At 53.1% G+C, this 135,451-nt stretch overlaps 8 protein-coding genes across 19 annotated transcripts; 3 read left to right on the forward strand and 5 right to left on the reverse strand.

Moving 5' to 3' along the window:
• Window positions 1-3,004: 3,004 nt before the first annotated feature.
• On the forward strand, window positions 3,005-27,502 carry LIMA1 (LIM domain and actin binding 1). Of its 7 annotated transcripts, none has more exons than XM_064734946.1 (11): window positions 3,005-3,126; window positions 6,378-6,513; window positions 8,894-8,939; window positions 11,046-11,381; window positions 16,217-16,319; window positions 17,046-17,206; window positions 19,452-19,556; window positions 21,454-21,511; window positions 21,768-21,880; window positions 24,847-24,980; window positions 25,350-27,502. In XM_064734946.1, the coding sequence occupies exons 2-11, from the start codon at window positions 6,395-6,397 to the stop codon at window positions 26,353-26,355; spliced, it is 2,181 nt and encodes a 726-aa protein (XP_064591016.1). In that variant the 5' UTR covers window positions 3,005-3,126; window positions 6,378-6,394; the 3' UTR covers window positions 26,356-27,502. The 7 variants fall into 7 exon arrangements, with proteins under 7 accessions (XP_064591016.1, XP_064591021.1, XP_064591017.1 ...); XM_064734951.1 differs by having other exon boundaries at window positions 16,220-16,319; XM_064734947.1 differs by having other exon boundaries at window positions 3,005-3,092.
• Window positions 27,503-30,074: 2,572 nt separating this feature from the next.
• On the forward strand, window positions 30,075-47,218 carry CERS5 (ceramide synthase 5). Of its 3 annotated transcripts, none has more exons than XR_010442987.1 (11): window positions 30,075-30,300; window positions 34,959-35,064; window positions 37,246-37,376; window positions 38,207-38,264; window positions 38,793-38,843; window positions 39,112-39,204; window positions 40,418-40,546; window positions 41,098-41,204; window positions 43,315-43,471; window positions 44,387-44,484; window positions 45,941-47,218. XR_010442987.1 is itself a non-coding variant. In XM_064734972.1 (11 exons), exons 1-11 carry the CDS (start codon window positions 30,101-30,103, stop codon window positions 46,091-46,093), a joined length of 1,215 nt encoding a protein of 404 aa, XP_064591042.1. In that variant the 5' UTR covers window positions 30,075-30,100; the 3' UTR covers window positions 46,094-47,211. The 3 variants fall into 3 exon arrangements, 2 of the variants coding, with proteins under 2 accessions (XP_064591042.1, XP_064591041.1); XM_064734972.1 differs by having other exon boundaries at window positions 44,455-44,484; window positions 45,941-47,211; XM_064734971.1 differs by lacking the exon at window positions 44,387-44,484 and having other exon boundaries at window positions 45,941-47,170.
• Window positions 47,219-47,604: 386 nt separating this feature from the next.
• LOC135459229 (cytochrome c oxidase assembly protein COX14 homolog) lies at window positions 47,605-48,983 on the reverse strand. Of its 2 annotated transcripts, XM_064734984.1 has the most exons (3): window positions 48,866-48,983; window positions 47,759-47,927; window positions 47,605-47,623 (listed from the first exon to the last, which is right to left on the reverse strand). In XM_064734984.1, exon 2 carries the CDS (start codon window positions 47,917-47,919, stop codon window positions 47,761-47,763), a length of 159 nt encoding a protein of 52 aa, XP_064591054.1. In that variant the 5' UTR covers window positions 47,920-47,927; window positions 48,866-48,983; the 3' UTR covers window positions 47,605-47,623; window positions 47,759-47,760. The 2 variants fall into 2 exon arrangements, with proteins under 2 accessions (XP_064591054.1, XP_064591053.1); XM_064734983.1 differs by lacking the exon at window positions 47,605-47,623 and having other exon boundaries at window positions 47,636-47,927.
• A 547-nt stretch (window positions 48,984-49,530) lies between these two features.
• Window positions 49,531-55,195, reverse strand: GPD1 (glycerol-3-phosphate dehydrogenase 1). The gene is made up of 8 exons (XM_064734970.1): window positions 55,084-55,195; window positions 54,741-54,918; window positions 54,228-54,368; window positions 53,680-53,818; window positions 52,688-52,800; window positions 52,310-52,543; window positions 51,972-52,078; window positions 49,531-51,776 (listed from the first exon to the last, which is right to left on the reverse strand). Exons 1-8 carry the CDS (start codon window positions 55,122-55,124, stop codon window positions 51,680-51,682), a joined length of 1,050 nt encoding a protein of 349 aa, XP_064591040.1. The 5' UTR covers window positions 55,125-55,195; the 3' UTR covers window positions 49,531-51,679.
• Window positions 55,196-56,278: 1,083 nt separating this feature from the next.
• Window positions 56,279-62,993, reverse strand: SMARCD1 (SWI/SNF related, matrix associated, actin dependent regulator of chromatin, subfamily d, member 1). Its single transcript, XM_064734963.1, has 13 exons — window positions 62,829-62,993; window positions 62,567-62,754; window positions 61,768-61,810; window positions 61,561-61,683; window positions 61,173-61,295; window positions 60,573-60,689; window positions 60,153-60,254; window positions 59,695-59,856; window positions 59,481-59,578; window positions 58,896-59,031; window positions 58,449-58,571; window positions 58,109-58,210; window positions 56,279-57,924 (listed from the first exon to the last, which is right to left on the reverse strand). The coding sequence occupies exons 1-13, from the start codon at window positions 62,991-62,993 to the stop codon at window positions 57,871-57,873; spliced, it is 1,536 nt and encodes a 511-aa protein (XP_064591033.1). The 3' UTR covers window positions 56,279-57,870.
• Window positions 62,994-65,519: 2,526 nt separating this feature from the next.
• Window positions 65,520-84,227, reverse strand: ASIC1 (acid sensing ion channel subunit 1). Of its 2 annotated transcripts, XM_064734962.1 has the most exons (13): window positions 83,800-84,227; window positions 83,610-83,680; window positions 82,827-83,221; window positions 81,827-82,022; window positions 69,968-70,118; window positions 69,380-69,507; window positions 69,044-69,194; window positions 68,908-68,964; window positions 68,671-68,824; window positions 68,494-68,585; window positions 68,156-68,235; window positions 67,958-68,062; window positions 65,520-67,444 (listed from the first exon to the last, which is right to left on the reverse strand). In XM_064734962.1, exons 3-13 carry the CDS (start codon window positions 83,189-83,191, stop codon window positions 67,340-67,342), a joined length of 1,584 nt encoding a protein of 527 aa, XP_064591032.1. In that variant the 5' UTR covers window positions 83,192-83,221; window positions 83,610-83,680; window positions 83,800-84,227; the 3' UTR covers window positions 65,520-67,339. The 2 variants fall into 2 exon arrangements, with proteins under 2 accessions (XP_064591032.1, XP_064591030.1); XM_064734960.1 differs by lacking the exons at window positions 81,827-82,022; window positions 82,827-83,221; window positions 83,610-83,680; window positions 83,800-84,227 and adding an exon at window positions 70,832-78,698.
• A 12,776-nt stretch (window positions 84,228-97,003) lies between these two features.
• RACGAP1 (Rac GTPase activating protein 1) lies at window positions 97,004-105,418 on the forward strand. Of its 2 annotated transcripts, none has more exons than XM_064734954.1 (17): window positions 97,004-97,106; window positions 98,217-98,305; window positions 98,831-99,033; window positions 99,389-99,525; window positions 99,726-99,795; window positions 100,010-100,063; window positions 100,764-100,841; window positions 100,944-101,061; window positions 101,216-101,346; window positions 101,769-101,933; window positions 102,491-102,586; window positions 102,768-102,966; window positions 103,190-103,295; window positions 103,551-103,683; window positions 103,768-103,903; window positions 104,134-104,242; window positions 104,529-105,418. In XM_064734954.1, exons 2-17 carry the CDS (start codon window positions 98,221-98,223, stop codon window positions 104,602-104,604), a joined length of 1,896 nt encoding a protein of 631 aa, XP_064591024.1. In that variant the 5' UTR covers window positions 97,004-97,106; window positions 98,217-98,220; the 3' UTR covers window positions 104,605-105,418. The 2 variants fall into 2 exon arrangements, with proteins under 2 accessions (XP_064591024.1, XP_064591025.1); XM_064734955.1 differs by having other exon boundaries at window positions 101,769-101,918.
• A 1,448-nt stretch (window positions 105,419-106,866) lies between these two features.
• LOC135459060 (interferon-induced protein with tetratricopeptide repeats 1-like) lies at window positions 106,867-109,003 on the reverse strand. Its single transcript, XM_064734666.1, has 2 exons — window positions 108,984-109,003; window positions 106,867-108,175 (listed from the first exon to the last, which is right to left on the reverse strand). Exons 1-2 carry the CDS (start codon window positions 109,001-109,003, stop codon window positions 106,867-106,869), a joined length of 1,329 nt encoding a protein of 442 aa, XP_064590736.1.
• Between the last annotated feature and the right edge of the window lie 26,448 nt (window positions 109,004-135,451).

Raw genomic sequence — 135,451 nt, forward strand, 5'->3', positions numbered from 1 at the left:
GAGGACCAGGAACTCAGATTTTCCTGCTCCTCAGGGATGCCAACGACAGCCAGGAACTGCCAGGGACGGGCTCAGCAGTTCTGCCTCTGTCCCACAGGGAATCCATCCATCCATCCATCCATCCATCCATCCATCCATCCATCCATCCATCCATCCATCCATCCATCTCATTTGTGGCCTCTGCAATAACCTGACATGGGTGGGAAGGAATTAACCGTGTTCAGCAGGTGGATCCAATGTCTCTCCCAGTCCCCAAGGCTGAGGAAGAAAGGATTCTGTAACCCAAGAAGAAGCAGCAGCTCTGACTGTCCAGGAATAAAAGAGTCTCAGTGAGCAGCTCCTGGCTAAAGTTACCTGCAGGCAGAAAGGGGAGAGCTCAGGCAGTGCCATCAGAACCCCAGGTGTGCAGCCCTGCCTGAGCAATGCCGTGCCACACAAGTTCCATGATGGTGTTTTTCTGTTACCTTGGTTTTATCGCAATGCAAAAAGGGAATGTACAGACTGACAGAGTATGTTTGGAAATGGAAATAAAATTCCAGTTTAATCACTGATTAAACAAACCAGTGGTGCTCTTGGGAGGGGTCACTGGGAGTTTACGGATTGGGTGGGGACCTCAAAACCAAAAGAATGCCATGAGGGTGTCCCAGGCTTTTCTGGGGGTTTCTCCACCCTGGAGCCCCAACACTCAGAGTCAGTGCTGGCTCCTCAGGAAATGCCTGAGTGAGACTCGGGTGAAACATCACAAAGGCAGAGGTGAAGACAGAAAATGTTTCTTTGGATTCTCCCCTCTGGGTATAAACCTACCAGAGTGGTCTCATTCTGCAGCTCCAAGGGTGACTCCAGATATCCCTGGAAAGCAAGAGGCACCACCAACAGATTAATAATTGCACCTGGGGTTATTTCACGGAGGAGAATTGTTCCTATCTCATTGACCCATCAACCTGCAGTTCACCACCTCTCACCAAAGCACCAGAAACCCCATTTTAGATCAATGCTGAGCCCTCAGCTGCCACTGGGGAATGAGAGCAGAGCTCAGAGGCCTCAGCTGCACCTCAGGAATGAGATCACAGCACTGTCACTGCCAGTTCTCTGCAGCCCCAGGCTGGTGGGTCCCTTCCAGCTCAGGAGATTCCACAATTCCATGATTCTGTGACACGTTCCCTGCTCATACACTTGCCCAAACTCCTGTTGCCTCCTGAGGTGGGTCCCTGTGCTGGAGATGTCGTGGTCTGACCCAGGAGGATTTTTGTAACACCCTAAATTAAAGCCTGGAAACCTCACACACAATTAATTAAGGCAAGGCAGCGTCTCCCCAGTGCTGCTCTCTTCCTCCTCATGGCCCATCCCGTGGCTCTGTGAGGTGCCTCACGCTCTGGCACGGCCTCATTTGGACACAAATCCCACAGCAGATCCCTCTGGCACATGGGGCTCTCACACATGGGCACAGAGGCTGAGGCTTACACTGTCTTTGATGCACAGTCTGATTTTTTTATCCATGTTATTTTTCCTCCCTGATTCCGATCAGCAGTCTGTGGGCTGCTGTAATGCAGGCAGAGATCCATTCTTTTATCCTTGATATTTGAATAGTCAAACTTCCAGGTGCTACTGCAGCGTATCCTGTATTCCAAACATTTCCAAAGAACTGCTCCATCCTATGTAACCTAAAAATTCTCCCTCTCTCTATATCCGTTTCTCATTTTGAAAATCTGTAAGTCTGTTGGAATAAAAGTTTTCCATAAAGCTCTGAATCGAAGCGCATCACTGGAGCATTCCAGATGAGGCTGCACATTGGAAAAGCAGGGATGGGCTGCCAGAAGTGCCTCAACATTGGTGTCTGGTGTCATTTGAGGCGCCCCATGGTGTTCCTGTCACCAGAAAAAGGGGGAGATCCCAGTCCAGAAGGGAACATTCCACTATCCCAGGTTGCTCCAAGGCCAGGTTGGATGGATCTGCCTCCATCCCAACCATGGGAGCTGGAATTTACAGTGTGTGGATTTTCTGGGCTGTAATTCAGACTTTTGACTGGAAAGACTAAATTTCACATGCCAATGCTGAGACTGTCATAAAAGTAACATCAACATATTAATTTAATTAGTCACTTCCTGTCTTAATGGCTGCTGCTCTGCAAGCAGCTCCCAAGGAATTTGGGACAGCCAAGAATTTGGGACAACATCAACATCCAAGACCTGCAGCTGGGGAAGGAGCTGGAGCACAAAATACTTTTTTTTCTAAAACTCAGGAATTTGGTGCTTGACACATTAGGAAGAATAAAAAGGAAAGAACTAGAAACACCTAAAGAAACACAATTAATTGTTCAGACAAATCCCTCAAAGAGCTGCAAGGCTGTCCAGGGGCAGCACTGGTGTCCTGCTAAGGAACACAGAGATGTTCTAAATCTCAGGAATGCCGGCTGTCTCATTGGCTGCTGAAGCCACTTTTTCTTGTTGCCTAACAAATGAAGGCTGCAGGAGACCCAAACACCTGGCACGGGCACAGCTTCCCCCAGCACAGCCCCTCCTGAGCCCTCGGGAGCCATGGTGGGGTCAAACCCCAGCTCTGAGACCCCTCATTCCAGTCTCACTTTGCCAGGTTTGGGGAGCAGGGGGATAGAGCCAAGCCAGGGAGACAGAGCCAGGCCAGGGGGACAGAACCAAACCAGGGGGACAGAACCAAACCAGGGGGACAAAACCAGGCCAGGGGGACAGAACCAAACCAGGAGGACAGATCCAAACCAGGGGGACAAAACTAGGCCAGGGGGACAGAACCAGGCGAGGGGGACAGAACCAAGCCAGGGGAACAGAACCAAACCAGGGGGACAGAGCGAAACCAGGGGGACAGAACCAGGCCAGGGAACAGAACCAGGTGAAGGAGACAGAGCCAAACCAAGGGGACAGAGCAAAGCCAGGGGCGTGTCCCGAGAGCCCTGGGCGTGGCCGGGGGCGTGGCCATGCAATGGGGCAAGGGCCAATGGGGCCGGGGGCGGGGCCGGGGCGGGGCCGGAGCCGCTGCCCGTTGCTGCGGCGGGCGCGGAGGTGCAGTCGCCGGTTCGGCCGGGACAGGTGCGTTGGGACCCGTTGTTACGGCTGCGACAGGTGCGCTGGGGTCTCCCGAGTTCCGCCGGGACAGGTACGCGGGGCGGGGCGGGAGGAGGACGCACAGGTGCGGGAGGATCTGCCGGCCGGGCCGGGCCAGGTGTGCCGGGAGCCGCCGGTTGGGGCGGGACAGGTGCGGTGGGACCTCTCCCCCCGGTGCGGCCGGGATAAGAGCGCGGGGCGGGGGTTGGGGGCTCCGGGACCTCCCCTCGGCAGCGGAGCTACCCGGAGCCGGACCCGCCCGGGGGGCCGTGGGTGAGTCCGGGCCCCGCTCCGGTCATCCCTCCGGTCATCCATCCCTCCCCGTTCCCGGTCAGCGGCGGGGCTGGCCGGGGCTCGGGGGGCTGTGGGTGAGTCCGGTGATCCCTCCGGTGATCCCTCCCCGTTCCCGGTCAGCGGCAGGGCTGGCCGGGGCTCAGGGGCTGTGGGTGAGTCCGGTGGTCCCTCCCCGTTCCCGGTCAGCGGCGGGGCTGCCCGGGGGCTCGGGGCCCGCGCCCTCCGCTGCCCGCAGCCTCTCGGCGGGTCCGTGCCCGGGGCTGAGCGTGGTGCCCGTGGGTGGCCCGTTCCTGTGGCTGCTTGTAATGAATAGGCAGCTTCAGCCTTGGGCGAGCGGTGGTTGGTTTTCCTTTAGGGTTCTTTCCACGTAGAGGGATTTATATTCTGCTGTTAAACTTGTGGGTGAAGTTCTTAGAGGCAGGTTTGATGTGCTGTGCTGGATTGTGGCTCAGTCAGAGCCCTTCCTTTCCCTAACATCTGGCATCCCTGTCTCCATCTCCTCTGGTCTCTGTGCCACCTTCCACAGAACCTGCTTCCATTGCAGCAGGCAGAACTCTCATTGTCTTGTTTAAACCTTAATATCTGTTTTCTGAAAAATGAAATTTCTCTGAGTAAGCCACTCAGAAAAGGCACTAAAGAAAGCCCAGAGATACTTGAACACGCCAAAACTGTAAATGAATGAGAAAGTGCTAAGAATGTGGAATGGCATAAAAATGTGGGAGTGCAAGTTTCAAGGCATGTCAGAGTTCTGCTTCGTGTCATTTCTGGTGACTGAGATTCCAGATAGGCTGCTTCTCTTTCCAGCTGAATGTCCCAGCAGCAGGTACTGACTTTATAAAGAGATTTTTTCCTGAACAGGCCAGATTAACTCAATGTACCTGTGGCTTTGATGGAGAATGGCAGGGAAACAGAAGAACTCAATAGAGAGAAGATGCAGCCCTGAATGGGGCTGGTTTAGATGCAGTGGGATGCTCAGGCATCCAAACCAGGGTTATTTTCCAAACAATTACATTCAGTTTTGTTTCTCAGTGTTTCACTGAGCTGTTCCTTCCGTGTGTCAATGAGCACCTGTTCCGTGTGCCAGGGGAGCTCTGATGAATGCCCCGCTCCTGTTTCCTGGGCACAGCTGACTCTGCTCTGTGAAAGGCCATTTAAACTGCAGCCGGGCCTCAGGTGAGCTCCCTTTGGCTCAAGATTAGTCATAAAACAAAGTTCAAACTGTGGCATGGCACGGCTCGTTCAGCGTTGGTCTTTAACACGGGCAGAATTCTTTCTGTGGGATTTTCCAGCAGTAAATTCTGTCTGTAATTGTAATCTCTCTGTGTATTCTGAGGCTCCTGGGGATTGAGAGTGGAGGCTGCATTCTGCATCACAGAAATACTGGGTTTATTTGTGTATGCAATATGACTTTTAAAAAGGGAGAAGATGGAAATGAGACCCTTTGTCTTTGTGGCTGGTGATTTGTGCTGTTGTCAAATGCAGAGCACTCTCAGTGCAGCCTGGATCGAGGTTTACAGGGGACTTGGTGATGCAGGAATTTCAGAAAGTGACCCCACTATGGGTTTCTCTTGCTGGTTGGAAGGGGCTGTGTGCCTTTCAGAGGCTGAGGCTGCAGGTAGCTGCACCTGGAAAGGCAACATTGAGAAGTGGTTTCAGTTGTTTCAACATCCCCACAAAACCAGCGTCATTTGTTTGCAGCGATAGTTCAACCTGCACACTTGAAAATGCCACCAAAATCATAGTTCTGGTAAAACTTGTCCTGTCATGGTGTGCTGTTCTCTCCAGGACATCAGAGGAATTATGGAGTGTGAGAGAAAGGCCCATTCTTCCTGACGGCATCTCCCAGTGCAGAGTTGTGTTCACCTGCCCCCTGCTCCAGGCAGGGAACGGCGCTGGAGAGGCTTTTCTGTTCCCAGGGCTCCCATTCCAGCCCTGGGAGCTGCCAGACTCTGCCTGTGCCCCTGGATTCCCCTGCACTGAGGTGCTGCAGAATCCCACATCTGTCATTTCTGAGCAGGTGCATTCTGTACCTGTGAGGATTTCAGAAACGTTGTCTTTCCTCCCTTTGATTGGCCCCACCTTGTCCGAAGGTGTTTGTGTGTGACCATTTGTCCAGCAGACCTGGACTCACACTGGATCCAGAGTTCTGTGACTCTGCAAATCCGTTAAAGGAATTAATGGAAAATGCAAGGAAGAGCTCAGCCTGCCTGGAGCTGGCATTGCAGGCTCAGTTCACGCCCTTGCCACAGGCATTGTGTGACACCGGAGCACGGATAAAATATAAGAGGAAAAAAGGAAAGGCGTTCCCTACAGGCTTTATTTTTGTCTTATCAGAGAACTCTTGAAATTAATCTCCCCTCCTTTCCTCCTTCACGAAAGAAAACTATGTAAAAAATAAATCTGATACAGTCTTGTTGGCTTCTGTGGTAAAAACATGGATGAAATCTCTTCCCATTTCCAGGAGGATGGGATAGTTGGAGCTGTTTTTTAGGTAATTAATACTATTTAACTGATATTATGGTAACTAGTGTGACAGGAGGGGCACAGCTGCCTCCATGAACACGAGACTTGTTTGAGCTCACAGAGGAAACGCTGCTGTGCTGAGAGTGAGCACAAGAGTGAATGAAAAATGTTTGTATAGTAATTACATCCTCTTAGTTTCGTAACTCAAACCCTCTTACATAAATGCCAGCACGTTTGGTTTGAAACCGGAACGAGCCAGGGCACTTTGGGGCTTCCTGGAGCTCCTGTGTGTGTGTGTGTGACACAGGACTGTCACTCTGGCATCCTCGGTGTCCACAGCTCCCCTTGGTGCCCATGGCTTTGTCTCAATGGCATCTGCAGAGGAAATTATAACTGTTATCTGCTGCCTTTTTCAAGTCAGTTGGTGAACAAGATCCTGAGGGGTTTAGGACTGGGGGCACTGGGAGGCTGGGAGCAAATCACTCGGTGGGAGTTCTTTTTTGCTCACAGTTCCTATTGCTGACACTGTTCCTTCCTCCTGAGCAGGGATTTGGGCAGATAAGATGGAGCCTTCCCCGTTCAATAGAAGGCAATGGGCCTCCCATTCTTTGAAAATCACCGCCAAAGAGCTTTCCCTGGTCAACAAGAACAAGTCCTCGGCCCTCGCCGAGAGGTTCTCCAAGTAAGTGCAGTGGGGCTGGGCAGTTGTAGTAAACCCCTCAGGTTTAGCCAGGGCCCCTTGGAGAATAGAATGCTGACACAGCAGCAAAGAAGTTTCCTGTCTCCAGGGACATCCGCCTTGTACCTTATCCCTATAGCCATGGAAGGCAATATTGTGTTAAACCCTACCATTGGTCACTTATGGTCACTCTAACACCTTTGCCATTGGTCAGGATTGGATCCAGGCCAAGGGTATAACAGTAGCATACTGTACCCCTACTAACTCGGAAGAAGAAGAGCTGAGACCCTTCACGGACCCTACAATAAAGCCACACTCGTGGAACAGCCAGCGTCTTCTGCTTCTCCTCTCTCTACCCTCTGCTGGAGCCTTAGGCCAAGGGAAAAGCTACCTAGCAAGCAAAGCTGAAATCACAAGAGCTGCCTGATCACTAAGAGCTGAATATCTCCCTGCTTGCTAAGAGCTAACCCACGGCCTTGGTCTGAGAGCGAGCTGGCTTCTGGCACCCAGTCCCCTTGGGGACTGAGCTCTGGAGCTGGAACAGCTTGCATAGGATACGACCAAGCAAGGCTCATTTAGGCAGCCCCAGCTGTGTGGGGCTGACAGCTGCCACCGGAGCAGGCACTGCTGCTCTCACAGTTGCTGTGCCCTGCACAGACCCCCCAACAATCCCACCCGTGCCTCAGAGTGGTGTCCAAATGCTCCATTCCCTGAGGAGCCTTTTCAGAGCCTCTCTGGGGGAAGAATCTTTTCCTGATATCCAGCTTAAACCTCTCCTGATTTAGATAGAAAAGGAATATTAAGCTTCCCTTTTCTCTGAGAGAGGGATAAAAGGTTAAACTCAAACCATAAATATTGTATACCCTGAGAAAGCTGAGTGCTAATAACCAATGCATTCCCTGCGAAAGCCTTTATTTCCTTAAGGAATTATATAGGCTTCAGCTGGGGTTTTCAATGGGATTTGGGGAACTGAGAGTCTGAGGCTCTTGCTTTAATAGTGTAACAAAGTTTTGGAGTATTTGGATATTAAGTGGGGCAAACTTGATGGAATCTTTAGGAGAGGGACAGTTACACACCCACAGCCCCAGAGTTCCTCTGAGGAGCTCTGCCTCGGGGGGAAGCTGTTTGCTGTCACCACCTTGTTAAGGTAATTTATTCACTCGCTGAAGCTTGATTACAGAACCTGGTCATCTTGCTAAATGTTGATAATCCCTTGAAAAAGGCTTACTGGAAGTAATCCAAACTGCTATTCCTTAATCAAGTAGTGTCCCTCTACACAGGCTGGGTCAGTGCCTTGGAAAAACACAGTCCTGCTCTCTGGCTTTGCCACCCTGATGCCCACAGGGAGGAGTGTGTGACATTTAAGTGCTGTTAATTAAATATTTGTATGTGAAAACATTTTTCTCCATCCCACATAATCAGTTTTGTCAGGTCAGAGGCACAAAAGGCAGCAGCAGAGATTAGAATAAAGTGCCCTGTGCTGGGCTGGGACTCCTCAGTCATCGTCTGTTGAAAGTCTGCTTGACTTTCATCTGTGCTCCTCTTTGTTTCTTCTTCCAGTATTGATCCCTCTTCCTCCAGCATCACTTTCTCAGCACCTTGGGTTCAAATCTGGGCCCTTTATAGTGCAGAGATGTGGGTCAGTGTGTTTGCACGGATTAAAGAGGAGCAACAGCCTGCAACACACTCACTGCTGTGTCAAAAGCAGAATTCCACAAATAAGGAAAACAGAGACACCCTGTTGGATGCTGGCTTCCTTCTCTCTGAAGGGCTGAACTCTCCTTTAAAATGGCAAAATTTGTCACCGATTTCCATATTTCAAAGGCCAAGTGCAATCACCTTGTGCTGTAAGCAGTGAGGAGTGTGGAGTTTCCTGCAGCTCCTTAAAGGACTTTGATTCATGATCCAGGGTGGCTTATCTGCAGAGGGCTGCGATGGCTCAGCTGCCCGGGAGGCAAATGCTGAATGGGGGCAGTTCCCAGCCCACAGAGTAAAATCCTCTGGCACTTAGGGAGATTTTCGGCATGTGCCAAGCTGGAATTTGTTCTGGTTCAGCAGCTGCTATATAAAGAGCTGAATTATTCCTGCAAGGGGGCACAGCAGACAGCTGGGTGGCGGAAACAATACAGCTATTCCAAGGTAAACTGTCTCTATTTGGGAATCAGAGTGCTTAGGGAATGAAAAGTATTAATGGGTGTTATTATTGTAAACTGGATGACTGAAAATGTGTCTGTCACTTGGCTTTGTGTTATTTGCTGCTGTTTGTCCAGCCTCTCGTTTTAGTTCATGCAGGGAGTGGGGGAAGAAAAATCTCAGCTGTCTTCAGGAGCATTCAGTATTCTGGTTAAAGCTTGGGTTTTGTTTGTTTTTCACTCTCTCAAAGGTATCAGAAAGCTGCTGAAGAAGCCACTGCTGAGAAGAAGAGAAGTGTAAGTGTTCTATATAAGTGTTTGTTTCCTTATGAATAAGCACAGCCTGAAATCAGGATGGATCACCTGCATTAATATTGCTGTGACAGCTGGTTTTTGGAATATCAAAATTGCTGCTGTGTATCCTACAAAAAACCTGGCTTAGACACAGACTTTGCTTTTGCTTCATGCTTTTTCCCAGTGTAGAGGAAAGGAAAGGAAATGAAGTTTCTTGCCCAAAGCTGTGTTGAATCACCAATTCTCTCCTAAGCAGAAGGCAAAATGAGTTAACCACAAGCCAGGAATACCCACCTCCTGCTCTTAGCTGGAGGCACTTGTGTGGTGCCTCTTCCTTTCTTAACTAAATTTAAAAGTGCTTAAAAGGAGCCTCCAAGCCTCCCTGAAATCCAACACATCTTTGAGAGCTGTAGGATCTTCTCTGAAGGGACTTTGAGGGCTGTAAATGCCCCTGAATGAAGCAGCACCAACCTTTTTGGCTCTGTTACAGCCCCACATTCCTTCCTGTAACCTCCATTGCACTCAGGTGTTCAGAGGTCAGGGAGCCTTGGATGACAAAGGTTGCAGGGCTTTGTCCTGGTCCTCAGGGTAATTTGTGTTTTAAAGCACTGCCAGTATTTTCAGGGTCCATAGGAATGTTGCTGCTTTGATTTCTCTAATGCTTAGGGAGCTGCTGTTTGGGATGTAGGTGGGATAAAATAAGCATTCTAAAAATTACTTTTCAGTCTTAAATTTTCTTCAATGCTTGTGCCTGTCAATCTTCCTGTGATCAGGGAACAGGCAAATCTCAGGTAGGAGGGACTTGTGTTAGGAAATGTGCTGAGATTCTGGAGGTGTTCCCACAGAAACCTGTCACACAATTCTCAATATTTCTGTTCCATTACAACACTTCCCTTACATTTCTAATACTTTCTTTTCAACACAGTCAGCAAACACACTGATTTTTTTTTTTTTTGAAGTGTAAGTGGATTCAAGTCAATTTGCAAAGCAGTGTTCAAAATGCGACCAGAAGAGTAATAGGGTGAGAGACTTAAATCCCAATATAGCCACTAATGCTGGTTAATTCCTGTAAGCCTGGCAGCCCTGCTCCACTTGCAATGAGTTTGGAGTGGTCTCCGTAAGGGAGGGACAGGAAAGATGCAATGGTGGCAGGTATTGGGTTGGGATGGCTCGAACTCGGCTGGGCTCTGGGGAGAGGGAGCTGGATGGGAGGTGCTGCTGCTCCGGGTGTTCCCCTGGGGGTGAGGCAGTGCCAGTGACTCGTGTGGGTGTCCCCAGTGGTGCTTTTGAGTGAAATAGAGCAAAAATCCCAGCAAGTTACTGGTTATTTTTAAACTGGGGCAGAGGGATGCTTGTTGTGGGTGCTTGGCTTGAGCTTTGGCTGTGTGGTGTAAAATCTGGGAACTGAAATGTTGCAGAAACAGGTAACTCCAAGGATTTAGTGGTTTCTCAGAGCTAGTTTGTAGCTTTTGGAAGGCCTGGTAGTGTTGTCTTCTGAAGACACTGCAGCATTGAGTGAAATAGAACAAAAATCCCAGCAAGTTACTGGTTATTTTTAAACTGGAGCAGAGGGATGCTTGTTGTGGATGCTTTGGCTGTGTAGCGTAAAATCCTGGGCAGGTCTCTGGGAACTGAAATGTTGCACAAACAGGTAACTCCAAGGATATAGTGGTTTTTGAGAGCTAGTTTGTAGCTTTTGGAAGGCCTGGTAGCATTGTCTTCTGAAGACACTGCAGCATTTGGCACACCAGCCTTCTCCTATGGCTGTTGTGCTCCCGTTTCCTTGTTCTGGGGCTGGAGACCCTCCTTGTGTGGATTCGAGTCCCATTTCCTTCATATGTGGATTCAGGTCTTTTGTGTGGCATTTAACTCGTGGGCTTTGACTCCCTTTTGCCTTATAAGGCCGTTCCTGTTTGCTCACTTCCTGCCTTACTCCTGACTTTTCTCTTCTCCCCCCTCCTTCCTTCCCTATCCTGGATGCTTTCTCCATGTGGCACAGCTGGAACCATTCACAGCTGGCCGGGCGCGGGGATCGCTGCTGAGCTTCCTCCTGCATGGAAAGGAAGTGCTTCGGAGAGAGCTGCAGTTAACTCCTTGTTTTTTCTGCAGAACACAGAAAACCTGCCCGCTCACTTGACCAGGGGGAATCTGAGCGTGCTGAAGAAGAAGTGGGAGAATCCGGTGCGGGGCAGCGGGGTCGGCACCGGGCGCGCCCGTTCTCCATCCCCGGGGGCCGGAGCTGCCCCGGGCCGGCCGCAGTGTCCCGGTGACAGCGCAGAGCCCCGGGACGGTGGCACCGCGGAAAGCTGTGCGAGAGAGCCCCGCGAAATGGAAAAGCCCGAAGGCAGCGAGCGGTCCGAGTCTCCGGGGAGGATCGAGAAGTACAACGTGCCCCTGAGCAAGCTGAAGATGATGTTCGAGAAGGGGGAAGCGCCTCAGCCCAAGGTAAGGATCTGTCCCTCCCAATCCCGGAGAAACCAAAGCTGCTGCCTCCGCTGCATCAGGAAAATCCCGCGAGGGAGTGGCTCCAGCTATTGACTCTGCAAATATTGTGTTCATTGTTTTAGTGAAAACAGAACATCGCGCTGTTGGTAACTTACTCGAGCCACGCAAGTATGTGCGTGGTGCTCGGAGTTGTGGCAGCTCGTTGGAGTAAAGGGAATTTGCTTTGATAGGGTTCAGTGGAAGAGGGGGAAATAAGTATGGAATTTATTAAGTTTTGTAAAGTAAGTAGGGATTGTTTGTGTCTCGTGTGAAGATTACAGTGAGGTGTGCAAATGTGAATTGTGTAAAATGCATGTGTAGGTATTTATGTATTTTTTAATTTATGAAAAGTAAGGGAGTTTGAGCCCAGCAATCAGGACTGCTGCAGTCGAGTGTGCAAATGTGAATTGTGTAAAATGCATATGTAGGTATTTATGTATTTTTTAATTTATGAAAAGTAAGGGAGTTTGAAGAGAGCCCAGCAATCAGGACTGCTGCAGTCGAGATAAAGCACTAAGTGAAAGTTTGTGATATCTGTATCAGTATGAGTCGCCCAAACACACACACACATATAGTGAAATACTCCCATCCTTCCCTCGCTCTTCCCTCATCTTTGTGTCTTACAAAATGTTTCTTATCGAAAAAAAAAAAAATCTCACTGAGGGAAAACGAAGCCGAGGTGGCCAGAGCAGCTCCTGCCCTCACTAGTTTTGACTTGCAAATGCTCAGGGCTCGCATTTTTCTTCCAACTGCTCATGAAATCTGATCCCGCATGTGGACTGCAGCCGGCGTGTCCCGGGGGGAATTGCTTAACTCCAAAATGAGTTGCATATGCTGGGGACTTGCAACACAGTCCCGAGGCCTCGATGCTGGTGGATTTTCCAGTTTTCTCAGAGTTTCCTCTCCTCCTGGCTTTGTTTCACTGAGACTGGTTTTCTTGAAGTATTGACTAAAGCAAACGCATTTTGGATAAAAGTTGTTTCAAATGGAACGATTCAGGGCTCAGAGGAGCAACTCGGTGTTAAAGGGAATTTTGGGTCTGTGTGAAGTCATTTCACAACTTGCATTTTTGGAGTCTTTGTCATGGTGTGAGAGCTGCCCATGACAGACCTTCGCTGAACTCTTGCTGCAGGATTAATCACTCAGAATTCCCCGGGAATTCTGCAGATGGGCTTCGAGTAACTTTAGCTCAGCCTGGGGAATAAATTGTTTTGGAGCTGAGTGAATCTGAAACTGATAGTTTGTCAAGTTTAGCAATTCAAACACTGTTGAAAACCAACTAGAGCCAGTAAACACCATCCAGCAGGCACAAAACTGCCCGGGTTCGGTTCAAAATCCCGATTCCAAGTTAATCTGTTACGGTAGAAGGGAAAAGGAGAGTTCTGAAGTTCAGATGTGGGGGAGAGGGGGCGTGTTTGGAATTCCATTCCTGTTCTGGGAATTATCTGTGATGGGAGGACTGGGTCAGTGCAGGGAAGCTGTGGCACCCAGGTGTGGCTCAGCGAGGTGGGAGCCACGACAGCTCTGCAGTTGCCTCTCCCATTTATTTCCTGTGCTTTTTCCTGAGCGAGGCTTCATGGAACGGTTTTGGTGGAAAATTCCTTTGTGTCATTGAGTCCAACTGTAAATTCAGCTGAGGGAAGGCAGTTTTCCTTGGACTTCACTGAAGACTCGATGTGTTGGTGCTGTCAGAGCTTTGCTGGCAAAACCCGTGTGTGAACTGAGCAGCACCACGGCTGCAGGCTCGTGGCAGTGCTGATAAATCAACTTCCATGGTTGCTGGGGCAGGATCCAGGTCACAGCCTGGATCTCCTGATTCCATCTCCCCCTTTAAACAAACCTCCTCTCATTTTCAGGATTATGAGTAAAATCTCATCATTTATTCCCTCAGATCTTGCTCTGGCTTTGCAATAGATAGGAGGCAGATCTTTTATTGCATTTTCATGGAAACAAACTGCTGTAATCCCATTGGGGCAGGCACGGCAGCCTGGATTGGTTCAGCACTAAGCAAAGACTGGAACTGATAAAAGACCTGATGCTCAAAGGATTCTTCCTGTAAGTGATAGTGAAAGCACACCCAGGGGGAGGAGGATCAGATCTGCAACATTTCTGAAAAAGTTGTCTCCGGGCTGGTTTTGTTTTTCCTTTAAGGCAAAACCTGGCTGTGGTGTGTAGGTGACCTCGTGGCAGGGTCATGTCTGGCACAGGTGGTTTGTAATGAAATAGGTGGAACTTTGGTTTGGGTTTGTAATGAAATAGGTGGAACTGGATTTGGTTCAGAACTAAGGTAAAGACTTGTTTGGAATGATAAAAGAAGACTTGAGTTGGTTGTGAAAAGGTGTCTTGATTTGTAGGTGTATGAAAGGCATCACTGGGGGAAGATAAATCTGGAACTTTTTTGTAATAAAAGTTGTACTGGATTGGTGTTTGTTTGTTTGGCTTGTAAGTGCAAATAGTGGCTTTGGTTGTTGATAGGTGAACTGGTTGGGGTGTAATGTAGTGTCACATGGTGGTTTGTAATGAAATAGGTGGAACTTTGGGTTTGTAATGAAATAGGTGGAACTTGGATTTGGGTTTGTAATGAAATAGGTGGAACTTTGGTTTGGGGTTGTAATGAAATAGGTGGAACTTGGATTTGGGGTTGCAATGAAATAGGTGGAACTTTGGGTTTGTAATGAAATAGGTGGAACTTTGGTTTGGGGTTGTAATGAAATAGGTGGAACTTTGGTTTGGGTTTGTAATGAAATAGGTGGAACTTGGATTTGGGGTTGCAATGAAATAGGTGGAACTTGGATTTGGGTTTTTGCCCAACTCTGTGCCCCAGGCAAAGCTTCACCTGTGCTCACAGAGCTTCTGCACTTGCCCAAGTCTGAGCACTTGGGGCTTTCCACACACCAGGAATATTTTGGAATAAATTCCCACACACCAGGAATATTTTGGAATAAATTCCCACACACCAGGAATATTTTCTCTCCTTTCCAAAGCAGCAGAAGCTGTGCCCTGGGAATGATGGCCCAGCCACAGTGACAAATCCCTAAGGGTCTTCCTCCATGTGAGAGTTACCTTCCATGAGCCATGATCCTGCTGATTCCATCCATCAGTTGTAATGTGAAAAGTCCCTTATCTTCTCTGTTAAACATTTCCTTTTTCTCTTTTTTCCCCCAAGATAAAACTGTTGATATAAAATCTTCACATGTTTATAGGATATTTATGGATTTACTGAATATTTGTAGGCTTACTGAACTATCCCTGACCTGTAAAGCTTTTGCATTCTGGTTGTTGGGATTTTTACTCTGTTCTGCAGCTCCCCCACAGAAAAGCTCTTCAGGTGAAGTTGTAACCTGCAGATGGGAGGTGGCAAAGGGCAGCAGGAGGAGCTGGCAGGGCTCTGCACTTGGGCATTGGAGCACTTTTCCTTCTGCTGATTGAACTTTTCCTGATGGACCCTTTGGACCCCAAATTTCTGAGCTGCAAGAACCCAGACTGCTGGGCCCGGGGTGATGCTAAAGGGGACATTGACTGAAAAATCATCTAAGAATAGTTTTCATGGAATGAGGGAGCTGCAAGTCTTTGCAAGTGTGCAGGCACTCCCAGACCTGAGCCCATTGGTCAGCACAAGACTTGTCAGAGCTAAAGCTCTTTTCCAGTAAGAAAAGTTACCCAAGTCTTAAACCACAGAAATAGAAACTATTTCCCATGCTAATGGAAAATGAGGTTTTCCAGCTGCATTTTCCTTTCCTGGTGAAGTTGCTGTTTGTATGGAAAGCAGCCTGATTTTTCATAGTGATTATCTTATACTGCAGTTCTACAAAATAAAACTTTGGAATTTCCTTCAGTTTGGTGAGCAGCAAATAAGAAAGTCTTTGGAACTGAGGGGGAATGTGTGGTTGGAGCATCTTGCCAAACCTGCCTTTTTCTCTACATTAGCCTCAATCTGAATTTCCAACTGTGATTTAACTCTTCCTGGAGAGAGAACAAAGGTCCAGCACGTTCTAGGACTTTATAGGCTGACTTTCAGCTGTGAATACATCCTACCTTGATGGAGTCCAGTTTAACTGTGCTCAACAACTTTTATCAAAGCTGCAGAAATTTCTTTTTGTGCTTTCTTTTGTTGAGATTGAGCTTTGGGGAGTTGGTCTCAACAAATAAGAATAAAATCTGATTGAGGCAGGCAGAGCATCTGTGTGGTGCTCCCAGGACACCCTGTCCAGCTCTGCAGCAGGGAGTGATTATCCTGGAGATCTGAGAATATTTATCTCTAACACTCCTGCTTAAGCTTCAGCCTTATCAGATGTAATTAGGGAATTATTTGGTACTGAGTGCATGAACTATCCAAATCAAAACAAATAACTCTAGGTAACTTTTATTACAATATTATTAATTCCTTTTTCCGTGGCTGAAAATGATTTTGGATAAGTTGTTCCTTGCATCCTTTTTCTGATTTTAAATCTTTGTACAATGACTGTGACTATTGGCTTCAACAGAAATTGCATGAAATGCAAAAATCTAGACTGAAGTTTTGTGTATGTAGTGGGAATGACCTAAAAATCTGATCTTTGTGGTCCTTTTAAACCAAGAGAACTTCCAAAGGGCACTGCCTGACCTCTTCAAGTGTTTCCCAGGTGACAGAGGGTCAGGTACTCTGTGATCAAACTTTATGTTGGTTAAATAAGCTGTTACCTGCTAGACTTGTTGATTGCAGCAAAGCAGATTTGCCAGTGACACCTGTGCCTGTGCAGGGATCAGCCAGGGCAATCCCTGGGCGTGCAGGCGCTGATGGGAGGCTCTGTCCCCAGCAGGGCCCCCGGGAGCCGCGCAGGGCTGCGGGCAGGAGGATCTCGGAGAACAGCCTGGAGGACTCTGATGCTGCCCAAGGAGAGAGGAGCCACAGCACAGCAGGTCAGGAAACCTTGGGAGGGTTTGGCTGGGTTGGTTTGGGTTCTGTTTAACGGATAAATCTACTTTATACAAGAGGAATTTCCCTGGAGGTGTCCAAGGAGCAGCGGGATGTGGGGCTCAGGGCTCTGCTCTGGGGGACAAGGTGGGCAGCAGGCAGAGGTTGGACTTGCTGGTCTTGGAGGGCTTTTCCAATCTCAAGGGTTCTGTGGAATAAATTTTGCCTTTCCAAAATGGAAGGAGGTCCCTCAGCATCCCATTTAATTAGTGAAGCCTTGCTGGGAGTTTTAAACCATTCTGCTCTTAAGCACAGGAAACCCAGGCACAGGGAATAACCAAGAAATGAAGGAATCCAGCCCATTCTTTCCTGTGTCTCAATCCTAGAACTAGTTTTACTAGCCAAGGTAATTTAAGAAGCAGTGAACAGTCAATGTTCCTTCTGCCTCTTTGCTTCAATCCTCATCCCTCCTGACCAGACACTGAGCTTTGATTTAAACAAAGCTATGCATTTTTATCTGTTTGGAGAGCTTTATCTAGGAAACCATTTGCAATTTTTTGGGGTTTCCACCAATGGCTGGCACAGCTGCAGCTGTTCCTTGGGTCTCACTCCTGAGTGATACACATTGTCCTCACTGGCATGATCCTGGAGAGAAGGGCAATGTGTTTATTCTCCCCAAAAAGGATCTTAGCCAGAGTTATCTGTTATTCATGTTGGGTGTTTTTTACCAGGGTATCTTCTAGACACCAGTCCAGGACTCAGCCCAGACAAGGCAGAGAGCAGGAGGAACCTGGACATGCCCCGTTTATCAGAGACATCAATAAAGGACAGGCTGGCCAAGTACCAGGCAGCTGTGTCCAAGCAGGGCAGTTCCTCAGGCATCACTCCCATGGTAAGTCTTGGTTTGTGTGGAAGTGAATTTTGTCCCAGCCTGAGACTGGGAAGAAGCTCTTAAGGAAACCAGGCTGCTTAAGTTAATGCCATTCTCTTTGGAAAATAACTCTCTGCCCATAGGAGTAATTTCTGATGAAGAGTTGCCTCTTCTCTACAGAAAGAAATAAGTATATTTGCATCTTCCTGGAATAATGCTGAAAATTTTCCAAGGAATTAATTGCTGGCACCCTGACTGAGGTCCTTCTGAAGCATAGTTGACATTCTTTTACTTTGAGTGTCTGTAGCTCTCTAGATGTCTATTGTTTTTGTTTAAAAAAGAAAACTCAATTCTATGTTGTCCAGCATAGAATTTTGTAGGAAACTGAGGCACAGTGAGATGAAGTGACTTTGTGTCACACAGTGCTCAGAGCTTGGATCTCTTGGCCTGCAGCTTTGGGATCTCCAGTCAGTTTTCCTCACCTTTTACCTCCCTCAGGATTTCTCACCACTCTCTGAATCTAATTAGACTCTTGCAGTGAATGAACCTCTGCCTGTTTTGCAAATATTTGACCAGGAGCTGAACAATTAATGAAGTGTTACAGCTGAGGAGGTTTCAGGAATCTCAGCTTTTGTTAAAAACTGCTTAGGTACATTTGCTGGAAGTTTCTGATAGTTTTGCTGAATGATGGGAATTTACATTGCTCAAGTATTACCTTTGTCAACCAGAGCAACAGATTTGAAGAGGAAAGGCCTTTGAAAGCTGGGAAATTTGCCCTGGAAATGAGAGCCTGAAGCACTGGTTCTCCCTCAGAGGACAAGGAGTGTCTGTGGAGAACCAGGCTTCTTCTGAGCCCAAATGATTCCTGAATTTCATCTGCACATGGGTCAGATTCCCCAGCTGTGGGAGAAGGGTCAGTAAAACCTTCCCTGCATGAATGGAAAGTCCTTGCAGCCACTGCAACAAATCTGATTAACCTAATTGCCCATTTCTGCCTCCTGTGCCTTGCCTGGGCTCGTTTCCTGATGCCTTTTCCAGTTTGGGACTCAGAGTGGTGGCTGAGTAACGAAATTCTGTCCTGATGGCAAAAGATTTGCCATTTCTCCAGAGGCTCCTGTTTGCAGCCCCCCAGTGCTCTTGGTTTAGTGTCAGTCCAGCCTGATGCTCTCAGGATGCCCCATTTGGGCACAATCTCTTCCCAATTGGACCTGGCATGTGGACAAGGGCAGGGGGATGGATTCCTGAGGCCAATGTTTGCCACTGTGCCAACAGCAGCCCTAACCTTGGGATCTTTTCCTTCCCTGCTGGCAAAGCAACCAGAGAAGTGGATTTATGCTATGGAAGTGTATTTGTGCTGCCCCTCTCATACCTGGGCTAGCCAGAAAGCCAGAATCTCCTGGGAACAGCTGTTCTAGGGCATTAACAAGGCCTGGATTAAACCTGCTGGACACTTGGTTCGAGTGGGGATGAGGAACAATGAGTTCTGTGTGTTGGAAGGGGAAGGAAAGGTGCTGGACAGCAGATACAGAGATCTAAGCGTTAAAATTCCAACATTTGGTACAAATCTCTTGGATGTGGTTGGCTTTGTGGAGATTTGTTTCCCAGTGCAGGAAGATGCTGGTTTTGGCATGTGGCTCTTCCTCTTTCATGTCACAGAGAAGAAGCCTTGTGAAAAGCACGAGGCTTCCAATGATCTTGTGTCCTGGGGCAGTGAAAGAAACACGAGGTTTCAGTGGATTTTATTGGTTTTAAAGTCTGAAAGATCCTTCTGTGAAAGTCTTCAGTCTATCAAGAACAAAGATCTCAGGAAAACAGAGTCAGGGTTTTGACTAGAATTGAAGCAAATGTGGGATTTGCTTTTATGTCATATTGTATTTAGCAATTACACCGTACTTTAGGCAGAGCTTGTATGGAAATACTTGTCATTCCAAGTGAAAAGTTTCCCTTTCTTGAAAAGGAAGATGTGCATTGAGCAGGGAATACTTAGGGGTTGATTTTTAAACAGGAATTTGGAAGAAAAGGGTTGCTCAGGAAAACACTGGCATTGCCTCCTTAGAGCACAGTCAAATCCTACAGCCTGATCCTGCTCCCTCACTAGAATGTCACTTAACAAGTGTCTGTACATTCTTCAATTATCACTCCACATACTAGAAAAACAGCTTTTAAAACATTTCAAGAAAAATGGAAAGCATTCCCTAGAATGAAATTCCTAAGTATTTTCTTAGGGGAAAAGAACCTGTCACTTTTCCAGTGCTTTGTCCTATAGAGTGAGATTCAAGCCAGTGAGAGTGAACTCAAGAATTACAAATCTGGGCAGAAGGAGAATATGGCACCAATTGAGGACTGCAGTTCCTGTCAGGATGGGGAGAAGGTAAGATGTCTGTGCTGGTGGAGATCAAGGGCTTCAGTTTAAGTGGAACTGGCTGTGGAAGCACAGCTGATGCACTGGTTCCATGTTCCACATGCCATCTGGGAATTGAGCGTGAGCAGCAGCTGATGCAGATTAGTTACATGCTGCAAAATTCCTGTTTAAGTTGTTCTTTTTAGGCTGTCTCTAAGTGTCTGTGGAAGAGAATGTCTAGAGATGAGTTTTTCTCTCTTGGTAGGTTTGTTTTATGGTGGTTTTTTTATAAACGAGAAAATCCCCACCAATTTAAAAAAACCTCATGAGCAGCTTTGTATGGCCCAAGTCAAAGGAGTTTGTCACTGTTTCCTCTGCATTTAGAGGCTAAATTTTAGGGTAACTGAGAATGGCAGTTTGGGCTGGTTCCTGGTTTTGAGCTCCAGCTATAAATTGAGACTCTGTAAACTGGACTGGAGCATTTGTTCCCTGAGCTGGGGACAGCAGACGGGATAAAAGTAGCTGAATAATAATTGGGGTACTGTGTATTCCATCCAGGCTGAACACGTGGCAGCTTAATGCCAGGAGGGCTTTTAGAGCTTTTCAGCCTTCCTTGGGCAAGGGGCCAAATCTTTGCTTTCAGCTGTTCCTCAGAGACAGCTGAGCAGCTTCGTGTCTGACTGCTGAGGCTGCTTCCTGCTCCAAGGTGAGCTCATTAAAAGAGCACCTGTTAAATCACAAGATCTCCCACTTGTGAATGGAAGATTTGAATAAAATTTCTTGTGTTCAGCTGTAATTGCAGAGTTACTTGTTGAGGTGTCCAGGTGCAATGAGAACCTGAATAGAGCATTGTTTGGGAGCCAGGATTGTCCTTTGGAAGGGACGTGGTGAACTTGGAAATGAGCCTAATTAAAGCTGCTTGTCGTTAGTGTCAGGAATGGGAATCCTGTGGCAAAAAGGGAACAAAAGCCACTTCACTGTGTCATTTTTCACACTGCACCCGTGGCACGTTCAGTAGCCAGACGTGTGGGACTCCAGCAGCCTCAGAACACGTTCATGCTCTGCCCAGGACACTGGGGCACAGCTCTGCTTTCAGCAGAGGATGTTCGTACATGGAACTCCTCATCACCTCCTTAATTTACAAATTTCAGTTGCTTGCAATGGACTTTTCAATCATTAAGGTGAATTAGTGATGATTTGCAGTTAATCTTGTTACAGTACTTTAGTTCCTCAGTGTAGCTACTTAAAACTATTTGATTTAACAGAAATAGTGCCAAGTTTAATAAAGAGTTATACATCAAGAGCTTTATCTGTAGCAGGTTTTGTTCATGGTTGCATTTGATGGTTTTAAAGGCCTTTTCCATACTAAACAATGCTATGATTCTGTGTAGTATTTGAAACTGGTTTAGATCCAATTCCTCTAGTTTAAGTTATTTTTAAAATTACAAATTTGTTTCTGAAGGAGGATAAACAAGGAAGATCTGGCCTTGGAACAGGCTTATGGTTCAACAAAAGCTTTTTTAAATTTTTTTTTTCCCAAGAGCACAGTCTCTGCTGAATGTCAGAGATTGGTCAAAATTGGAGGGAACCATGAGATTTCCAGTAAATGTGCTGCTTGGGGTCAAGGGATTTGTAAGTGAGAAAACCTGGGAGGAACCTCAGCAAATCAACCAAGATTTCTGAGCGTTGATAAAGGTGTACCAGGAAACAGAAATCTGATGTTTGCATGTGTGAAGCCTGTGAGGGTGCGTGCCTTGTGGCAAGGACTCTCTTTACACTCAGCTGGACCCTTCTGTGCCTCAAAAACAGCTCCTTTCCTGAGCTCCTCAGTCTCTCCCTGTCTCAAACTGCCTGGTGCCTTCCTGGGGCCGTGACTGTTCACATCTCAGGAGGGCAGAGGTTCTCATGTTCTCATTTTCTCTTGCAGGTTTCTGTAGGTGAGAACAGCTCATCTTTGCACTCTGGTCTGCTGGAGGATGGCCATGGTGAGCCCTATCAAGTGATTAATTAATAAAAACTGTTTTGTACTAAAAAGCTGTCCTGTGCCACAGACTTTATAAGAATTTCTTTCATGTTTAGAAGTTCACTTGCAGCTGTAATTTTAAGAGACTTCTAACTCCTTTTGCCCTGATTGAACACTTTTAAGTGTTCATCATTTAACTGGAACTGAGACTCTGATGAGGCTGGTGAGCATAAGCTGCCCAGAGTTTAAAGCCATTGTAATTGCCTTTTCTCCCTCAGCTGGACAGTCGGAGAGCGAGGCAGAAGCTCAGAAAGCTGTCAGCCCAAAGCAGCAGAACCTTGGTGCTAAAGCAGCTGGCCAGGCAGAGGCCTCTCCTCCAAAAGCCGTGAAGGTAACGCAGCTCCTCAAACCTGGTGAAGGTTAAAACCAACTGATGGTTCATACTGAAAAGCCTGAATGTGTTTAAGCATAAAGGTCTGGCAGTAACAGGATCAATACCTGCTCCTTCCTCACCAGAGTGTGATTGTGAGGGCACTTTAATTCAGGGTGGAAAAGCCCTTCAAAGCTTCAGGTGTTTTGCAGAGACTGGGTGGGAGTTTCTTCTCTCTGGGACAGTTCAGTGTGGCAGGGGATGGTCTCAGGGCTTGTCTGTGCTCCTGGAGATGGGCCCTGAGCTCCTGGTACTGATCTTCAGAGCCTTTAGCAAGCTGGGACTTGGCTTTGCTCCTCTTCCAGCTCTTCCCAAGGTAACTACAACTGGTAGTAACTTTATAGCGAGGGTGTTGCTGCCACTAGGGGCAAGCACCCGCAGCCCCCGATGTGGTGGGCGGTGCAATGGTGTTTATTAACGGCTAACCGGGGTCATTTCTAACGGGGGTAACGGTAAAAGGGGAGGGGGTTTGCCTGAGCGTAACATCGCGATATCTTGAGCCCACATGAGGGCAGTGTGGTGCCTCACTCTATAAAAATCAGGTTTGGCTTTCTGAAAAATGAGTCTTTGATGTCACAGTTTCCTTAGGGAGCGATAAAGCAGATGGAGAACTTTGGTTCAGGGATGTATTTGCTAATCTGATTAGATAACAAATGGCAGCACTGGACAGTTTTGCTCAGGCTGTATTTGCCCATCACATGTGTTGGCTGGGGTTGGGATGCTGAGTCCCCAGGCTGCCACACACTTCCTGGCTCCCTCCCGAGGAAACAACTGGGCTTTTGTTGTTTTCCCCATCTTTGGGAGGAACAGCCCTGGGCTCAGAGACTGGGCAGATCTGCCTTCCCAGTGTGCAAAGGAGGAATGCCAGGATGGGAAATCTGAGCTGCCACTGGGAGTTGTGTGATCCTGGTCTGTGACACAAAAGCTGCATGTCCTGGTGCTCTCTTTCTCTTGATATTATCAAAAGCGTTTTAGCCTTTTGCCCAGTTACTGCTTTAGATGCTGCACTGTGTGAGATAGAAGCTGCTGTTTATTCATGCAAGGTTCCTATTTGTCTCTTCCAGCTTCTGTCTCCTGTTCTTGGTTCCTAACCTCTCCTCCTGCCTTCTGCTTCCCTCCTAATGTGAGCTCAACTCTCAGCTTTCTCTCAAGTCCTTTTTATACTTCTTGGGCCTCATCTTCCTCCTGTAGCTCCTATTTGTAGTATCCTGGAAAGGAATTTTTGTCTCTTCACAGCCCAAAACGCCTCTCCAGCCATAGGGCTCCTTGTATGCAAGTAAGTCCCTCTCCTTGGTGGGGATGAGATTGCAGAAGCATGTGCCAGCACTGTGGTGTCACCATGCAAAACTGAGCTTTAGGGAGAAAATCTTTTGGGGGCAAGCACATTTTTACTGCCTTGCTCCATGTGGCAAGCACAGGGGATTACATTTTTGTTTGCATCAGTAAATATATTTTTTTTTTGAGATTTTGTTTAGTGACTCAAGATGCAGAGTTTTGACAGCACCTAGAAACTGGATTCTTTTCAAAAGGAATTCTAAATTTTGTTAGTGAAGCTGTTATTATCAGAACTTTAATCTACTGTAACTTCAAGCAATGCCTGGAAACCCTGAAATACATATTAAAATGGAATTAAATTGGCAGCAAACTTTATGGTTGTGACAAAGTGACTTGAGCTGGCTCCATCTTCAGCAATCTGCCCTTCCATGCTGGAACTTTCATTCCTAACCATTGTTTCTAGAGTGTTATAAATAAATTTCTGTGATTATGTCTTCCTGTGACCTTCCTGCTTTTTCTTTAGCCATCAGATTTTCCGTAAATCTTTTTGTAAGTTTGTAGCAGGTAATTCTTTGCCAAGGAAAATCCACATTTATAAGTATGTCTGAGCACACCCTGGAGTGGAGGCTGGGCTGCTAAATCGCTTTTAATCAACATGCAGCCTCAAAATGTCAATGTTGTGTTATTTCATTTCTCCTGTAAAGCGCCCTCCCCATTGGCCAGTGTTAATGGATTTCAAGAAGTAAATGGCACCCACTGACCTTTCCTGGTGGGCAATGTTCTTGCTTCCTTGATGCTGTCTGAAAACAAACGTGTGATCGTTGCACACAGCAGTGACACTCGACTCCTCAGTGCTCAGGTTTATCCTTGCACTAAACCCTCAGGAAATTCAGTAAGCACATAAGAATTTTAGCTGTTTAACCTCAAAGCTCTGCTCACTTTGAATCTTGAGCAAGTTTGGGGGGCTGTGAGTCCTGAAACCTGAGCAGGGTTTCTTTGGGATGGAGCTGGAGTTGTTTACAAGTGAAGCCAGGAGTGTTTCCTGCTGTTGTATTGGTGCTGAGACTATTTCCTCCTCTTTGAGAGAAAAGATTTAACAAAAATGGAACATTTCAAACCATTGGGCAGCCTGTTTCCCTCCTTTCCTCTCCCATCCTGTACATTGTGAGGCTATTTCAGCTCTTCTGGTGGACAGTGTTCCTGACCATGACATAGATGATCTTCAAGGTCCTTTCCAACCCAAACCATTTCAAGATTTTTTTTTTGCACTATTTTTATTATTTTGGTAAGTCTCACACTGATTGTAATCAACTGGAATACTTCATCATTCTCCTATTAATAAAAACAGCTTGCAGCAAAGGATGAGACAGCTTTGGGGAACAGGCTCAGTTTTAGTGCTCTCATTGTTCTTTCCCAGCATGTGATGCTTCAGCTGTGGGATTCACTGGGGTGAAATCTTGGTTCCCTGTCAAGCCTCAGCAATCCCACGAGCCTGTTGGATCTTCTCACTGTGCCCCAGACTCTGCTGCACCATAATGAGAGAAAGTGAACTCTGCAGTTGTTGAGAGTTCAGGAAGCCGTGCGTGAACCCACGCCAAGTCCCCAGCGGTTGATGTGTTTTCCAGTTAACAAACTTTCTCTTTTCCCTCTAGAAATTCCAGTTGCCAATGAAGGAAACCTGTGTTGGGTGTCAGAAGACTGTGTACCCCATGGAAAGGCTCTTTGCCAACCAGCAGGTGTTTCACATCAGCTGCTTCCGCTGTTCCTACTGCAACAGCAAACTCAGGTGTGTGCACTGCTCCTCTGGCTGCCCTCTGGGAAGTGAATTTTCCTGTCACAGCTGAGGGAGGTGCTGCTCAGGCCTAGCTGAGCTGGAAGTCACCATAATCCAGTGATTTGTGTAGGAGAGGTAACACAGGCCTACTTGTGCCAGTGCTTGGTGCACTTGATGCCATTTTTAATCTCTTAATGTAATTTTATGTGGGGAAAAGTAGAATGTCCAGCTTTGTAAAGAATTCCTAGGAAGAGCCATGCAAACCCTGAGGGCTGTAAGCTTGTTGTTTGAACATGTGGGAGACTGAAAGGGAATCTCTTCTGTAACACAAGTGGTGTTGGGGCCCTTAGCTCTGATGTTTGATCTGTGTTTCCTGAACAGCCTGGGGACGTACGCCTCTCTGCGTGGGAACATCTACTGCAAGCCTCACTTCAATCAGCTCTTCAAGTCCAAAGGCAATTACGATGAGGGCTTTGGACACAAGCAGCATAAGGAATTGTGGGCAGGTAAAACTGAATGTGAAGAATCCCCGGAGAAAACCATCCATGGTGTGAATTCACCAGACACTCCACAAAGCCCAGGAGTAGAGGATGCCCCGATTGCAAAAGTGGGAGTTCTGGCAGCAAGTATGGAAGCAAAAGCTTCAGCTGTGCCTGAAAGGGAAGAAAGACCAGCAGAAACAAAAAAGCTCAGGATTGCCTGGCCACCTCCATCTGACCAAAGTACCCAAGGAAGTGCCTTAGATGAGGGCATCAAAGTACTCAAACCCAAGTGGCCTCCAGAAGAAGAGATTTCCAAGCCTGATGTGCAGGAGGATGTGGATCTGGATCTCAAAAAGTTAAGAAGATCTTCCTCGCTGAAGGAGCGAAGTCGCCCCTTTACAGTTGCAGCCTCATTTAGAACAGTATCTGTTAAAGGCCATAAAACAGAGAATTCACCATCTCCTTCCAAGGAAGAGAGAGACACATTGAAAAGGAGTGAGGAACTGGAGAGAGAGGTTGTTGTAGAGAAAAAGCAAAAGGAAAAGAAGGTTGAGCCTAGGAACATCCAGAACTCCGGGGAGAAAAATGAGGAGGAAGAAGGGGAATTGTCGGGTATCAAAACAGCAGAGCAGAACATTGTAGAGAATGGGCAGATGAATGCAGACACAGATGAGGAAGAACACGCTACAGAGGAGCCAGAAATTCCAAAGGAAGAACTCCTTGAACCAAATTCTCCTAAACATTCCAGTTTAGCCAATGTTGTGACCGCTAAGGAATCATCTCCAAACCAGAACCGCAAATCCCAAGACGTTGGTTTTTGGGAGGGTGAAGACGTGGAAGATCTGTCTGTGGAAGAACAGATCAAAAGGAATCGCTACTATGAAGATGATGATGATGATGAATAAATTGGCCTTTTACTAGAAAACTTGCTGCAAGGTGCTGGGCCTTTTGAAATTGATATTTTTAGCTTTAACAAACAGCTCTCCTGGATGAAGTGATGCTGCACTGCACATCAGCATTAAGGGAATCTACATACAAATTATCTCAGCTAGAAAACTCTGGAAGCCTGCAAATTCTTTAGGTGCATGGAACAAGTGTCTGGCTGTGGGATGGCTTCAGCAGGTAGGGTCTGTCCCCAGCATGAGAACAGAGCTGTTCTCTGTCTTACCCCTTTGAGCTTCAATAGGTATTTCACTAACAATTCCTGGAATTCCACTGTACTTGCCGTGCTGGTGTGGGACACACCACCCGTGCCACTCCAAATGCTACTGCAGTGCTTAGGGACCAACTTCAAAGGGACTTTCTGGCCTGCTTTAAAATGGTCACTTAATGCACTTTAATACATGGAAAGGGCACAACTGGGCTTTTTTTTTTAATAATAAAAGCATCTCTGTGTGTAGTGTCCAACAACTAAAGCATCCTAAATGGAGTGCAATGTGAATTTCTGTCTCAAACCTGCCTGTGATCAGTTGAGGAGTCCCTGCACAACTGGAATGGTGCCCGTTGCTGGACCAGGTGTATTTCTGTGCTGTGCTGGCTGCCAGGTCTCTGCAAAAGACAAGTGAACACTTTGGAGCAGCCTGCAGGGCATTACTTCTGCATTTCACACACATTTGAAGTGGAGTTTTTTGTTTGTTTTGTTGTCATTTCTTTTTTTTTACTTGGAGTTCTTCATCATCATTTTAAACTGCAGATAAGATTTTTAAGGCCTTTTGACAACTCTGAAATCCTACTTTTATCAAGCTGCCATAAATCTTTTCCTTACAGCTGTGAAATTGTGCTGCATTGCAAAAATCTCTGGAATCAGTGACACTTTCAGATTGCCAGTGTTGAAGATCAGAACATTTTTTAACTTGACTTCATTTATTTTACAAAAATAAAATCTTGAATGGGGGGAGGAGGAGGCCCTTTTTTTTATTATTAGCTTTTATTTGTACTGTATTCTCAAGAGAATTAGATCTTAATGATTCTTGAGGTGTAAAATATTCTGCTTTCTTACCAGTTCTGCTAATGACAAAACCTTCAATAAAGTTTGGGTCATTTCCATTTTAACTGGAGTCTGGATTCATCTTGTTTCACAGAGAGACAACGTTTAAAGGGTCATAGAATTGTCATGGAATCATGGAATGGTTTGGGTCAGTGGGGACCTTAAGCCTCATCATATTCCCTCCTCTACCATGGCAGGGATGCCTCCCACTATCCCAGGTTGCTCCAAGCCCTGACCAACCTGGCCTTGGGCACTTCCAGGGATGAGGCATTCTCTGGGAAATCCATTCCAATGACCTCCCACCCTTACAGGGAGGAATTCCTTCCCAAAATCCCCTCTAACCCTGCCCTCTGGCAGTTGAAAGCCACTGCCCCTTGTCCTGGCACTCCAGATCTCTCTCCTGCAGCTCCTTCAGGGACTGGAAGGCCACAATGAGGTCACCCCAAATCATCCCTTTTCCAGGCTGAACAACCCCAATTCTCCCAGCCTTTCCTCACAGCAGGGCTGCACCATCCCTCTGCTTCTCCTGGTGCCTGCCCTGGACTCTGCCCTGCAGCTCCACATCCTCCCTGTGCTGGGGGCAGCTCTGCAGGTGGGGTCTCACCTGAGCAGGGCAGAGGGGCAGCCTCTCCCTTCCCCTGCTTGGGGGTTCCTGGGGCGTCTCCAGCACCTCAAACTTCTCTCCAGGGCTGCTCTCCATCTATAAATGTGGAGGGAAAAGATGGGTAAACTCCCAGTGCTCCCGCTGGAAGGCAGCCCGGGCTGGCTCTGGTGCCCCACTAGGTGACACTGTGTGTCCGTGCTTTGCTGCTCGACTCAAATGAGCAGTTTCTGCTCTCAGATTGAAGAGGGATTAAAACAGGACTGGCAAAAGGAATAAGGACATGCAGGGATTTTTCACTTCCATTTCTGGCTCCAGGTGGCTCTCGAGGGCAACTGAGGACAACTGAGGGTTTTTTCCCCCTTCCTATCAGCTGCTTTTAATTTAAGTTATTGTCACTTGAGCCTGTGAGGAGGTTGGTTGGGAGAGAGTGGGATAAGAGCCAAAAGCAATGCAGTGAATATTCTGCCGCAGCAGAATGAGGAAATGTGTATGACATGGGTATTGGGAAGGGAAAAGCCTCCTTCATAGTTGGAAGGTGTTAGCAGTTCCACAGTCCACTGCTCATTTCCCTTTCTTTATAATTAAGAAGTAAGGCTTGCTTTGTATAGAGGAAAAGCTAAAAAACCTGTAGTGCAAACCTAAGCTGCTTTCTGTCACCTTTCTCTGCTCCTAACGAAATCCATTTAGTATCAGATTTCCTCAAATTGCTAAGCAACCAGAGATCTCTCTGACTGTAAATTGTGCTATTTGAAAAGGGAGGGAAGATCATTTGTCGTGGACTTGGATTTATGGAATATGCCAACTGCTTGTTTCTAAGGTAACGCAATTGAATTTTACTGTGTCTTCCCGGTTACGTGATACTGAAGCAATACTGGCTGCACTTACCAGAGACTTTAATCAGAAAATCATTAATTCTAGTTAAATCTGAGGCATCTGTGTGTCTCTGACATACAGGGGCCCACATCCAACTGAACATCTTCAAGGAGAAATTAGCACATTGGATACTTCTAAATTAAGTCATTGATTAAAAAAAAAAGTGACTAGATCATAAATTACACTATCCTTGAATCTATTAGTTATCATAGCATTTGAGTGCTTAATGGGCCATTTAATCTATTCTCCACTGGACAGGGGCCAAAAGAGACATTACACTATAACCATGGATCGTTTGCTGCCTTGAGGACTTTTACCAGTTAAAAGTCGTCTCTGCTTGTGGAAACCGCGAGGGCTCAGCACTGTGTGAAGCACCGACATCACGGCCGTGACATGGCGGGACGGTTGGGGTGTCCTGTGCAGGGTCAGGAGTCGGACTTTGATGATCCTCGTGGGTCCTTTCTCAGTATATTCTGTGACCCGTGGTTCTGTCACTTTTTGGCTCTGCCTCTGTAACTCAGTGGTTCTGTGGATTTTTTTTCTGTCACTCCGGGTCCGTTCCCTCAGGGCGCTCTGAGGGGGCGGCGGGGCCGTGCGCGCGCTCCTCCCTCACGAGCCCGCGCGCGCCTCACGGGCGGGAACGCGGGGGCGCCTCACTGCGCATGCTCCAATGTAACGGGCCGCGCACGGGGCCCGGCGGAACCCTCGTGAGCGACGGCCTGGCCCCCGTGAGCGGCGGCCGCAGTGAGGGCCGGGCTCAGGTGTGCCGGTGAGCGCCGGGACCTCGTCCTGGCCTCGTTTGGTGGCTGTGGCGACCTCCAGAACTGCGGCCCCCGGGAAGGGGGGTGCGAGGCGATAAAGGGCGCGGTCTCCTCCCAGCTCCGCACCGCTTGTGGCGGACGATGCAATAAGGGGAGCGGTGTATTCCAAGCCCGCCCCTTACGGGCCGTGGCCGGGCGGTGAGAGGCGCGGCCTCCTCCAACCCCGCCCGGCCGTGTCGGTGGCACCGTGTGGCAGCGGCGGCAGGGCTGAAGTGATGAGGGGCGAGGTCTCCTCCAGCACCGCCCCCTCGGGGCCGGGACTGCCGCCCGATTCGCTGCCGCCGTGATGGGCAGGGCGAGGCTGGCGCTCGGCCGCGCCCCCGTGTCTGTGGCGGCCGCCCGAGCGCGGCGGCGGCAGGCGGAAGATGGCGGCGGCCGCGGCGGCGGCGCTGCGGGCCTGGTTCTGGAACGAGCGGTTCTGGCTCCCGCACAACGTGACGTGGGCGGACCTGGCCGGCGAGCCGGGTCCGCCGGGCAGCGGGCTGCAGTACCCGCGGGCCGCTCACGTCCTCTCCGCCTTCCCGCTGGCGCTCGGCATCTTCGCCGTGCGGCTGCTCTTCGAGAGGTGAGCGCGGGGCCGCCCCCGGGGCGGCGGGGCCGGGAGGCGCCGGGGTCTGTGAGCACCGGGCCGGCCCGGGGGGCGGCTCGGCGGGGGCTCCCCCACAGCCTGCGGGGCCTCGCGAGGCCCTTCGTGCGTGGAAAGGGGACATTGTGTAATCCCGGGAGTCTGTCGCGGGAGTCATGTCTGTCGCGACATGCATAAGCCCGTGGGGCTCTACTGCCCTGGATCTGGGTAACGAGAGGCCCCTCCAATCCGGCAGTGCTGAGGTAGTGCCAAGAAAAATCCCATGTTTTATACAGAAATTCACTTTTCCTCCTGCTCCTGCCCGGGAGAAGCTCGCAGGGTGACGGACGGAGCTGGCGGCTGCGGCTGCTGCTCCGCACTTGGCTTCCGTGTGTGCTTTATTGTACTTTCCCCGAGTTCCTGGATGAGGAAATAGGGCTCGTTCTCATGGCCTGATGCATTATTAAATACTCGGTGGCTCTCCCTCGTCTCAGGCACGATGGGTGTGAGTGCGGATCTTCATCTCTGCCCATCAACAGGTGTAAAACGGGATTCCTCATTTACCCGGGCATCCATAAACATGTGAGCTCAGCCGCGGGGCACAGGTAGATCCTGTGTGTGTGGTGTGGATCTGCCACAGCCACGCAGTGTGTGGGTGGCAGAGATATTAATTAGTAAAGCGGCTTACTTAGGAAACCCTTAGGTGAAACGGACCAAGACACCCTCTATTGCTGTGCACGTAGTTCATTAAACATTGATTTAATCTTAAATTTCTGCCTTGAAAGGGCAGAAGTTTGCCAGGTTGGATGGACTTGGAGCAACTTGGATTAGTGGAAGTGTCTCAGCCCATGGCAGGGGGTGGGGCTGGGTGAGCTTTAAGGTCCCTTCCAACCCAAACCATTCCATGATTCCATAGGTGTTTTCTAAGCATGAAAAAGGCTGCAGGACTAAAGTGAGTGGGAATTGAGTTGGGTTTTTTTTTTCTGTGGGTTTTCTTTAAGAAGTGTGAATTTTCCTGAGCTTTCAGAAATTAAGAGGTGGTTGGGATGAAGTAAAAAGATGGCAAATATAGGAGGAAAATGAAGCAGGTCAGCAGAGAGGTGAGGAATTGAGAGGCTCTGTTTTCTCTGTGTTGTCTTTCTGCCCTTAGGAAAAGGCTTCAGAGAACCCAGGAACCCACGTGGCACTGCCAAAATCCCATCTCAGCTTGGTGTGTGCTGGTCCTGGTCAAACCTTGGTACTTGCCAGGACATAAGGAAAGGAGGTTGTGGGAACACAATAAAACCTATATTGTGGGGAGGTTCCTAATCCAGGGGTCAGTCTGGGCATGAGGTGCAGAATATTCTCTTTTCCTGGAGTCGTTGGGGAAGATGCACTACACCTGATGGCACACTGCTCCAGGCAGCATTTCCTTTGTCCTGATAATGTCTCCCTGGTTTATGAAATTTCTTTTGTGATGTTAATTTAGGGTGGAGTGAAATGATGATTTAACTCCTGAGGCTGCAGAGCAAAGCTCAGAGGCCGAGGTCTGGTTCCTGAGGGGGTTGTTCCTGATCTCAGCTGTGTCTCAGTGGTGTCCCAAAGTGAAAGCAGATTGTCACAGCCCATCTCAGGCAGTTTCTAGTGTGTTTATTTTAAAAGTACATATCTTTGAATAAACTCCTTTCTGTTTCTTCCAGCCACTTTGAACATGTCATAAAAGTTCAGCTTTGTCTCAATAAACTCCTGTGGTGCATTTATCCCAATTCAGGCTTTGATTGTGTCAAATGTCTCTCTTGACACACATTTCACAGTTGGACTTGGTGACTCAGAATGTGAATTACAGACTCGTGCAGCTCTTTTGGTTGAGCTGCTTCTTTTCTCTCTCCTTTTGCAGCTCCTCACTGGGAGGAAGTGCTTTGTGCTACAACACTGACACGTCTCTGTTAGTTAGAATTCCACTAAAAACTACCTTTTACATCATGGCATTGGCAAAATAGTAATTCATTTGTCTGTCTGTGGAAAGTTTATGACTAGGGGTGAGGCAGGACTCATAGAGGAAGATAAAGACAGTGGAAAGTGAGAGGGTGAAGATTGGTTAAATCTTAACACAGCGAAATTGAGAGATTATGGAAATACAAACTCAAAAAGTGCATATTGAATACATCTCACTTTGGAGATTGTTCTTCCTTTAAGAGCTGTAATAAACCAAACTGGAATGTTCATAAGGAAACGTTTTTGTGAGGCATAACATCCCTGAGAACTATTTGTTCTAACACATGAGTCTGTGGACTTGAAAATTGGTTTTAAAATCAGTGTGTGTTAACAACTGGTGTGAAAGGGTAGGCTGGGGTGTGAGCTGATCCCTGCTGATAAAGATTTAATAGAAGTATTTATGTGATGAGAGTTTCTTGCTGGAAGGTGTGGCAGTAAGTTGACCTTGGGTACAGTTCGTTGCCGTTGGGATTTCTATACAATCATAAAATCATTTAGATTAAAAGGGACTTTCAAGGCCACCTCACCCAATCCTCTCCTCAAAGCAAGGGCAGTGTTCAGGCAGCTCAGTTCACTTGTGGTCTTCTGCTGTTCAGTTTGAATATCCCCGAGAATGGAAATTGTGTCTGGGCAGCATTTTGTCTATTTTGGGGGTTGTGCAGAACTTTGTCACTGTGGGATTCAGTGCAAAACACATCTGAAAACCTGCTCTGGGACCAGAAATGTAAAGTGTGAGTTCACCTTGCTGAGTTTACCTCAATACAGGTCAGCTTGGGGTTTTCCTGTCTGAGCAGGGCATTCACCACTCACTTCATATTCTACCTGCAAGTTCCCGTGTGAACTTCTGTGCTGTGCTTGTGGCATATCCTGCAGGAAAGCAGAGTAGAAAGACATTAAATACTTGATATTTTTTACATTTTTTGTGGGGGTCTTGCCAAATGTTTCATAACATCAGGACAGGATTTCTGGCTGGTGGTCTGGATTATGGCGGAAGCCGTGAGCCTTTGGAGCCAAGCTCAAAGGAAATCACTCCTTCCTTTTTTATTTTTTAATTATTTTTTTTTTTTAAGCTGTGGGCGTTGAGATGTAGTTGAAATGTAGTTTAGCATGTCCAGAGACAGGAGCAGAGCTGGGAAGGGTCTGGAGCATGAGGAGAGGCTGAGGGAGGTGGGAAAGGGGTTCCACCTGGAGAAAAGGAGGTTCAGGGGGGACCTTGTTGCTCTGCACAACTCCTGACAGGAGGGTCAGGTTGGGCACCAGGAGGGATTTCTTCATGGAAAAGGTGGTCAGGCCTTGGAGGGGGCTGCCCAGGGAGGTTTGGAGTCCCCATCCCTGGAGATGTCCAAGGATGTGGCACTCAGTGCTCCGGGCTGGGGACAAGGAGGGGATCAGGCACAGCTTGGGCTCGATGATCCTGGAGGGATTTTAAACCTCACAGATCCTGGATGGAGACACAGGAAGAGCTGGGGCAGCCAGGGAAGCCTGGGCCCACAGGGACCATCGTTTGTTTAGTGTTTTCTGAGAGCTGGGTGTTCCTTTGGGATCAGTCACAAGCTGATCTGTAATTCCTCAAGGGAAAACTCCACGACCTGGGACTGTTCTTAAAAACAGCCACAGATATCTGTTCCTGAAGCACTAAGTGAGTATTGCTGAGAATAGTTACTGTTGGAGCACTTAGAGCCATGAGTCTCCTGAATTTTAATCTTTCCTTTTAAACACAAGGAGAAATTGTTACAATTGTGGTCGGAAAAAGCAGCATTTTCTGCTTGGTGGCACTGGGAGGCTCCTAAATATGTGTAATTTCAGCTTAGCTCTCTCTGTGAAAGCAAAATGGTTTTAATGATTCAAATGTTGTGTCCTTTTCAAAATCAGTTTGTAAAACAGGTTCTTCCTCACAATAACTGATTAAAAGATACTGAATTTTGCTCTTTTTGCCCACCAACAGGAGAGGAACAATTCATGTGTCAGGTAATGCAGACATTTCCCTTGGAACCCTGAGCCCATTCTGACACAAACCTGCTCATTTGGGTCATGTTATATTTATTTTAGTTTATTATATTTGTTTTAGTTTCAAACCCAGGCTTGTTTCCAGAGTCTGTGCTGTAAAATCCAGGAAGAGTTAAATCAGTTTGGAATACACAGAGCACATGGGATGGATGAGATCCCAAGCTCAGGGATCTTTCAGACTGGGGACTTGCATCTTCCTGTCTGTCCTGAAGGAAAGGAGCCACTTTATTTTTCCCCTAAGAAAAAGTTACTTTTGGGAGCTTGTGTCACTTGAACTTCCCTTTTTTCTGAGCTGTGTGACACCAAGGCCTGTTTTGGAAACAAGATGCTTTGGTTTAGGCTTCATCTCCAGCATTTCTGTTCACAGCAGACTGCTATCAGTCCATTGTTTTATTGCTGAGGAATGAGAATCTCCCTGGGGAACACATTCAGATCCTTACAAGCCAAGGGCATTAAGATTTAATTTTTCATTCTGGCATGCACAGGATGTGGTGTCTGTAGTTACCATGTGGACTAATAAAAGAAATTTCTTCACCTGGGAAGCAATGGAATGGAGATTTCAAAAGCTTTTTCACCAGGTTTTGCAGGTGGTGACAAATCCAGGTCCTTGTGATTCGGGCAGAGGAAGGAAATAAATATCTTGTTTTAATCCAGCTCTTTCTGGGCAATTCTTGCAGGTTTATTGCCAAGCCATGTGCCATAAACCTTGGCATTCAGGACAGTGGACCTCACAGAGCCCAGCCCAATGCAATTTTAGAGAAAGTGTTTACATCCATCACTAAGGTGAGTCACACTTCAAATTCCTCCTCCATCCCAAAGGGAATGGGGGCCTGGAAGTGTCTCAGGGGGGGCTTTTGCTTCCACTTTTCTGGGTTGAGATGCACATTTCACACTCTGCTGCCACAAGTTCTGGTTTTACTTTGCCTCTGGCAGGTCCTTCTGGTAGCAAAGTAAATTCCCCGTGTGGCTGAGCCATGGTTTTGTGCACACAAGAATCTTCTTTGGGATACAAATGTTCCCCTGATGGACAGGCCTGAGCTGCTCCCTTCAGTTCCCTGCCTTTAATCCAAGAATCCAAGGGGGGAATCTTAGTTTAACAAGAGATTTCCCAGCATCTCCCACTTTTATTGGGAAAAGGTTCCTCTTTTTCTTGAGCTCGGTTCCTTTTCTGATTTTACTGGTTTTATTGTGAAAGTCTTCCTCTCATTTTTGCCATTTACTGTAAACCTGGGCAGCAGCTGTCAGTGGAAGGGGATTATTCAGGGGGGTGTTGAGTCAGTGAAGGATGTCCTGATGAAGGGCAGGACATTCAGTGGTGGCTGCAGGTGTTTCTTTGGGTTGTTTCCTTCTTTCCCTTAAGCTCACAGGCCTACAGATTTACAGAATCCCACTGTACTTTATCCAGCATTGAATAAGTGCAATAGATTTTCATTAAAGATAACAAAATGGAAGGTTTTCTGTTGAGATTTGGTGATGCTGAGCCTCATCTATTGGAGCAGATAAAGGGAAATTCTATAAAAACTTCAAAAACTTGCCTTGTGGGAACATTAAAGTTTTGAGGCATTTGGAATGATGTGTGAACTGAAAAATCCCCAGAATCTGATGCCCTTTGCTGGGAGAACTTTAATGCAGGGGATGTCCTTGAAATCGATGTTTAGAAAACCCAGGAGGTCACAGGCTGTGCAGAATTTGTCTGATGGAACCTTTAACTGTCCCACTGTGCTCTGGGGTTGGGATGGAGACACAGGAAGAGCTGGGGCAGCCAGGGAAGCCTGGGCCCACAGGGACCATCGTGGGGTTTTGTTTAAAAAAAAAGTGAAAAAAGATCAGTCTTAGTTCCTCTGGAACTAAAAACTATGACTAACAGAGTCTTTTACAGGTATATAATTGGCCTGCACAATATTTCAAAATTACCAAATCAAACTGGGGCAAAATTTACATTGAAAATTTGAGATCTGAGCATAGCTGTTGACAAGAAAGGCTGAAGTCATAACAGCATCAGAGGTAATGGGAATTCTGCCACTAGCTTCCCAAAGTCTGAGCTTTAGCTTTCAGCTTTCAGGCTGGGGGTGCAGGGCAAGGATTTCCCTGCTGCTCTGAGCTGGGAGCTCTGGATTCCCTGATTCCCCTTGGAGGCAGGTGCTCTCCCCCCATTAAATCCCAGGAAAATGCTGAGGGATGTGTGATGGACTGACAGGACAGTCATGGTCTCAATGCTGAAAATCAGATTACTCTGATTTTGGTTTTCAGCTGATGAACTGATGATTTTTTATTAAATCAACATTCTGCATTTGTGGTTGGTATGTAACTCAAATAGTAAATGTGTTTATCATCTTTCAGCTCTGGCAGAGCTGGTCTGAATTATCTCACTCCTGGCCTGTTATAGAGGGAGCTACCAGGTTAGGTTCACTTTGATAAATCCATTTATGTTCATTAGAACAGGTAATGAACAGGGATATATAATATCTATATTTGTCATTGAAGTACTTCAGTCTTCCAATATATTTTCATTTATAAACTTTGATAATAGAAATAACACCATTTCTACAGTGCCTTTATGGAATATACAAATATCTACTGTGTTAAACCAACTCTTACTTTAAAGTTTCCCTGTCCTTGCTGTGAGTAGCAAATTTGAAGCTTTGCTGCTGAGTTCTGGGCTGTTTGAAATGATGTGCAGCTTTAACAGGTAGGACAGAACAGTCACATCCTTTGTCTTAATGTGCTGTCAGCTGATGAAATAGGTGAGGAAATGCTCAACCAAAACCATTCTGAGTAATTAAGTAATTAGCGGCTTATGAAGGTTAAACCTGAACGACCGTTTGTGGCAATGGGTTCTTGCTTCCAGACTCTGTGGTCCCTTCCTGGTGTGGTTTTTGTTATCTGTGCATTATTCTGTCATAGTGCAGGACTGAAAGCAGCTTGAGGAGTGGGAGAGATGACATTTGTTTCATTTTCCTTCAGTCTCCAGATGACAAAAGGTTGGAAGGCTTGTCCAAGCAGCTGGACTGGGACGTCCGAAAGATCCAGCGCTGGTTTCGGCATCGGAGGAACCAGGACAAACCCACCACCCTCACGAAATTTTGTGAGAGCATGTATGTTTGTGCACAGGGGCTTCATCTTAGAGCTCTGCCAGACCAGGCCAGAATTCCTGTACAAGCAAACAGGGCACTTAAAGGAGGTTTTGAAATTCTCAAATATTTTGTGGGCATGCCTGAGAGACCAGAACGGGGTACAGGGTCAGTGCTGGGTGGCTTTAGACACTGGGCCAGGTCCTTTGTGGCACTTGAGAGTGTCTGTGTGTCCCTGTGTCTGTCTGTCTGTGTCCATGTCTGTCCCTGTCCGTGTGTCCCCGTGCCCACACTGGCTGTGAATCCCCTGGGACACTCCTGCAGGCCCCATTCCCACCCAGAGCTCGTTCCCATTCCCACTTTCTGGCTTTCCCAGTCCCAGACACTCCTTGGCTTCCTTTTCTTCTCTTTTCAGCCCATTCTTTGTTCCCCATTCCCTCCGAGCTCCTGCAGTTTTCTCTGTAGTGCAATAGAACCTCAGCATTTTTCCTGACTTGTTTCTCCTCTGCTGGTTTCTTTCCTTTCCAGTAACTTTCAATTCCTCCCCCAGTATGGTTTTGTCTACCTAAAGCCACAAGGTAAGAGGGAAAAATCCATACATCTGGGTGACAACAGCTTTGCTTGTTATCTCTTAAATATGGAATGATGCATGTTCACCATGAGTTTCAAACCTGGTTGTTGATGCAAGCCCAAGTGTGGTGTGAAAACTCTTCAGTAGGTTTATGTTACCTGAAATGTTTAGAAATGAAGGCTTTTCAGGTGTCAGATTTTTCCCAATTATTTAAATTAATTTCACAAATGCTAATCAAAATCTGATTCTGTGTCCTAAGTTTATTTTTTACTTCTTTTTCCAGGTGGAGATTTACATTTTATTTCAGTATATTTTTTTATGGAATCAGGTTTCTCTGGACGGTGAGTTGCTCTGTCACCCACGCTGTTGTTCTGTGTGGCTGCAGTTGAATGATCCCTGATTTGGGCTCCTGGGGGTTCTGTTCAAGACCTTCTTTACACTGTAGGGAAGCTTCTGTACAGATCTGTCATTTTGGAAATAATAGAAAATTATTTTATATGTTACCCCAGAATACTGGAAAAAAACAAGATGGATTTTGGGTTTTCTTTGCTATGGAAAGCTCCTCCTTTTTATTTCTTTCCCTCTTGAAGGGATACAGGTTCATCTCCTTGGCTCTTTATTATTATTAGAACTGTATGATTATTCTAGAAATTTAAATTGCAGCAGACCTCACATTGACAGCACAAATTAGACTTTAAATCACTAGGGTGTTTTACAGTAAATGTAGTTTAAATGGCAGAATAAAGGTGAAATTTCAGTGAGGCAGTGCCAGGTGACTTTAGGTGCTGGGGAGGAAAACACCCAGTACAAACTGGGGCTTTAGATAACTTTTTATTTATATATAATAAAAACCTACCTTTTCCCTTTAGGCACCCTGGTTTTGGGACACACGACAGTGCTGGTACAACTACCCTTTCCAGGTATGAGAGAAACACCTCCTAAATTCCAACTTTTTGGACAATGTCAGTTTTTATTTTTGTTATTGATGCTGGATTAAAGCTCTGCCATTTACTCTTTGTGCCTTTACATCCTGGTTAGGTTTGGCAGCAGCAGGGTTTCCTCAGATACATCTGACTCAGTTAATTTATGGTTTATTAAAGTGGGATGGAAAATGAGGAAGGAAAAAGTGATTTAATGTAAATTTTGAATTATTTTGTCTTGTAACTGTGCTTTCTCTGTGTTTTCCAGCCTCTAACATCCAGGCTTTATTATTACTATATCTTGGAGCTGGCCTTCTACTGGTCCCTCATGTTTTCTCAGTTTACAGACATTAAAAGGAAGGTGAGATGACCCAGAATTTCATTAGCTATAATGAAAACAATAATAATAGGTAGGACTAACAAAAAATGGGAGTGTGCCTGGCCAGGAAAGCTAAAATGTAGTGATAATTGTGTTTTCTTCCTCATTTACCTTCGTGAGCCCTGAGAAAAAGGGAGCAGCAAGGCTGACCTGGTGTATCCTTGAGTTCCTTTCACCTTGCAGAGGACAGAGCAGCTTCACTCAATGCCTCCCAATCAGAAGTTAACAAATCATTGCCTAAAAATAGATTTAACTGAAAGGCTTGCAAGAAAATGAGCTGCTCAAAGCAGTACCTTGCTGAAGCTGCTGAGGAAATGGCAAACACTAAGGAAATAATAACTGGGGTTTTGAAAGGAATTTCTCCTCTGTGTGAGGAGCAGATGATGAGTGGTTGCAATTGCTCAGATCTAATTCTGTCGTGCTGTGTTCCAGGATTTGGTTATTGTTGCTGTTGGAGAACAGTCCCCAGTAAATCCTGGCTTATTGCTTCCTTTACATGAGCTGCAAAGCAGCAAATTATCCCAATTTTAACATTGGCTGTTAAAAAACAAGTTTACCCAGGCTTTTTGTGCTGAAATATGAGCAGGTGGTGCACTGTGGAATACAGTGGAGCTGCAGACAGGGAGTGATGAACAACTCTGGGGCTGTGTTTGTAATATTTCATTTTGACTTTAACAAGTGGATGGCATTCCCCACAGCAGCAGGGTGAGGTACAGGGAGCCAGGGGCTGAAGTGCAAGCCAGCCCTGAATATTGTGCATTGTAAACATTTTTTGTTCTTCCTGCTGAGTTTACCTGTGCCTGCTCTGCCCTGGCAGGGTTTGCCAGCAGCAGCAGCATTTAAATGTGTCCCAGGAGCTGAGGGGACTTCAGTGTGTCTGAAAAACAGGAGGAGATAAAAATAAGGGTCACCTTGTCCTCTGAATCTCATCTGTGGGGTCTGCAGGTACAGCTGTGTGTGTGCCAGTGATCCCTGAGCAGGCAGAGCTCTGACTTGAGCAGCACCAAAGCTGAGAGATCTTTCTGGAAGCTTTTGTGGAGATGGTGGGAGTGTGATGAGCTGTGATTGCTGTGGAGTCACAGCCTGAACCCAAGGAATCCTGGGACCCCAGTGACTCAGTTGGGTGGCTCTGTTCCAAACTTTTGCATTTGTGTGACAATCAAAGAATCTTCATTCCTGCTTTTCCTGTTTCCAGGACTTCCTGATCATGTTTGTCCATCACCTGGCCACGATTGGACTGATCACGTTCTCGTACATGAACAACATGGTGCGGGTTGGAACTCTGGTGCTGTGCCTCCATGATGCTTCAGATTTCCTCTTGGAGGTGAATTTCCTTTCAATCTTTGTGATCTCAGGGGAGCAAGCTGACATTCTTTGTTCTTGATGAACTGCTTTAAATGTGCCATGAAATTCGTGCTGCTGATCCTGCCTTGTCAGCTTTTCCTCCAAGCTGTGTGGGTGCTGAGAGTCACAAAACCATGGAATGGTTTGGGTTGGAAGGAACCTTAAGGATCATCCAGTTCCACTATCCCAGGTTGCTCCAAGTCCCATCCAGCCTGGCTTTGGAGACTTCCAGGGATGGAGCAGCCCCAGCTTCTCTGGGTAACCTGTGCCAGGGCCTCCCCACCCTCTCAGACAGGGTGATTGTATCCTCTGGCAGTTTGCAGCCATTCCCCCTTGTCCTGTCACTCCAGCCCTTGTAAATATTCCCTCCCACTCCCACATAAATAACAGTATAAAAAAATTAATACAGTGTAATAATCTCTCTGTTCCAAACTGTACAAATGTGATTGAGAATTTTTTGCCTCTCTCCAGCCCGGTAATTACAAGAGTGCACAAAGGGAGTAATATTTGCATGTTTATTGTCTCTTGTAGGCTGCAAAACTGGCCAATTATGCCAAGTACCAACGTCTGTGTGATGCTTTCTTCATGCTCTTTGGGGTCGTGTTCATCGTGACCCGCCTGGGCATTTACCCTTTCTGGTAAGCACCTGGAGCTGGGAGCTCCTGCTTGTTCTCCCACTCCTTTCAGCAGAGCCTTTGTTTTAGGCTTTTCCCAAGCATCCCAGCTGTCCCTGGAGGCAGCCTGGAGCAGCACATGGCCCAGGTGCTCTTTGGGACAGGAGGTTTGAGCAGGCACAAGAAGAAATCTCAGATGCCAGAGTCCCATCACAGCTGCAGTGATGGCAGAGTCAGCCAGAATTGAAGGATTCTCTGCTTCTCTGAAGAAGTTCTAGAAATAATTACAAGTGATGCAGAGTCTCTTGAGGTCATTTTTGTTTGTGTTTGGCTTAGTCATCACTGCAGTTTCTGATTCTTATGACATTTCTGTCCTGTCCTTGTGTCGTGACTATTCAGAGCCTGAAATAGGTCTGAGGTTTCTTGGGAGGTAAAACCCTGGGTAAATGGCTTAGAGAGAATCATCCCATAATGAGATTCCCTCTCACCTCAGCAGGTCAGAGCTGGAGCAGTGCTTTGGTTAATGAGCTGTTGTCATTTATTGTGTGTGGTGGCAATTTGGTTACACCATTTTACTGCCTGCATTTATTTCCTAGGCCATGGACACCTGGCATTCCCATTCTTTCTGGGTGCCTGCTAGGCAGCAACAATCCTTTCACTTTAGCTCAGGGTTGCAGTTAAAGCTCTTGCTTATTTTCCAGTAAATGCACCAAAGGACTCTGGATGAAGAAGAGCTTTAATTCCTATTTCTTCATAGGCTCCTTCCAGGGACAAAATAGAGATTTGTTTTAGCAGCTGCTGTCTGTCGTGAGGGGATGCTCTTACCTCACACCAGTGCTCAGCATCCTGTAAATCTTTAATGTGTTTTCCACAGGCTGTAATGTCACTCCTCAGCTTTGTAGAGCAATCTGGCAAGCTGCAGCAGCACTGCAGACCCTGCACGTGCATTCCCTCCCCTAATTAGTAAATAAAACATCAGCAGATCTCTGGAATTGCATTTAATTCTTTCATAAACCTGCTAGGAGTTAAATACTTCTGGAGCTGCCTTTTGGGGGATTTTGCTTCTTGTTGGAAAGGCTTGTTTTGTTTTTCTTGTGTTAAAAGCTGTGTGAAATTAATGTGGTTGTTAAAGATCTCTCCATACCTCTCTGCATCATAAAATCTAAAGTGTTTATTAAATTGCTGAAGGACTGGCAATAACTCCCAGCAACAAGAACAGCAAAACAGTAATGAAAGAAACACAAAGCTTGGGCCATAAAGCAATTTTGAGTTTTCCAGCCTGGCTGGAGAAATCTATAAAACTGTGAGGGAAGAGAAGAGCACCCAGGGAGGGAGGGAGGCCTTCAGGGGACAAAATTCCTTCCTGATCCCAGAATCCTTGAGGTTGGAAAAGCCCTCCAAGACCACTGAGTGCAGCTGTGACCGATCCCCACCAGAGCAGTGAGTGCCACATCCAGCTGTTCCTTGGGCACCTCCAGAGATGGAGACTCCAAACCTCCCTGGGCAGCCCCTTCTGTGCCTCACCACCCTTTCCATGAAGGAATTCCTGCTGATCTCCAGCTGAACCTTCCCTGGCACATCCTTGTCCTGTTGTTACTGGGAGCAGAGGCTGACACCCCCCAGGTGTCCCCTCCTGTCAGGGAGTTGTGCAGAGCCAGAAGGGCCCCCCTGAGCCCCCTTTTCCCCAACCCCTCAATATCTCCTTGTTGTGAGGGCCCAGAACTCACAGAGGGGCAATCCCTGCCCTGCTCCTGTGCCCACCCTATTTTTGATACGATTTTTGATCTTTAAATCTGGGTGAAAGCTGCCCAAGCAGGAAGGTGTTAACAGTTGTTTTGGTGACCAGAGCAGCCTGACATCACTTCCTGTGAGGTTGTTATAAATAAATGCTTGTGCTTTGGAGAAGAAAATTGGCAGCAGATCCGTGTGTGTGTAACCAAATTGCAGCACATTCACATGTTGTGTTTTGTTGCTCAGTTCAAATGCTCCTAATGAGCTTTCCTCAGTCTCCTGACTCTGGCAGGAGCAGAGCAGCAGATGCTCAGTGAGACACAAACTGTTGTGCATCTGGCCTGGCACCTCCAGTCAGAGCCGAGCCCAGCTGATCTGAAATGTGTTTGTGGATCTCTTTCAGGATTTTGAACACAACCCTGTTTGAAAGCTGGGAGCTGATCGGTCCCTACCCCTCCTGGTGGCTGTTCAACGGGCTCCTGGTGACCCTGCAGGTCCTGCACGTCATCTGGTCCTACCTCATCATCCGCACGGCCTCCAAGGCCCTGGTGAGGGGCAAGGTAAGCCCAGGGAGGCTTCTGGCTCCTCCTTCCTACAAACCCCAGTAAGGAACTGTGAGAAATTGAGCTTTTCAATGAGGGCTGGTGTTGGTTCTGATGGGACTTGCATCAAGAGTTCACAAAAATGGTGGTTTTACATTGATTGCTCTGCACTTGTGAGTTCCCAGGTGTGTTCAAGGCAGGGAGTCTCTCCTGGGCATGCAGGGGAATAACTCCATTTTCCAGTACATTCAAATGTCCTAAAATGGCAATTATGACATTTTTGTTGTGCACTCTGGAGTTTAAGGTGGTAGCAGGCTCTCTTTTGGACAACAGGATGAACATACAGGATGTTTCCCTATGTCAGCCAATCCTTGGGGTGTGCTGGGGATTGTGCTGCTTCACTGGCTTCTGTCTGCCAGTGCAGGCACTGAGCTGAGAGCAAAGGTTCCCAGGGATTCAGTGGCTGTCAAAAATCACAGAATGGCCTGGGTTGGATGGGACCTTAAAGATCATCCAGGCTGGACAGGGCTTGGAGCAGCCTGGGATAGTGGAAGGTGTCCCTGCCCATGGCAGGGGGTGGAACAAGGTGAGCTTTAAGTTCCTTCCAACCCAATCCATTCCATGATTCTATGAAACCAGCAAAGAAGCTGATTTAGTAGCACAAATGCTTTTTCTTATCAGATATTGATATTCTGATCTGGGTTTCTCTGATGGCTCTGCATTATTTTGTGTTTAGCTGCCCCTACCCATGGAATGTGGCCTTGAAAAATAGAAATATTCTGATTGACTCTGGGGGCAAGCAGGTTTCAGGGTACGAGCTCTCCATCTGTTCCCCACAGCTGCTACTACAAATGCCTGATTTTCATTCTCTGCAGCTGTTTCTGTATCCTGAGTTCTACACCTTTTCCCTTTCCTTGGTTCTCTCCTGTCCAGGTGACCTAGCCAGAGAAAGGACTCTAAGCTCTGTCTTCTTCATTCTTTTCTCCTTTTCTCTGTGCCAGATTGGAGCTGGACAGTTTCACCCTGTGCATGTAAGTGTGACCTGTGTTTCTGTTTGTTCACTGAAACACGTCTGTGTCGAGGCCCCAAGACAAAAGCAGAGCCCTGGTGCCTTCTCCTTCTCTCCCTGGTCCTGACAGAGTGCTAAAATACTGTTTTTTCCAAAGGTCAGAGCAATGTCCTGGGGCCTGTTCTCACCTGCTGTCACCTGCCTGCACAACCTTCACTTTGTGCTTTTACACACCCACACACTCCAGTTTCTGTCTTTGCTCCCCATCAGCACCACACTGAGGGGGAGAGGGCAGGAGGAATTTACTCCTTTTTGTGAAAAGGAATGAAGCAGTCACTTCTCCCCCAAGAACAGAAAAAATGTCAAGGGAGTTCTGCTCCCTTCCAGTGACCCTTTGAACTTCCAATATAGCAGGAAATTGGGGAAAGATAGCCAAAGTTCTGGCAACGGGCAGAAGCCAGGACATCCAGAAAGCTCCTGGAGATCATTAACTCCACCTGGCTTCCAGCCAGATCTTCCCTGGAGTTCAACCACTTCCTGCTGCTGCAGAGCCCTAACCCTGACTCCAGGAGAGCAGTGAAGTCCTGGAAGCCTTGGGAAGCTGCAAGGCAGAGTGCTGGCACAGGGAGTTACTGAGGCTGCAGAGGGAGGGCAGTGAGGGGCTGCTCTCCAGGCCCAGCTCACACTGGGCAGGTTTTCACTGGCACTGCATCCCCTCAGGTGTGTGTTTGCAGCTGGGGCCGGGTTTATGGGCTCTTCCCCTCCCCTCCTGCTGGGAAGGTTCAAAATCCCACGTGCAAGTCAAACAGAGCTGGATTTGCAGTTTGAACTAAAGCAGACTCTGTAAGGAGACCTGGAACCCTGGGCTGAGGCTGCTGCTGTTCTGAGCAGGTGTTTGCTGGATCAGACACTGCCTTTGTTCTCCATCCCTGCTCCTGAATGGGATCTCCCAGATGAAGCACAGGCTGTGGAAATGGAGGTGCTCTGTTGGAGCAGTGATGTGATAAATAAAGCTGCTTAATTTTTAAAATAGCAAAGCTGCTCCCTGTAGGACAAAATGTTCTCTCTCAAACTGACACATTCCTGGTTTTTGGTCGTTGGATCCACTTGTGATCGTGGCATGAGAAAATTTTGATTCAAAACGAATGGTTTAGAAAAATGGCCTTTAAGTGATCTAGAGAGGAGCCCTTGGAGGACAAGAACAACACCAGATCTGTAAAATCATCATTCAGATTCACAGAATATTTGGGAAATGGAGCTCATCTTTCCAAATTGTCTTTTTCAGTGTCTGTGTCTTGCTCCTAATGTGATGACAGGCTCCTTCTTGGGAGCTTGAACTGAGCCAGGCTCAGATGTAGGAGGTAGATGTGAGTGCAGGTGGTTCATCACAGGGACACAACCTTTTACCTGCTGCTTTCTGTCAATTTTTCAACTCCCCTTCTCCTCTCCCACTCCCCAATTGCACTGGCAATGTTTAGGTGTCCAAGGATGACCGCAGTGACGTGGAGAGCAGCTCTGAGGAGGAGGATGTGACTTCCAACAGCACAAAAGGAATTTTCAGCACTTCCAGTAACGGTTCCAACCGCCTGAACGGCCACGTGGCCGGCGGCCAGTGGACAGGAGAGGAGTAAGGCCCTGGGCTGGCCCTGAGCAAACACGAACTTCTCTTTCAATATCTAGTTGTGTTGAGCTCCACATTCCCAAGTGATCTTTAATCAAAAACCCCTTCCCCAGAAACCTCCAGCAGACCCGAAACGGGCACAACCCTGACCAGTCAGAGGCTTTGCACGGCACAAGGGATGAAGCCAAGGAGCGGGGCAAAAACAAAGCTGCAGATTTCACTTCAAGCCATTTTGTACTTCAGAAGTACCAGGAAACACCCGAGTCCTGTTGATATTTGCAGAGGTGTCTTTGTTTGTGACAAACTGGCTTTTACTGGGATCAGCTCGAGGCAGAGCAGGTTTGGACCGCAGGGTTCGGTGCCACTCGGCGACGGTTCGCTCCCGGCAGCTGCAGCAGCTCTTGGTGCTCTCCAGAAGCCACTTCAGAGCACAGAGAAGGCAGGGTCCACGTCCCAGCTGCCCTGGGTGAGGCAGAGACTCTGCTCCCAGCTGAGCTTTGAACTGTGCTAGCCCAGAACCACTGCTCTGCCTCGCCCCAGGCCGCTGGGGAGGTCCCAGCTGCTCACCAGGGACCAGGCCAGCGTCTGCTGCCTCTTTTGGTGCTGCAAACCCCTCTGAAGTCTTGACCAAAGCCTTCTGCAAGGGGGTGGGGGGGTGGTTTATTGCCCCTGAGATAACCAGCATAATCCAGGCGTTTTAAATTGTTTCTTTCCTGTTGCAAATTGTGGGTTTGAAGACTTCTCTAGAGCTACTGGATTCAGTTGGCTAAGCTGGGATCAGAGGGAGGATCAGAACTGGTGGGCTGGGTTTAATTCTCCAAAAAATGATGTTTTGGTCCTGTACTCTGAGACAAGTGGTTGTACTCTGATGCTAGAGCTGTGGAGGAACCCAGGGCTGGAAGAGCAGCCACACCGTGGGCTTTGCTTCTCTTTTTTTACTCAATGGTACTTGGGGGCAATGGAACGGTCAATCAGGAGCAGAATTTTGGAAACTTCTCAAAGTTGTTACCATTTTGTACTGTTGTTTACTCTTATCTCCAATTAAAAGTTGCTTCAGAAACCTGGGGTGATGTGTTTCAAATGGCTCCCTTGGCTGTGTCTGAGCACTTGTGCTGCTGCCAGGACAAGAGAAACAACTGTTTGGAAGAACAGAAGTGATGGACTCATGGAATGCATCCCTGCCCATGGAAGGGGGGTGGAACAGAGTGACCAATTTATGATTTGAGGGACACACATCACCACGCTGACCACTTTGACATGGGTTTTATTGCACTCCATCTGCCTCCCCAGGCCGGGGGGCAGCGGGAAGGTGGGGCTGGGGGCTGCCAGCACAGGCTCAGCTCATGGGGCTGCTCCCAGCTATCAGCTCCAGCCCCAGGACAGACTGAGCTCGGAGCCCCAGCCCCAGGACAGGCTCAGCTCTCAGCCCCAGCCCCAGGACAGGCTCAGGCTCAGCCCCAGCCCCAGGACAGGCTCAGGCTCAGCCCAGGACAGGCTCAGCTCTCAGCCCAGGACAGGCTCAGGCTCAGCCCCAGGACAGGCTCAGCCCCAGCCCCAGGACAGGCTCAGCTCCCAGCCCCAGGACAGGCTCAGCTCTCAGCCCCAGCCCCAGGACAGGCTCAGGCTCAGCCCCAGCCCCAGGACAGGCTCAGGCTCAGCCCCAGCCCCAGGACAGGCTCAGCTCTCAGGGCCAGGCGTGCTCTCCCGCTGGCGGCGCTGCTGCAGCATCCTCTGCACACGCACACTGCACAGGTAACCGGCGTACACCGTCAGCAGCATCATGGAGCCCGAGAAGGCCTTGTAGCCAAAGTCTGCCAGCTGCTTTCTGGACACCATGGCTGCACCTGAGAGAGACACACAATGCCAGGATGGTCAGCGTTGGAACGGACCTGGAGATTGTCCAGGCAGGGTCACCCAGAGCAGGTGACACTGGAGAACGTCCAGGTGTCTCCAGAAAGGAAAACTCCCGTGACTCCATGGCCTCTGCCCCCCTCCATGGAAAGTTCTCCCTCATGTTGAGGTGAAACATCTTGTGGTTTAGTTTATGACTTGCTCCTCATCCTGTTTCTGGGCATCATAAAAAAGAGTCTGCCATCATCCTCTGACCCCTTGGAGATATTTATATGTATTAATAAAATCCCATCTCAGTCTTCTCTCCAGAATAACCAGGCCCAGCTCCCAGTGTCCCCTCAGAGATGCTCCAGATCCCTCAACATCTTTGTGGCCTGCACTGGAGCATCCCAGCAGCTCCTTGTCAGTCCAGAGCCCCGCACTGGATGCTCACTCTGGCCAAGGGGCAGGATCCCCTCCCGGACCTGCTGGCCCCGTGCATTCCAGGATCCCACCGCTACTTGGGGCTATTCCTCCGCAGGTGCAGGATCCTGCACTTGCTCTTTTGACCTTCATGAGGTTATTCTAATAAATCATTACGTTTTTCTTTGCCCCAGCCGATGGAGGCCCTGCCGGACGGCAGCACAGCCTTCGGGTGGATCAGCCACGGTTTGTACCATCCCCAGACCCGCTCAGGGTCCTTCCATCCTTTCACCCAGGTCGGTCACGGACACGGTCGGTCCCTGGTGAGCTCAATGACTACCGGCCCGCAGGAAGGCGGCGGGGAGCGCGGATTCGCGGGTCCCGTCCATCATCCTATCCCATCCCATTCCGTCCTGTCCGGTGCGGTCCGGCCCGATCCCCCCCGGACTCCCCGCTCCCGTCGCATCCCTTTTGGCCCGGCCCGGTCTCTCCGGACTCCCCGTTCCCATCCCGTCCGTTCCGGCCTCACCGCTCCGCTCCCGCTCCGCCGCTCTCCCGGCCTGCGTCACGTGGCTCAGGGCAGTCACGTGGCCTGTGTTGTCACGTGTGCCGCGGTGTCACGTGTGTCCCCCGCGAGCGCGGGAAGCGCGCGGTGCCCGCAGCGCCCCCTGGCGGCCCCGCCGCGATCTCCCCTCAGGGGCCGCTCCCGCCGCCATCGCCGCCACCTCGGGTCCCCCGGCGAAGCCCACACGGGCCTCCCTGCACGACGGGACCCGCGGGCCGAGGGCCCTCAAGGGACAGTCCTTGGCCACGCGTGCATGGGGCCGAGGCTCTCCGGGCCGTGCTGCAGCCCTGAGGCTCGGTGGCGCGGTGCCATCCCGATGGTTATGGTGGCTTCACAACGGTTCTAGTGACATCCTGAGGGTCCCAGTGCCGTTCCAAGGGTGCCATTCCAAGGGTCCCAGTGCCTTCACAGGGTCCCAGTGCCTGCCCAGGGCCCCAGTGTGCCCCCAGCCCAGAGCCCCCTTCCCAACAGGCCGTGTTCCCCCAGGTCCCCTCCTGTTCCCCCGGGTCCCCTCACTCCTGTCCCCCCTGTGGCAGCTGCTCCCTTCCCGGAGCTCCTTTCCAGCCTTTGAGCTCTGCTGTCCCAGCCCTGCTCTATCCGGGCTCCCTCAAGCTCCAAAGCTGCCAGGGTTACTCTTTCTCCCCTCCTCATCCATCTTTCCCCCAGCAGCAGCTCCCAAGGCTGCAGCACTGGGATGTGCTGAGCCTGCAGAACATAATTCCAAATGGCAAAGGGAAGACTTTTTATAGCTCGGGACATCCAGCTCCAGTGTGGTGTGTTTAAAAGTGAGAGATCGTTGGAGACCTGGGACCCTCAGCAAGGGTCTGCAGCAATTTGGGCACTTCAGGGTCAAAGAAACATGGACAAGGGGGATGGACAAAGCATTTCCATCACAGAGGAGCTCTCAGCTAAACACAAATCCCTGCTGGATTCTGCTGCAGGTGCTGGCAGGAGTTTGCAGAGCCCAGGAACCCTCTCTCCTGCATGAGCTTCGTATCCAAACACTTGGATTCCTTGAAGCCCTTGAAGACAAAGAGAACTAGAAGTGGTGCCAGCCCTGCAGGAACACGCTGGACTTCCTTTATCCTTCCTCCAAGCTCAATAAAGCTCCTCGGCAGAGGAAGCCGTGTTGGCTCCCCCCACACGACAGTTCTGCTGAATTTAAAGGTCGCGGAGTGCCTGCTGAGAAAACGTGGCTAATAAAAGGCACAGAAACAAGTGCAGTGCCAACAGATTAAATTCCCCTTGTAAGACACCGAGCAGAGGGCTCAGAGCCCTGGAAAGGTCACTCAGTACGGGGCTCCTTTAAAGACACACAGGGACGAGGCGAGTCTGGGAAAAGCAGCTGGGAAGAGATGAATAAAATCTCACAGCGTGTCCTGGGAAGCCCCAAACGTCAGAGGAAGGGAGGCCTGGGGTGTGTGGGGCACAGTGCAGTCCTGGCCTGGCTCCTGCTGGCCCCAGGTGAGGACTCTGGACCCAGCTCAATGTTGCAATCCCAACCCACCATAGTCCTGCGGCCAAATTTTAATCCTGGAACCGTTGCTGAGACAAAGCAAGTGGGACACTGTGTGACCTTGGGGCTAAAGAGGGACCTACAGGGACGTTCTTGCTGTTTCTGGGACAGCTCAGGAGGGTGCAGAGCCAGGAGGGAACGGGCAGTGCCCTGTTCTGAGCACTCAGCAAGTCCAGCAGGCACCAACCCAGCGACAGTGATGCATTGGAGAGCATCTCCCATCTCCTCTCCATGTTTATTGTTATTTCAAAGGAACACTGCTAGTCAGAGACCCCTTGGCTCTGGGATTTGAATGGGGACAACAGGGAGCCTTGCAGCATTCCACCCTTCCAGCCCAGGTAGGATCAGTGACTGCTGGACACTCTGGCCTGAGCAAACAGCTCAGAGGAGCAGAGGGACATGTGGCACCTGTCCGGACAAGGGGCAAATTTCACAGGCTCAGAGTGAGGCCCAAGACCTCTGTTCTGTCCTGGGATGTTGCACATCTCCATGTACCTGTTGTGGATCATATGCCAATTCCTGCCCCCGTGCCAGAGGGCAGCTTGCAGCATCCCCACATGAGGGAAAATGTGAGAGCTCCTTCCTCCTGTGACAACAGAGGAGCTCCCCAGGGCTGGGGCCAGGTCTGATGGAGAGAGCAAGAGCTCTAAACAAACTCCAGCGTGTCCCTGGGTCAGCAGGAGCAGCTGGAGGAAAGCAGCACATGGCTGGGGGGCAAGGAATGCCATTGTCTGTGCTGGTGCTGCTTAGAAAGATCCTCAGTGCCTTTGGAAGTCCTGAGAGCTCCACTCAGCAGGTGGAGCCTGGCAGGGGACTGTGCCCTCTCCACCAGACAGGGAATGCAAAAGCAGCAGCAGGTAGGGAGGAGCTGGTGCCACCCGTAGGGGCTAAGAAGGAGGACTTGGGACACTTTTTTCCCTGCCAGGCAGTGCCCAGCCCTTATCTATCATGATGGCCTGGCAGAGTCCTTCCCAGAGCTGAATCCACTGTGAGGAAGTGGAAGGAGGAAGATGCTCAGCCCTGCTCAGGGCAAACCTTGGCAGCAGCAATTAAATGAGCCCTTCAAAGAGAAGAAGAGGTCAGCAGGTACCTCTGTGCCAGGCTCAGTGTCCAGGGCAGTGTCCGGGGCTGGGGAAGGGAACCTCTGCTCTTCCAGCAGTCTGCAGAGGCTCCCAGGAGCCCCAGACTCCTTCCAAGGCTGTGGCAGCAGATGAGGTCGGTGTGGGCAGGAGCTCTCAGCACATCTCAGCAGGCAGAGCCCCTTACATGTGCTCAGGGTGGTTCTGCAGACACGTGATGAAGTCGGTGACAGGTTTTCCCTCGTAGCAGATCCGATACACAGCAGTGAAGAGGGGGAACCTGTGGGCAGACAAAGAAAGTCACCCCAGATGGCAGAGTCAGAGCACCTTGACTTCTGTCATGGCATGCAGGAGCAGCTGGGCCAATGGCACTGTGCCCCATCCTACAGGCCACTCCTGCCCAGCTTTCCCCTCCTGCTGCTCCTGAAAAGGTCCCAGCTCCACCCCAACAAAGCACAGAGATCCCAGCACTCACTTCTCCACTGCATTCTTGCTCTTGAGGATTCGATGCAGCTCAGCAGATGTCTGGGGACCCTGCAGCTTCTGCCCATTCAGCATCTCCTTCTCCAGCTGCTCGATGGACTGAAACAACACAGCAATGAGGAGCTGGAGCTGCAGCCCTGCTGCTGCACCACGGTCCTGCCCTGGAGCTGGGCTGCAGCACCAGCCAAGCACAGGCAGATCCCACAGCGAACCTGCTCAGTGCCCATCCACCCTGTGGGTGAATTTTTCCTGCTCTCCCACCTAAAGCTGCCCTGACCCAGCTTTATCCACGCACTTTTATCAGTGTCAGCCGCTCCCAGCTCTGCTCACCTTCCCAGTCTTGGCAAAAGCCTCGGCCACCTTGCGGTTGCGGCCCCCGTAGCAGGTGGTGATGAGGTCGGCAACGCCGCAGCTCTCCAGGAAGGTGGAGGAGGTGACAGGGCCCTTGCAGAAGAGTTTGGCAAAGCCAATCATCTCCATCAGGCCCAGGCGGATCACGGCAGCCTTGGTGTTGTCACCGTAGCCAAGCCCATCACAGAAACCGGCCCCGACAGCCACCACATTCTGGAAAACAGCGCCAATGTGATGTGGAGGGATCTGTTCCCAACAGAGCCTGGGGCTTGGCTGTGTGATCCCACTGGCTGCTGTCAGTGCCCACCATCCCTCCTCTGCCCCCCAGCTCCCTGCAGTGCCCCAGGCTCTGCTCACCTTGAGAGCCCCACAGATCTCTACAGTGTCAGCTTCCTGCACCACCGACACGCGGAAGTTGGGGGTCTGCATCAGGTCCTTCAGCATCTGCCCGTGCTTCATGTTCTTGCAGCCTGAGGAGACAAAGGGACGAGGAAGAAGATGATGGCGAAGATCCATGAGGAAGGTGCATGCTCTCCTGAAGGTCGTTCAGTGAGAGGAACCTATTGCCCAACCATTGTTGCAAAACAGTTGCAGGTCCACACAGAGTCAGGCACACACTGCCTGACAGATAAGCAATGTTCAACTTTGACATTCCCAGAACACGGGACAATCCATGCTGCTGTCACGCAAGACAGAAATGACTTCCTGAATGCTCAGTTGGTTAAAGGCATCTACAAAGATTGCAAATTTGGGGTTGCAGCTTTCTGTCCTGGTTGTCCCTGCAGGGTCCTGTGTGCTCACAGGGGTTGTGGGCTCTGCTCCACCTCCCCAGCCTCCTGCCCAGTGTGTTTGCTGTTGTTTAATAAAACAACACTTTGAATGCCACAACTTCTGACCCAGCAAATGGTTCTGTTTGTCTTGGCTTTGTGCACAGTCCCCAACAGTGTGGAGGGTGTTGGAACTGTCGCCAGATGAACTTCCAAGCAGCCCTGGCTGGCAATAACGTCAGATCCAGGTGGGCATCCTGTGAAGCCCAAGGAAATCAAGGATGGAAATTATTCCTAAAGGGCCTCTTGCTGCCCACCTCTTTAATTTGTGCCAGGCAGCTGCCTGATGCTGGCTCCACGCTGGCAGGAACTTTTAGCTGCACAACTCCATTGTTAATGAAGGGAGTGATCCCATCACAAACCCTGGGAATGAGCTCAGCCAGCTCCTATGGAGCCTCCTGTCCTCCCAGGGAACAGGGCCAGTTCACCCAAGGCAGCAGGAGTTTGAGCTGCACCATACTCCACCCTTTGCCTCTCCCTGCTAATCACAAATGGAAGCTGCTAACGAGGAGGGCTCCTTACCAATGGTGGTTTCACAGAACTTCTCTTCTGCCACTTCATTGGCAATATTGGCCCCCATGAGCACGTTCATTTCTATTCCCAGTTTCTCATGGATGATGTCTGAGATCAACCTCAGCCCATCTGGTCCTTCATCCACGCCCTGGGGGACAGCCAGGGACAGAGATCACAGCATCAATTACACTGGGACAGATCTCTAAGGACATTGAGTCCAACCTTTGACTGAACACCACCTTGCCAACCAGACAATGAGCAGCTGTCCCTCCTGGACACCTGCCCTGCACCCAATCCTGCCATTCCCTGTGCTGCAGTGCTCTGGCTGATCCTGATGTGCAGAGCTGTGCCCTGCTCCTCTCAGCACTGAGATCCCCCTTATCCCTCACCCTTCTCCCCCAACACCTCCAAATCCCCACAAAGACTCTGCCCCCACTTCCCTTCTTCCCCCCACTGCCCATTTCTGTTCCAAAATCCCTGGATTCCCTCAGCAGCCACTCCAGGCTGCTTCCAGCTCCCCTTCCTTGGCCTCACACCCTGGTTAGCACTGCTCCCACCTTGATGAGTGACATCCCAATGGCCTCTTTCTTCACGTGGCCCTTGAGCTGGTCACAGACTTTGCCGATGAACTGGTGGGGCACCACGAACAGCAGGACATCAGCCCCTGCACAGGCTTTGAGCAGGTCTGGCTCTGCCACCTGAACAGAGCGTGACTGTTGTTAGGGACTGGGAGGATGGATGGCAAGGAAGGGCCCAAAGTCACCGTGCCGAGGTCCCTGCCAGCAGAGGGGCTGGTGGGATGATCCCAGAGCACAGGGGATGATGCCAGCTCAGAGGCAGCCACATGGCCTCCAGCCCAGCCTGAGGGATGCCAGAGCAGGGTCAAAGGTGGGCAGTGAGAGCAGCCAGGGCTGCAGCTCATCCAAGCACAGATGAAGGTCAGTGGGAGGGCATAACTGAGCCCTGCACAGCCCGGTGCATCCCCTGCTTCACACCCGGGCTTCCAGCAGCCCCCCAGAGCCCGGCCATCAGCTCTGCCCCTCGAGACACTGCTGGCAGCCCACACTCACCACGTTGGGGGGCAGCTTGTGCCCCGGCAGGTACTTGACGTTCTCGTGCTCCGTGTTGATGATGTCCGTGAGCCGCCGGCCGCCCACCTCCTCCTCCAGCACCCACATGTTCACCTGGCTCTCGAAGCTGCCCAGCCGAGCTGTGTTGCTGCCGGCGATCTTGGCGATGGCCGAGCCCCTGCGAGGGCAGAGGGTGGCCGTGGTTGTGGGCACCGGGGAGCCCAGGGCACCACAGGTCACGCTGTGCCCTGCAGGAACGGGCACGGCTGGCACCGGCTGCCGAGGGGGGACGGGGCAGGACAGGACAGGGACCGCCGAGGGGAGCCGGGTGCCCGGCGCTCACCAGTTGCCAGAGCCCACGACGCAAACCTTCTTGCCACCCATGGTGCCGGGAGCGGGGCGCTGCGGCTTTGGGAGCCGCCTCGGCTATTTCAGGGCTGCCCGGAGCAGGGGCGGCCCCGGCCCGCCCCCGGCCCCGCCTCGCCCCGGGCCCGGGCACCGCTCCGTGCGCGGCAGGTGCAGAGCGCTGCCCTGGAGCAGCTCAGAGCCCCCAGAACCAGGAAATCACGGAATCATGCAATGCCCTGGGCTGGAAGGGAGCCTCAAAGACTGGGGAGGCCAAGCCCTGGTCCTGAACAGGACACCCCAACAATCCCACCCTGTGCCTGACAGCGCTGTCCAAACACCCTTGAGCTCTGGCACGGTCAGGGTTGTTGTGACCATTCCCTGGGGAGCCTGTTCGGTGCCTGAGCACTTTTGGGGAAAATACCCTTTTCTAATATCCATCCCAACCCCCCTGACACAGCTCCAGGGTCCTGACACTGTCCCAGAGCAGGGATCAGAGCTGTCCCAAGCTGCAGAGCCCTTGGCAGGGCACTCACCAAGCTGACTTGTGACTGCTGAGCCTTTCTGCAGAAAAGCTTTTCATTGTCCCCCTCTTGCTCAAAAGTGCCATTTTCCCCCCCAGTGGAGCTGGAACCACCTGGTGCAGCCCCAGGACTCAGCTCCTGCCCCCACCACAGCCAGCAGCACTTTCCCCTTCACACAGAGGATCCTTCCCTTGCCCCAGGGACAGCAAAGCAGTTACAATCTGTAAACAAGCAGGGTGAAGAGAATAAATCCCCTTCTGCATAATTTTAAACTTTGCATGTAAACTGTACTTCAGTTTCCTTCAAATTCTGCCCTGCTCCCTTGGCCACAATCCAGGCTGCCACAATCCAGCCAAGTGGACACGAGGCAGTTCAGGATTTATTAGCACCGGCCACTGGATTTCCAGTTTTGCTCAAGTTACTTTGTTTACCACAAAAGCACTTTGCAAAGGCTTAGCAGAGTCTGCAAGCTGGGAGAGCCCTCCATGAAGGGCTCGCTATAAAAGGCCAAAATATGAAGAACATTTTCTCTCCAGTCACTTAACCCTGCTGGCTTTGAGGAGAAGAAGAAAGCAGAGATAATGGTGTCCCATCCCTGGGAGTCACCAGGCTCATCCCCCATGGCAGCTGGGAGAGTGCAAGCTGTCAGCATGGAAGGAGGAGGACAGCTTCCTTCACAGGAGTCTTTTATTAAAACTGGGTGACGTCTACAAGGATACAGTACAAAAAAAAAAAATTTGGTCCATGGAAAAAACCGTAATACTCAGTTAAGAAAAGCAGTTACTCTGCAACAGCTACGTTTGCCTATGTAGGACTCAGCATCCCTCCTGTGGGAGTACCCTGAGGAGTCAGGGGCTGCTTCTCCAGCACCAAGACCTTCACCCCAGTACCACGGAGGAGCATTTCAGAAGGGCAAAGGAGAGGGGAAGTCGAGAGTCTATTACTCACAGACATGTAGTAACACAGACACAAGGAGTAGTAGGGCCACCCAGGTGCTCCAACTCACAGCAGCCTCCCCAGCCACACGGAACTGGGTGAGTGCTCATCAGTAACATGATCCTGCAGCTATTCCAAGAGTCAGACCAGCTTTGAGTCCATTTGCATTACAGTCCCGAGCACAAACACCGCGATTGGAGTGAAGAGGAGCTATTTCATTCTCCTAAGCCTGACCACCAGCACCTCATTCCAAGAGGAGGCATCGGGGCTGCTACTCCTCACAGTGGAGAAAATCTATTTGTACATTCCTGAACCATGCTGGGCCCTATGGCAGCCCCACAGCCTAAAACTTGACTAAAAACCACAGGAGCTCCAGCATGGAAACACCTGCTAACTCACATATGCTTGGAAAAATGTCCATTTCCAAGGACTGTCCTGTCCTTAGACCCTTGGACCCACTCGAAGGAGCCTCTGGTCCCCACAGCAAGTGACACAGGACAACTGTCCTGAAGGAATGAGCCTACAACACTGTCCCTGCAGAATTCCAGGCAGCTGCTCCATCTCCTCTCCCTGCTCCAGGGAACACAAGCAGCCACGTGGTTTGCTGGAAGCCACTGGTAGGTGTTTGAAGTGCAGAGCTCTGCATCACTCCAAGGCTTCCACATCCCTGCAGGAAGCCAAGGCCTTGTCTCCCTGTGATCCCAGCCCAGGACAGTCCATCAGGGAACACGCAGGGAATGGGGCAGGGAGGAGGGAGAAGGGAAGAAGCAATTCTCTATACAGTTCAGTAACTTCCTCGAGGAGGAGAGTGACCTATGAGGCAGCCCAGTGCAGCAGCACCCTCTGAGGAGGGGGTGAGGGCAGGGAGGTATGTCAGCTCATGGCATCCTGCCCACACAGTGCCTGGCACGGGCTGTAAAACGTGGCAGGGAAGAGCCCAGCCACACCTTAGAGCAGAGCCAGGCTTCAGAGCCAGCTCTGAGTGCCCAACCAGGTGCTGGCTGGGGAGGAATGGGCTGAGAGAAGGCTCTGAGTCACTCTGGCTACCGGGGACACTACGGGCAGTGCAGAGTCACGGGGACGCTCGTGGAAGCCTTGGGACTGACAAGGCAACAGTCAGGAAGAAAACCAGGTAGAAATGTGTGCTCATTGGAGCCTGTCTGCTTGCCCCAGGTGTCCTGGACTTGCCCCTGCAGGGACAATGCCAGGATGAATAGCGTGGGCCTCGCTGCCAGAGTGGGATTCGGTGAGCTGGAACAGAGAGCTCTGCAGCTCTGTCTCCACAAACAGCTGTGATGCTTCTGCCTGGGGAGGAGCAGAGCAGCCTATGTGTTCCGGATGCCCAGGGCCTGCTCCAGTTCCTGCCGTCTCTGCTGCACCTGCAAGAGGGGCAGAATTGCAGCATTAACACCCTCGGGTGGTGCAGCACCAAGTTAACACACAGCAGCAGCTGGGAAAGGGTGAGCTCAAACCGGGACCAAGATGCAACCACCACCTTCCCCCAGCACTGTGTGCCCCACGGAGTGCCAGCACAGAGAGGGACCCCAGCCCGGGGACGCCCACCTTGGAGTAGAAGTATCGGCACACGGCTTCCTGCGCCCACGGCTGGAAGTAGAACTCGGCTCTGCGCTCCTCCTCGGGATTCCCAACGACATCAGTCATTGTCTGGCAGCACAAAGGCACAACAGCTCAGTGAGTGCAAAGCTCTGGCTGTGCTGAGCAAACCCACCCCCTTCCCTTTCCTCACACACATCTCAGTGCACTCAGGTCAGCTTCTTACGCTTGACTCAAATCCCAGCCTCGCTTTCCGAGGAGGAAATTGCCTCCTCCTCTCTGTGGGAGCTCATTCTAATGAGGGAAGCATGAGAACTGGACCACCTTCCACACAAGACAAAGCTTCTACCTTCAAATCCCGGCACTGGGACTGGAGCCAGTCGTTGATGAAGCCCTGAGGATCTCGGGCAAAGCTCAGCATGAACTCGCGCTGTGTCTTCAGCTGGTTGATGGTCTCAATTGTTTCATGGATCTGAGGGAGACAAACACAGAATGGAACTGCTGAACAGGGGAGAAGTCAGAAACATCAAGGCATCCAACACATGAAGGCAAATTCTTACACTCTCTAGTTAACTTATACTTACCAGGATGTTCAGCTCCCAGTTTCCTGCTCTCTAAATATTACTAATTTTCCCATAGACTGGTTGCTTTAAAAATTACATTTCCAGGTACAGCCACATTTGTAAACATGGTCATCCCACTGCAGCTTCCAAACAACAGAGCACTCCTATCCTGTGTCCAGAGACACATCCCTGCCCAGCAACAAGGAGGGCAGACCTGAAGGAGCTTTTCCTACCTTGTTATCCAGAGCAGCAATTTCCTGTTGACTGGCTGTGGAGAGCAGAAAGGAATTCATCTGAGTTTTCAGGGTATCATCCACCTCCACGTCAATGTCATAGCAGGCTGTTTTCTTCTGGTCATTTGGGTCAACACTGGGGACATCCACAAGAAGCCACAATCAGCTCCAGAAAGAAAGCAAAGTCTGGGGCCAGTTCAAGGAAGCAGCAAATGCAGCTCCTCTGGGATGCTGCAGCAAACAGACTGCAGGCAGGCACAGGCACAAGGCATGCCACTGTCAGCCTCAGCCCCAAAAGCAGCTAAAGCCCACGGATGGCTTTGCAGCAAAAGAAAAGAATGATTGCTCCATGAAGGTTTCTATGCACAGCAAAGGACAGCAGGGATGTGGGAGTGCCTTTGGAAGAGGGAGGTGGTAATGAGAGAGGCGGCTGCTCTTGTACAAAGGAACAGTGACAGGCAACATGGGAACTGCTGCTGAAAACCAGGACACAGCACATTGTCTTCCCAGCCAGCCTCATCCATCCCTCCCTCCCACTCCTTCCACTCCTCCCTGGAAACAGGAACAGCCGTGGAGCAGCCTCACCTGATCACATGATTGATGATGATGGGCTCGGGGGGCATCAGCAAGGCATGAAGTCTTTGTGGGATCTCCGAGAACTTCATCCGCTGCGACTCAAAGATCTGTGACAGAGACAGGGCTGGGGGAGGAGCAGGGGCTCGCTGCAGCCACCCCCGTGGGGGCTGCCCACGCTGGGAACTGCTCCAGCTGCTGCTGCTCCAGCCCTGCCACTGCTCACCTGCTGCAGGTACTTGTCACAGATGACAAACTCCCGCTCGTGGGGGTCCTGCAGCTTGTGGGTCTTGATGTACTGCCACAGGGCCTGGATGATCACGGGCCGGGTCTGCGTGTGGATGCCCAGCAGCCGAGCCAGGCGCGGGTCCAGCTTGAACTGGGGAGGCTGAACAAGGAGCACCGAGAGGTGAGGCAGCCCAGACACAGGCAATGCTGCATGGCCAGCACTGCTGCTCCCAGCACGGAATCGCGGAAGGGTTTGGGTTGGGAAGGACCTTAAAGAAATCTCATTCCACCCCCTGCCATGGCCAAGGGCACCTTCAACTATTCAGGATTGCTCCAAGCCCTGTCCAACCTGGCCTTGGGCACTTCCAGGGATCCAGGGGCAGTTTCAGCTTCCCTGGGCAGTTATGCCAGGGCCTCACCACCCCAACAGGGAGGAATTTTTCCCTACGGTGCTACCTGGTAATCCAGCATCAGCAGGACGGTGCAGCGCACGTTCACATCCCCCGGCCTCTTCACCTGGAAGCCGTCTGTCTCCTGAGTCGTAGCAGTCCTGTGCCACTGGAACACGAGAGGGAATTCAGAAACCCTCCAAACATGATTCCCCCTGCTCCTGCTGCTGGGCACCCAAAAGCTTTGCCAGCAAATCCCACCCAACTAGAGAAAACTCCAATTCTTCCTACTTAGAGTTTAAACAAGAGTCAGTACATTTGTTCTGACCTTCATCAAGTGGGAGGAAAAGCCAAAGTGAGAATTCAAGAGCTCCTGGCTCCCAGGAGCCTCAAGGATTCCCACCTCCCATGTTGTAAATGACACACAAACCCCACCTGCTGAAACACCAACCCACTTTTAGAGGAAACACAGCAAAAAGCAGCTCACCTCTACTAGGTGATTGTCAGGGCCATACAGGTCTTTATCAAGTTCAATGACCAGAGATTTAAAGAAGGACGAAAATTTCCTTTTCTGCTTGGTGGCATCATATTTGGACAGAGCAGACTGCAAGCAACACAGGGAGGAAGAGGGTTAGGGCAGCAGGTCTCAGCACTCAAGCACAGCCACCGTGCACAACAGCTCCTGTAAGTTCTGACCACCTGAATTCACCAACATGTGCTCAAAAATGGAGTTTCCAAGTGAGAAAGGGAAAGACTGGAGTTAAAGATGAGCTCGCAGGAGTTAAACCCCTCAGCAGTTACGTACAATGCCAGTGCCCTGGTTCTCAGAGCCGGGGACACAAGTGCCACTGAGCTGCTCTCACCAGTGATTCTCACAACTCTAAGAACTTTGGACAACTCATGTCCTGCCATGGGGACACCCATCGGTCTGCAAGCTGGGCTCTCGGTCTCGTCACCATCAGACTCCTTGGAAAACAGAGATGAAGGAGGATATCAAGCCCCAGCTGTGCTCTCAGACACTAGGAAACTGGTTTTACTGCCAACTCCAGACCCACAGTCCCTCTGAGGTTGGGTATTTCCCACTTACATCCTCCAACAGCCGTCCTTCCACCCGCAGCTCCCAGGAGGCGACGGTTCCTTCGCCATCCTCCGCGTCCGACTTGGCGGGGTTGAAGGTGTTGGAGATAAAAATCCGCAGCTTTCGCTTTTGCTAGGAGGAAAAACGTCAGCTAATTAACAATCAGTTAATTCTCCTGCACAGGGCCAACTGTGCTGCACAGGCTTTGCTCAAACTGAGCTCAATGCTCTCAGCTGCCTCGCACTCCCCTCTCCTGGAGCACACAGCGAGGACAGAGGGGCTGCTGGTCCCAGTCCTTGGGATTTGCCGCCCTCACAGCACACAGCCCTTCAGTGCCCTCCTGCTGCCTGAACTCAGGAGCCTGCAGAGCCTGGATACAAGGCATGGACCCCCCTACCTTGATGGGGCGCTTCAGAGCCTCCTGGATATCCAGGCGCTTCCTCATGATGGTCTGGTCCAGCTTCCTCTCGAAGGCCAGCAGGTCCATGTAGGCCTGGGACTCGGGCACGAGCTCACGGATCTGTGGCCAGGCAAGGATGGAAATGCCCATCAGCTCCCCAGGCAGCCTCACCTCCCCCCGAGCCCCTCCCCGTGTCCCACTCACCCGCTGTGGGAGGATTTTATCTGCCATCTTCTTCTTCTTGGCACTGACAGGGGCAAGAGGCAAAGGAGGCGTGAAAATGGGAACAGCTCTGGGTACAAAAAATCACAAATCTGCAGCTCCCCAGTTACCTGGGCCCTGCTCAGTGTGGCTAACTGGTTATCTCAATGCTCCCCACCCCTCTGAGCACTCACAAAGGGAATTACATCTGTTGGGAAGGAGGTTCATCCCTTGGGAAGGAGGACCTGACACAACACCCACACCAAGTGATCCTCCTGCCTCAATCAACTTTGGGTTGGCTTTTCCAAGAACAGCATTTTAATCCAGGATGAATTTCATTCTCAATAGGGCATCACACCAGGATGCAGGCACGTGACATAAACTCAGCCCTGCCCAGCGTTATCCTCCAGTGCCAGGGGAATGCACAAGGACCTGACAGGATCCTTCAGCCCCTAAATGCTGAAGGATGGCCGAGAACTCCAGAATCCTTGAGGTTGGAAAAGCCCTTCCCGACCCTTGACTCCAACCTGTGCCATTCCCCACCTTGTCACCAACCCAGAGCACTCAGTGCCACATCCATCATTCCTTGAAAACCTCCAGGGATGGGAACTCCACCACCTTCCTGGGCAGCTCCTTCCAAAGCCTGGCAATTTCCATAAAGAAATTCCTCCCGACGCCCACAGCAACCCAGGGGATGTTGCTGCCGCCCCGAGATGCTCCCATTGTCCGGGATGTCCCCGTTACCCCGGGATGTCCCCGTTACCCCGGGATGTGCCCTCTCCCCGTGCCCCCCGAGCCTTACTTGTGGTTGCGGTTGGGCACCGCCTGCGGCTGCACCTGCTGAAGCTGCTGCGGCGCCGGCCGCTTGCGAGCCTGGTCCAGCCCGGCCTGCGCCAGCGCGGGCCGCACGGCTGGGCTCCCGCCGTAGCCGGGAGGACCCATGGCCGGGCCCTGCGGCGCCAGGCGGCCGCCCGGCAGCATCCCGGGGCGCTGCGGAGAGAACAGAGCCGGTCAGCGCCCGCCGAGCCCGGCCCCGCGCCCCGCCCCGCGCCGCCCCGCCTCACCGGGTAGGCGGCTCCGGGCAGCGGCGAGCGGTACAGGCCCTGCCCCGGCGCCGGGCCCATGCGCACCGCCCCGCCCGGCGCTCCCGGGCCCAGCGCGGCCCCGGGCGCGGCCCCGGCGCCGCCGCCGCTCGCAGGCCCCGACTGGAACCCGGCCCGCGCCGCCATCTTGTCTCGCACAAAGGGAGCGGAACCGGAAACGGCCGCGCACGGCGCGCGGAGCGCCGGGGAGGAGCCGCCCGCGCCCGCCGCCCGCAGCGCCCCCTGGCGGACGGGAGGAACGAGAGGCGGGGATGGGAGATTGGGGGGTGCGGGACGGGGATCGGGGATGTTGAGGGGTGGGATTGGGGTGCGAGATGGTCCCAAACGCTGGGAGGGATTGGGGGTGTCAGCCCCCGCTCCCAAGCCATGATTACAACCCCTACCCCCTGGTGCTGGAGCCCCCCTTGCTCCGGGATGTGCTCAGAGAGAAGTGGATGTTGGATGCGCCTTTCGCAGGGATGGAGGGCTCTGATGTGCAGGTGGGGCAGTGACACCCCCCACCTGAGCTGCCCTCCTAGTTCAGGAGGAATTTCTCCATGGAAAGGGTGTGAGGGGCTGCCCTGGGGGGTGGTGGAGTCGCCATCCCTGGAGGTGTCCAAGGAACAGGACGTGGCATTCATGGTGCTCTGGTGGGGATCACTCACAGTTTGGACTTGGTGATCTTTTCCAGCCTCAGGGATTCTGGAATCTTGGGATGAAATTTATGGGGAAAACAAATGATTGTGAATGGGCCCAGCTTGTGCAGGTTCGGGCAGAGGAAAAGGATTCCTGTCTCCCCTGGGGTTCCTCCAGAGCAGGAGGTTGGAGTTAAAGGCCACTTTCTGCAAGTATTAACATTAAGTTCCTTCTCCCTGAAGCAGTTTCCTGTGCTCAGAGAGAAAAGGGACACAAACCCAGTCAGCATTAATCCATGGAAAAAGCCAAGTGCGCAGTCACACCACGAGTATTAATTAAAAAATTAATGATGATCATCTGATGAGCGCTGCCTGCAGCCTGGGGGTCCCAGCACAGGGAGGACGTGGAGCGAGTCAGGAGGAGGCACCAGGATGATCCAAAGGATGGAGCAGCTCTGCTGGGAGGAAAGGCTGGGAGAACTGGGATGGTTCAGCTTGGAGAGGCTCGGAGTGACCTCATTGTGCCTTTGCTCCTTTCTCCTGCCCCGAGGGTTTGGTGGAACAGCTTTGGAAATGCCTCCCCTGCACCTGCCGGTGGCTCCATGGAAACTTTGGTGCCCGGCCAGGCTGCTCTGGCTGCAGGACAGCAGGACAGCAGCACCGGGGCCGTGCCATTGTCCCTCAGCTCCTGTTACCCTGGCAGCCAGCGAGGGGGGACTGGGAATTCTGGCCCACGAGGGGAGGCGGTGGAATCTCAGAATCTCCACAGAGCCTGAGTGGGCTGGGAGTCTCCATGGGCTGAGGCTCCGTGGATCTGAACGGGCTGAAGGTCCCCAGATCTCAAATAAGCTGAGATTCCCTGGATCCTGATCAAGGTGAGGCTGCCTGGATCCCAAAGAGCTTCAGATCCTGAGCAGACTGCAGGTCCCCAGACCCCAAACAGCCTGAAGCCCTGCATCCCCCAGGTTGATGTTCCCATCCCCATCCTGCCGCCCCACGATGGACACCTTGGAGATTTGTGCCTGCAAGGAGCAGCGTTTGCTGCCCATCCCGGCGGTACCTGCTGCGTTCCAGGGGAATTGCAGAGCTGTGCTGCCCCTGGGGCTCTGACACCTCCCCTGAGCCCTGGGAGAGCCAAGCAGTGACAGATGGACGGGGTGACCTGCTCGCAGCACAGCCTGCAGCTCCCGCGGGGATTACGGCTCCCTCCCGGAGCCGGGGGATGCTGCGGGCACGGCTGGGCTGTGATTAATTACCCGCGTTCATTAACGCCCTCCTGGCCCCTTCTCCTTCCAATCCCACCCTCTGGCCTTTGCAGCTCCAGCTCCGGCCGGGAAGCGCCAGAGCGGGGTGAGAGCGCTCTCGTTGAGATGCAAAACTGCATTTCTGCCATTTCCAGGAGCCAGGGGACACGGCCGGAGCCAAGGGACCGGAGGGAGGATGGTGTGGGTGTGCGTTGGCATTTCAGCCTTCCCTGCCCACTCCCATCCCCATTATTCAGTCTCCATGGAGCCCTGAGGGCTTTTTTTGGATGCCCACTGCTGGATCTGCTCTGTTGTTACTATTGCTCTTTGTAGCGGAAATTTTTAGGCCAGAAGGTGTGTGTTACATTTGGGTTGTGCTCCCAGGGTGAAATTCCACCTGGTGACTCCTGTTGGACCTCAGGTGGGTCCCAAACCACGGAGGTGTTGCAGCTGTCAGGGATTAAGAGCTCTGTGAGCGTTAATTCTCCTTTCCCTGCTGGGGAACAGGAATCATTCCCTCCTCCAACCCCGTGTCCCTTGCGAGGAATTCCTTGGGAAATCAGTGAGGCTGGAGCTGGATGAGGCACCAGGAAAGGGAGGCTCAGCTCAGCCTCAGCTCTGACACAGAGCACACCCTGCTCTGAAATCTGGCCCAAAGCTTTTTCCTCCTTTTCCCTTTCCCTTTTTTCCCCCCCTTCCCTTTCAGCTCCATCCCAGGACGAGGCCGTCCCCACCTGCCTCCTCAGGGGAGCATTTCCAGCAGCTCAGCAAGAGAGAAAGGCTCGGCGTGGGGGAGTTATATCATTTATATCATTCTTTATATCATCGTTGTTAAGAGTAGCAGGTATTGATGTACAATGCATCTGTCATCTTATTGTGCTTCCTATGAAAATGTGTGTACATAGTACAGATACCGGAGAGAATTCCACACTTTATACACTTGAAGGCATTCAGAGATCAGTAACAGAAAAAAAAAATGGCACAAGAACAAGGCCTAAATGCTACTGGATGGGTATCTACACTGGCATGATGCATATAGATATATATATATATGTACACATATATATATAGTCATATATATTATATATAAGAAATATAAAATGCCGATGACATAACAAAAAAGCGTTTTCTTCAACAGGTGAGCCTCAAGGTCAAATCCCAGCCCCATCTTTAAAAGCTTGAATGGGAAAGAGAAAGAAAGAAAATAAATAAATGAAACGTGATGAAACATTAGGAGAAATCCATAAGAAAATTTATGGATGTGGCCGACCCGTCGTCTTTGGGTGATCGCTGGATACAAAGGACTGACCCCCAGTTCCTAATTTTGGTCAGGAAGCAAATAATAAGAATAAAAATGACAAGAATAAAAAACAAAACTGCAGTTTAGGAAAAAAAAAATTACTAAAAAGACTTATTGCAAAAGCTCTTAAAGATAAGTAGCACTTGGGCCCGGGGAGGGCTCTGGCCTGGGGGCTGGGAGACGGGTTGGGGGGCCAGATGGGGACCCCAGAGGGACTGGTGGGCTCTGACAGGTGGCCACAGACCCCAGCCAGGACAGGGCTGTGCCAGGGAGGGGCAGCAGAGGTGCTGGGAACCCACAGACACCCCAAATCCCCCGGGGCAGCAGCTTTTGGGGCTCAGCGGGGCTGGAGCCCCAGAGCCCCCTCTGAACCCTGGGGAGTTGGGGCTCCGGTGCCTGCCCAGCCACGGTGGTGCCAAGGGGGTGTCCCCAGCTGGGGACAAGTGGGACCAGGAGTTTCCTTGTGCCCTTCTCCCCGAGGATGGCTGGGTTTGGGGCCACAGGGTTCCCTGCGGACGGGAGGGACCATGGGGCAGTGCTGGAGAGCCCAGGAGGGGCGGGCAGGGAGGGACAGTGCCCGGTGTCCCCAGAGCCCAGGTGGCACCTCCCAGCTGAGCCCTGTCTGGTGCTCCTGGGGCTGATCCCGGGGCTGCTCCCAGGGCTGATCCCGGGGCTGATCCCGGGGCTGATCCCAGGGCAGGGCCAAGGAAGACGTTCTGGACAGGTGGAGGTGCCGCGTCTTCGTGCCAGGAGTGCCCGGGCTGAGGTCCCGGGGGACAGAGGGGCTCTCCAGGGATTCCCGGGCTGCTGCCCTGTGCCAGGCACGCCAGGGGCTCCCCAATGAGCCCCCCAGCAGGCACAGGGGGCCCAGCAGGCACGGCCAAGGCGTTGGAGTAGGATGAGCATGGAGACGACGGAGGACAGACGGACAGGGCTGTGGATGGAGACTGCGGCCGGACGGCTGCTTCTTCTTGGCTTCTGGGTTTTAGTTAAAAAGGCCGAGGGGAGCCAAGGGGGAGCCGGGGCAGGCCCGTGCCCTGGCCCACTGTGCGTGTCGCTCCCGCCCCGCGGGACGGCCGGGCTGGAGCATCCTGGAGTCTCTGAAGGAGCAGGGCAGGCGCAGAGCAGCTGTGCCAGGGTCTGGCATTGCCCGACCCCACTGCCCGCCCCGAAATCCGAGGCCGTCGCTCTTGTCCGTGTCCCACCGTGCCGAGGAGCAAAGGGCCCCTAGATGTGTCTCTCCGCTGGCGCTGGCGGGGAGAAGGGCAGCTCTCGCAGGGCTTTGGTAGCTCAGGTTGTACATCCAGACGTCGGTTAGCAGGTGAAGTCCTCAAAGGTGCCCCGGGCCGGGTGGTGAGGTAGGATGTTGGCTGCGTACGTCATGCCTGCTGGGTGCCCCCGTATGCTTTCACAGGGATTCTGCAGGATAAAGGGGATTTTGGGGCCGCTGCTTTCATCCAGGTCCTCGCAGAGACCCAGTGCCATCCCCCCACAGCATCTCTGCTTGGGCCCTCTGCTCCTTTCCCAGGGGCTCCCCAGAACGGTGACTCCCCATGCCCTGAGCTGCAGGAGGGGACAGGCAGAGGGGACAGGCAGGAAGGGATAGGCAGAGGGGACAGGCAGAGGGGACAGGCAGAGGGGACAGGCAGAGGGGACAAGCAGAGGGGACAGGCAGGAGGGGACAGGCAGAGGGGACAGGCAGGAGGGGACAGGCAGAGGGGACAGGCAGAGGGGACAGGCAGAGGGGACAGGCAGAGGGGACAAGCAGAGGGGACAGGCAGAGGGGACAGGCAGGAGGGGACAGGCAGAGGGGACAGGCAGGAGGGGACAGGCAGGAAGGGATAGGCAGAGGGGACAAGCAGACATGGACAGGCAGAGGGGACAAGCAGGAGGGGACAGGCAGTGGGGGACCGTGCTGTGCCCCGCACTCACGTGGCGCTTCACGTCGTCCATGCTCAGCGCGACGCCCTTGTCTGTGTTGTTCCTCTTGTGGTTCTTGCGGCACTTGCCCCGCCGGCACAGCCGGTGCTTTATCACCTGCCAGAGCCACGTGTCAGCCCCGGGGGGCTCAGGGGCGGCCATTCCCCTCATCCCACACGGGCACAGCCTTGGGATGGAGGAGACACTCACCTCATAGGCGTAGTCAAAGAGCTCCAGCACTGTGAGGATGCTGGCCCCAATGAACAGCCCCATCTGCCCTCCAATGTCACCTGCAGAGGAGAGGGAAACCATCAGGGTGGCCTGAGTCCAGAGTAGGGTGGCAGAGGGAGCAGAGAAAGGGCAGAACTTGTCACCGCTGTGACTGGTGCCCGATCATGGCAGTGGCATGCCCAGCTCCGCATCTGTGCTCTCGGCACATCCCGGTGCCTTGGGAACGGGCCATGGTGACAGGGCCAGCACGAGGCCACCTCGCTGGGGGACTCTGGCTGGGCACTGTCACAGGGCTCCCCAGAGCCACCAACACTCACCCAGCAAACCCGCCACCTCGTACGCCTTCTTCTGCTCGATCGTCTCGTAGTTGAGGGCTTCAAAGAAGATATCCAGCACCAGGATGTTCTCCCTGTGCAGGACAGAAGGGGCATCAGGCTGAGGTTTGGGATGGAGGGACCAGACCCTGCCCCACCACCGTGGCCGTGGTGCCTTACCCGATGTACTGCTCTGACTTGTTGTACTTCTTGGCCAGGTACTTGGCCGAGGCCTTGCTGGGGATCTTGACCATGGAGAGCTCTTTGCCGTAGCGCGTCATGTTGCAGGGCATCTCACAGATGCAGTACTCATTGTCCTTCTCCACCAGGAAATCTGTGCAGGGAGAGAGGGGGATGGCGAGATGGAGGAACCCGAGGGCGCAGCTCCGTCCCACCCCCGGGGCCGGGCAGCCTCACCTAAGGCCGGATCCGCGCACTCCTTGTACTGCTCCGGGGTGCAGTAAGGGGCATCGCCTGGGGAGACACAGAGCAGGTGTTCCAGGTGGGGGCACGGCAGAGGGCAGGGCCGGGCCGGGCCGGGCACGGGGCTCACCTGGCATGTGCACCATGCGGCAGTTGCAGTTCTCCACCAGGTAGCGGGTCTCGCAGTCGATGCGGCACGCCGTGATGCTGTAGGTGTCGTAGAACTCCGAGTCGCCCGCCACAGCCTTGCAGTCACCCCAGGGAGGGGGCAGGTAGATGAGCTGGAAGGGGAGAGAAGCCAGCAGTGAGGAAGAAGCCCCTGCAGTTCAGGGACAGACCCTCATGGCAGTGGTCCCCAGGATGGGACCCTCCCCTCCATCCAGCGTGGGGACAAGGGCACAGCGAGGAGGCTCTGCTCCCACAGCGCAGGGTGGGAGGGGACATCCCACTCCTGCCCAGTTCCTACCCGCTGCTCCTGGCAGGACACAAAGGTCTGGAAGCCGGGAGCCACCCCGAAGCCCAGCTGGTCGATCAGAGGGGGCTCGTCCTGGCTGTGGATCTGCACCTTGATCCCGGCTTCGAACGAGGTCTCATCTGTGGCAGAGAGAGGTGGGGTGAGCACAGCACTGGCCCTGCTCTGAGGGGCTGTGCTGAGCCTGCTGAGAGAGGGACCACAACTCCTGCCTCCCATGCTTCCCCTGGGCCAAGTCATTCATCCATGTGTCCATCCATCTGTCCATCTGTTTGCTGCACCATGTCCTTGCCCCCTCCACCCCGACCCCCCTGCTCCACACCCAGGAGTGTGGCAGGGAAAGTATTTGACTCTATTTATAAACAAGTGATGGCTGCGTGTCTAAACGATGGGGAGTTGCCATGGCAAAGAGCAAAGACAAGGAGGAAAGGGAAAGAAAAGAGCAGAAGTGATGAGAAATGGAAGGAGGGAAGAGAAGGGAGCCTCAGGGGTGTGGATCTGTGCTCTGGGGAGGTGGGAAGGGGCTGGGCAGCACCCCAGGAGCTGCTGTGGCTGAATGGGCCTGCTGGGGCACTGGGTTACCTGTTTCCCCCCACACTGGCAGGTACTCGTCCTGCTGGATGTCCAGCATGATCTCCAGGCCGTTTCCAGTGCCCCCCTTCATGGTGATGAGCCGAGGCTTCCCGTCCTGCCCCGCATTGAAGGTGTAGCACTTCCCATAGCGGGTGAAGACCTGCAGGAGAGGACACAGGGCTGAGGCTGAGACCCCTCTGTGTGCAGCCTCAGAACGGAGCCAGGAGAGCGTCCCCAGCCCCAAAACTCAGCCATCCCAGCCTGGGCATGGTCCGACCGGGCTCCTGACCCACAGGATCTCTCACTGCTGGAACTGCCCATCCTGGCCCTGGTGGAGGAGGAGATGTTCCCACAGGGATGGACTCAGAGGAGACACTGCAGATTTACAGCCCCAGAGAGCCCACGGCAGCTGTGGCTCCCCAGGATGGTGGCACTCAGCCTGATGCCTGCACTGGCGCCTCCTCCAAGCCCTCCTCCATCCCTGCAGAGGACAGGGCTGGACGGGATCCTGGACCCCCCCATCCCTCCTCGGCCATTCCAGCTCTCGCCTCCGGCAGCCAGCATGGCCCCAAAACCACGGAGCTGCTGCCAGCCTGGGCAAGGGGCATGTGAGGGCAGTGGGCTCCCACCACACGGTGCCCCACAAGCCCTGATGGCACCAGGATGGAGGTGCCAGGCACCTCCTCAGCAAGCACAGCCCCGGGGATACGCTCCACGTCCCACCAGAGCAGCTCCACCGCCGGTGCCATCCCCAGCTCTGGCAGATGGAGCTGAAATATCATCCTGCAAGGGCAGCATCACCTGCCGTGCCTGATCCAACACCGACCAGCTCCGGAGCTGCTCCCCGTGCCGGGCCACCCTGGGGCTACTCACCGGCGCAAAGTCCCCGGGGCCGCAGCGCTGGCCGCGGTAGCTGCAGCTCAGCAGCATGTCCTCCAGCTGGTGGCAAGTGCGGTTAAAAAACCCGTACAAATTTAGGGGCTCGTCCTCCTCCCAGGGGCCCGGCTGGGCGGGGGTGAAGCCCAGCTCCATGCCGGGCTCGTAGTCCACCAGAGGGGCCAGGTAGAGCAGGTCCTCGTGGCTGAGCTGCGAGAGCCGCACACGGTTGATGTTGCAGAAGGTGACGGCAGGGAAGGTCATCTCGGGGCTCTCCTCCTCGCTGAGCAGCGTGACGTGGTGGTACTCCAGGTAGTAGGCGATGCGGTCGGCCACCTGGTAGAGGAAGACGGAGAGGGAGAGGAGGAAGGCCAGCGCCCACAGCGCCTGCCGGGCGCCCAGGCTGCCCTCCACGAAGATGTGGCTCAGCCCGTGCAGGGTGCAGCTGCTGGCAAAGGCCACGAAGTCCGTGGTTGCCCCTGCGTCCTCCTCATCCTCTTCATCCTCCTCCTGCCCATATAGGAACTCGTCTGCTTCATCTTCTTCCTTCTCAGTGGCTGCAGCATCTTCCGGTGCTTCCTCCCTGGAGAAGGAGATGGTGCAGAATATCTGGAGAGGCATTGCCCAGCCTGGGGGTCCCAGCTGTGGTGTGGAGGTCCTGGCTCTGGTGTGGGGGTCCTGGCCCGTGCCCTGCCCCAGCCTGGGGGTCTTCAGTCAGATCCTCAGCAGAGAGGGGCTGGGGAGATCAGGGGAGGGGGAAGGGGCAAGTTCAGCGAGGAGAAACAGAGAAGGGAAAAGGAGTGAGGCGAGCGGGAGTGAGGGAGAGGAGCAGAGGGATGCTCGGGATGCTCGGGATGCTCGGGATGCTCGGAGCCAGGAGGGTATATCAGGAGCAGGAGGGGAGGAGGAGCGAGGGGCGGTTCCGCGGGCTCCCCGGGCCCCTTGGGACCGGCCGGCTCCGGCTGCCGGGACGGAGCAGAGACATCACCGCCTCCAGAGGCGCCGTGGGAGCCCCCAGGGGCTGCCAGGCTGGGGGCACACCGTGTGGGCAGGTACCCAGTGCTGTGCCCCCACGCCGTGCCCTCCGTCCTGGCGTGGTCTGGCGCTGGCAGCCCCAGCGGCTGCTCCAGCCAGGCCCAGCCCTCTCTGCTGGGTCCCCGGCTGCCTCCAGAGCCGCCGTATGCCAGGCTCTGCGCTCATCCCCAGGCCAGCTGGAGCCAGAGGTTCTCCCAAAATGCCCGTGACGCTGTCCTGGTTCAGTGGTGCTCCAGGTGGGGGGAAGGATGCTGTGGTGTCCTCAGGCTCCCACGATGCTCCTCCTGCCCTGGCAGTGCCCATCCCTGCAGGCTCATCCCCCTGTGCCGCAGGGCACCGGCGTGTGCACGTGAGAATCCGGCAAATCCAACATTCCCAGTGCAGTGAGGTCTGTCCTCCTCTGAGCAGGGCTGGTCTTGGCAGGATTTGGGTGCTGTCCAGGCAACGATTCCTTCTGCAGAGCTCAGTCAGTGCTGGGCACGTCACCTCATGTTTTGGATTCCAGTGGGGCACATGAGCCCCCTCTTCCTTCAAGGAATGGCTCCAGGCCTTGTGCTGCTGAACCAGCCGGGCTCAGGGTCCCAGGGAGCAGCTCTGGTGCAGGAAGCTGGGATGGAGCTGTGGGAGCACGGGCGTCTCCTCTCTGCAGCAGCGCAGCCCCTTCTCGTGGTTTGCTGTTTTCTTGTACTCAGCACTTGATAAAAGCATCCAGAGACCACAGAGCAATCTCCAGCCCCATCCCGGCACCGGGGGAGAATCTAAATCCGGCAGCACTTGGATGTGCAGGGGCTGGATGGGAGCTGTGGGCCGGTGCCTGGCTGGGAGAAGCTCACCCCAAGCCCTCAGTTCAGCTGCTCTGATTCCTTCCCTGTGCACCCTGCAGGGTCCCTGGTGCCTGAGCACATCCTGGCACACATGGACACCACAAATTGGGAGAACAAATCAGTCAGGAACTCAGTAAAAATCTGACCTGATACCAGCACAGTTATCTGAGATTGCTGGGCAGGTGATGCTGGTGGAACAGGCACTGAGGATCCCTGCCAGGGGCAGTGATCCAAGATGTGACACTGGGGTGTCCCATCCTGGAGCGCCCCAAGCTCAATATTCCCTTCAATAGGGCCCTTGTGTAAGAGGGACACTGGCAGATGCCACTTGGGGACCTGGGAGAAAGAATGGATGACCTTGGGGACGAGCGCCAGAGCCACAGGATGAAATTTCATCAGGCCAAGATCAAGGTTACACCTTTTGGGAGCATCCCAGAGAATGTGAGATGAAAACTCTGCCTAGAAAAGAGAGTCAGGAAGGTGAGCTGGGTGGCTGGGAGCCACCAGGACATGGGGGCCAGGTCATAGGTGCCCCGTGTCCGTGGTGGGGATGAGCTGCAGCCACAGGACAGGGCTGTGACAGCATCAGGGCTGCTCCTGGCAGGGGTTTGGAAGAGCTGGGCTGGTCCAGCCCTGTGGGAGCAGGGTGGGACCACAGTGGGCTGATCCCACACAGGCTGGCACGGAGGATGCTCGGGACAGGTAGGAGCTGTTTCTGGGGTTGGGCTGGGATTTCTGCTGCTCCCAGCTCTGGCACTGGGTCCCTGTGCCTTGGCTGTTGGGGCAGGAGGAGAAGGGAATCAGAATTAAGGAATTGCAGGTTGAGGGGGTTGTTCAGCCCCACAGGGCTCGGACAGGTGAGCCGTGCTGCCCGGGGCCAGCAGGCAGCCCCAGGGGCGGATCCGCTCCCTCGGCGCGGGGAGCTTTAATGTGTCTTCTTGGGAGCGATTGCAGCAGCGAGAGAGAGAGAGAGAGAGAAAGATGCTGTAATGAAAACATTCCATCATCGACTGGGGCCATTAACCTGCTTCGCTCGGCTTAAACAGCTCGCGGGGTGCGCCGGGGCTGGATGGCAGCAGCAGGGCCCGGCTCCGGTTACCGCCACCTGTCCCAGCGCCGACACCCGAGCCGGGTGAAGGTGACCGGGGACAGCCGCAGCCTGGAGCACGGCGGCAGCAGCCAAGGGGAGCGCGTCCTGACCCCCAGATTGGGGACAAGGTGCGGCAGGGGGGTGCCGTCCTGGTTTGTGCGAGTTTTGGAGATGCTGGAGGAGTCCTTGGGCTCGTTCCAGCTCCTCCCTCGCCGGGAGTTATTTTTACCCTCTCTCAGGTAAAGCCTTGGCGGGGGTGAGGGACGGGGGATGCTATAATTAGCCGTGACATCAGCCCCCGTGGCGGGTGCTGGGGTGATGCCGCCACACCCGAGCCGGCGCTGGGGCCGGGGATGCTCCGTGCCCTCCCCGCCCCAGGGAGAGCTGTGGGATGCGAGGAGGAGGAGGAGATGGGTTTTTCCTGCCTCCAACACCGTGTTTGGCCTCTGTCCCGGGGCGGTTCGGCCCCGCTCGCTGCTCTGCGGCTCCTCAAGGCCCGGGAAAGGAGGTTTCCCGGAGCGGGGGAGCACGGAGGCGGCGGGGGGGAAGCGGGAGCGGGATTTGACGGCAGCAACAGCACATTTCACAGCCTGTCACGCTTTAATGGCAGAGGAGATCAAAGCCGGGATGCAGTTATTCATAGAGATAAACCAATCCCCGAGGAGGCGAGGAGAAAACAACATTGCAAGCTCTGTTATCCCAGGTCTCCGAGCCCCGGGGAGGATGTCGCCGAAAGCGCCCCGGGAGCTGGAGCCGCTCGGTTTTGTGACGGGCACTGCCCGTCCCTGCCACCGACCGGCTGAGCCGGGGCTGAGCTGCCCACGTCATCCCTGGGGGTGCCCGCAGCTCGGAGCTGGCTGCCGGGAAGGGATGGGATGAGGGGTGGGATGAGGCAGCCAAAGCAGCACGTGGGGGTGGACATTTGGGCCAGACGGAGACCCCACGGCTGGGTTGTCCTGCTCCCACCACGCACCTGGATGTGCGAATCCAAAGGGAGAAAAATGAGGTTTTCCACGTGTCTTGGCCCAGGGATGTGCTCAGCAGCTCGCAGAGCTGCCAAGATGGTGGTGGAGGCACCGGCAGCGCTGCCACCGCCGCTCTGGGCGGGATGAGCTGCTCTGGGACAGCTCCAGGGCTGCACATCCCTCCCTGACCCTGGCGAGAGACAGAGCAGAGGCAGCCAAGCAAGGTGGGATTGCCCGGGCAGGCGGGATCTGTGCCGGGACTAATCCTGCACCCCTTATCAGATGCTGCCACCTTGCCTCGGCTCGCTCCGCCAGCCAAGCCGGGCGCAGCTTGTGTTATCCGGCCCTTTATCCCCCAGATTAGACGCTTCACAGTGGATTAGCATGTCACATTCTAATGCAGAAAAATTGATGATTAAAAAGGAGTTTTTCCTCTGTATTATTCCCCACCTCCGCCTCCTCTCCACCCCGTCCCCGCAGGCCCACCAGCCCCAGCCGCGGGCCCCGGTGATGCCAGAGCATCCCTGGATCAAACGGGATGGGAAAGGGGAAGCCGAAGGTGCCTTTTCCACGCCGCGTCCCAGCTGCTTCTGGTGGCGGGGTCCGGTACTCCAGGTGCCTGTGCCATTCCAGCCCCGTGTTCCCAGCTGCAGACTCAGCACCTGCAGCACAGGACTTTAATAAAAAGCACATTATGGTGAGTAATGTGCTAAGTGGACTTCATTATAGAGCCAGGGCCTCCCTGGATCCCGTTGTTCCATATGATTTCATATCAGATGAGCCTTATCTCCTCTCCAAACGCTTCCATTTAAACTCTATTAATCTTTCGAAGCTTTCCTGGGCAAGCTCTTCCCAGCCAGCCCTGCTGGGTGCCGGCGCTGCTGCCCCGAGCACTGAGGCCACCTGCAGCCACGCTGGCCCGGGGTTTAGGGGGGCTCAGCCAGGACCCCCCCGCAGCTCCGTGGGCAGTCCAGCGTGTCCCTGGAGCCTTGGCTGTGATCCGCCGTGACGGCTCCGCAGCCGCCGCATCCTCCTCCCCAAGATCTGTTTACGCTCCTATAACTGAACCTGTTTGTAGCGCTGAGAGCTTCCCGGTGGTTTCCCCGCTGGCAGTGTCCCTCTGTGCCGTGCAGGGGTCACCAGGACTGCGCCAGGACGCGGAGATGCTGCCGAGGTGTCGCTAATTCCCGGGATTATTCCCGACCCTGTTTCCCGCGTTTCCTGCCGATCGCGGATGTCCCGTAAGCAGGTTGTGATTTTTTCCGACATCCTTCACAATCGCTCAGCCAGTTCATGCAGGCAGATCCGAGCCGGCGGTTTTATTGGAGGGGGGAAAAGCCCACGGTGTTCCGGTCTGGTTTCCTTGCTGCGCTCGCTCGCTCTGGCTCCGCACGTATCACGCTTTTCAAATCTAATCTAATCCAAGCAGAGCAGTCACACAGCCCTGGCATGTGGTGCCTCTGGAAGGGTCTCCCTGTCCCTGCCAGGAGAGCAGAGGTTTAAAATCCCTGATAAATCACAGAGTGGGTGGGAACACCCTGCCCCAGCTCCGTCCTTAGGCTGAGAGCCTGGATGCAAACACACCAAACACTCCATACAGAAAAAAACCCTCCAAAAATAAATAATTGGTTATAATATCCAAGTGTCAGAGCTGTATAAATAAATAAGAGCCAGTGAGGAGCTCCTTGAACCCAGGCTGGAGCAGGAATTGCAGCGTTGCCTTGGGAGCCCCGGCCAAGCTCCACAGGCGATAAAACACAGGTGGCTCTGAACAGCCAGAGATATTAAACTGAGGCAAAAAGGCCATGAGACAGTTAATTTCCTGGTCTCCCTGTGGAGATCTGTGGCTCCAGAGGCTCAGGGGATCTGCCCCCTCTAGCGTGGCTTCTCCCCAGTTGATATCAGGGAGAGGGAGAAAACGGCACCAGGAGGTTCTGGGCAGGTCCTTTGGATCCCTCAGAGAGCACCTTGCTATTGCCCAGCCTGGGGCTGCGAAAAACACCAAAGGGAGGCTGAGAGGAACAGCTTGGAACCCCTCATCTGCTGCTGCTGTCCAGGGCTGTGCTTCCATCCCTGGATCCCTTGGGACACACGTGCCCTGTCCTCAGCTGTGAAATCCTCACCTCCATTGCGGCTGGATACCACTTGAAAGCCTCCTCATCTCCTCCAGCAGCCACAAATGCCATTACAGCTTATTAATAATCATTAATAATTCATTTGTTAATGAGGCTTTATGTGCAAAGGCATTGCAAGAGGAACAGGATTGGCCAGAGGTGAAGTTGAGATGCTCTGAGCACTTGGCACGACACCTCTGGGTGTGTGTGGTGCCTCCAGCTGTGGGTGACACCTCTGGGTGTGCAAAGTGCTTTGGGGTGTGACACCTCCACTTGTGCAAGGTGCTTTCTGTGAGTGTGACCCCTCTGGGTGTGTGCAGAGCTTTGGGGGCGTGTGACCCCTCTGGGTGTGCACGGTGCTGCTGTGCAGGGGGAGATGCTGGGGCTGGGCAGAGCCAGGGACCAAATGACACCAACTGAGCCTGACCCTGATCCCACAAGTCCTTCTCCTCTAATCCCACCGTTTTCCAGAGCTCTGAGGTTCAGGTGCTGGACGCGCCATTCACAGCTCTAATGAAGTGGCCGTGGGGTGCAGGCACATGGTGGCCTCTCACTGTGTCCTCATCCCTCTTGTTCCTGATCCTCTTCTGCCCCATCTTGGCCAAGATCAGTGGTGGTGGGCTCAGTGGAGCTGGTCCCACAGCGCTGGGGCCGTGATATCGCTGTCCTGCTGCAGAGGGAGAGTGAAGAGCAGCTTCCCACGAGATTCCCATCCACGTTTGTGCCAGTGTGGAGCGAGCAAAACCACAGCCCAGAGCTGCCCTGTTCTGCCTGAGCAGGTCTGGGAATGCTTGGGTGAAGCTGGGACAAGGAGGCAGCTGAGGAGCAACGCCTGAGTGTCTCTGCTCCCTGCCCGAGGGTGAAACAGCTCACGGCTGCTTTCCGGATGATTTGCTTTGAGCAAAATACAGTGATACGGGAAAATCTCCGGGCTGCCGAGCAGAGCTGGGGCACTCCCAACCCGCTGCGCTTCCCGGGAGAGCCGAGTCACCACCAGCAAACGGCGGCGGTCCCGTGCGTGGCGGCTCCTCTGCTCCGTCACCTCCGATTATCTCGCCCGTGTCCCGCTGGCTTTGCTCCATTCGTCTGGAAAACGGGGCAGCCTCGGGGGTCAAACCCTGCCGCTGCTCGGCCGCAGAGAGAGGCCCATGTGGGGAAGGGTTTGGGCGGAGTTTGCCGCTGATCCAGGTGAGGATGCTCGGCCGGGCCCCTGGGGACACCACCGGGATGCCCGAGGTGAATCAGTGCCCAGAAACAACAGATCCGTGCCAGCAGTTTCCAACGCTTATAAGTAATTTAGGAGCCTGTGTGCCGCTTTAAAAAGTGATTTGCATAAATCACTCGAATGTCTTACAGAATTTGTAAATGCACCGGCTCCGCTGGGGACCGTGGTGGGATCTGCTGGGGCTCGGGATGCTGCTGGGAACCAGCCCCAAAGCAGGTCTGGGGCCGGTGGCCGTGCCTGGTGCCCACACGCTGTCCCCAAGTTGTTTTTCCAGAGCCAGATGGACCCATGCGGTTTGTTTATTAACTGTCAAAAGCTCCAGGAAATGTCTGGGTATCAGTAATTCCCGCGCCCGGTCTCTCCAGCTGTGTTGGAGATGCTTCTCACTCCGGCTCCGTGATTATCCACTAACGCTGCACGGCGGGGGAGCTCCGCTCGCCGCGGGGCTCCGGCCTTGTGACTGCCGTGGGGGGCCACGGGGGGCCGGGGCTGCGCTTGGGGAAGGGGCTGGGGCCTGGATCCCGCGGGGGAGCAGGGGAGCAGCAGCACCCCCGGCTGGGCACCCCTGAGCGTGCCCTGCTGTGCCCACCCCTCTGAGACCCCACACCGCAGTGCCCTACTGTGCCCAGCCCTGTGAGATCCTATAGGGGCTACAGGACACCCCTGAGTGTGCCCTGCTGTGCCCACCCCTCTGAGACCCCACACCGCAGTGCCCTGCTGTGCCCAGTGCCCTCTGAGACCCCACACCAGCCTGCTGGCCACTCTCTGAGACCACAGGGCTGCAGACACCCTGAATGTGCCCTCTGTGCCCACCCCTCTGAGACCCGCAACACCCCAGCTGCCCCTGTGCCCACCCCTCTGAGATCCCACAGGGGCTGCAGGACAGCCCAGTGCCCTGCTGTGCCCACCCCACTGAGATCCCATGGGGGCTGCAGGACACCCCTGAGCGTGCCCTGCTGTGCCCGCCCCTCTGAGATCCCACACCCCAGTGCCCACCAACAGGGCACGTTTGACCCACACAAGGGTTTTTTTTTCCAGGGGGAGAAGCCACCATGCTCCTGGGGTGGCAGGAGCAGAGCTCCAACACCCCCAGCTGGAGCGAGGTGGGCTGAGCAGGGAGCCCAGGGGTGCAGAGGGGTTTTGGGGGTGCACACACTGGGGTGTCGCAGAGTCTGAGGGTGCAGCAGGATCTGGAGGGGTCTAGTGGGGTTCAGCAGGGTGCAGAGGGGTCAGAAGGAGGGTGGGCAGGCCCAGCAGTGGGGAACAGGATCTGTTCTCCATCACAGGAGCTCCTGCTCTGCCCTGGAGATGGGAGGAGGGAGCAGAGGAGGAGTGTGGTTGGGGTTTGCTGGGGCTGCTGCAGACCCTTCCCGCTCCCTGCCTGGCTCTGGCTCTGTGCACCCGGTGTTTGCAGGGCAGAGGATGCAGAATCCAATGCAAAAGGCAGCGGCATGATCACCACGTCAAACTCAATTCTCCCCAGTGCCAGCTCAGCCCTGGAGCCTCATGGAAACGGTCCAGAGGTCTTAATCCTCTCCAGCTCATCCAGGCTGTCCCATGCACACTGCCCAGGGCTCTGGGCTCAGCCACCGTGCCCCAGAGCAGGACAGGGATGGGGTGGGTTCACAGGGTGTGAGAAGGAAAAGCTGCAAATTCACATTGTGCCACCCCGGGCACAGCCACTCTGCCCCCCTGGCTGCACCGACCACCCCAAAGGGCTTCCCAAGCACGGGGCACCTTCCCGAGATGGTGCAGCCACAGTTCCCATGCTGGGGTGTGGAGAGGAAGCTCATCCTCAGCGATTCTCCTTTCTGCCTGGATTCAGAGCCCAGAGATGGGAGCCTCTCCCTTGCTGGGTGAGGCGCCGTCCCCGTGGGTGTGCGGGGCCCCGGGGGAACCTCGCGGTGAGGGGAGGAAGGAGCAGGAGCCGAGGGGGGGCTGAGAGCTCCCGCAGGGGAGGGAGGGCTCCAGCTCATAAATAATGAAGCAGGAAGAGTGAAACATCGATCCGTGCTGCTAATGAGGGTGCCAGGGAGCGTGGCCTCAAAACGGGGCGACAGCGAGGGCGAGCCCCTCCTGCAAAGGGAAATGTGTCTGTCCCTGTCTGTCCCATCCCTGTGTGGGGCTCTGGGCACGGGGAAACCTTCCCCCATGTCCCTCAGGTTCAAGACTTGCCCCTCAGCTCTGTGCTTGCCTCTCCAGGCTTTGAGGTCATGCCAGGATTTTGGGGAGGAGATCAAGGCACCTCCCTGTGCATCCTTGTGCCTGTCCTGGGCTGATGCAGGGGGAGCTCTGCTGGGCACCAAACACTGCCCTGTGCTGGAGGGGCCAGGGCAGAGCTGGGGTGGGCCAATTGTCCCCCCCTGATCTTTTTAGAGGGTTCACTCTGCAGTTTGGGATGAGTCTGAGCCTGCTCAGCTCAGCTGGGGTGTCACTGTACCCTGCACACAGCTCGGGGGGGACATGGAGGGGGATGAGCAATGCCAGGACCAGGGCAGATGGTGCAAGCCTGGTTCTGGTCCCCAGCACCCCCAGATCAGCCACCAGGCCCAGGGCAGCACCGAGCCCAGCTCAGCCCGTGCAGGGAGCAGCGAGGCAGCAGGAATTTGCTGCTGAGACCATCCCCTACAAGCTTCTGAGAGTGCCAGGAGCCCATCCCAGCCCCACCACACACAGACCTCCCCGTGCCAGACCCCAAGGAGCAACAGAGACGCAGCAGAGAGCCAGCTTCCTCTAATCAAATCCATTAAATCATCCCAACCTGCTTGCAAGGAATAATCCAGGCAGGAATAACAAACCAGCTGCGAGCCTGTTTGCTTTTGCTGGTTGAAGGGGATGCAGAACACAGGGATTTGGAACCCAAGGGATGCAGGGAGGGAGCAGGGATGAAGGTGCCTGAGGATGGTTCGGCGCAGAAAACGCGGCCGTGCCCTGGCAGGAGCCAACATCAGAACCAGGCACGGGACAGAGCTGGCCCTGCTGGAGGGGATCCAGCCCCCTCCGGGTGCAACGTGCCTCCATTTAACAAATAAACGCCTCATGGCTGACAACAGACACCTGCTCGTGCAAAGAGCCCATGACAGGAATTTAATGACGATGATTAAAATCACCCAAACTGCACCGGGACCTGGGCTCTGCACACACCCAGCCATGCTCAGTGTGGGACACGAGGGGGACACCCCTGGGCTGGTGACGAGGATGGGGACCCCGAAGGAGTCCCCACGCCGGAGCTGCTCGGGAGCAGCGGCCGCGGCTGCCGAATTGATTAGGCAGCCCCGAATAGCCGGCACTGTTCCGTCCCCAGCTGGATGGGGCCAGGCAGAGCAGGGATAAAGGCTTTATTGTGTGCTGGATCCACAGCACAAGAGCAGGCTCCATGGCAGGGCGCAGCACGGAGCCACCGGGACCTGTGTTCCCAAGGGATTCTGCCATGCGTGCTCTCCCTGCTTCTCCACTGGAGCCTCCTCACCATGGCAGCTTCCAGCCTGGCACAACCCTGCTTTGCAGAGCCCAAATGATCCCGGGGAGCTGTGCCCACGTGGGAGCAGCCCACGGAGCTGTACGGAGCCACACGTGCTCCTGGGGACAGCCTGGGCCTCCAAACCCCAACAGCATCCCCTCAGTGACGGTGCTGCCGGTCCCTTCCGAGCTGGGAGGAGGCAGGAGCAGCTACAGGTGGGCAAAAACCCTCCTTGCATGGGGGAGAGGTGGCACTGGGCAGGGCCCACGGGTCACTCACCACTTTGAAGTCTTCGGGGGTGCACTGCTCCCCGCGGAAGAAGCAGGACAGCAGCATCTCCCTGATGTCGTGGCCAGCCCGGTCGTAAAACTCCAGCATGTTGAAAGGTTTGGGCTTGAAGTTTCGGAAGTTGGCCTTGTCCTGCAGGATCTCCAGCTGCTTCTCATCGGCTGTCTGGATGTCTGGGATCTCGTATCTTGGGGGAAAAGCAGGGAGAGGCTCAGGCCTGGCTGTGGTGGCTGCTCCCACCGGCAAAGGCCATTTGGGGTTCCCAGGAGTGACCCTGGCATGGGCTCAGCACAGCCCCACCTTGCACGGGGCATTTCCAGAGCATCCAACAGCACAAAGGGGCCCAGAAACACATGAAGATGGCAGAAGGATAAGCTGGGCAGTGGCCACCTTCCAAACCCATCCCACTTGTCCCACTGCTGGTCCAGCAGCACCAGCCCTGGTTGAGGCCACCCAGCCACCTGCCCTGTGCCTTTGGTGGCATCATTGTCAGGTGGTGGCCTTGCTGGGACAGGGACTGAATGTTCTTGGTCTCAGCTCTGCTGTCATGCCTGAAAACCCCTCCCTGGGGCAGGAGTGGGGACAGCAGTGACGCCCCTTGGCATTGGCATGGGCAGGGAGTGCACCAGGCTCTTGACAGCGGCTTGGCAGCACCAAGGAGCCACCACAGCCACAGGTGAGGGGCTTCCACAGCCCAAGGAATGGCACCAGGCTGGGGTGTGGGTCAGTGGCTTCACCTGCTGGCACCCTTGGCCTCGCTGCATGGGATGGCACCCAGACATGGCACTGGAGCCAGGTGTGCAGGATCAGCCCCACAGGAACTCAGGAGGTGGCCCTGGCCCTGCTGCATGTGCTGCACTGGAGCCATCTGGGGCAGCCCAGTGTGGGAGCCACACGCCCAGGAGAATTAGCAGGACCTGGTGGCTCTTGGCTGCATCCAGACTGACTGAGATGTCACCTGGGGCCACCTCAAGGCACCACTGGCACCCACCTGTTATTGAGCAAGGCCAGGAGCTCGCCGGCGTGGTACAGGTCATTCTTGGTGACGCGGCTGAAGCGAAACTCGTTGAGGTTGCAGAAGGTGACGGCGGGGAAGGTGAGCCTGGTGGCCGCCACCTCGTCCAGCTTGGTGACGTGGGGGTACAGGAAGTAGTACTGGATGCGGTTGGTGCAGACCAGGGCGAGCAGCGCCAGCGAGCCCAGGAAGCAAAGCGCCCAGACCACGCGCTTCAGCGACAGCCGCTCGTACGAGAAGATGTGCGAGAGCCCGTGCAGGGTGGAGCTGCTGGCGAAGGCCTGGATGCTCACCGGCTGCCCGCTGTCCACCTCCTCCTCGTCCACTTTCAGGTCCATCATGGTCAGTGCCAGCAGCCCGGGGTGGCCACTCTGCCGAGAAGGGAGCCCGTGGGTGCCTCGTGGGTGCTGAGGGTGCCCAGCCCATGGCAGGGCTGTGCCCAGCAGCGCCCGCCAGGGGCAGATGCTTTGCTGTGCCCTGCTCTTGCCCCCAAGCCTACATATATATATATATATATACACACACACAGACATGCATGTATATATACATATACATAAATACATTTATTTGGATGCAGCCTCTTGCATTTTCCCCCCTCCCACCTCCTCCCTGCCCTCCCCATCCCACGGCAGGACCGGGGTGCTCTGCCCACCCCCCCCATCACCTTATCTCCCCCTCCCACCTGCCCCGCTCCCCCTCCACCTCCCACAAATGGCACTGTCGCATCGCCAACCAGATGAAGGAATGAAGGATGCAAACCTGGAATCAGGGCCGGCGGCCGTGGCTGGAGCCGGGCTGGTGGTGCTGCCGCTGCGCCGAGGGAGCCGGGGCTGGGAACACGGGAGGGAGCGGGAGATGTGCAGGCACCGAGGGTGCTGAGGCACCGAGCCCGGCAGCGGCTGGTGAACCGGAAAAGAAGGGGGGGGAATAAAAATAGCCTCGTTGGTACCTTGGTGCAAGCGTGGGAGCGGGGATGCGCCGGGGCCTCGCTCAGCGCCGCGCGGGGGGACCGCAGGCGACCATCGCTGGAGAGGAGGCAGCTGCCGTGTGCGAGGAGATAAGAGGAGGAGAAGGAAGGCGAGCAGGAGGCTGCTTCCCTGCCAAACACATGGATACCTCCCCCTGTGGCTATCTGGGAGCTGGTGATTTCTTCAGATGCATAATCCGCATGAAGTCATTGTCTGAGCGCTGGTGGGGCCGGAGGCCGCGGAGGGGTGAGGGGTGCCGCAGGCCGGTGGGCAGCGAGGAGGAGGAGGAGGAGGAGGAGGAGGAGGAGGAGGAGGAGGGAGAGGCGCAGGAGCGGCGCTCCAGCGATTGCAGGCGCTGGCAGGGGCTGTTGGTGCTGCTGCCGTGTGCATGTGGGTAATGTGTGTGTGCGTGTGCGTGTGCCGCTCCCATCCCCCGCGCCTTCCAGGGATGCTCCGGCTCCTCGCTCCCCGCTCCGCCGGACCCCCCCGGCCCCATCCCGCAGCCCTGCCCCGTCCCTGCCCTGCCGCGGCCTCCCCCGCCCTTCAGGCTTCACCCGTGCTGGGACACCCCGGGCTGGCTCCTTTTGGGGGGCACCGGTGCCTTCCAGCCCTTTCCTGGCCGTGGGGCACTCGTGTCCTCGAGTGTCCAGCCCTGCTCTGCTGCCCGTGGTCCCTGTCACGCTTGTCACCATGAAGGGACTGACCCTGCTGGGCCCTCGCTGTGCTCAGGACACGCCGCCCCTGTCCCAGCCCCGTCCTTCTGCCGCTGTGCCCGGGGTGCTCCGGGGCAGGAGGCACCGGGGGCTCTGCTCCTCCCCGGGGCAGAGCGGGGCGGTTGCACAGCGCTGCCCAGCTCCCCCCCAGTGCCAGCACATCTCCCACTGCCTCCAGCTGCCCCCGTGAGTGCCCGGGGAGCGGGGTGCCCTCCTCACCCGAGCGGCTCTGGGTGCGGAGGCTGCAGCAGGAGCCCGCCCACTGCTCCCAGTAAGGCGGCTGCAGTCAAATGGAAAAGGATGCTTCAATGTCCTTTGCGAGTGTGATGTTGGAAAGGGACAGGCAGACCCCAGGGTTGGCACAGGCTGTGTCCCTGCCCAGAGGTGCCTTCCCAGCACGGTGTCCCCACCTGAACCCCACAAACGGGAGCGTGGGCACTCAGGGATACAGCAGGGTGAGGCACACACACCCTGTGCCCAAAATCCCATGGCTTGGGCACACTTGGTTTGATCCTTTTTGGAGCATCCTCTCCCCTGCCCCAGCAGGATCCCTGGGTTTTACAGCGGGACCTGCTCGGGAGCACCTGGGAGCAACAGAGCTGAGGGCCAGGGACCCTCCTGAGTCAGTGCCCCCCCTTGCCAGGCTGAGGGACAGCCCTGCTGGAGCTTGGGGACGTGGCTGTGAGGCCGGGGAGCAGCATTAGCATTCCCAGTTGGCACCAGCTCTGCCTTTCCCTTCCTGCTCCGTTCTGCATCGCTCCTTGCCCAGCAGCTGCCTGCTCGATGCTGTCCCTCCATCAGCATCCTGAGGGCAGAAGGATGTGCTGCTGGGATGAGGGAGAAGGACATTTACAGAGTGGTTGTTCCCCCCTCCTCCTCCTCTTCTTCCAGAGGAGAAGTGGCTCTCTGCAGTGCTTTTATTGACAGTAAATCCCCGGCAGCAGCGGGGCTGGCCAGGGAGGGAGGAGGTCTCAGGCAGGAGCAGGTGAGCACATGGACGTTCTTGGGAGTCCTTCATTTCCAGTGCACAGGAAACCCCAGGGAAGAGGCTCTGCTGCTTCCTCTGGATGGAGAACATTTCATGTGGGGGTCTTGTGAGCTGTTGGGGCCCCAAACACCCCAAACCCCTTTTCTAGAGGAGCCAGGGAGGAGGAGAGCGGGCAGAGGAAACTTCCTCACTGCTGGCCCCCGTCCAGGGAGAATGCAGCTGCATCCTTGGAATGGAGTGGAGCGTGGGGACTGGGAGCGTTTCCGTGCTGTTTTTTGGGGAAGCCACGTGAGGGTTGTGTTAATTCCTGCTGGGAGAGACAGGAACCAGCCGAGGGCTGTGGGATGGGTGAGGAGGGAACAGCCCCAGGTGATAACTGCAAGACACAAAGGCTTCAAGGGGTGGGTTAGAGAGGGCTGGTGGGGTGTGAGCGGCTGTGGTGGAATCCTCCTGTTAAAAATGGGTGCTCAGAGCACGGATTCAGCCACCAGGGCTCCCCTCAGCCTGCCCGCAGATCTAATTAGAATGAAAAAAGTAATTAAGGGAAGGTGCTGCAGAGCTGGGGCTCCCAGCACAGGCTCTGGCAGGCAGGCAGGATCCCAGACGTGTCTTGGGAACACCTCGGGAGCTTGGGCCGAGGGATAACTCAAGGCCTGGGGCTCTCTCCTCACCTTCCCAGCATGGCTTGTCCCTGCTCCACACACACACCCCAGTTACATCAACCAGCTCCCGTCCTGCTTCTTGGAAGAGCATCTCCAGGGCAAGGGTGGATAAGTGATGCTTTCCCATGCTTTTTTGGGGTTGTGCTGTGCTTTTGCTCCCTCCATGGAGGCAGCCCTGGTTTGCAAATTGCTTCTTTACCTACATCTGCTGCTGCCCAGAGGCAAATTAATTAATAATAATCAATTTGTCCTGTGGATGCTGAAGATGCTGGGAACTGCTGTATCCCTTCCTGGAGCCATCTAGGAGTGCCTGGCCCTGCAGTCCAGGACAGCATTTGTGTATTTAAGGGATTTAATTCACAAGTCACCATTGGCATGTTGCAAAGCTGCTGGGGCTGCAGAGGCAGCGCTCAGGTGTTCACCCCATCCTACACAAAAATTCCAAAGGAGAGGGGGTAAAAATTCCATCCCCTCTCAAACCTGGACTGAGTGATGTGTAAAATATCTTCACAGCTGATCGCTGCTAATGGGTTGCAAATTGCTTCCATCAGCTCCAGCATTACAGACTGCTGTCTGAAATTGCTTCCAGGAGCCCATTTTGGGGCCAAATACTTCCTAGCTTGGGGAAATAACCATCAGCATCATTAGCGACAGTAAATTGTATTCAAATGAGGCACCCTGGGGCCTTAGTAGGACTTCTTATGGGTGGGGCAGCATTAGGGACTCTTGCATGCACACAGAATCCTTTAAATGGAAAAGACTTCCAAGATCATCCTCTGACTGCTGCCCCAGCACTGCCAAGGCCACCACACTGTCCTCAAGCACCACATCGATGTGTTTTAAATCCCTCCAGGCATGGTGCCTCCACCACTGCCCAGGACAGCTTTTACCAGGGTTTGAGAACATTTTCCATGGAGAAATTTTTCCTGTTTTCCAGCTCCAGGTGTCGGGTACCTGGAGAAAAACTGGTCCTGCATTAAAGATGGGCCCAGAAGGCCTCTGCCAGTCCCTGCTGGCCATGCCCTTTGCTCTGTGCTGCTCCTCGAGGCACTGCCTTGCTCCAGCTCTGAACCACGAGCCTCCACAGCGATCCTGGTGGAGGTCCAGGGCTTCCTAATTCATGAGCACATCGTTAATTATCTGCTGGAAGCCAAAGCCTCAGCATCTTGGTGAGACTAACGAGGCTATTAACAGAGCTGCTTCTTGCCATGCTGGCTTGGGCTGGCCCGAGCGTGGAGCAAAGGCAGAGACAAGCTTTGTATCACATCCTCTGGCACCTGTGTGCCTTCCACACCACATCTGACCATCGCTGAGACCTTTCCAAAGGAAACCACCACATCTAAATCCTGGGAACAGAGAACACAGCACAGCCAGCCTGGTGAATCCGTGCGATTTCTAAATCAAGCGCATCCACGTTGGGGTAGCTGGGGAAGGGTCACAGCCAGCCTGGGTGCAGGGTCGAGCTGCAACACCCAGAGCTGCTGCTCCCAGGAGTTCCCCCGGGTTCTCCTGAGTGCAAAGAGCAGTGCTGAAAGCCAGCAGAGGCTGCTCCAGGCGGCGGGGTCAGCGGGCCCCGTGAGCGGTGTCTCCGGGTGATTTATGCCGTGTTGTGCCGTGCTCTCGCTTGCACCCGCTTGGCTCTCCCGGCGTGAGGAGCAGCCAGTCCATTAAACACTGAGTCATCCTCAGCAGCATTTAATTTTGTGAGGGGCAGCAGTTTGGATAATTAAAGGCCTCCATCGCCAATGCCAGCGGCTGTGGAGAGCAGGGCTGATGGAGAAGGTGAGGACACCCAGCAGCACTGGTTAACCCGCCACAGAGGAGGTTCAGCTCTCCCTCCCCTCTCCCCCTGCTTTTTGGGATGGGTTTTAACCTTTTCCTGCCTTCCTCAGTCAGGTGAGTGTGATGATGCTTTGTGCTATTTCTGCCTGGATTAACCACGTCCTGATGGGATCTCCCATGGGCAGATCTGCTATCTGGAGGCCTTGGCTTATTAAAAGGACAAGCTGTTCGGGGAGCTGGTAATAAAGCCATGAAAGCTTTTACGAACCAGAGTCGAAGGCACTAATATCGCTGTGCTCTGCGTGGGTGAGAAATTAGACAAGAGTTCCTCCGTGCTGATGGGGTTTTTTTCTCCCCCTATTCATCTTTCTCAACAATTATCTTTTATTTTGATATCTTTCTATTTAAACCTTCAGAACTGCGCTCGGGATGAGAAGGAGGTTGAACTGCTTAACAACCGTGCACCTTTCAGTGCAGGGTGGCGGCACGGAGCCATGGGGAAGGTGGCTTGGGCTCTCCTGGGGTTTTGGCAGCAGGAACCATCCCCAAGAGCCAGGCAGCAAACTCCCCAGGGATGGTACCCTGTGGGAGGGCAGGAACTCCTCCTCACCAGCAGCCTCAGCAAGAGCCACAACGCTGTGTCTGTGTTGCACCAACACTGCATACCTGGGGCTGGGAATTTCTCCTCCTGCTGCTCCTCACCCTTGCATCTGGGTGCCCCTGGCCTGCTTGGGGGCTGAGTGTGTTTTTTGCAGCCCTTTCAGGGTTGTTTCTACTCTTTTTCCATCCCGGAATCAATCAGCCGCATCTTTCCGGAATTGTGGACAGCACCTTAAAAACCAAAGGCGGATGGAAACCCTGTGGAAAATCACCAAGATGGGTGTGTGGCTTCATTAGCTCCAGCAATTAGCATGAGGCAATGCAAAACCACTGGCTCCTGCTCAACCACTGTCCTGAAACAATTCCCTTGTGCACAAATTCCACCTTGGGCGGCTCCTGCTGTCCCCACTTGTTTCACCCAGTGTCCAGAGAAAGCTTCTGCTGGGGCACACAGAGCCCTGGGGCTGCTGCCCTGGGCTGAAGGGGATGAAGGTGCTCAGGCTGGATGGACGTGAACGTGGAAATGTGGGGCAGAGATCAAACAAACTTATTCCACAGGGCACAGGGTCAAGCAGGGATCTGTGTGGTTGTCAGCGACCCTGCAGTGCTGCCCAAGGCCATCCCTCCTGGCTCCTTGCTCTCTTCCTGCTCTGATATCCATATCAGAAGCTGGTTTGGAGCTACCTGAGCAGAAATGCCCCTGTTGGGCCACGCTGGTGTTCCCAGAGCTGGCACCTTGCTGAAGGCCCAGGCCAGGAGCAGGTCATGGCACTCAGGTGTGCGTGCACAGGTGAGATCCTGGGTTGTGCCGTGTGTGGCACAGGAACCCCCAGCCCCTCCCTGGGTGCAGATCCAGCCTGTCCCCCTGTGCTGCCCCACTCGTCCCACACCATTTCTCCACCCGCACTGCCCTCCCTGGCTTTGCTGGTGGCTGTTTGTCCTCGTGTCCTTGTCGCTGCCATGGGCCCCGTCTGGATCACTTTGTCTTTTATTCCCTCTGACACTGGTTGTGGTCACAACAAAGCTCATCTCATTACGGAAATGCTGAGGGTAGCTGGAAGGGGAAATGGATCCCTCCATCTGGGAAGTGCCAGGTCGGCTGCACAGCAGGGCTGGAGGAGCTCGTGTGTCTCGTGTGTGCCAAAACCTCTCCAGCATCTCGGGGGCGTGGGAGCCAAAGGGTTAACGCTGCCGGCATCCTCAAACGGCACCGATGGGAGCAGGAGCCTCTCCATCTCGGAAAGCTGGCAAACAAATTAAAGCAATGTTGCAACTAATGCGTTTCTTTGCAGCAGAGAGGAGGGGAAGAGCGGCTCAAAGGCTGCGGAGACAAAGGCGGTGCAGATGGGTGCTGGGGACCCGCGGGCGCCACGTGCGCCGCTCCCAGCTAAGCTCAGATTTGCTGCCACGGCTCCGTGACAGCGGCTGGAATAACCTGGGGAGGATTTATGAGAGCCACGGCAGGGCCAAAGGGGGAGCCTGCCTGGAAAGGGCTGTAGCTGGGAATTACTCTGGCGTTGATGCTTCTCGATGCTCGTGTCCCATTTCTGCGGGAGGGATTGTGCGGTGCAGGGGGGGAATGTGGCCCTGGATGCTCCAGGCAGAGATCAGAGCATCTTCCTCCCAGCAAACTCCCGATGCACGGCAGTCCAGCATCTCCCACTTGGCTTCCTGCGCTTTTATTTCCACCGAAGAGAAATTAAACAGAGAGATGCAAATCCCCTTAAACAATTTAGCGAAGCTGATGGCCCCGGTGGAGCCGGGTCTGGGGCTGATGGGTGCCAAGAGGGACGAGGCTGGTGTGTGGTGCAGCTGGACCCACAGCCATTGTCCAGGGGCTGCTGCTGCCCCCAGCATGGCCTTGTCCTTGTCCCCTGTTGGCAGGAATGACACAATTCTCTGGAAGGAGGGGCTCTGTCCCCTCCCGCTGCAGCCAGGCCCATGCAAGGAGCAGATGGAGCCCATCTTGAACGTGCAGTCTCAGCAAAAGAAAAGCCAATAATCGAGTTAATTACAGACGTTATGTGATCACTGGGGATTCCCAGGGGATGCTGGCAATGGAGCAGCCCTTTGCTCGCCATCCACAGCCAGCAGGGCTGGGACACCCAGCCGGGGCTGAGCTGCCCTCCCTGGGGATGGCTTGTGCACAAACCCCTCAATGGCCTGACCTGCAGCTCTGTGGATATGGGGGCTCGATCCATCCCTTCCCCTGTGCTTTTCCTGGCTGTGTCCCCCGGGGCAGACCCACAGGGTGGCTGGAAGTGCCCAGCAGTGTCTGCTCTCCCCAGGAGCTCAGTGCCTCTGACTGTGCAAAACGTGACTGTCCCGAGGGCAGAGCATCGCCTGCCTTTGTCTCACTGCTGAGAGAAGCTAGGAGAGAAAGTGCAGCAGCTCTTTGGTTTAAAAGTGAATTTTAACTGGGCTTGAAAGACCGCAGACCCTTTATCTGGAGCCTCTGGGGCAGCTCTGCCCTGTCCCCCATCCCGGCAGTGTCTCATCGGTGACACAAGGGACTTTGCAGTGGAAATGCCTGCCCGGAGGCAGCGCTCAGCCCAGGCAGCCCGAGGATGTGGATGTGCTGGTTTGCCCTCTTGGTGCTTGTGCTCTGCTCCCCATCAGCTGAGCTAATAAAGTTTGGACTCGTTAAATCCACAAATGGTTTCAAAGTCGATTGCCCTGGGCTGGCTCGCAGCTCCCGCCCACCCCTCCCCTGGCTCTGCCGGGGAGATAAGGATGGCAGTGGCTTTAATTCCTCACTTATGCATCGACTGCCAATTCTCCTGTCCGCTCACCCTTGATAAATATTGCACAAAGATTTGGCGGCCAGCGTGCCAGAGATAAAGGTCCAGTCCCACCAGATCTCCTTCCTCTGTGCCTTTTGTCTCGTTATGTGTCCAATTTGTTGAACAACCCACCTGCTGCAAGAGGCTCTTCCCATCGCTGCTGCTGCCTCGGATTATTGCTAAACCTCTGCGTGAGCCTCCAGCCTGGGCTGGGAGCTGAGGGCTGGGGAGAGGCGCTGTCATTTCCAGGCCTTGAGCTGTCATTGATCGGGGATCAATAGCGGAGCTGCCTTGGCTCGGCTCTCCAGCCTGGCAGGATCCTCATCGCTGGCGTCATGTGGGGGCCGAGGTGCTGCCGTGTCATCTGTGAGCCCATCCCTGGCAGCAGAGCCCAAACCAGGACTTGGGGACGCTCCTGTGCAGCAAACCTACAAAAGAGAGAGTGTGCCAGGGGTTCTGGCAGGGTTTAGCCTTGCTGAAAATCCCCCTTTGCACCTGGGAGCTGGGTGAGCCTGGTATGGGATGCCAGGAGTGGGGCTGCTCTGGGGCTGTGTCACTGGAGCTGTGTCACTGTGTCTTGCCCCATCTGGGTTTGCTGGAACTGCCTCCCCCAGCTCAGAAACCCTCGAGGGGCTGAAAGGGGGTGCACAAATATCTTAGGGAGATGCAGCACTGATGGAGCTGCTCAGGGGATGGGGTTGTGGCCCCGGGAAGGTGCCCAGCACTGCTGGTCTCTGCAGGACCATGCACACAAACAGCCCTGATGCTGCAGCTCCTGCCCAAGCCTCAAATTTCAGGGCTGCTGGAGGCACAGGCAGAGGCCATTGATTGGGGTGGAGAGGGAGAAACACGAGGGAAGGTCTCAAAGAAACCTGAGTATGAGTATAGATCTGGTTGGTGGCATGTTAGAGCTGATATTCCCCCTCTGCATCCTCATCCTGAGTGTTGTCTCTCTTATGAGGAGCTCAAATTAAAGAAGAGGCGAGTGCTGCTGAGGTCTGGATGTCTTTGAGCTCAATGTGGCACATAAGTCTGTTATTCCTGCTGGAAGAGCAGCTGTCCCAGGCAGCTTCAGGTGCTATTTAGCTTCCAGGTCTCTGGACTCCGCAGCTTGGCAGTGGCTCTGACAACATGGCTTGATCACTATCGTTTCTAAATCCATGAGAAATGTCATCCGAAGTGCAACAAATAACGGTCTGATTATCTGCTGGATCCTAATGCTACTCCCTGGAGATAACAAGCTGCAATTTTCCCCCTGGGCCATACAATAATCGCCCCAATTACTCCCAAGCAGTGGTTATTAAACTCATGGCACCGCTTTAGTTTACAAAGCAAAAATCATTAAGCAGGTGTGTGTGTATGTGTGTGTTTGCTGTTTGGCTGGGAGTGACCAAGGCTGTTCTTGCTTTGTTCTGGCAGAGGAACTCCTGGTGGCTGTGGAAAACCTCCCTGGCTTTCCCGCTCTGTGTGGCACAGTTCTGTCAGGAGCCTCCGGATGATCGACCAAATAAAATGCAGTTGGTGTCTGTTAAAGCTGGGGCTGGTGTCCCGGAGGATGTAACCTCCATCCAAGTAGAACGTGGAGGGATTTAGGGAGATAGCGTGGTTGGCAGAGCTGGGATGTGATGGGCATTCCAAACACAGCCCGGGCCTGGCAGGAGCGGCCGTGCTGCTGTGCTGGGGCTGGATTGCAGGTGGGAGCTGCAGGGTGACACCAGGGTCCCATGCCAGCACAGGGTGTCACCCACAGCTCCGTCAGCCTCCAGGCAGAGGGGACAAGGTCCCTTTACCTTTGTCCCAACAAGACCCACGCTGTCAGCGAGGTTTGATGTGGCTCTGCACACAAACACACCGTGGCTCGCTCGGACATGGAGCTTCCAGCTGCTCAGGGAGGAGAACGGAGCGAGCAGAGGGAGGGATGACCAGGACAGGGAGGCAGGCTGGTGAATTATGCATGACTCCAGGAGGGGAGCGTTATCTGCACGGACAAAGGCCTGTGCCAGCAGCCCGGCTCCGCTGTACCTGTGCCTTCCTTCGCCCGCGCTTTATCTCCGCTCCCAGCTTGTAATTCAGCCCAAATATCAGAGGAAGCTGCAAGATTAATTTTCTCTGTTTGCATGGCAAAGGAGAGGGGACACGCTCTCACTCCCGACTCCCAGCTGGTTAATCCTCCACCAAGGCCTGCCCAAGGAAAAGGCAAAAATTTATCAGTGTTGGCAAGTCGCTGGCGTGGGGAGGGGTGCTGGAGCCCGGGGCCCCCCATGAGCAGGTTGTGGGCACTCACAGCAGGCTTCATGTGTGGGTAAGGTTTGGGGGGCACTAAGAAAATGCAAACCCTTCCCTCCTCCCCAGCATTTGGGTCCAGAGGAGGGTGTGGGCTTGGGAGAGCCGGAGTCAGAGAGTCCCTCCGGCGTGGGAGCGTTCGTGGCTGTGAGTCGCTCAAATATTTAAGAGATGACAACTGTATTAATACAAAAACTAGATAAAGATCCCTTGAGTTTAAAGACAGAACCATCAGCTCAGCTCTTATTTTCCAGCCCTCTCCCTTAGCTTGCTCCCTGGCTTAAATGAAATCATAAATATCGGCCCACAAAGGTCCTTTGTCACCGCACGCAGCTCCCGGCGACAAGAGGTCATTCATTAAAAGCCAGATGAAGGCAATAGAGACTCCCTTTGTTTTTTAAGGAGTTCAGGACAAGGCCGTGGCTTCTCTGCTGACATTAATGCACCGTTTATGGCGGCTTTGGCTCATCCCATCCAAGTGATCTTCACTCTGAAGTTGATAAAGAAACATCCTGGGTTCCCTCAGGTGGGACATCCCAGACGAATGAACCTGGTTTGTTGTTGGACTGATGGCAAAACCAGGGCCCCTTTGGCCCCCTCCTCACAGATCCTATGGGCTCCTTATCCCCCTCCTCACAGACCCCATGGGCTCCTTTATCCCCCTCCTCCCAGCCCCGTGAGTGATGCTCTGGCCACATTTTGCCCTGCTGAGGGATGGCCCAGGCCCTGCAGCTCCCACCCAGCACATGAGCCTGATGCCATCTGCCGGCCTCTGGCTCTGGCCAGCCAGGAGAAATCAGAAATTAATTCCCTGAAAGGTTCATCTCCCTGTGGCTAAACCCTGGCTGCTCTCCCTGCTCAGCCTGATGGATTTTTTCCTCACACTACTGAACAACTCCTTTTTAACAGCCCTGCTGTATGAATGCATCAAGAGAAATGCACCTAAGATAATTTTTTTCTCTCTTTTTTTTCCCTAGAGAAAGGCTGTTGTCTTAAAAGTTTCTAATTCCCCTAGCTTGCCCCTGCCTTTTTATTTTTTGAATGGCTGTTTATGAAGACCATCGTGGTCTAACTGGTTTTGGATTAAAAGGAACTTAATAAAGGTTTCCCCTGAGCACAAAGCTGCACAAATGGGTTTGCAATTGCAGAGTTAATTACAGGAGCTGGGCAGAGCAATCGGTGTTTGCAAAGCTTCACCAGAGGATGAGGCTGGCAGGGAGAGCTTTGGCTTTGCTCTCCGCTCTCACTGTGAGGCACTGGGGCAGGTTTCCTTCCATTTTCCCCAAAAGATGGAGGGATGGGGTTGCCAGGGATGCCGTTGGGATTGGCACCAACCTTGGTGACATCGTGGTGACATCTTGGTGACATCCTGGTCACATCCCAGGGTCACACCCTGGGGTCAGCCAGTGCTGCCCAGTGAAGGGTCTGGGGGGGCTGCAGCAGGAGAATGGGCTGGAGACCAACCCAGCGAGGCTGAGGGAGGAGCTGCAGGAGAATTTCTGCTGCCTGAGAATGTGAAGTGCTTCCGCCAGTAATCGCCGGAATCATCAAATTAGCATAAATTCTATTAACGGTTTCCCAGATGAGACATTTCAGGGCTTCTCCAACCCCCCTCCCTTTTCCTGACACAAACAAAAAGAGAATATAATTACTTTGCCATAAAGCAGCTCCTGAAAAGGCCCTCAGCCCTTCTGCCTTTCTTCTCCTGTGGAATAAAGCTCCAAATGAAAGGTGCTGCTGACCTCTGTGCTCTCACCATTCATCAACCCAGGAGGAGAAAAGAGACTCCACAATGGTTTCAGAGCCTGGGACTGAGCAGGAACCCATTTGCCAGGTCCACATCATGGATGGGGGGTTCTGAGGAGCTTTTTGGGGTGCTCAGACCCTCCTGATTCAGAGGAGGGTTTGGAAGGATGACATTTGAACACATATGGAGGAAATGTAATTTGTGTAGCACAAGCCCAGCACCTACTGCAGTAACTCACAACAAGCACCGCGGGGGCAATCCTCTAAAATAATGCGCTTTTTTATTGGCACGAGATTGCGGATGACAATTGGAAAGAGAACAGAATTTGCTTATGAGCAAAAGCCTCCTTAATTCTTCACAACGACACTGAAACAACTCGCCTGCCTATAAATACGGTCTGCCAATAGAGGCATCTTAGCTGCGAAGATTTAATTACAGGCAGGAGATGCAGGAGGCCGGGGCTGACACCAAAACAGCTGAGCCTCATCTCAAATTGGGGATGTACCTGCACAAGAGGCTCTCGCAGAGCCAGGTGTGACTTTCAACCTCCAGCTTCTTCCCAGATAGGGGGAAATTGGGCTTTTGGGTGATTTCCTGTACTATATGGTAATATGTTAAAGTCAGAACCTTTCTCTCACTTGGCCATGGGCTCAGAGGATGAGTTGTGTCTCTTCTAGGCCGCAGTTCCCCAATAAATGTAGATAATTTTGCCTCTCTTCTTCAAGGAAGCCGCTTTAATGCTTACTTTTCCACACATCTTGAGGCCTTTTACAATCTATTACGAATTAATTATTATTAAGTTAAAACAAACTATATACCCTAAATAAAGCAGCTCCAACAAAGCAGCTGGATGATGAGAGCAATCTGCTTTATGAACTCCCCTTTCCACTGCGCAATTTTCAGCATTTAGTTCCGCTTTCTAATTGCTAATATCCATTCTTCAATTACCCGCTGTTTTGTTTCAGATTTAAAAGATTAAAGCACGTTGTTATTTTATGATTATGTGAATTCCCTTTGTGTAATTGTTAGGTTTGGGTTTTATCCGTTTGCATATTAAACGCCTGCACAGGGAAGACTCGTACGTGGCTTGAAATGGGTTTCGCCTTTGGCACAACTTGCCGGCTGTTACTCAAATCAACATTTGAAGACGAAAAGCAGGCAAGGCATCGTATTTCTCAAATGACAACACTCCATAAACAGCCTGGCGCTGAATTTCAACGCTCTGCAGCTGCACCCAGCCCCTTGCACTGACCCTTTGCAGAACCAGCACGGGGGATCAGGGTCACACGAGCCTTGTGGCAATAGCTTTGCTGGACATAACAACCAGGTTTGGCCTACGAAAGGCTTTTCCTGTCCAGAACAGCCCCTCTGGAGGGCGGACAAGGAGCAGGCCCAGGCCTGAGGGGCCCGGGCCCGCCCGGCGTTCCCGTTGCTAAGCAACGCGTGCTTCAGCAAAGATGGTGCCAGCAGCAAAGATGGCGCCCGGACCCCTCCACGCCCGGCCCGGCCGAGCAGGCAGGCCACGCCCTCAGCAGACATGGCGGCGGGCTGGCTTCAGCAGCGCGCTGAGCGCAGCCAATGAGAAGCCGGGAGCGGGGAGGCGGGGCGCGCGGGGATTGGCTGGCGCCGCGGATTCAAACCGGAGCGCGGGGCCGTTGGGGCTGCGTGCGCCGCTGGGGCCGGAGCCGCGGCCCAGGTGAGGGAGCCTGAGGAGAGCCCGGGGGGCTCAGGTGAGTGCGGGGTTGATCGGAACGGGGCTGGGGACTGGCTGGGAGAAACCGGGGGCTTAGGGGAGTGAGGGGAACCCCGAGGGCTGGGGGGAACCCTGAGGGCTGCCGACCCCGGACCCGCCCAGGCCCGTTCCGCCCGGTGGTGTCCGAGCCCCGGTCCCTCGGCTCTGAGGGCGCTCCACGGGCCGGGCTGGTCCCTGCGACCTCCCGACCTCGGGGGTCGCGGTGGGCGCGGGGATGGAGGCGCTGGTGCTGGTAATTGAGGCACCGAGCTGGGCGTGCCCCGCGCTGTGAGCTCGCCCGACGAGGGCAGAGCTGTTCCACACCTCGCAGTGCAATTAATAGAGAAATACCGAGGTATCGGTGTGCCTGTGAAGTCTGCACCTGTGGAACAGGTACCTCAAAGCCGCCTGGGCTGGGTTGTGTTCCCTGCTGGCACCTCTCCCATGTCCCAGCCCCGGCTGCCCTGCCTGCCCCGGCCACCCCTCGCATTCGTGAAGTCATTTCTGTCTTGCTGAGCTGGAGACTTTCCCCTTCGCTGCCTCTGTTTATGCCGTTGTTGCTGCTGTTTGAGAGAAATGTGCTGACTGCTTGAATTTTAACAGCTATTTGCAGGAGGAGCTGTAAGTTAAAATGCAGCTAAATTTAAAACTGTATTAAAATTCTCCAGAATGTTGCTCCTATTTTTATCTTACAAAGTGCTGAAAACTTGCAGGTTTTTAGTGGCCTAGATAGTACCAAGTTATTTGTAGACAGGGCACGGGCTGTGCTCTGTATCCTTTTGGAAGGGAAGGACTTGGGATCCCTCATCTTGCCTTGGGTTCTGTGCTGTGCTGGGGGATAGTGGAAGCACTAAGATGGGCAGATCTGCCTCTCTCCAAGGCTCTGTTGTCCTTAAAGTGTGGAGGGCTGTGGATTTTCATTCCCAATGAGAAAAAGTAGATGCATATATCTCCATAAAACATGAGTTCTGTTGGTGCAGCTTCTCAAACCCGCCTGAAAGCATTACAGCCAGTAACTCTGAGGCTGGTTCCCTTTCCTTTGGGCTGGTTTCTGCTCTGACGGGGGAGGGAGGGCTGGGCTGCTTGTTTAGCTGTGGCTTTTTGGCAGGAGGATGGAGATTGCCATGGTGAACCTGCGAGGTCTGTTCGAGCAGCTCACACGCCAGGCCGAGCTCCTGAGTGAAGGAAACGAATGCCGTGAGTTTCATTTCTGAAAAATCTGCTGAAGATGCTAAAACCAGTCTGATCTGGGTTTTTCCTTTGTGGAGAAACGTCAGTCCCAGCTGAATTTCTGTGCAAGGCCACGTTCTGCTTGTAGCAGACTGGCTTTGTCTCGTGTTCCAGCTCTTGTGGCTGGTGCTGACAGGAAGGGCTTGGTCTGAGAAATGGAAGAGCTCGTGGACATCTCTTGTGTGGCTGGGTTGGCCCAAAGGCTGGCTCTCCATAGCTCAGCTGGGAGCTGGTTGGGCATGAGGAGGAAGAATTTCTTCCTGGGAAGAGCAGTCAGGGATTGGAGGGGTCTGCCCAGGGAGGTTTGGAGTGCCCATCCCTGGAGGGGTCCGAGGAATGATTGGAGGTGGCACTCAGTGCTCTGGGCTGGGTGATGAGGTGGGAATGGGGTCTTTTCCAACCTCAGGAATCCTGGGATTCAGTGTGAACAGATCCCTGCTGTCAGCTGCTCCTCTGCTTGCCCAGCTAATGCTTCATGTGTTCCCTTCTCAGAGTTTATCCAGTTAGCCAAGAACTTCGAGGAGAACCGGAGGAAATGGCAGAAACTAGAGCAGGAGCTCTGCAGGTACAAAGATCTCCTGATGAAGACGGAAGCTGAGCGCAGTGCCCTGGACGTGAAGCTGAAACACGCCCGCAATCAGGTGGATGTGGAGATCAAACGGAGGCAAAAAGCTGAAATGGACTGTGAGAAGCTGGTGAGTAATTCCTGTGCTACCCATCAGCTCTCCAGAGTGTGGAGACAAGGCGATTAAACCGCATTGATCAGTGGCAGAGAAGGACTGGCACTCACAGGGAGGAGAGGAAAAATAAAAAGCAAGGAATTGGCTGGGCTCCTCGGAGCAGCCTCCTGCTTTGATCTGGGAAAGGAGCCTGGCTGCTGATGGAGCTGAGCTGCCATTACCTGTCTGAGCTGCCATTACCTGCCTGCAGCCATTAGCAGTCCATTGACACCGGTTCTGAGAGTTTATCTCTGCTATCTCAAGCACTCGGTCGGGTCTTACAGTAATTAAACACAGCGCATCCAGCTGCTGATGTTATCTGTGCTCACAGGAGCGGCAAATCCAGCTGATTCGGGAGCTGCTCATGTGCGATGCCTCCGGCAGCATCCAGCTCAGCGAGGAGCAGAAGTCTGTCCTCGCCTTCCTGAACAGGCCACAGCCTTCTGTGGGAAGTGCAGGCAACAAAAGGTAGGGAAGCAACATTTTATCTGAGGTGTCAGGCATCCATCCAGCTGTCGGCCCCTGTGACACATTCCTCACCCGAGTCAACAGTTCCCCTTTTTGTTCTGCTTTAAAATACGGCTCCTCTGAGTCAGTGGGATTGTTCTGGAACCGTGACTGACTGAAAGCCAAACTGATACAAGCTTCTTCTAATTTTTGTTTTTTAGGCTGTCTACAATAGATGAATCTGGCTCAATTCTGTCAGACATCAGCTTTGACAAGAGCGATGACTCACTGGTAATGTAACTCCGTTTCTGAAGTTCTCCTCCCCTGTAAAGCCCGAGGGGAGGGGGTTGATCTCCAGAGACCCTTTGTGTTTGGATTACTGGGATATTAACCTGGCTGAGCTGATTTGCATTTCCCGAGTGTGCTGTTGGCTAAAATTTGATGAAAGCCCTGGCCAGGGGCTGTGTGCTATTTACCATTAACCAGTGCTGTGTCTTTCCCCCAGGACTGGGATTCCTCGGTGGTGAAAGCTGTCAGGCTGAAGAGGAGAGAGAAGCGGGTATTGTTCAATTGTTCCTGTCACATAGCTGCCTTTGTTCCCCCTGGCTGCCACAATGCCACCATCTGTCACCTCACAGCCACCTGTCGTGACCTCTGAGCCACTGAACAGTCAGACCTCGAATGGCTGTGCTGCTGCTGTGCGGGTTTAGATTGAAATTTAGGGCTGATGTCATTGTTTGTGTACTGAAAACGAGTGGAGTTCTGTGTATCCTGTGCTGTTCCAGTCTGGAGTTTGCAAGAAAACACTTGGAGATTATTAACAGCTCCCAGATTAGGGGAAAATGGAAGTTAACATTTTTCTATTCTGTAAAGGAGCTTGTGCTCGTTCTGCTTTAATCTGCAGAAGATACAGGTGGGAAAGAGCCTGAAACCATCACCTAGTGGAGCTGGGAAGACTCTGGGCCCTGCTTTGTTGCTGGTTTTTGTGTGTGTAGTTTGTGGGTTTGTTGGGGCTTTTTTGCCCTCCTTTCTTAGGTCGGGTTTTTTTTTTTTCTGATCTGAATTATAAAGCTGGCTAGGAAAATTTGAAATTCTTCCTGGCACCTCCAAGGTTGCCACGAAGCAGAGGTTCCTCTGAAGGACTTGTCTGCACACACCCCAGATGTGTGAAGTGTTCAGTCCTTCCAGTCACCCTGGGCCAGTGTAATGCCAAGTGAGCAGCGTTCCTGCTTTGAGACGAGGATGTGCTCTCTTTTCAGCGCTCTTCCAGGCAGTTTGCTGAAGGCCCCCCAGCTCCTCAGAAGAAATCCAGATCTATCAGCAACACAGCAGACCAGGTATGGTGGTCACAGCTGGAGACAGCTCCTGCCTGTTTCCAGGGCTGCTGGAACTCCTGTGTTGTGTCAGCACTGCTGCCACTGGTGTTTCTGTCATTCCAGGCTAATGAATCCATAGTAGCAAAGACCACTGTGATGGTCCCCAACGATGGTGGCCCCATTGAAGCCATTTCTACCATCCAGACTGTGCCTTACCCTCGCAGGAGCCGCAGGAAGAGTGGTAGGTGCTACATCTCTGTCTGTCCTGACACAGCTACACGTTATCCTGAAATATTCCTAATTCCTTCCAGGACCTGGGAGCTGCTTCTAATTTATGATGCCCATGCTTTTGGGGGCAGAGGGTGATTCCAGCCTCTTCCTCTTGTGTCTTCCAGGTCCTTTGCAGCCCTGGAGCAGCGAGTCCAGCATAGGCAGTAAGCAGCTGGAGTCCAAGCAGGACACCGATGGCTCCAGCACCCCCCAGCACAACGGGGGAGTGAGGCTGCACGACTTTGTTTCAAAGACGGTGGGTCTAAGGCAGGAAGAGATGGAAAAGCATCTCCTTCCATCTTGGAATGTGTGTGAAAAGGGACTGCCAGCTGTGTCAAGGGAGGTTTAGGCTGGATAATGGGAAAAGGTTCTTCTCCCAGAGGGGGGTCATGCACTGAACAGGGGATGGGCATGGCCCTAAGGCTGTCAGAGCTCCAGAAGAGTTTGGACAATGCTGCCAGGAATGCACAGGGTGGGATTGTTGGGGTGTCTGTGCAAGGGCACTGATGATCTCTGTGACTCTCTTCCAATTCAGGCTATTCCATGATTCTTTGATTAGTCTCAGGTCAATATGACCTGTACCAGTTACAAGGATCAGAGACTTGTTTACCCAGTTTAATTCCTGCTGAGTTACTGCACTGCACTGATCTCTCCCATCTGTGTGCTCCGGATCACCAGGTTATCAAGCCAGAATCGTGTGTCCCGTGTGGAAAGAGAGTCAAGTTTGGGAAGATCTCCCTGAAGTGCAGAGACTGCAGGGTGGTGGCTCACCCCGAGTGCCGGGAGCGCTGCCCCCTGCCCTGCATCCCCACGCTGACGGGCACGCCGGTGCGCATCGGGGAGGTGGGTCAGTGCCCGGGGCTGGGGCTGGCACCAGGGGCCACCCTGGCATGGGACTGCCCACCAGAGGGGCCACCCTGGCATGGGACTTGGGGCTGGTACCACAGGGGCCACCCTGGCATGGGACTGCCCACCAGAGGGGCCACCCTGGCATGGGACTGCCCACCAGAGGGGCCACCTTGCCTTAGGACTTGGGGATGGCACCAGAGGGGCCACCCTGCCTTGGGACTTGCTCAGCTCCGAGTCTGCCTTCCCCAGCAAAGCTCCTGTTGCTCAGAGCTGCATAATGACATGCAAATGAGCTCGCTAATGCATCATTGCACAAGCAGGGAGGGGGTGTAGGGGTGTGATGGTAGGAGGGCGTTGAGTGGGGAAGGTGGCAGCTCTGGGCAGGCGATGCAGCGTTGTGCTGATGGATGTGATGTTTCTTCATCAGTCCTGAGAAGAGCAACAATTCTCGTTTTCCGACCATAGATCTTGCTGTGAATTCCTGAGAGAGTATTTTCCATGTCTTGGTGACTGAATCCATCTTTTTTTTTACTTTCCTTTCTGCCTTTTAGGGCACCTTGATGGATTTTGTCCCTTCTACTCCTCCAATGATCCCTTCCATCATCGTGCACTGTGTTAATGAGATTGAGCAACGAGGGCTGCATGAGGTAAGAAGAAAATGAGGTCTGAAACAGTGCCAATGAAATGGGTTGTGGTGTTAGGGAAGCAAATTGTTAACCCAAATATCCCTTATTTATGGTGTGCATGGGTGACTCAGGTGTGGGGAGAAGGTGGGGATGGAAGAAAGCCAAGTGACCTCCTCCTCTGAGCCAAGCTTTGTGCCAACAGACCGGCATTTACCGCATCTCTGGCTGTGACAAGACTGTGAGGGAGCTGAAGGAGAAGTTTCTCAGAGCAAAGAGCATTCCTTTGCTCAGTAAGGTGGACGATATCCACGCCATCTGCGGCCTTCTCAAGGACTTCCTGCGCAGCCTGAAAGAGCCCCTGCTCACTTTCCGGTTAAACAAGACTTTCATGGAAGCTGCAGGTGAGGAACTGCTGTGTGACATCTCCAGCTCTTTCCTGAGGCTCAGTGGTTGTGGTTTTGCTGTCAAGTGAACCAGCAGCCCGTGGTGCTCTGTGGAGCCCTTGTGCCTGATTTCTAGTTGGGCAGGACACAAGATTATTAGCACAGCTTGAGAAGTTTCTAGCTTTATTTCTCTGTGAGGGAGAAATTTTTTTTAGGTCTAAATGTTATTTTTTCCTCCTAGAAATCCCAGATGAGGATAACAGCATTGCTGCTATGTACCAAGCAGTTGGAGAACTTCCTCAGGCCAACAGGGACACCTTGGCTTTCCTCATGGTCCACCTGCAGAGGTACATTCTGATGGACAGGGGTTTGGAACCAGGTGATCTCAAAGGTCCCTCCCAACCCAAACCATTCTGTGATTTGGAAGGGGAAGGTCACCCCACTGGTGCTTTTTCTAATTGGATCTGGTCACTGCTTGTGAGCACAAAGTCTTCATTTGGAACAAACCTGCTCACTCAGACGCCAAGTGTGTGTGGGACAGGGGACTTGTACCACAAGTGATGGAGGGGAACTACATTCTTTCCATGTTTCTTTTAATGCAGGGTGGCTCAGAGCCCAGACACTAAAATGGACATCTCCAATTTGGCCAAAGTCTTTGGCCCCACCATAGTTGCCCACGCGGTACCAGATCCTGACCCCATGACCCTGCTGCAAGACACGAAGCGTCAGCCCAAGGTAGGACCGACTTGGGGATTGTCTCTCTTCCAACCCAAACCATTCTGTGATTCTGTGATCAGTGACTCACAGGTGTCTCTGTAGGTGGTGGAGCGGCTCCTGCTGCTGCCCATGGACTACTGGAGCCAGCTGATGATGGTGGAGCAGGAGAACATTGACCCAGCACACGTGATTGAGAACACCAACGCCTATTCCACTCCACGGACACCTGAGGTCCAAGGTAATCCTGCCTTCTGCTCTGTTACTAAAAACATCTCTCAATCCACACAGCCTGGGAGGCTCTCTGAGCCAGCCACTTCTCACTTCATGGAGGCAGAGGGAAAAGCAAAGTGTGCCAGGAAGTGCCAGATTTGTCTAGTGCTTTTCACAGATGCCAGGGAATGCCTGATGTTCCCTGAATGGCAAAGAAAACTTCAGCTGTCCCCACACTGTGCTGCTCTCTTTTGGCAGTGAGCATCCTGGGACCTCTCACCACCCCAGAGCACCAGCTCTCCAAGACACCCTCGTCCAGCTCCCTGTCCCAGAGGGTCCGCTCCACCTTCAGCAAGACCACCCCCAAGTAAGTGCCAGGGAGTGCTGTCATGCCATGTTTGGGATGACTGCAGGTGATTTTGGGTGCTCTAGGAGAACTGAGACTGTGGGGACACTCATTACTCAGTGAGCCCTCCCTTGATCTGTGCTGTGGCAGCAGCAGGTTTGGGTAACAAACATCCTCTCATGGTAGGGAGAGGAGCATTGTTTGGGAGGTGGGTGAGGTTTGGGTGAATGCTCCCTGGAAAAGGGAGAGTGTTGAAGCTCTCTGTCCAGAATTCCAAACTAATATTTTTGTGTTTCTCTTGAATTAGATTTGGGAGCAAAAGCAAGTCAACAACCCAGTTTGGGCATCAGGGTAACTTCTTTGCCTCTCCTATGCTGAAGTGAAGACCTGGGAGTTGGTCTTGTCCTGGCATTTGCACACCAACGCTCACAAGTAGAAGAAATACAGATTGTCTCCGTGGCCCCTGGCAGCTTATATGAAATAATGTTTTGCCTTTTATCTTTCAGCTTAACTGAGACTTTTAATGGGATTTTATAGTGCAATTTATTTTTATTATCTAATGCTGTGCTGAATGTAGTATTGGTTAAGACAGTAACAAGCAGGATTTGTTCAGTGCTAATCATTAAAAAAACTCTAGAGAATTGGCATTTTCACTAACATCTCTTTTTCTCCCTGTGTGAAGTAGAGCAGTCACAAAAAGAGGGTCAGTTGGTTGGGATTTTTAGGACCCTGTAGGATATTCTTGGCACAGCAGTGTCTGAACTTTGTCAGAATCCAGGCTTTCCATCAGCACAGTCAGCCCCACCTGGCTGGTGGTGCAGCTGGAATCCTGAGGATGGCAGTGTTGGACTGGGCTGGTGGGCAAAATCCTCTCTTCAGTGAACTGCCCGAGGGACTGTGGCTGCTCTAAAGGAGCATTTATTTCCTGGTACTGTGTTTGCAGGGGTGAATTCCATAGAGGAGGGTGTAGATGCAAAGCCAAAGGATTCCTGGGCAGCCCAAAAGAATTAGTGCTGCTCCTGCTGGTGAGGGGAGGGAGGGTGGGAATTGTGCTTTCCCAGGCCAGGACCTGGGACCTTGCCCAGTGCTGTGTGAAGACACCTGTGCAACACACACGAGTTTATCAAGTGGCTGTTTTTATTGAGCTTTGGAAAACTGTCCTGGCTGTGCAGTTAAGTAAATCCTGATCTTTTACACAACCCACAGTTTTGTCTTCTCTGGCTCGTGGTTTTAACTTGTGTATTTTCACCAGTGTGGCCTCATTGGAGGCTGAGGGGCTGCTCTCTGCCCCGAGGACTGATCCCTGCCAGCTTTGCTGCTGGGGGCAGGCTCCTGCCCTGGGCTGTGGCTCCTGGTCCTGGGGACAAAGGAGGATGGCAGGTTTGGTCCCCACTGTTGTGTTGGGAGGTGAAATAGCCCAGGGTAGGTGTGCTGGCCAGGGATGTTTCTCTCTCCCCTTGATTGTGAGGTGCTGGTGCTGACCCACTGCTGGGGCCCCTGAGCAAGGAGGTGTTTCTGGCCCTGGGTTCTCAAACACACCAGGTGTGCAGGAGAGGGGCACTAAGGTGTGTTCTCCTTACCCAATTCTGGTTCTGAGCACACTTGGTCCTTTCCTGGAGTTCTCCCAGACTAGGTCCTTGTCTGTTCCTCACTGGAGCAGAAACACGGTCACTGTTGGTGGGACCTGCTGAGGGACATCTGCCTGGTCCCTGTGGCACTGCTCTGTGGGGACAGGTGGCTTTGGGGACATCTGAGGAAGCCACCCCCACTCAGGTACTGCTGGGCACAAAGGTGACCCTGGCAGTGCTTGGGCATGGGAGGGATGGGGGTGCCCACCTGTGCCTGCAGGTAAGGGCACAGATTCCAAGTGGGAAGGGCCTGGGGGATGGAGAGGGTGGATCTTTGGTGTTCCATGCTCTGGATGCTTCAGGCTGCAAGAAGACACCAGCAAGGAGAAATCATGCAGAAAAATATTTATTAATCAAAGATTTTTAAAAACCTCACTTTGACTCCACAAATAGGGATGAAAATGTAATTCGTGGTGGGAACCAGTACAAAGAAGCTCCTGGTTTATGTCCAGGCCTGTGTGTGCTTCTGAGGATTAATGCAGATAAAATCACCCCTGTGGGCTCCTTAATCAGCAGCACTTAATGCATTTGGACGGGCCAGTGACCATCTGTGTCCTGTACAGAAGGACTTTACTCTCATCATAGCTCCTCACTGATCTTGTGGAGGAATCCACCTCCTGGTTCGTTGTTAATGCTAGAATTCTTAAAATTAACGAATTGATTTCTCACGTTGTCCTAATCAGCATTTGGTTCTGATCAGTGGAAGCTCCAAGGGAGAGATGCAGGTCCACACCTGCAGAAGATGGTGCTCAGACCCTCTAAGACGAATTCTTCTCTCTTGATTTCATTCCCTCTGGGAGCAGCAGCACACAGCAGCGTGTGGAAGGTTTTGGTTACCCACAGGTGGGCCTGGATTTGATGGCTGAGCAATGGGACGGCGTGAGGAGCTGCCAGAGCCACCATGTTAATGTGAGGATGGGCCTGCTGTGCAGAGCCAGGCAGTCCTTTTGGCCTTCTAGCCTTGGGAAAAGTCGTGCCCGGTTCTCTGTGGGATGGGGTGATCCTCATCATCTCAACCTAGTGCCCCGGGTTCCCTGGGCAGTGCCGGTCGGCCTCTTGGAGGAAGCGGTGGATGGCGCTGGCAGCCTTGGTGTCACCCTTCCCCTTGTAGATCTCAGCCATCTTTACCAGCCTGCGCCCACAGTCCCTCCTGTGGTCTGTCTGCACGGGGATTTTGTAGCATTCCATGAACTTGGCTTTTGCCTTCTCCTGGGATTTCCCTCGGTAGAGGAAGTACTTTCCCCAGGAGAGACTCAGGGCTTGCTGACATCTGAGGCTCAGGGTGCTGATTTTCTTCTGCAGCTCCATGTAGATCTCTTTTTCCTTTGCCGGGTCTCTTGCACCAATAAACTCTGCCAGCTGCAGCTTGGCAAGTGTAAGGTCAAGGTCTGGATGTTCCTGAATAATTTTCTGGAGGTCCCTGATGGCTTTACACAGTACCTTATCCTTGTCTTCCTCCTTTGCTTTGACCCACTGTTGCTTGTAGCACTTGGCCAAGGCCTGGTAGAGAAGGTGGTAACCTGGGTCCTGCTGCAGGGCTCTCTGGATGATCTGAAGTGCTCTGTCTGCCGACTGTGGCATCCAGAACAAAGCTGATAGTTTGAGGACCTCGGGGTCAGAGCTTTTCTCTACACATTCTTTAACTAAGTCCATTGACTTTTTCCTATCTACTTTTTCAAGTAGCCTGGCCAAATATATTTTGGCTCTGTAGTTTTCTGGCTGCGTGTGGACAATTCTTTCCAATTGGATTCTGGCTTCTCTTTCGATATCAGGTTGCCAGGAGAAATTCCAGGAGGAATAAAGAGCCATTGCAAGCCCAGTACGGAAGGAGCTGTTGTCTGGTTCGAGCATCAAGGCCGTGTTGAAGCACTCTCTTGCCCGTTCCCCGTTCCGGGCTCTGATGGCCAGCAGGGACCAGCCTTTGAGGGCCTGGATGTGTGGGATGAGCTGCACATCCCAAGGACTTGGGCAGAGCTGCTGAAGTTGTCCCAGGCAGGTTTCAGCCTCCTGGTAGGAGCCCTGAAGGTAGTGGATCCAAGCATAATTCCCGTAGATGATCAAAGAGCCAGCAGTAGATGTTGGTAGATGCTTCTCGTCATTGTGCTCTTCAGCAGCTTTGAGGCTCTGCAGAGCTTCCTCACTCTGGTTGTTCATCTGGTGCAGGAAGGCCTGGAGCCCCAGGAGGGCCACCGGGTTCTGGTGGGCTGTGTGCTTGATGTCAACATCCAACTTCTGCAGGAGATGCTGAGGACTACAAGATTCAACACCCAACATCCAGGTGAAGTGACACTGCAGAGTATCCAGCTTCTCCTCCAGCTGCTCCTTGCTACAAAGAGGAAATGGTGAGTTACTGAAGGGTGCAGGCTGGAATACCCACACAGAACAGGAGAAGAGGAGGAGGAGAAGATTCTCCAGTTGCTCAACAGATCCCTTGCACTCAGGCTACTAAAGAACCTGCAAATTGTTGTTCCAGTCAGCCCATTTTTCAGGGAGGTCTCTGTGAGCCTTCCTGTTAAAGAACAGCAAGCCGGGAATGGAGTCACCAGTGCCTGGAGCCAGGACTGCTCTCTCACCTAAGGCAAAGGCCTTTGGATGGGCTGAAAAAAGCGAGTGTAGAGCCAGCCTCACCCACAAGTTGAAAGACTGGTTTCTCTGGTTTTGCCTTCTGTGGGGAGGAAGCAGGGATTGTGTCTTCAGCTGAAGGGTGAAGAAATGGCTCCGAAAAGAGCCAGCAAGGTGAGGAAGATGTTAGACTGGTGTGTTTCTTCCATGAGGAAAGGCTGAGAAAGCTGAGACTGTTCAGAGAACAGAAGGCTTGGAAGGATCTTAGAGCTGTAGAAATACCTGAAGGGAGGGTGCAAAGCAGTGCCAGGGCAAAAAGAGCACAAACAAGCCCAGGAAGCTCCATCTGGACATCAGGAAATTTAGCTGTGAGAAGATGAAAGGCTTTGCACATTTTTCCTGTACAGGTTGTGCAGTATCTACCCTCAGAGACTCCAGAGCTTACAAGGTGACTTTCAGGGGCCCTTTCCAGCCTTAACCACGGTGAGGTTCTGAGCAGGATGCTGTGCTGAGCCTTGTCCCCCTCACCCTGAGCTGTGGAGCTGTGACAAGAAGGGATGCTGTGCACTCACCTCAGTTTTGCTGTGGCCATCGTGTCACTGTCAAGGGATGAGGGCTTGGCTGCACCTCTTCCACCCAGCAGCTGATCCTGAGTAGGACAGTCTGTAAGCTAGGGACTGAGCCTTAAATAGGAAAGCTCTCTCCTGGGTGGAGTGAAATGAAACCACTTATCTAGGATGAAACGAAACAGGAAGAGTTTAAACCAAAAATGAAAGTATTCTCTTCCTATCTGGAAGTTATCACCTTCCCTTCATAAAATGGTACTGGGGAAGAAAGGGAACTCTGGGGTCAGAGCAGCAGGGTCTGAAATCCACCCTGGAGACCTCCCTGCTGAAAAGGCCTGCAGTGTTACACCAGGTTCTTCCTAAAAGTTGTAAGGTGATGGAGGATTGATCAGAATGGAAGCATGGCATCATGTTGGCATCATCAGTGATGACCCAAAGGCTCCATGTGACTCTGCAGGACTTTGTCCTCAGGATCTGCCCTGGAAGTTGTGCTGGAGTTTCTCATGCGCCTGTCATAGAAAAACAGGGATGGCAATTGCAGTTGCACGGTTTCGTTTCATGTGAGGTGCAGCAGTGCACCTGGGAAAATCACAGAAAATCCTTCCCTAAGGAGCAGGAAGTGCTGAGAGAGCACAGGATGCTGAGCTGGAGATGGCCCCAGGGCTATCAGCAACTCACCAGGAAGGCACTGCTAACCACTGAGGTTCTGGTAGGTGACAGAAACCAGTGGAAGCGACAGGAAAAATACAGGTAAAATGCAGGGCACGTGGTGTGTCTGGGTGTAATGGGGGATTGCAGCCTTGGGAAGAAAGATTCCAGTGGAGAGAATAGCAGAAAATACATTTTAAAAAGTAGCCTCAAGTAAACTCTAAAACAGAGAAGGAAGAAACCACCAGCCTTAGAATCACATTGCTGCCAGCGAAGAGGAAGAAACCCATCACTATTTCCCCCTCAGGATGCTGATGAGTCACTGCAGCAAGGGAAGGAGGAGAATTTACTGCTGGAGGAGCGGGTAGATGCTTTTATCCCCTGTTTATTTTTTTCTGTTGCTGACAACCTTTAATAGAAAATGAGTAATTTAGCTATTAGCGTTAGCACTGCTGGATGAACAATGAGTGATTGCTCTATCTTGATTAGGCTGAAGCATTAATTAGACAACGGGTAACATCTAATTCTTGAATCTTCACATCAGCATCTTCTTTCAGCATCTTTTTGTGCATTTGAGCTTGACCAAGCTGCTTTTCTCTTTGCCTGGGGTGGCCAGGATGGGTTTGTGTGAGTTGGGTGCTGAGCAGATGTTTTGTCTCCCTGGGCTGGGGCAGAACTGGCAGGATGGAGGAGAAAATTCACTGCTCCAATCCCTCAGGCCTTGACAACAGTTCTTGGCTACTTCTGCTAATATTAGGGCTGGTTTGAGGATGATTACAGTTCTTTGCAACAGCTATTAATATCATACAAAGCTTGGATGGAAGTCAAAAATAACAGCAAATGAGAAAACTACCAACCAGCAGCCAAATAGGAAGTACAGGCAAGGCTTGGTGTTGTGAAAGATAAATGGTGGGAAGGAAAAGCAAAAGAGCTGCAATGAGATGCAGAGGAAAATATAATACAAATATTTTTGTTGGTGGTTTGAAAACAGTCCTTGGCTTCAAAACATTCTGTTACATCAAATAACGCTGATCGAATTCTGAGCTGGTTGAAAGGAAATCCTGGTTTATTTGTCCAGAAAAGCACCTGTTTGTTATGAAATTCCTTCAGCCAATTCTGGGCCACAGGGAAGGGGCTCTGAACCACCAGAGTGAGCTGCAATGGGGAGCAGGAAAGACAGAACCTGGAAATGCTGTTCTGCAAAGCCTTGGGAAGCTTCAAGAAGCTCCATCTGAGTATCCAAGGCCAGAACTAAAAATACTTTGAGGTGTGGCTGCAGAATTTCCCTGACACAGCCTGAGTCCTGGCGGAACCTCTGCCAATTGTCTCCAACTTCCTTACTGGCATTCAGGTCCAGGTGAGGCTGCTGTGAGTAAGAGGACAGGTGACAAACAGGGGTTTTCTGTTTGTCACAGTTTCTATGGGCCCTTTGCAGCTCCCATTGGCTGCGCTGCTCCCACGGGGAGTACACACCTCTCCGGGGAGAGAAGGAGGTAAAAGCAGACTCTAAACCTGATTAACCTTTAACCTTGCACGGAGGTGTTTAATTCATGGCTTTGTACAGATCCTTGGCTGAAAACCTGGGCTCTCCACCTGCCTGGAAACTTGAGGAATTCTCAACTTGAGAACTTGAGGAATCCTTTGCTGTCAAGGTGCTGAAGGCCTGGCACAGGTGCCCAGAGCAGCTGTGGCTGTCCCTGAATCCCTGGAAGTGTCCAAGGCCAGGCTGGATGGGGCTTGGAGGACCCTGGTCTGGTGGAACCATGGCAGGAACGTGGAACTGGATGATTTTTTAGGTCTGTCCCAACATAAACCTTCCTATGACCTCAGTATTTTTGATGAGACCAAAACAGGTAATGTTTCTCCCAAAAAAGGGCTTAGGAACTTCAAAAACTTCATTTTCCTTTCCTGTCTGTTCGCTGACAGCCTCTCCCGAGCTCAGAGGAGTTGCTTCAGGTGCCAGCAGATGGCAGAGGCTCCCCACGGATGACACTGCTGGGTTTGTGCAGTGCCTTCTCTCCCCAGCCTGGGAAAACAGCGATGCTTTTCACCACTTTTAGGTTTCTGCCTCGCAGCTGGATTATTTTTTAACAATATTCCGACCCTTTCCCCTTTATTTGGATGAAAATATCTTTATTTGGATGAAAATATCTATATTTGTGAAAGTGGTGGTTTCCCATGGAGGAAAACAGAGCAGGACCTCAGAGAGCTGCCTGGGGCAGGTGCGAGCTGAGCAGGGCCCAAGGGAAGGACTGAGCAGTGTTTAAAATTAAAAAAGGAAATATTTTTAATGTAATATAGGCAGAAACTGTGATACCAATATTGTTTCCTCAGCACAATATTTGCTCTTTGTTTCCAAACACTTTGGGTGTGCAGCCTCTGGTTCCTCCTCACTCCAATAGTGGTGCTTGGATCTGCTGATTCCTCTGGATAAAGGTGGCCTGGATATTCTGCCTTGCTCACACCTGAGTGCTGGTGACCACCAGAGCCTGGATTTGCTGCTGGGGATGACACAGAGAGCTCTGGCTGGAGCTGGCAGGGAAGAGCTGCACTCCAGACACTCCCGGTTCCCCCAAACCCAGCAGGGGATGCTGGTGATGCTTTTCTCTCCTGGGCAGCCACTCAAGCAGAAAATGGAGCTGTTGTGCATTTCAAAACCTTTCAAATACCTTCCAGAAGGCATTTCTCTCCTGAATTAATCCATCTCCAAACCCATGAGTGCCTGTTTACAGAGAGGTCACTGCAGAGCCTCGATCAGCAAGGAATAAACGATTCCAGGGAGCGGAGCCCCGGTGATAGCGAGGGGTTCAGTTAACTGCCCCCAGCCCCAGGGTGTGTCCGCAGGGATGGAGGGCACCGAGATACCAACGGCCTGCCCTGGCTGCTCAGGGAGCGCAGCTTATCTGCCAGAGCAAACCCTCCCTGCTATCAGCGCCCAGAGACACCCAACTGTCTTCCAACTGCTCTGATGGGGCGATAAACGCGGAGCATTCGCTGCTCCAGGGGCTCATCTGGGGCAGGGAGAGCAGCAGCACTGGGAGGGGTTGGCATGGTGGGAGCTCTGAACTCTCCCTGTTGATCCAGCTCCTGCCCTGTGAGGGGCTGCAGCCTTCACCCCATCTGGGAGAGAGGAAAACTTCAGGAAATTAAAAAAAAAAAGGCAGTGAAAATCCAGGGGGAATTTCTTCATGGAAAAGGTGTCAGGCATTGGGAAGGTCTCACCTCCTGGAGGTGTCCAGGGAATGAGTGGTGGGGATCAGGCACAGCTTGGTCTCAGAGGGCTTCTCCAACCTGAATAATTCAGGGATTCTGTGGGAAAGGCTGGGGGTGGCTCCTGCAGCTCCACTTGGAGCAGCCCCTGAGTTCAGACACCCCTCGAGGGTCTCAGTGTTGTGGTTTTGTTTGGGAACACCCAGGACCTGCTCAGTCATTCCAGGGGCTGGGAATGGTTCAGCTCAGAGCGCAATGAGGACACAGAGAGAGCAGCAACTCTTTTTTTTTTTACTCTTTCTTTGTTGTTTACTCCAGAAATGAATCGATGAGGAGGTGACCAGGCCCACCAGGAGAAGGTACAAGAGAATCCATGGGATTTTTGGTGTTGTTAATTAATGAAAGCCAGAACACGAGGGAAAATCAGAATTTCTGATTCCAGCAGCTGGTCCAAAGGCACGTGGCCCTGCTATCGTGGCATAAGAATAATGAAAAATTGCAGTGTTCAGATTTGATAAGATTGCAGCAGCAGCAGCTCTCACTGGTAATTCACAGAGGAGTTTCTGGTGTGGAAGGAATCCGTGGATCTCAGTTGTTCTCCAGGCAAGGAGCTGATGGAGGGTAATGCCAAGAAGGCTGAAATGTCAAAACTTCAAAGGGTGATGGATCAGATGAGGGTTTATAATTGAGGAAGGAGAGAAATCTCAGTATAGTAAGGAAAAAACAGGGTAGAGATGGACTAGAATTTATAGTACAATTTCAGGTGATTTGAGCAAGATTAAATTCACTCTGCAGGTGCCAGAAAGCCAAGAAGGGAACCTTAACCCAGAGAGGGTGGAAAATAATCAAGGAAGAATGCCAAAGGTTTCTTTTAAAACAGAGGCTGAAGATCAGAGAGAATTATGTGGTGTTGGGATTGGGAAAACAGCGGAACAAGCACTTAAAGGCGTTGTTTGTCAGCACCACAGAGAATGAGAAACTGCAACGGTAATTGGGCAAGATCCAACCATCCCAAGCAAAGATAATTGAGCTAATTTACATCTACAACGATGTTCTGAGCGCTGTACTCCCAGAAGAGGCTGTAAATACATAAAGTTTTATGGCTTTTGATACTGTTCCACATGGCCCATGAGAAAGAGAGAGAAACGCTGCGGATAAAATCACCCCAGAGCGTATCCAGGACTGCGACAAGCCCCGCACAGGGGACAATTGTCTGTGGTTTCCTTGCAGAACAGAAGGGAAGAGCTGAAGTGTGTTTTTGAGAGCTTAAAGAGTTGGATCAGGAATGGTGGAACAGGTCCTGGACAGGGCAGGAGAATGTTTACTTCTCGCCTCTATTGGTGGAGGCTTCTGTAGATAGCACAGAAAAGAAAGTAATTTTAATTGCTATTAAAATAATAATTGCTCTCCCAACCAGGGTATTTCTGCAGACAGATCCTGAAAAACCCCTGCTCCCTCAAATGCTGTGTTTCTCTTGGGCTGCTGCTCTCCGAAATGGCAGCGCTCCCTCCTGAGAAGGATTTTACCTTTGCCAAAGTCCCAAACAAGCGAGATTACACGATGTGATTTCCTGTGCGAGCAGGACTGGCTTTAACGAGCCACTGAACCTCTCGGCCTTGAAGGTTGAGGTTTGTTTTCTTGAGCTTTAGCTTGGCACCAGCCCAGCCAAGCCTTTGTGTCCCAACTTTTATCTAAACGCACGCACAAAGAACGGGGAGAATAAAAACACGCGGTGTCTTCTAGAAAGAGAAAACAAACTCTGTCTCTCTCCCCCCGATTCTGAGTCTTCCTCCATCAGCTTTCAGGAAACAAAGGGACAGAGGTGAGCTGTTTTCTCTAAACTATGATTTCCCCCCAGCGAGAGCACAGCTCCCTGCTCAGTGCTCTGTCAAGCGGAGCTGGAGGTGGTTATTTCTCACCCAGGCACGTCTAACAGCCTCATCCATTTTTTCCTCCTGGCTTTTTCTCCCCTTTTTCAGCTCGGAGCACCTGAAGCTGTGAGAAGGCTGTCAAACCTTCCTGAGTGGTTTATTTTTAGCAGCACGAGCACGCTCCAGGCCCTGGGGAACGCCGTGAGTGGAGCAGAAACACTTGAAAACACCAAACCCCCCCCTTTTCCACACAAGTGAGCTCTTAAACCTGCCCAGACTTTCTAATGGCTTCATCCAGCCCTTGCGGTCGTATTTCATTCCAGGGGGTTTTATTTGATCTTTCAGCCCTGCGATCTTTCTCCCTGTGTAAATGTTTATGGGGTCCCTGGGCTCGGTCTCTCTGAAGCACCGAAATCCTGAAATCTCTTCCCTGAGAGCCTGGGATGGGTCCCGTGGCACTGGGCTGGCTCTGACCCCGTGGAAGGAGAGCCCCTGATTGTTTTCCCAGCCAGTCTTCCTGGGGAGCAGCTCCTGAGCCCCTTTCAGTGTGCGGGCACTTCATCATTTCATCCTTTCATCCAGAGCTGGGACGCAGCAGCCAAGCAGAATTTCCTCTGAGCTGCAGATAAGCAGATCCTGGTGATAGGGAGGCCCTGCTCGAGCTGCCCCTGGGCTTCCAGCTTTGAGAAAAGCCTCGAGGGCTGAAGGGGAAGGAAGTGTTTAATGCTGTGGACATAGGAGATGAAGAGAAAAACAACACCCAGGGATGCATCAGCCTTAAACACATTCCCAGGGTGGGCATCCCAAAGCAGCCACGGAGCTGGCAAATGCTTTCCAAGCCCGTGTTTGGTGAGAATTCCTCGGGAACTGGCAACAAAGAGTCAGCTCATTGTGCAGGACGCCTCAATCAGCCGTGGAGAAAGCGGATCACGTATTGAAAAATCAAGTTGTCTTTGTGAACAACATGAATGATCAGATTACAGAAAGCAAATCCCTGAAAAAAAAAAAACCCCAACCAATTCCAGGCTCTTCACTGAAGGCTCAGAGCGCAGCTGAGTGCTGAGACATGAAACGTGTCAGGGCATGCACAGCATCGCTTCTTAGGAATCACAGCTCCTCTCAGCATCAGCAGAATTTAAAAGTGCAATCGTTTCCACCTCCAGAGAGCAGAGGGAAATGGCACCAGTGCTATCAGAAAGATGGAGCAGGACAGCTGAAAGCTGTGGTCAAACGCAGCAGAAGATACTTTTAGTCAGACTGGCCCTTGAAAGAAAATCTTAGAAAAATCGATAGCAAATCAAGCTCAGCAAAAATTGATAGCAAATCAAGGCCAAACAGATCAAGGGCTTCTGGAGAAGCACTCCCTGATTTCACAGATCCATCTGTGCCCCAGCAACATGAACTAATGGAGGGCAGAGAAACACGGGCAAAAAGTTACACCATGGTTGTAAATGCAAAGATTGGGGGAAAAAACTGTGATCCTCAGAGAGAGAGAGAACAGGACAAGGATCTGCAGCTCAGGGACCTTGAATCCCAGGTCCTGCTGTGTCCTGGTGGGATGGGAGCTCCTCGTGGAGGGTCCCCCACGTCACCCGAGCAGAGGGGACAGGGGGACAGCCACGTCCCCATGCTGGGAAAGGTGTCACAGCTCTGCCCACCGTCCAGGAGCTGCCTGCAGATGGTGCTCCAGCCAATTTTCTGGGATTCGGAAGGATTTGATTGTCCCACTGATGGCTTTTCTGGCCTCAGTGGTGAGGAAGGAGGGTGGCCCGTGCTGAGCCCTTGCAGGGAGCCTTCGGCTGCCTCTGCCGAGCTCTTCCTCACTGTGAGCAGCTCCTCATTCCCAGCTCCTCACTCCCAGCTCATGCACCGGGAGCCCCCGAGGCTGGCCAGGAATGAGTCACAAACAAGGTCCCCGTAGGAAAAGGGGAATTATGGATTCATAACCTTGACTGTGCTGGGTAGGAAAGGTTTGTTTGTGCAGTTTGCTTTATAAATAACCCAGAAATCTGCAGCTTTGTTTTTCATGGTCTCAGTGTGGAGGAACCTCATCCAAGCCCTGCTCTGGGCCCTGGGAGTCCTGGCCAGGCAGAGCAGTCCCTGTGTTTGTTTAATGACTCAGAATGCAAAGCTCCCCATGAGATAAGGCCAAGGAACGAGATCAGTGACTCTGTGGCTGTGGGACAGCACTGAGGACCCCTCCCCTGCTCCTCCTGGCCCTGGGGTCTCACCAATTCTCCTCCATCCCTTCTGGGGATCCCACAGAGCCTCCTCGTGAACCTCACTGTGTTGTATCTTGAACAAGGAACAAAGGGTTAAAAAGAAATTGGAGCAATTTAGTGGAGAAAGGAAAGATTTGAGGTCAAAGAGCAAAATGTTCCCAGAGGGATTCACAGGGAACCTGTGGAGTCACCAAAGAGAGGACTCCAGGGAGAAACTGAAATCCTGAGAGGGAAATTAACCCTGTACAGGCTGGGTTAACCCTTAGCACTTTAAATCTGTCAGCTGGGATGATGCGGAAGCAATCCTGTTCAGCAGGGATGAGGGATCAGGGGTGTTGTACCAGGAAAATCAGGGATGAGGGATCAGGGGTGTTGTACCAGGAAAATCAGGGATGAGGGATCAGGGGTGTTGTACCAGGAAAATCAGGGATGAGGGATCAGGGGTGTTGTACCAGGAAAACCAGGGATGAGGGATCAGGGGTGTTGTACCTGGAAAATCAGGAATGAGGGATCAGGGGTGTTGTACCAGGAAATCAGGGATGAGGGATCAGGGGTGTTGTACCAGGAAAATCAGGGATGAGGGATCAGGGGTGTTGTACCAGGAAAATCAGGGATGAGGTGGGTGGGGACACAGAACAGCATCAATGAAGAGTTTTTTATCATTTATTGTTTCCATCTCTCCACCACACACTGTTGTTCTCCCTTTCACAGGAACAGCTCCAGCTGCTTTTTTAATTACAGGACTGAGTGCAGGGAAATGGGCAAAGACTCCAAGGGTGATGCTGAGAAACCCAAAGATCTGGCAGGGATGAGCCAGGAGAGTGCAGAGCCTGCTGGTGAGCAGCTCATGAGCGTGCAAACCCTGCCAGCCTCAGGCCCGGAGAACTTTGCAGAGTGAGTGGAAAAAGGCAGGGAGTGAATAGAAAGGCCGTGCTCAGCACTTGGGGGATGTTCAGCCTCTTTCTCCCATCGCAAAGGGCCCTTCCTTCCCCAGGTGGTTTTGCCTTCCCTCAGCCTGATTTGCAGAGCGCTCAGGATTCCAACAAATCTGTAAAACTGGATCCTTCCCTGGCCCAGCCCACTCTTCCTCCAGCCCTTATCTGCCCTTACCTGTCTCCACTAGGTCGCTTTAAAAGTCCCAGACACTTCCTTCCTTTGTTTGTCTTGGCCTGAAAGGGAAATGTCTTGTGTGTCAAAGGTTTAGTGCAAATTCCTGTCCAAGCTCTTTACTACCTCTGGCCTTGGTAAATCAAGCTCCTTCTCCCAAGTGGGGATTTGCAGAGTGAATCAGATTCTCTCCCCACGTTCCCCCTCTCCTGCCTGCATGGAGATGGAGCAGCAAAACAAGGGGTTAAACTCCTCCAGGCTGGTGCAAATTTGGGATGGAAAAGAAGTTCTGGGTTTCAAATGTGTTTGCACAGAGCCAGAGTTTCTCCAGGGCTGTGTCACTGTCACAGCTCTCCTTTCTCTTTAGGAAAATCCCCTGGGCTTAGACGCCCAAAGCAGGACGGGGGGCACAGCCTTGCTGAGCTCTGCCCGGACTCTGAGGAAGGATTTCTCCATGGAAAGGGTGGGCAGGCCTTGGCAGGGGCTGCCCAGGGGGGTTTGGGGTGCCCATCCCTGGAGGTGGCACTCAGAGCTCTGGGATGGTGACAAGGTGGGGATTGGGGACAGGTTGGAGGGCTCTGGGCTGGTGACAAGGTGGGCATTGGGCACAGGTTGGAGGGCTCTGGGATGGTGACAAGGTGGGCACTGGGCACAGGTTCGGTGGGTTCTGGGGTGGTGACAAGGTGGGCATTTGGCACAGGTTGGGGGGCTCTGGGATGGTGACAAGGTGGGCATTGGGCACAGGTTTGGTGGGTTCTGGGGTGGTGACAAGGTGAGGATTTGGCACAGGTTGGGGGGCTCTGGGGTGGTGACAAGGTGGGCATTGGGCACAGGTTGGGAGGCTCTGGGTTGGTGACAAGGTGGGCATTGGGCACAGCTTGGGCTCGATGATCCCTCAGAGCTTTTCCAGCCTCAGGCATTTTGGAATTCTGTGACCTCAGCGCTCTTCCCCAGGACACACAGAGGGACACTGACAGTTCCTCCACCCTGGAAGAGTGAAAACCATGGTGAGGCTGAGATGGGAGAGGGAATCTGATCTCCCAATTCCATCCCCGCCCTTTACCTGTGCTTGTCTGGGAAGCAAAGGAGGAGCAAAGGAGGCAGCAGGTGCACAACCAGAGCGTGGGGCTGGGGCTGCCAGGGAGGCTGGGCTGGGTCACCACAAGCACGGGGTGCTTCAGTTGGGAGCCCCTTCCTCTGCAGATGAGCACCTTGATGTCAGCTCCCCCGGCTCCGGTGCGGTCGCTCACACCTGACTGTGGCAGGGCTGGGGCTGGCAGCTGCTGAAACCACAGCCTGGGGGAAGCCAGCTCGGAGAGAGCAGCCAGTGCTGCAGCAAAACAAACCCTGCCAGGCCCTTGCACCCCAAACAGGAAACTACTGCTAGGGTGGAAGGGCAAGGGTGCAGACCCCAGGAATGGACCCCCAGCCCCAGCTGGGAGTGATTTCCAGGTCAACGCTGGGGTTTACCTGGCCAGGTGATGCACTGGCATCCTGGGGGAAGCCAGCTCTGAGAGAGCAGCCTGTGCTGCAGCAAAACAAACCCTGCCAGGCCCTTGCACCCCAAACCCGTGGGCAAACAGGAAACTACTGCAAGGGTGGAAGGTCCAGGAATGGGCCCCAGCCCCAGCTGGGAGTGGTTTCCAGGTCAACGCTGGGGTTTACCTGGCCAGGTGATGCACTGGCATCCTGGGGGATGCATCTCTGAGAGAGCAGCCTGTGCTGCAGCAAAACAAACCCTGCCAGGCCCTTGCACCCCAAACCCGTGGGCAAACAGGAAACTACTGCAAGGGTGGAAGGTCCAGGAATGGACCCCAGCCCCAGCTGGGAGTGATTTCCAGGTCAACGCTGGGGTTTACCTGGCCAGCTGATGCACTGGCATCCCCAGCCGAAGCTGGGCATGAGCTGGGCACTGGCATTGCCTCCCCTGAGCTCTGCCTGCAGATGGAACGTTAAACTGCTGCAGCACCTGCCCCAGCAGTGCCTCAGGTGCTGCTGCTGCCGTTAGAGGCACCAGGAAAGCTGGGGAAGAGCCAAGAGGTGGGTTCAGCCCTGGTTTTGGGCCTCAGAGTAAGTCACGTTCCCTTTCCTCCCCCACAATGCCCCTTCCAGCTCTGAGCTCCTCCAGGAACGAGGGATAAATCAGAATCCCAGGATGGTTTGGCTTGGAGGGGACTTCAAGCCCATCTCATTCCATGACCCTGCCATTGTCAGGGAAAGCCCTTCCTTGCCTGATTTACCCCTTTCTGACAGCTCCAAAATGAACCACGATGAGGAGAGCAGCCTCTCCTGCTGCTCTGTGCCAGGATCTGAGCCTGGAGGGGGCAGGAAGAGAGCTCTGATCTCAGCAAGGCACCTCCACGTTTCTCCACCTCTGTTTTTCCATCCTGCTCCTGTCCTGCACTCCCTCAGCACACGAGAATGCTCAGAGCGTTTCACCACCCCTGCTCAAAGCTTTCCCATTGCTGAAATTCCCAGAACCTCCCCGGAGCTCAGCACCTGCCTGTTGGTGACATTTAATCCATCTGTGGTGATTTGGGGCTGTCACAAAGGCACAGCAGGGCCTTGTTGATGGCAGTGTGAGGGCAAACAGCCTCTTCTGTGGCTGCTCCTGCTGAGCCCAGCCCGAGATGCTCCTGGCCCTGGCACTCACAGGCTGTGGCAGGAGCCAAGAGCCACCACGGGACACGGGAGGGGATGATGGATTGCAAAAGTGGCCGGGAAATTTCTCATACGTTTCCTGCAAGGTTTGAAGTCAGTCCTCCCTGTATGACACCTCATCCCTCCTCTTCACAGCTGCTTCTCATTTTCCAGCCGTAGTCTTCCTGTTTTGTTGGCTATTTTTTAAAAAAAAATTTTTAAATCATTTTTTGGGAAGCTGGGGGGCTGTGTTTAACAGCTGCACACAATTCCCCCCTGGCCATGCCTGCACCCATCACTAAATATAGCCTCAGACAGGCCAAACAAATGAGCAGGGCTGGGGTTAATAATCATAAAATGGAGTTCAGCTGTCTCTGAACTGTGATTTACTGGGACCCAGGCCAGGCAAGATCCTCCTCACGCCCTCGCTGCAGGGCCGTCCACAGGGACCAGCCCCTTCAAAAGGGGAGAAATGATTGGAAATGCCTTTTCTGCAGCTGAAACTTGAGATGGGAAATGGCTCAAGCAGATTTGCTGCTGGGTGAGGTCTCCAGGGCGGTGCTGGGCTGGATGCTGGTGGTGCCTCCTCCATCCCTGGGAGCTCAGAGCTGGGAGAACAGGTGAGTTTAACCTGAATGAACAGTGGGACATCCCTGAAGCAGGAATATGTGCCAGGGCTCTCCAGTCAATGAGAGCATCCCAATGGGGTCAGAGGTGTGGGGGGGCACGGATGTCTCATACCCAAAACCTTCTTGGTGTTTGTGACATGGACAAGAGATGGGGGACACTGAGCCCTTTCCTGAGCTGGTGTTGATATCTCTGTTCCCTGGGGTTCATATCTCTGTTCCCTGGGGTTGATATCTCCTTCCACTGGGTCTGATATCTCTGTTCCCTCCTCAATCCCAATATTGGTGTGCAGCACCTGCAGAGCTTCAGTTGTGCCCTAATTCCCAACAAAGGCCGCTGCCTGCAGAGCCTCAAACAGAAGCACAGGGCAGGGATATTTGGGGGTCTGGGGCACCCCAATTCTGCCCCTTGGGCGCACTGAACGCCCTCCCTGCAGTGGCTGGCAGGAGGCCACGGTGCCACACGTGTGGCACTGCCACCTCTGCCCCAGACATGCACAGGGCCTGGGTCTCTCCCAAGTGACCTCCCCGCTCCTCGGGGTATTTTTAGCCGCCGTTTCTCGCAGCCATAACTCTTCTGCTCCTGCAGAAACAAACCTGCTCCTTCCCTGCCTTCTATGGAGAGATGTGGCTGCAGGCAGCTCCCCTTCCCTGCCTCGGGCATCTGCTGCCCACGCTGCTGCTGCAGCCCTCAGCTCTGCTTTGTGTCTGAGGGCACTGCTGGCAGCTCCCTTCTCCCTGGGCTGGGAGGGGATCTCAGGGCTCTGGGAGCCAAAGCTGGGCTCTTGTCAGCACGTGGGATGGTCCTGAGCCTGCTCAGACCACACAGCACAGCCTGGTCCTTGTGCCTGGACTGGGAGGGAGGAGTTGCTGAAGGAGATTTGGGCACCAGGGTTTTCAGCAAAGCTCAAACTTTTTACCCAAAGTTTTTCCAAAAATCCATCTGCCCCTTTGTGTTCCTAAACACTATCTGGGACTTGCTGTGGCCTCGTTGGATGCAGAAATAGCAGCCTGGATTTTCCACCTACTGATCACAGAAAGGTTTGGGTTGGAAGGGACCTGAGGGACCATCCAGTCCCACCCCTGCCATGGGCAGGGACAGCTCCCACCTTCCCAGGTGAGCTCTCCTGCTCTCTTCACCTTTGAAACACAAAGATTTTCATCTTTCACCCTCTTTCTTCCTCCTGGGAGACTTTGGTCGGTCATTTTAATTAGCCAGGATTGCCTCACTTCCTCAGGTCTGGAAATGTCTCTTTGTTGAGCAGGGCAGTGTCTCTTATCTGCCCCTGGCCTTTGAGCTGCTCTGCTTTTGGCAGCTCCTGCCTCTCCTCGCACCTGACGTGCAAATGATGCAAAGCTCCAACTGGGCAAAAGTTTGTAGCTCATTACAGGAGCTGGTTCAGCCCTGGAGAGGAGAGACCCTGGTCTGGGCGCTCAGTCCTGCACGGCTGGTGCCAAACCCCCTCCTCAGCACATCTTGCCCATTGTCTTTCCCTGGGGTCTTTATTTAATCTTTTTTCCCTTCCTGTTTCAGAATACCGGGTTCTTTTATCTGAGAACAGTGTCATGAAAATGCCATGAGCAATTTTTTTCACCCATGGGATTTCTGCAGGGCATCACTTGGTTTTTAGATGTGGGAGAAGGACGAGCACAGCCCTCCTTTTCCACTGCCATCGTTCCCATTGGCATGGAAGGATAATTAGAGCTTGGGCTGGGAATTGCCAGGACAGGTTGACTGTGTGATTCTCCAGCCCAGGAGCAGGGCAGGGAGCCCAGCTCCTCTCCCAGGAGAGCTCCTGTGCTCTCTGCACAAAGCAGGGCAGCTCTGGCGGATGAGGTGGAGTCTGTCCCTGTGCAAGGCTCCCGGGAGGATCCTCCTGGCTGATGGAGATTTCCCTTCCCTCACACAAAACCCGCAGCCAGCCCCGCATGGGGCCAGCAGGGCTGGGTGAGGCAGGAAGAGCATCACCATCTCCTCCTGCAGCTGAACCCTGAAGGTCCTTCAGCAAGGTGAGGGCTCCACCCTTGGAAAGGTTCTGGGGGTGGGAATTCCAGGGGGAAGGAGCCACCTCCTGGAAGGACTCCGGCTTGCAAGCACTGCAGGACAGTCCCTCGGCTTCCTCCCCTCTCTCCTGCTTTCCTTCTTGCACTCATCATCCTCACGAGCTCTTCCAGGTTGTGCTCCCACCGTGAGAGCAAAGCTCAGAGCTGTGGCCCCAACTCCCATCAGATCCAGCAGATGCTGCTGTGTCCCTGAGAATTCCAGATCCAGCAGATGATGCTGTGTCCCTTTCCCTGCTGTGTCCCTGTCCCTCAGCATTTCAGATCCCATCCTGCTGTGTCCCTGAGAATTCCAGATCCAGCAGATGATGCTGTGTCCCTTTCCCTCAGCATTTCTGCAGACCCAGAGCAGATGATGCTGGAAGAAGTTGGGCTGAGATTTTGCTGTCTTGGCTGGAAGTTCTTCCACCATCTTTCCATCTCGGGCCGAACCCCAGGACTGTCGGATGAGGAAACAACACTTTTCTGACCCCAAAATCCCAAAGCTCATGTTTGGGAAGCTGAGTTTCGGGAGCTGAGGTCTGTCCCTGGCTGTGCCCTGGGATGGGGCTTGGAACAACCTGATTTAATGGAAGGTGTTCTGCCCAGGGCAGGGGTGGATCAAGTTGAGCTTTAAGGCCCCTTCCAACCCAAACCATTCCGGGATTTTGTGTCTGGACGCTTTTATTTCTCTCATTTCCCACCTGCTCGCTCAGGCTGCCCCGTTTCCCTTGGTTTCTCAGCGAACTGCACAATTTCCCTTCCCACTGGGACCGGGAGCGCTGGGTTAACGCCGCCGTCATCGGGTGTCAGCGCTGCACGGCCGCTTAACCCTCTCGGGGACGGGGAAAACAAAAGGGAGAGGAGGAAGAACCGAATTCTGTGCCGGTGACACTTTCTCCCGGCCAGCAAACAAAAGTTTTACGAGCTGAGCCCTCTGGATGCCGCATTCCAGCTTGGTAACATTTCGGTAACACATTGCAAACGTTTGACTCATAGAAACTTGGACGGCTGCAGCCGGGGGAGGGGGAAGAGCGTCACATTCCCATTCCCGGGCAGGGTTTGGTTGTCGGATTTCTTTTTTTTTAAAAAAAAAGAACTGAAACTTCTCTCTGTTTAATGAAAAAAAAGTGTTTGAGGCTGAGGATTTCCACCGGCGCTCTCATTGTGTTTGGGAGTGAGGGGCTGGGAGGGACCCGGGGCAGCTGAACTCGCTTTTCTTCTGCAAGTTTTTTTTTTTTTTTTTTTCTCCCTCTGTGTTCCCAGGGCAGGGTTGGCTTTCTAGGTTTGATAAAGCATTTCCTTCCATTGTCATTCTATACGGCCTCTGGGCCCTGCGCTCAGTCCCTCCCCTTTGCCGTCCCCTCTCTCTCTCTCTCTCTCTCTCTCTCTCTCTTCCTGAACTTTAGTGAATCTTGAGATATAAAGAAAGCAGCTGCCTCCCTTAAGCACAGCCTGAACAATGAGACCTCCTCTGCAAGGGCTTTAACTCCTCTGGATGCAAGGACAAAGCCAGGGTGAGTAGCTGCTGGTGGCTCTGCCGGTCCCCGCACCGGCCGCTCCCGGTGTCCGTTCCCGCAGCTCCGGAGGGATCAGGTAGTCCTGGAGCAGATGCTGCGAGTGTAAAACCCCCCTAAACCCAGCCAGCACCGCGTGGGGAAGCGCTGGCGCTGTCCCCGTGGATGCTGTGCTGTCCCCATGGATGCTGTCCCCAGCAAAGCTGGAGAGGCTTTGCCACCCGGCCGTGCCCCGGGATTTTGGGTCACCCCGCGCTCCCCGCCGAGTGAGACCGAGCAAAACCTGGCTCTGGGCAAGGTGGGAGGAATCCTGACCTCAAAGGCAAAGAAAAACAAACATGATGCAATCCGGCGTGACTGAGCCGGGCTGCGATGCTGGGCTGGGATTTGGGAATCGCTGAGCGGGAGACACCTCGGGCTTCCTGCAGGTTCTGGGGGTGCACAAGGAGGGCAGGGGCGCAGCGTGTGCCCTGGGGTCTGGCTTTGCCCCGGGGGTCTGCTTGGATCATCAAGCACAAAAAGAAGGAGGCGAAATCGGGCACAGCTCGGCGGGAGCCTGGCGCGTTAATTAAGGGGATTTGGGACAAGTGATGAAGGTGCTGCTGGATGGGCATCTCCCAGGGTGGGATCCCACCCTTTACCCACCCAGGAAGCTGTAAATGGTTCACACGAGGGCCTGTGGATCACACAGCCCGAGTGGGATGGACCCCGGGCCGAAAAGGGAATTTTGTGCAGCCAAACACAGCCCAGATGTTGTTATCTGGTGGCCCCCTCCCCGCCCCTGAGTTTCTCCTCTTCATCCCGTGTGTCTCCAGTGTCTGCTGGCTGGGATAAAACATGATTCACAGGATCCTGGGCCTCGTAAACAGGGAATGATCAAACAAGGCATAAAAGAACATTTTTATTGCTCGTTAGGGCTTCGCTAAGACCGTCTGGGGCTCTGTGTCGGTTCAGGTAGCTGCTGGAGCACAGCGTGTTCTTGTAGTACAAATGTAAAAATTCTCTCATGTTCTGCAGTTCAAAACTGCTCAAAACACGACTGGAAGTTCATTAAGGGACCTACAGAGCTCATGGTTTGTGCAAAGTCCTTAGAAAGGGACAACTCAGAGTGGGTTTGATAGAGTTTTGAGTTTTTCCCTCCATAAAATCCCATTTCTTGTCTAACTGGGACCAGTTCCTTGTGTCCCAGTGCAGCTGTGTTTGTTTGTGTCACTTGTTCTTGATCTCTGCTAAATCCAGCAATTTTGGGCAGCTCTCTGGTTTCTCTGACAATGCACAAGGTGTTGTGGGATTTAAGGTGAGCGTGACAGGTTGACCTTAAATCCCATGGACTAAGCTGAAGGACGTGGATAAAATTGGGCTTTAAAGTAGAATGAGGTGGGTGAAATGAGCGTGTCCAGGTTTGAGCTCAGGTTCATGGGTGGAGAAACCCTCCAAAACCCTTGAGCTCCTTCTGGGATGGGCATTTCTCCAGCAGGACCTGACTCGTGTTAATATAAATGTAGATGAAACCTTCAGGTTTAACCGAGCTTTTCAGAGGCAGAATTTCGCTCCCTCGCTTTTCAGGAGGCAACAAGAACTTCACCACCACTGGAAGCCCCCCAGCTCTGTGCCCTGGTCCCTCCTGGCAGCCTCCAGGAGCCCACCCGAGCTCCTGGCACTCGCACAATGAGGAAATGGGCCAGCATTTCCACATTAGCAATCAACTTTCCAGGGATGTTGCATGGATTTTCCAGCAAGGGGTGGAACAGCACCAGCCATGCTTGGATCCACCAGTCCAGGGCTGAGGTGCTGCAGGAGAAGGACCAGGGATGGTTTGGGAAGTCTCAGATGAGTGTTCAGAGAATAAACACCCACAGAGGTACAGCAGCTCTGGGTCAAACCCTGTCCTGGTGCTTGGACCTTGGTGCTGTCCCTGCTGGGCTCCCCATCCCTGGGAACACTCCGGGTCCCACCTGGAGGAGCTTCTTGGCATCCTGAAGGACTTTACAGGGATTTTATCCATCACTGTCCCATGGTGAAGCTGAGCTTGGGGTGTCACACGTGGATGGGAAATTGGGGCAAAGCACTTGGAAATGCCCACCTGGAGTGGGGTTGAGGTGACAGGAGGTGTCTGACCTGCACAGGGATAGGAGGCCACAGCTGGACTCGATGGTCTTGGGGGCCTTTTCCAACCTGAATCATTCCATGACCTTATTTCCATCTGCCCCTCGGTCTGTCTCTGCTGGACAGACACAGCTTTGTGTTTGCATCATCAGGAGATGATGCACTTTAAATAAATTTTAATTAGGCTTGGCTAATTCATCAGGAAGTTTACTTTCAAAGCAAATAAAACCAGCGAGCAGCCATTGAGCCAGGAAACAGGTAAGGTTATTTATTGCCCGAACAAACCAGGCGGGTAAGGCAACAAAAATCGTGTCTGAGCTCAGCCTTCAGTGGTGGCTGCACCTGATGGTTCTCAGATCACCAGCAAACTGCTAAATAATGAGGTTTTGTGTGGTGGCCACACAGAAAGACCCTCGTGGCCACACGCATTCCCCCATCCTTGGAATTGGCTGTGCTGGACATCGTGGGGCTGTCGGTGGCTCTGGAATAGTTATTGCTTCAGTCTGGAGCTGGATCTGCTTTGCTGTTGTTTTGGCATCTTTCAAACGCAAAACTCACGGGAGAAGAATTCTTTATGCCTGTAAAACCCATCCTGGGACAAACCTACAGCAGAGCCAGGTGGGATTTGAGGGGCTGCACCCCTGGATTGAGGGGGGAGCAGGAGGAGATGGAGCCTCGGGGGTCACCAGGTGCTGCTTGGGGGATGGAGAGAACAAACACAGTCCCAGGACAGCCTTGGCTTTTCCATGTCTTTCTTTCTGTGCTCACTTCCATGCTGGGAGGGCAGTTTTTCCAGCCAGACTTCCAGATTTGGAAAAGCTCAGAGAGTTGGACATGTGGGGAATGAGCAGTGGTGGAGCTTTGGGGCTCAGCCTGGGGAACCCGGGATGGATGGAGGGATCTATGGATGGATGGATGGATGGATGGGTGGATGGACATGGGGATGGATGGATGGTTCATGCATCTATGCATGGATGGATGGACGGACGTGGGAATGGATCCATGGATGGATGGGTGCATCCATGGATGGGTGGATGGACATGGGGATGGATCCATGGATGGATGGGTGCATCCATGGATTGATGGATCCGTGGGTGGACATGGGGATGGATCTATGAATGGATGGACAGACAGACAGACATGCTCCTTCCCCAAACCCAAGAGCGGGACCCCCTTTCCCATCCCAGCCTGGAGGTGCCGGTCCCTCCCGCTGCCAGGGGAGGGGAGCCAGGGCCTTTCCAAGGTTACCAACCTCTTATTTTTGGACGCGTTTCCCTGCTCTGGAGCCGTCCCAGGCTGGAGCTGTTGAAGTTTTCGGTCCTTTGTTTGTTTAATTGAAGTGCTGTTTGTTTTTGATCACGGGCATGAGATAGGCGCTTCCTCTGCAGGCAGGAAGCAGTGATTTCCTGTTCTGTCCCCGGCCAACTCTCACTGCGCAGGAAACCTCGCTCTGCTGAGTGGCCACTTTTCGTGCAGCATTTTTGGAAGGTTTTACGTGCTGTTGTTTTGGTTTTTTCTCTTTTTTCTTTCTTTTTTTCCCTCCCTTCCCCTGTGAGCGGCGCTGGTGGTGTTGGGTCCCTGTTGGAAGGACGTGTGGAGGGCCGGGAGTCAGCACTCAGCAGGCTGGGGATGCTGTTTGACGAAAATTTGTCCATTTAGCCTCAGATCTTTCGGTCCTGTTGAGAAGTTGGTTGGTTCACCTCGAAGTGAACATTTTTGGTTGTGTTTTTTTGGGGAGAGCACTGCCCAGGAAGGTGTGTCTGTCCCAGGTCATTCAAACCAATTCCCTGATGTCACACAGAGACTCAGGGCAGGACAAGGAGTCAAACCACACCTGGGCCACCCCTGTCAGCTTTACCTGCTTGTGTCCTTGCTGTGCTGGAGGACCTCTAGGCAGAATTGGCGTTGTTCATCCTGGAGAAGAGATGATTTGGGGTGACCTCATTGTGGCCTTTCAGACCCTGAAGGAGCTGCAGGAGAGTGCCAGGACAAGGGAGAGGCTTTAAACTGCCAGAGTGCAGGGTTAGAGGGGATTTTGGGAAGGAATTCCTCCCTGTGAGGGCTGGTAAAGGCGCAGAATGTGGCTGCCCCATCCCTGGTAGCGTTCAAAGCCAGGTTGGACAGGGCTTGGAGCAACCTCGGATGATGGGAGGTGTCCCTGCCCATAGCAGGGGTGGAACAGGATGGTTTTTAAGGTCCCTTCCACCCACATGCCCAGGCCAGTCCCACAAACCATCTGAGAGGAGTCAGGGATGGGGTTTGAGCTGAGGTCCCACACCTGTGGAGGTGTTTCTGGGGTGGAAAAGGGACGTTCAGGTTTTCCTGTGGAATCCCAGAGAGGCGGAGCTGCGGCTCCTTGGCAGCTCCCAGTGCATGGGGCCGTTGTTACTCTGGGCCGTTGTTACTCTGGGATGTTGTTACTCTGGGCCGCTGTTACTCTGGGACGTTGTTACTCTGGGACGTTGTTACTCTGGGACGTTGTTACTCTGGGACGTTGTTACTCTGGGCCGCTGTTACTCTGGGACGTTGTTACTCTGGGACGTTGTTACTCTGGGCCGCTGTTACTCTGGGATGTTGTTACACTGGGATGCCGTTACTCATGGACGTCGTTACTCAGGATGATTTACTCAGGGATGTTTTACTCAGCGTGTTTATCCTCCAGCAGCAAACCCAGACAGGCTCTCACTCAGCGCCCTGCCCAGAGGTGAAGCGCTGCAGTATCAGATGGCTCCAGCCACAGGAAGCCCGGACAGACAGGACAGACAGACAGACACTGTGAGAGCCGTGGGAGCCCCAGGGCAGCAGATGTGACCGCGAGCAGAAAGAACTTCTCGGCCCGAGGTTTTAATTATCTGCCTGTTGTAAAGGGGCTCCCCTGTGGGGAGGGGGTTTCTAAGGGGAAAAGCAGCGGCTGCAGGAACAAAGCAGGGAGGGGAAAGGCTGGGGAAGGGCGAGCAGAGCTGCTCACAGGCCCCAAATCCTGCAAATGCCCCTCATGGAGAGGGGAGGGTCAAGAGGAGATGGTCAGGAGATGAGACAGTCAGGAGAAGGGGACGGTCAGGAGAGGGGATGGTCAGAGGGTTTAGCCAGAGTTGTGCAAGAGCAGCTGGCTGGGGCCGTTTGGCTGCAGGAGGATGATGATGAAAGGGCTGGGGATGCACAGAGGGAGGGCCGGGAGCTGCAGGAGCAGGGAGAGGGCAGCACGCTCCCGCCCGCAGCTGCTCCATTTGGGCCACCACTTGTGCTCGGAGCCATCCAAGGAAAACTTTGCTCGGGCTGCTCTCCCGCAGCCCCAGCCCTGTGCAAGTGCATCCCCCATCACCTCAGCCCCCTCCCCTGCCCCGTTCCTGCAGAGCTCCCCGTTCCCAAGGCCCCTCCGGATCGCTGACATCAGCGCCGGTTGCCATGGAAAAGCCAGGTTGTCCAAAACACGACCCCTTGGCCTGATCCCATGTGTGTCAGGAAATGAAGGTTTTATGGCCCATCTCTGCAGCGAGGCAGAAAGAGCCGGGCAGGAACCGCGGCCCCGGCACCGGCACAGGCCCCCGGTCACGGCTGCTGGCCCAGGATTCCTGCCGGGGACACGGGACCTGCTGAGGGGACACAGCCTGGGTTGGGCCTCCTGAGCCTCCTCTGGGCTCTGGGATTGCTGCTGGGGGCTGGGACAGCCCCAGGAGAGGCAATCTCCTCCTTGGATTCCTCCCTGGAATTCCCTGCGTGCCCAGGGAAGCTGAGGCTGCCTCTGGATCTCTGGAAGTGCCCAAGGCCTGGTTGGACAGGGTTGGAGCAACATGGGACAGTGGAAAGTGTCCCTGTCCATGGCAGGGGGTGAAATGGGAGCTTTAAGGTCCTTTCCAACCCAACCCATGGTGTGACTTTATGCATTTTGGGGAGAGGCAGAGAGGAGGAATTGAGGAGAGGCAGAAAATGAGAGGAAAAGTCCCCAGGAGCTCACACTGGAGCAGTGGGAGAACCAAGCCCTGCTCACACCTGAGCTGGGGCTCACACTGCCTTTGGAGGGACTGTGACATGCAGGGAGGGAGAATCCAAAGATATTTAGGAGTCTTGGCCACAGAGATTTTCCTAAAGCTGTCCCAGAATGATGGAAGCAAAGACCTTGCAGACCTTTGGTGTGAGGGCTTGGGAAGGAAACCTCAGGTGTGGCAGGGAGGGGACACTGCTGTTCCAGGCAGTTTGGCCAGGGTCAGGCCTGGGGGATGTGCTGGGAAATGAGAATTTGGTGTTTGATTTTTGTGTGGGGTGCTGGGCACGGCAAGTGCCTGCAGGGCTTGTTCTGGTCTTGCTTTGGCTGAAAATTTGGCAGTGGCACGGCTGGATCACCCCAGTGAGTGGCACCAGGAGCCAGCTCGGGCTCCAGAGCAAAGCTGGCAGTGCCACCCTCCCGTCCCCACAGTGCCACCTTCCTGTCCCTGTGGTGCCACCCTCCCGTCCCCACGGTGCCAACCGACCCTCGCCCCGCTGCAGCCTCCCCCCCTCGCCGTGGGTGTTTTGGGGTTAAAAATAGACTCCAGATTTCGGTTGGTGAAGGCGGAGGCAGGGAGCAGGAGCTGTTTATCAGTGCCAGGGTTTCCCCTGAGACACTGAAATGACTCAGATAAGAGATGGGCACAACGTGCACGTCCTCCCTGAGCTGCTGCCAGGGCTGAGGTGTCCTGGGTGTCACAGGACAGTCCCTGTGGATGTGCTGGGGTGTCCTGGATGTCACAGGACAGTCCCTGTGGATGTGCTGGGGTGTCCTGGGTGTCACAGTCCCTGTGGATGTGCTGGGGTGTCCTGGGTGTCACAGCCCCTGTGGATGTGCTGGGGTGTCCTGGGTGTCACAGCCCCTGTGGATGTGCTGAGGTGTCCTGGATGTCACAGGACAGTCCCTGTGGATGTGCTGGGGTGTCCTGGGTGTCACAGTCTCTGTGGATGCTCCATGGAGCTCTTGTTCCTACCAGGCTTGGATGCTCTGCAGCCTCCTCCCCTCAGCCCCTTTTGGGAATGTTGCTCTCTGCTGTTAATCCTGTCCCAGCCACAGAGCCATGAAAGGTTTGGGTTGGAAGGGACCTTAAAGCTCATCCTGTCCCACCCCCTGCCATGGGCAGGGACCATCCCAGGTCTTGGATCTTCCCTTCCACCACCCCAGGTTGCTCCAAGCCCTGTCCAACCTGGGCTGGAGCTTTCTGATGCTCTGGAGCTCTTTTCCCACAGTGTCAGCGTGTTCAAAAGCAGCAGCTGGGGCCTGAATCAGCCACATCAGAATCAGCCAAATCTCGTTTTTCAGAAGGGGTGGCACAGGCACTGCTGGGCCCTGCAGGGTTTTTTATTCTCTAACTGTTAATACATCTCTTAAACCAAGTTAGCCCTCTAATTAGTCCCTACATAACTTTACAATTTAACTATTGTTATCCTATAATTTTAAGTATTTTTCAGAGTGCCAAGAAAAATTATTTAAACTTCATTGAAAGCCTTCTCCGAGGAGGAGGAGGAGGAGGGAGCTGCAGGGTGTGGGCAGCATCCCCTGGGCAGCACCCTGAGCACCCCAGGCAGGTCAGTGGGGCTGGGTGCTGCCAGCTCATCCTGGGCGCATTTTCAGGGGTGCTGAACCCTCTCTCTGCACCCCAGGCAGGTCAGTGCCTCGGGCAGTGGGGCTGGGTGCTGCCAGCTCATCCTGGGCGCATTTTCAGGGGTGCTGAACCCTCTCTCTGCACCCCAGGCAGGTCAGTGCCTCGGGCAGTGGGGCTGGGTGCTGCCAGCTCATCCTGGGCTCATTTTCAGGGGTGCTGAACCCCCTCTCCCGCTCAGCAGCAGCGGCAGCAGTTTCCTGTTTGACTCACACCTGACACAAGCCGGGGCCTCTCTCGCGCTGGGGAGCGACTGAATGGGGCTGTTTACAATTAGAGAACGTGGGATTCCCAGAAAGAGCCTCAGACCGGACGTCCTGAAGCGAAATACCCCGGGCGGGCGTCAGCAGCTAAAAATACCCGCGGCAGAGCCCGGAGCCGTCCGCGATCCCGATCCCGATCCCGCCGCGCTCCGGCCGCTCGGACCCCGGGGCACTGCACCCAAATTTCGGCTTTACACCCCCCCCCCCCCCACTCGGGGCACAGCACCCAAATTCCGGCTTTGTATCCTTCCCCCAAATTCCAGCTCACATCCCCACAATTCCAGCTCTCATCCTCCCTTGGGCACACACAGATTCTGCTCTCCATCTCCCCCCAAATTCCAGCTCTCCATCAATCCCCCTAGGGCACAGCACCCAATTCAGCTCTCCTCGCCTCCAATTCCAGTTCCATTCCCCCCCCCAAATTCCAGCTCTCCATCTCCCCCCTGGGACACAGCACCCAAATTCCCGCTCTCCATCCCTCCCCCTAAACTCCAGCTCTCCATCCCCCTCCGGGCTCTTTTTTGGCATAACTTGGTGCTCCCCGTGCTGGTGGATGCCCCTCGCAGGGATTTCTCTTGGTTTCTGTGTTGTTTGTGGGAGGGGGGGCAGTAAGGCAAGGGTTAAAATGTGAATAATCAGGGTTTCAGCCAGAAGTGGCGGATGGGAATGGGTTCAGCTCGTTGGAGGGCTGGGGTGGGTGGGAAGTGAGGCAGGAGCAGCTGCTCAGGGGCAGGGACAGGGACTTTGCTGGGCGGCTGGAGCTGGTGGCCAGGTGGGCACCAGGGAGGCTGAAATTCCCCAGGATCTGAATCAGAACTGGGGTAGGGAAAGGTGCTAAAGGCAGAGAATCACAGAACCACAGAATGGTTTGGGCTGGGAGGAACCCTAAAGCTCACACAGAGATTTAGGGCAGAGACACCTTCCCCTGTCCCAGGGTGCTCCAAACCCTGCCCAGCCTGGCCTGGGACACTTCAGGGATGGAGCAGCCACAGATTCTCTGTGCCACGGCCCTGCCACTCTCATAGGGAGGAATTTCTTTCAAATTTCTTTCAGATATTTCAGTTTGGTCCCTGGTGCTTGGTGCGGGGCTCAGAACGGGACCAGGCTCAGCCTGGGCTAAGCTTTGCTGTCACCCCAGCCCTGCTGCTTTTGTGCCTCTGCCCAATGCTCATGGCTGAAATAAGAGACAAAAGATGGGTGAGAGAAAAGGGCACAGAAGGAATCCTCCAGAGGCAGCCCTGCAGCCCAGTGACCCCGTCCTGACAGAGATTTCGGAAGGCAGAGCTCCCGTTAAGGCACTTATGCAATAGGTTGTTACCAGAGGAAGTTTCTCTTCAACCCCAGGCAGTTGGTGGTTGATTTATGTCCTGCAGCTTTAGATTTTCTAGGTTGCAGTGGTGTTGCATAAGAAGATAATTTGACCCTGCATTTCTTAAAAGTTTTTTTTGTTGGGGATGGACTCTTTCATCTGCCTCTCATGTACCTGGAGATGTAAAAGGGAAGGATAATTCCACAGCTTGTCTCACTATGAGAGTGAATCCCTGAGTTTTCTGAGGTGCGGTTGGATTTGGGTGTTTCCTCACACCAGGACTGGACACTTTTCCTTGTGAGTTTTGTGCCCAGGATAAGAGCAGCTCCGTTCTGTTTGTGCCTTTAATTTCTCCTGCTCTCTTCATGCACCAGGTTACTTTTGCTCTTAGGCAATGAACACAACAGTGGGGAATTCTCCAGGAATGGGATGCAGGGATGGACTGCAGGGACAATTTGGAACCATCTCAGCTCGTGTAGAGATCAGCCCTGGACTTAATGGCCCTGGGACCCCTTCCAGTGCAGGGCTTTGCTGGGGAAGAGCTGTCCCTGAGTGGGAGTGAATTCATTTCGTGAGTGAATTCAATTCATTTCATTTCATGGCAGGGGAGACAGACGGGTCTGGCAGCTCCCCTTGGGCTCTCTCCTGATTTGCCATTTGCCTTTAACCTAAACTAAAAGTCATTTAGACTGAGAGCACGCATTAGTGTTTGTGAACAGAAGGGCAATTACAGGGAGAAAACCAATTTCCACCAGCGTGGTTGGGGCACAGCCACGGCCCCATTGTCTGAACCACGGGGTCCTGCCAGGACCAAGCCCAGGTTCTCCTCCTCCAGCAAGGAGAGCTGGGACGATTCCTGCTCTTTTCCAGCCTCCCCTGATGCCCTGGAGGAAACTCTTTGCACTCACTCTTGCAGAACTGGGGTGAGTGACTCCTTTCCCCTTCCTTATCTCAGGAATCTGAACCATTCCTGGTCCTGGCGGTGTCTGTGGGAAATCTGAGCTGAACTTCTCAAACTGAGAGGTTTTTCCCATCCCGGGTGAGTGTGGGTGGCTCCAAGGCTGCTCCAATTTTAGCCTCCACACACCACCCAGATGTTAAACTGGGCATCTTCTGCATCAGCTCCCGGGACATTCATTGTCCGGGAGTCCCCGGGTGGCCGATTGTGCCAGCAGGAGCTTTCATGGAAACAGCCCCATTTCTTTCTGTGGCAGCTCCAAGTGTTTGCAAAAAGCTGGTGGAGCCCCAGGAGCTTCTGGCAGCTTCATGTTATTTTGAAAGCAGTCAG

This window comes from Zonotrichia leucophrys, chromosome 29 (genome assembly GCF_028769735.1).
Source record: "Zonotrichia leucophrys gambelii isolate GWCS_2022_RI chromosome 29, RI_Zleu_2.0, whole genome shotgun sequence".
In the NCBI taxonomy this organism is placed as follows: domain Eukaryota; kingdom Metazoa; phylum Chordata; class Aves; order Passeriformes; family Passerellidae; genus Zonotrichia; species Zonotrichia leucophrys.

Excerpts from the sequence above, each read along its gene's own strand:
- CERS5 (XM_064734972.1), top strand. The coding sequence starts at position 30,101 with ATGGCGGCGGCCGCGGCGGCGGCGCTGCGGGCCTGGTTCTGGAACGAG. Across the intron at positions 35,065-37,245 it reads TGTTTACATCCATCACTAAG|TCTCCAGATGACAAAAGGTT; the intron begins GTGAGTCACACT and ends ATTTTCCTTCAG. Across the intron at positions 40,547-41,097 it reads CTTCAGATTTCCTCTTGGAG|GCTGCAAAACTGGCCAATTA; the intron begins GTGAATTTCCTT and ends TGTCTCTTGTAG.
- SMARCD1 (XM_064734963.1), bottom strand. The coding sequence starts at position 62,993 with ATGGCGGCGCGGGCCGGGTTCCAGTCGGGGCCTGCGAGCGGCGGCGGC. Across the intron at positions 58,572-58,895 it reads TTGCTGCTCTGGATAACAAG|ATCCATGAAACAATTGAGAC; the intron begins GTAGGAAAAGCT and ends TGTCTCCCTCAG. Across the intron at positions 57,925-58,108 it reads GCCGATACTTCTACTCCAAG|GTGCAGCAGAGACGGCAGGA; the intron begins GTGGGCGTCCCC and ends CCCCTCTTGCAG.
- RACGAP1 (XM_064734954.1), top strand. The coding sequence starts at position 98,221 with ATGGAGATTGCCATGGTGAACCTGCGAGGTCTGTTCGAGCAGCTCACA. Across the intron at positions 100,064-100,763 it reads TGAAGAGGAGAGAGAAGCGG|CGCTCTTCCAGGCAGTTTGC; the intron begins GTATTGTTCAAT and ends CTCTCTTTTCAG. Across the intron at positions 104,243-104,528 it reads TTCAGCAAGACCACCCCCAA|ATTTGGGAGCAAAAGCAAGT; the intron begins GTAAGTGCCAGG and ends CTCTTGAATTAG.
- LOC135459229 (XM_064734984.1), bottom strand. The coding sequence starts at position 47,919 with ATGGTGTCCAGAAAGCAGCTGGCAGACTTTGGCTACAAGGCCTTCTCG.
- LIMA1 (XM_064734946.1), top strand. The coding sequence starts at position 6,395 with ATGGAGCCTTCCCCGTTCAATAGAAGGCAATGGGCCTCCCATTCTTTG. Across the intron at positions 21,512-21,767 it reads TCTGCTGGAGGATGGCCATG|CTGGACAGTCGGAGAGCGAG; the intron begins GTGAGCCCTATC and ends TTTCTCCCTCAG. Across the intron at positions 21,881-24,846 it reads CTCCTCCAAAAGCCGTGAAG|AAATTCCAGTTGCCAATGAA; the intron begins GTAACGCAGCTC and ends TTTTCCCTCTAG.
- ASIC1 (XM_064734960.1), bottom strand. The coding sequence starts at position 71,455 with ATGCCTCTCCAGATATTCTGCACCATCTCCTTCTCCAGGGAGGAAGCA. Across the intron at positions 68,586-68,670 it reads AAGTCAGAGCAGTACATCGG|GGAGAACATCCTGGTGCTGG; the intron begins GTAAGGCACCAC and ends TGTCCTGCACAG. Across the intron at positions 68,063-68,155 it reads TCTTTGACTACGCCTATGAG|GTGATAAAGCACCGGCTGTG; the intron begins GTGAGTGTCTCC and ends TGGCTCTGGCAG.
- LOC135459060 (XM_064734666.1), bottom strand. The coding sequence starts at position 109,003 with ATGGCCACAGCAAAACTGAG. Across the intron at positions 108,176-108,983 it reads ATGGCCACAGCAAAACTGAG|CAAGGAGCAGCTGGAGGAGA; the intron begins GTGAGTGCACAG and ends TCCTCTTTGTAG.
- GPD1 (XM_064734970.1), bottom strand. The coding sequence starts at position 55,124 with ATGGGTGGCAAGAAGGTTTGCGTCGTGGGCTCTGGCAACTG. Across the intron at positions 54,369-54,740 it reads ACAAGCTGCCCCCCAACGTG|GTGGCAGAGCCAGACCTGCT; the intron begins GTGAGTGTGGGC and ends CGCTCTGTTCAG. Across the intron at positions 53,819-54,227 it reads TTGGGATGTCACTCATCAAG|GGCGTGGATGAAGGACCAGA; the intron begins GTGGGAGCAGTG and ends GCTGTCCCCCAG.